The sequence below is a fragment of the Hordeum vulgare genome, chromosome 7H, assembly GCF_904849725.1.
Source record: "Hordeum vulgare subsp. vulgare chromosome 7H, MorexV3_pseudomolecules_assembly, whole genome shotgun sequence".
In the NCBI taxonomy this organism is placed as follows: domain Eukaryota; kingdom Viridiplantae; phylum Streptophyta; class Magnoliopsida; order Poales; family Poaceae; genus Hordeum; species Hordeum vulgare.
The window spans coordinates 475,853,331-475,997,509 of record NC_058524.1 but is presented as its reverse complement, the minus strand read 5'-3'; positions in this window follow the sequence as shown (position 1 = coordinate 475,997,509).

Sequence of the window (144,179 nt, the reverse complement as noted above, 5' to 3'; positions counted from 1 at the left end):
TGATGACTGTTGTCGTTTTCTAGTTGGTCGCCTCCCAGTCTTTTGCTAGCCTTCACTTGTACTAAGAGGGAATACTGCTTGTGCATCCACTTCCATAAACCCAAAGTTGTTCCATATGAGTCCACCATACCTACCTATATACGGTATCTACCTGCCGTTCCAAGTAAATTTTCATGTACCACTCTCTAAATCTTCAAGAAATAATCTGTTTTGTATGCTCGAACCGCTCATGTGGTGACAAGGGGCGGTCAGTATCTTCCATGCTAGGTGTGTTATCCTCGATATGTGTTTATTCACTATCACTCACGAGAAAGGGGCCGGTAATTGGAATGCCCAGTTCCAAGCTCAAATCAAAAAGATAATTGCAAACAAAACTCCGCCCCGATTGTTGTTGGTATGAACGGCACCCGAGGATTCGGCTAGTCATGGAGTGTGATTGATCAGTGGTGGGGAGTCAAAACTTTACTTTTCTGTTTGGGAACCTCCTATAATATGTGTAGCATGGAAGATGGTGAAAACTCTTGGTCACCGCGTTGACAATGAAAGCATGCCACCCAAAATTATTTATCTCTGTTTTAAAAGCTTGAGCTTTGGCACCTCTGCAAATCAATGCTTCCCTCTGCGAAGGGCCTATCTATTTATGTTTCTGTTGAGTCATCCTCTCCTTATAAAGGCACCAATTAGAGAGAACCTCCGTCATTTTTATGCTTTGCTTTTAATTGTTATTGAGTATGAATGTGACTGGATCTTCTTTGCCATGAATTACAATGTTCAGTCAGCCCTTGGTCTTTGAAGGTGCTCTGCATTTATGTTTTGCAGTCTCAGAAAGAGCTAGCGAGATACCATCTGTTCATATTGCTTCATGATTGTTTTGATTGAAGTGTTGACATTCGAAACTTATCATTATTTCTTGCTAGTTGATTTTGCCATTGATATGAATACACCATGAGACCTAAATGTTATTGCTTATGTGGTTAGCTTATGATCTTGCTGAAAATCTGAATATGAGTTAGACATAATTACAACAACAAGATCAAACAGAGTTCGTAAAAGTTTTTCTTTTGTCTCTTTTAGTTTGTCAACTGAATTGCTTGAGGAAAAGCAAGGCTTTAATCTTGGGGGAGTTGATACGTCTCCATATTATCTATTTTTCCAAACTCTTTTGCCCTTATTTTGGACTCTAATTTGCATGATTTGAATGGAACTAACCCGGACTGACGCTATTTTCAGCAGAATTGCCATGGTGTTGTTTTTGCGCAGAAATAAAAGTTCTCGGAATGACCTAGAAATTTACAAGGATTTTTTGTGGAATATATAAAAAATACTGGCGCAAGAATTACATGGAGGGATGGAGCCAGGAGCCCACAAGCCCAGGAGGCGCGGCCCCCCTGGCCTCGCCTGGCAGGCTTGTGAGGCCCTCCTGGCTCCGCCGCCTCCAACTCCAGCTCTATATAGTCTCTCTCGCCCAGAAAAAATTAAGAGAGAAGTGTTCATCGCGTTTTACGATACGGAGCCGCCGCCACCACCTGTTCTTCCTCTGGAGGGCAGACCTGGAGTCCGTTCTGGGCTCCGGAGAGGGGAAATCGACGCCGTCGTCATGATCAACCATCCATCATCGCCAATTCCATGATGCTCTTCACCGTTCGTGAGTAATGTCATCCTAGGCTTGCTGGACGGTGATGGGTTGGATGAGATCTATCATGTAATCGAGTTAGTTTTGATGGGGTTTGATCCCTAGTATCCACTATATTCTCAGATTGATGTTGCTACTACTTTGCTATGCTTAATGCTTGTCACTAGGGCCCGAGTGCCATGATTTCAGATCTGAACCTATTATATTTTCATCAGTATGTGTGTTCTTGATCCTATCTTGCAAGTTGTAGTCACCTACTATGTGTTATGACCCGGCAACCCTGGAGTGACAATAGCCGGAACCACTCCCGAAGATGACCATAGTATGAGGAGTTCATGAATTCACTATGTGCTAATGCTTTGTTCCAGTTCTCTATTAAAAGGAGACCTTAATATCCCTTAGTTTCCATTAGGACCCTGCTGCCACGGGAGGGATGGACAATAGATGTCATGCAAGTTCTTTTCCATAAGCACGTATGACTATATACGGAATATATGCCTACATTACATTGATGAACTGGAGCTAGTTACAAATCACCCCATGTTATAACTGATACATGATGAATGTCATCTGACATAATTATCCATCACCGATCCAATGCCTACGAGTCTTTTCCTACTAGTCCTTGCTACGTTACTTTACCGCTACTGCTGTCACTCCTGCTATTGTTACCATTGCTACCATTGCTATCACACTACTTTGCTACTGAAACTTTGCTGCAGATACTAAGTCTTTCAGGTGTGGTTGAATTTACAACTCAACTGCTAATACTCGAGGATATTCTTTGGATTCCCCTTGTGTCGAATCAACAAATTTGGGTTGAATACTCTACCCTCGAAAACTGTTGTGATCCCCTATACTTGTGGGTTATCACTCCCCTGCTCGTTTGAGCACTTCCGCATGTTCGTAGGGATCTGTAGAAGTCTTCCCGACCATCAGCTCCTCCTCCTACGTCCCCTAGCAACGAGATCCACCTGGTCGAGCTCTAGCCGCTAACTCCGGCGTCGTTGCCATCATCTTGAGCGATCCCCGCGCCCCAACCTACTGGTTTAGATGCGGGCGAGCTGGGGCTACGCCCTAGTGGTCTCAGCCGCCGCTCCCGTGGCCGGCAGCGCGAACACCATCGCGACAAAACGTCACCGGCGACGAGCATCGCCGCTTGTGCCACTGGCCGGTGGGGCCACGCCATCAGGTGATTACCTTAGAGATAATCACCCAATTAGTTAGCCCTGAACCACTAACATATGGGCCCGGTTCTGTTAATTGATGTTAGGATTATTTAAAAAAATAACATTAGCAAGATGTACCAATGACACGTGGGGCCTAGCCACCAAGTTTGACTTGGGATGGCGCCTTTGACCAGATGATGTCAAGTTGACGCATGGCTAATGTCATAAATGCATTTCTGGGTTTAAAACATCTAATGTGTTCATGAAGAAAATGCCCCTCTGGATCCCGTGGCTCTCAACGTTGCTCCATCATATGAGATGACTCCCTTCGAAAGCAAAGACAAGGAGCACGGGGCAGATGAGGAAATGAAGAATGCTGAATCTGAGGAACAAACTAATGAGGAAATTCGCATTGATGACTGTTCTCAGACCTTCATTCTTCATTTCCTCATCTGCCCCGTGCTCCTTGTCTTCCCTTTCTAAGGGAGTCATCTCATATGATGGAGCAACATTGAGAGGCACAGGATCCAGAGGGGCATTTTCTTCAAGAGCTTTGAGGCGCTTGGCCTTAGTGGATTCTTCTGCTGAGGAAGCTTTTCTCTCATCATCCTTAGTGATTTTGGTGGTTTGAAGACTTATAGGTTAAGTATCTAATGTGTTCATGAGTGTACACAGGATCTATAAGTCGCTGAGGAGTTTGAAATATTCGATGAATATAGACCCCTAAAAATGTATATCTTCGGTTGAAGAAATTGGTCTGAAGCTGAAGAATTGAATCGCGAAGAATTTGCGATGAAATTGATATTCCTCATGAAGATATTGAAATTGAGGAATTCGGTGTGTCCCGAAGAAAATTAGTCTGAATACTTTGAAGCATGAAGATTTATCCTTTCTGTTTTATTTTCTTCACAGTTGAGTAATAGGAACACCGTACTGTTAAAGGGGGTCGAGGTAACACATTGGAATGAATTTCCTCATGATGCTCAACCCAAGCCTAATCCTACCAAAAGCCTCAAGTGAGGAATATGAGAGACATGAGGACTCTCACAGTTGAGGGTCCCGACCGTTATCGATAGCCACGCCACATCATTGGTCTTATCCACACCAATGGTCATATTACATAAGGGCATTAATGTCAAATCATGTCGGGATGCTCCCATGCTATAAATAGTCGCCCCCACAACCATTAGCTGGTTGGCTGCTCCATTAGAAACTAACACTTGTCATAAGAGCAACCCAAATTCCTCAGAGTCTTCGAGAGTAATTCATCAGTGAGGAAATACCCCAAACACCAAACCACAAACCAAAACCAAGTGATTGAGCATCACTGAATAAGTTGTTCCTGTGTGGGACTGAAGCCTTTTACCTATGAGTACTGTGCATCCTCCAGACGGTTAGGCGTCATGGTCTAGAGCAATCCAGCAGTCAATTGTGGATCGCCAGGTGACCAAGTTTGTGAGGGTTTGGAAGTCTGCCCTGAAGACTTACCACGAGTGTTGGGCGAGGACTGTGTGTTCTTAGCCCAAGGAGAATACGGTAGGGACTGTGTGTCCCGGGACTGCGTGTCCTTTGGTTTCAATACCAAGCCGCTCCAAACCAGATGTACAACTGTCACAACAGTTGGAACTGGGTCATCAACCACTGTCTTCACTGTGAAACGAGTTCTATTTCCTCAACTCTTTATATTCCTCAGCTTGTGTGTTGATGATTTTCACTGTCACTGTCTGAAGAATTTGCTGAAGACTTTCTCTGAAATTCCTCAACCCCAAATTCTTCACGCGAGTTAATCCTCATCTGCTTTGTGCGTGCCTGCATACTGTGCAAACTGTTTTCATATTCTTCATCCTGAAAAACTGCTGTAGTGATACTTTGCACTCCTGATCCTTTGCTGTTTCCGCTGTAAGTTAGTCATCAGTGAGGAATTTCCTCAATGATGAAATTCTAAAAATCTCCTATTCACCCCCCTCCAGTCGATATAACGCACTTTCAAGTACAATTCCAAAAATTGCTAAAAGTTGTAAAATCCTTAGAAATTCAACAATAACTCCAAATGAAATAAATTATATATGAAAAATTATCAGAAAAATCCAAAGAATCCATTTGTACTATTTTCATGCATGATAGAGATCCCTAAATAGGAGGTTTTGGACATTTTGTTCAAATTGCAATATGTAACCTCATATATGGAGTTGAATTTGAACCTTGGGTTCAAACCTACTTCATGTAAATCTTTTGCTATGTGCATTAGGACAAACCACATCATATTTCCATGTCTTATCCATGCATCATATTGTTGCATCTCTTGTGTATTGATTTGTTCCCCTTCGTTGTTGTTTCTTCGTGTTAGGTACTGTTCTGGAGGGTACAGTCGAGTATCCATCTGAGGAGCAGTAACGTGTTGACGTTTTATCATGAAAGAAGACCCCCTTGAGTATTCTGATACAATCCCACTCTCTCACACTTGCTCTCATTTATTGCATTAGGACAATACTCTTCAACCGTTACCTGTCATGGTAGTTGAACCCATTCCTTTGCATGGCCTGTCACTGTCACAGTAAATAGCTGAACCAAGCAACCTAGCATACCTGGTAGATGCTTGAGCCATGTTATGCCTTTTCCCTGCCATGCTTGCTATGCTTAGAGTCGTGTCAGGTATGATCCATCTGGGTGATGGTTTGGAATGAATGTGATCATGTTCTAATGATGAAAGCTAAGTGTGTGAACCCGATTTGATAAAGGTAGCGATGAGAGGCCTTGTAGGAGTACATGGTGGGTTGTCTCATTGGGACCGTCCTTAAGAATTGGGTCATGTGTATGTTATCCAAGACTAGATACTACCGCACATTGGGATCCTTAATTGACTCTCTCGACTTATTAATCACCTAGATCTCTGTCCAGTAGTTGCAACTAGTTTTTGGTGCCTGTAGGTCATGCTAGTAGTCTATCGAGTGGCACCCCTTACAGGTGGGCATGGGACAGACTAGGCATCGTGGCCCGGTGTACCAAACGTAGAACCATCCGTCGAGGTGGGCTTGGGAACCATGTACACATTGTTTGGGGCCGTAGAGGAAACTTCGGCCAGGCTTCCTTGCGGGTTCAGTCTCAAATAGGCGATAAACCTGGACTAGAATCTTGAGTGGTTAGTCACGTCGTGGCCGACTCCCATGCCAGTGCTTCCGCTTGAAGGTTGCCGAGATGCATGACGTGCATATGGTGATAAGTGGTGAGAGCGTGTGTGAATAAGTACACCCCTCCAGGGTAATTTAATCTATTCGAACAGCCGCGTCCGTGGAGATGGACTACTTGGAAACTTATATGGTCATAGACAACTTGAAGTGGATACTATAAAATATGCAAGATAAGTGTGGGTGCTATTGATGACCTTCTCGTAGGGATACGGGAGTGGATCCATAGTGGTGTATTGTTGTGGAGACTAGCTAGTGGACTCGTGTGCGCTTCCTCACATTATTAAACTGTTGGTAGTCGTAGTACATGATAGCCACTGAGTCAAAGCTGGCTTGTTGCATTAAACCCCACAACCCCTTTGTTGATACTGATGCATATGTGGTTAGTTCTGATGTAAGTCTTGCTGAGTACCTCTGTACTCACTGTTGCTTAATTTATGTTTTGCAGAGGAGACTCCAGTCTCGCTAGTGATTTTGACGATAAGATCAATGTTGACCGAGTAGCTTGGGAATACCAGACAGAGGCATGGTTCCTATAGACGGTCTTGTAGATAGACAGGCTTCCTCAGCCTTTTTTACTTTCTAGATGCCAGTATCCACACATGTTATGCTTCCGCTGGTTGCTTGTATGACTTGAGTGTTGGGTCTTGTGATCCCTGTTTGTAATATCACACTATGTTGACTCTTATGAGTCTCTAATAAACACTTGAGTTGTAGAGTTAAGTTGTGATGCCATGTTGCATCTACACATATCGTGCATATTTTGTGTATGTTTGAAATGCATTGGTATGTGTGGGATTCGACACCTAGTTGTATGCCTTTAGTAGCACTCTTTACGGGGAAATGCCTCTTTGTACTTCCACTGAGCCTTGGTAGCTTGCTACTGCTCCGGACACATTGTTTGACCGGCATGTATCCTTCTTTGCTACCGTGTCTGTCCCCACGGGGAAATGTCACGCGGTGTAATGGAGTCCCTGTAGCTTGCTACGACTCGTCTACACACGCTGTTGACCGACACCTACTTTGTTGGGTTATGTATGCCTGTCCCTGTACGGATATGCCACTTGGGTTTATAACTAGTCATGTCGACCCGGCTTCTTTGTCGTTTGAACGCTAGCGACACATTCATATACGTGAGCAAAAATACGCAAACGGTCTCGGCCAAGGTAAGGTGGCAGCCGTGGAGTTTACCGTGCGTGAGGCCGCAAAGTGATGTGATGTGATACAGGCTAGCTTCTTATGGATTAGGATTGGGGTCCCGACATCATTTGTATCAGAGCTAGACTGACTGTAGGATTACCAAGCCAAACTGGTCAATGTTGAGTCTAGCAAGTCTTTAGTTATATAAGGGAATTGGTTGTGGAAGGGAACGTAAGGCTCTTTTTACTCCTTTTCCCATGTTATTCTGATTCCGAGTCATCTTTCCTTTTCTACGGGGATTAAGAACTAGGCTTGTTACCTATCTACCAGGATCCCGAGTTCTGTTCTGTAGACTTATAGAATTTGTTGATCCGATTCCCATTCCAATCTTCGAGTGACTTTTGTGTAGCTTGTTAGTATGAGCAGAATCTTAAGATTGTGATGATAGGTGTGGTGCCACCTAAAACTTTTGCAGGATGTCTCATTTTTGGAGCATTCACATTCATTATGCTCTCCAATTTACCCAAGGATTTGTTTGAAGATATAATGCTTTTGCATTCTTATCTATCTATCTAGAATGTCACCCTGATAAATCCTAGTTTTTGATCATTAGGATGTCACGCAGTACCCAAGCTACCATTGGTCGCAAGAAGGGCCAGAGACTTGGATGAAAGATGCTAAAGTTCTGCCTGATTCACCCTCATTGGCACAGTTTATACTAGACATTGAGAGGAACAAGTGTGAGTCCAACCGCGTGTTGGCACGTATTGAGGAGAACACTGCACATCAACGTAATGGGATAGTGACCATCCATGACTTCATCAAGCTATATCCACCAACCTACCATCACTCCATTGAGCCACTTGATGCAGATGATTGGCTCTGCAGTATCACACGTAAGCTATGTTTTGCTAGCGTAGCCGAAGCTGACAAGGTCACTTTTGATGCATACCATCTGGAAGGTCCTGCTGGCTTATGGTGGGAAAACTATGAGGCTATGCGTCCAGCTGGCCAGATCACTTCTTGGAAAGATTTTTGTGAGGCTTTTTGGGAGCACCACATTCCTCAGGGTCTTACTGATCAGAATACGGAAGAGTTCTATAATATCATCTAGGGTACGATGAATGTTGACGCTTACAGTCAAGAGTTTGGGAACCTTGCTCGTTACGCCACGTAAGAAGTGTCCACCGATGCCAAGAAGCATGCTAGGTTCAGGAAGGGTCTCAACCCAAAGTTGCGTCGTGAGCTTCACTTACACAATTGCGCTACCTTCCATGTTCTAGTGAACAAGGCCATCAATGCAGAGACAACTCAGACAACTTATGAAAAGACTCGTAAGCACACCCGTGACAATGGTTCTTCTTCTAGTCCTGGATCTCAGAAGCGTCGGATTTGGGTTCCTAACTCAGCACTTCCACCCGGATATGTACCGAGGCCCTCTTGTGTGGCGCCTCGCCCAGCTTCATTGTATGCTCCACCCAAGCCTAATGGTGGACTGTTTGTCAATACGGTTCCACATTCAACCCAAGTGATTTGTTACAAGTGTGGAGAGCCAGGACACGTTGCTCAAAACTGCACCAATCTGGGAAGCCTATTTGTCATGGCAAGCCATCAGTCAAGACGACCCATGTTAAGCCAACCATCAGTAAATATGGATGTGTGAATGACGTCTCAACCGGACAAGCTCATGATGACCTAGATGTCGTCCTTGGAGCGCTTCTTGTCAATTGTCATCCAGCATCAATTCTGTTCAATACTAGGGCATCACATTCTTTCATCTCGGAAAGCTATGCCCAGTTGCATGACATGTCATTTTGTGATATGCCAACTTCTCTTGAAATTCATACTCCCGGGTCTAGATGGAAGACCACAAGAATAAGCTATGGAAAGGAAATACTTGTTGATAGACTGGTATTCCTTGCTTCGTTGATATCTCTTATGTCTTCGGATATTAGCATCATCTTGGGTATGGATTGGATGTCATCTCATCATGCCAAGATTGATTGTTCCACCAGGCCTGTTCAGCTTACGCACCCATCTGGCAAGATAGTCATTGTTTCAACACAAGTTGCAGAGCGTCAGCTATATTCACTCAATGCCAACCCTCTTCCTGAGCTTGAAGATATTCTGGTAGTCCGAGATTTTCTGGATGTTTTTCCAGAAGAACTACCACACATTCCTCCCGACAGGGTTGTAGAGTTGGTGATAGGCCTCATCCCAGGAACTGTTCCAATTTGCAGAAGTCCTTATAAGATGCCACCCTTGGAGCTAGCCAATCTTAAGAAACAACTTGATGAGTCACTGCAAAAGGGTTTCATCCGTCCTAGCTCCTCTCCTTGGGCTTATCCTGTTCTTTTTGTCAAGAAGAAGGATGGAACAGATCGAATGGTTGTAGATTATCGATCCGTCAATTTGGTCACAATAAATAATAAGTATCTGCTTCCCAGGATCAACAATCTGTATGATCAACTTGCTGGATCCTCGATCTTTTCCAAAATGGATCTGAGGTTAGGCTACCATCAAATCAGAATCAAGAATGGAGACATTCCCAACACAACTTTTGTCACTCGTTATGGACAATATGGGTACACGGTCATGTCCTTTGGTCTAACCAATGCTCCACCCACATTCTCTCATCTGATGAACTCAATCTTTATGGAGTATCTGGAAAATTTTGTTGTGGTTTACATCGATGATATACTGATTTACTCAAAGAATGAAGCAGAGCATGCTGAGCATCTCAGACTTGTGCTAGAAAAACCCAGAGAGCACTGCCTTTATGCCAAGTTCTCCAAGTATGAATTTTGGTTACCAGAAGTGACCTATCTAGGCCATGTGATTTCTGGTAAGGGCATTGCAGTCAATCCAGAGAGAGTTCAGGCCATTCTTGACCGGACTCCACCTGAAATAGTTAAGAAAGTTAGGAGTTTCCTTGGTTTAGCGAGCTATTGCCGCCGTTTCGTTGAGAAATTTTCCAAAGTTGCCAAGCCTATGACAGAACTTCTCAAGAAAGATAAGAAGTTCGAGTGGACACCATACTATGAGCATAGTTTCCAGGAACTGAAAAGACGTCTCACTTCAACTCCCGTTCTTGTGCCACCTGATTTCTCCAAAGACTTTCTCATCTATTGCGACGCCTCAAGACAAGGACTAGGATGTGTTCTTATGCAAGATCGACAATTGATCTCCTATGCATCCCGACAATTGCAACCATATGAGGAAAATTATCCAATGCATGATTTGGAGCTTGCAGCAGTAGTCCATGCACTGAAGACATGGCAACATTACCTTCTTGGTAATCGTTGTGAGATTTACACCGATCACCAAAGTCTGAAGTATATCTTCACCCAGCCAGATCTGTGTCAGGACCCTGATCCTAAGTCATAAGAACCCAACATGTAACCCATCACATCACTTTGCGGCCTCACTCACGGTAAACTCCACGGCTGCCACCTTACCTTAGCTGGGACCGTTTGCGTCTTTTGGCTCACGTATATGAGTGTGTTGCTAACATTCAAACGACAAAGAACCCGGGTCGACATGACTAGTTATAAACCCAAGTGGTACATCCGTACAGGGACAAGCATACATAACCCAGCAAAGCAGGTGTCGGTCAACATCGTGTGTAGATGAGTCGTAGCAAGCTACAAGGACTCCATTACATCGCGTGACATTTCCCCGAGGGGACAGACACATAAGCAAAGAAGGATACATGCCGGTCAATCAATGTCTCCGGAGTAGTAGCAAGCTACCCAGGCTCGGTGGAAGCACAAAGAGGCATTTCCCCGTAAAGAGTACTACTAAAGGCACACAACTAGGTGTCGAATCCCACACATACCAATGCATTTCAAACATAAACACAATATGCATGATATGTGTAGATACAACATGGCATCACAACATAACTCTATGACTCAGGCATTTATTAAAGACTCATACGAGTCAACATAGTGTGATATTACAAACAGGTGTCAAGAGGAAGCATAACATGTCTGGGTACACACATCTAGTAAGAGCAGCTGAAAGAGCCTAAAAAGCTACAACGACCCTACCAAAGGAGCCAGACCTCTGTCTGGGATTCCCAAGCTATTCTGGTCAACATCGATCACATCGTGTAGACCCAATAGAGAGACTAATGTTTCCTCTGCAAAAAGATAAATAAGCAAACGTGAGTACAAATGTACTCAGCAAGACTTACGTCACAACTATCTACATATGCATCAGTATCAATGAAGGGATTGTGGGGTTTGAGTGCAACAAGCCAGCTTTGACTCTTGTCTAACCTATACTACGTCTACAAATACTTTTTTTGAGGTGGGATAGCGCACATGAGTCCACATATTCACCAATTCAATACGCCACCATGGATCCACTCTTGTCTCCCTACGAGAAGGCCATCCATAGCACGCACACTTACCTTGAATATTTTATAGTATCCATTAAAGTTGTGTATGACCATATAAGTTTCCAAGTAGTCCATGTCTACAGACGCGGCTATTCCAATAGATTAGATTACCCTGCAGGGGTGTACTTCTTCACACACGCTCCCACCACTTATCACCATATGCACGTCATGCATCTTGGCAACCTTCAAGCGGAAGCCTTGGCGTGGGTGTCGGCCACGACCTACCTAACCACACAAGACTCTAGTCCAGGTTTATCGCCTATTTGAGACTGAACCCGCAAGAAAGTCTGGCCAAAGTTTCCTCTACGGTCCCAAACGATTTGTACAGGGTTCCCAATCCCACCTCGACGGGTGTTACTACGCTTGGTAAACCGGGCCAGGATGCCTAGTCTGTCCCAAGACCACCTGTACGGGGTGCCACTTGGTAGACTACTAGCATGTCCTACAAACACCGAAAACTAGTTGCAACTTCTGGACAAAGATCTAGGTGATCAATAAGTCGAGAGAGTCAATTAAGGATCCCAATGTGAGGTAGTAGCTAGTCTTGGATAACATACACGAGACTCAGTTCTTAAGGATGGTCGCAACGAGACAACCCGCCATGTACTCCTACATAGCCTCTCATCGGTACCTTTACCAAATCAGGTTCACACCTTTACTCCCACACTGTGGGCATGAACACAGCCATTCCGATTCATCGTCCAGATGGATCAGACCCGACGCAAATCTAAGCATAGCAGGCACAGTAAGCAAGCATGGATGAGTAGCACATCAAGGCTCAAGCAGTTGCTACTCATGGTAAGTGGTTTCAACTATTTACTATGGCAAAATCAGGTCATGCAGAGGAATGGGTTCAACTACCAAGAATAAATAAGAGTTGAATCGCCGTTGTCCTAATGCAGTAAAAGAGAGCAGGAGCGAGAGAGTATGATTTTATCGGAATGTTCAAGGGGGGTTTTCTTGCCTGATAGTTGTGAAGATAGGAATGATCTTCATCAATGTCAACGATCATATCGTCGGAACCATCGTCTACCGAGAGGGAACACCACCGACAAACAGAAAAGAACACATTCAATGCAATGCACCAAACATGATGTATGATATGACATGTTAAGGTACTGAGTTACCTAGCTCAATGTTGGTCATATTAATTGAAGTTGAATTCAAATAGGCATCAAATTCCAACTCCAAACTATTTATTAAATTTATTCTAATCATCATTTTACCTACTTGGTGATGTTAACTTGCTCAATCATGCGTGCAAATGGTACCATTAGATTCCTTGCATTTTTTTGATAAATTTTCATACATTATTTATTTAATTTGGAGTTTTATTTTATTTTCTATGATTTTTAGAAATTTAGGATATTTTCTAGAATTATTTATAACCAGTAAATCATTTATTGCGTCAGCATGACCTCAGCAGGTCAACCGACCTGGTCAAAGTCAAACCTGACGTGTGGGGTCCACAAGTCGGTGTCACATTTCTTTAAGAGGGTTAATTTAACCTTAAATCCTAAATTAGATCCATTGGGGCCCATCGTCAGCGGCTCTAGGGTTTAATTAGCAGAGGTGGTTAGCGCTAATAGGCCGGCCACGTCAGCGCTCGCCGGAAACTGGCCAGCGGCGACCAAACCGGCGGCGGGGCTCGCCGGAGTTGCTCGAAATCGCGCCACACGGGGCGGATTCGAGTGCCAAGAGCACTGGGACGAAGCCCATGTTCGGCCTCATCCAGCAGGAGCGACAAGAGGGGCTAGGGGTGACCGGAGAGGCACCGACGACGAGCTCGCGCGGTGGTCGTAGGCACGGTGGCGAGCTCGAGTAGAGCTCGACAATGGCGGAGGGGAGAAGGAGAGAAGAACAGGGGAGAAAGGAAGAAAGCGAGGGGAAAGAGGAGTGGTTAAGAGGGGCTTGGGCGAGAGTGTTGCGGTGTTGCTCTTAGAGGCCTCCAGTGGCGAAGCAGGAGCTGGCGCGGCACCGACCATGCTCATCTTCCCCTCTACCTACAAGCAAGAGGAGGAAGAAGACAGGGATGCCCCTGTGGGCTGGGTTGGGCCAGGTGAGCGCCAGGTAAGCCTCTTCTGTTTTATTTGTTTTCTTTTATTTCTTTTCTATTTTTCTCACATTTGTTTTGGCTTTAAATAAATATATAGCCATTTTTAAATATCCTGAAAATAACCATGTGGCCTTAGTGGATTTTTCCCAATGCCACATAAAAAGTTTCAGAGTAATTGGAATTATATTTTATATATAATAAATATAATTCCAATCCAAATAATTGTTTGTTTAATTCAAAGTACAATATAAAATGTTTCTGTGATCCAAAAATATTGATTTGAATTTTACCTCATGCCAATAATTTCACAGAATATTTGGAACATTTTCTTGGATCATTTTGAAGCAATTTTTATAATGCATATTTTCCAAAATTTGGTTCCTTAGGCTTGATCACTTCCCCATTTCAGATTTAAAAGAATTTAAATGTGCATGCATGAATGCTTGGCAATCAAAGTAAAATTGGGCTGTGACAACTGACCCCCACTAAACAAGAATCTCGTCCCGCGATTCACGCGTAGGGTAAGAGAACAAAGGGGACAGTAACTATCAAATCTTCACGATCCAATTACCCTTCTCGGAGATGTTGCTTCATCTCATCAAGTTGATCTTGACATCTTTGTCTTTGAGGTCTTCATCTAACACGACGACAAAAGAACAAGAAGATTCTACAAAATTCGATCTCCACGAAGATCGAGCAACTCATGATCAACTCATGGAATGAGACGTAGGAACGTCCCTTGAGCTGAGACACAAAGCACATAACACGGATGAGGAAATGAGGCATATGACAAAAGTTCAATTGGTAGGCAACAATCCCATGCTTAAAGAGATGGTGACAAGGTTTCTAAGTAGCGAGGAGTTAAGTTGCCCATCACACCATAACGGGGCACCTTAGGAAGGTGACTCGCAGAGTTATTCCCTTAAGTGGCAAAACGAATTACTTTTGGTCCAAAGATCATTAATACTCTTCATACCAGGGTAAGGAAATTCAAAATTGATCGTTTGAAGGAATTCAGAGGAATGGCATACTCAGTTTGAGTAGGAAGCTAGAGTTATAGAACAACTCGGAGAACGGAAGGCACATTCCAATTGATACCGAGGGTATAACCCAGTGTCTGAGAGTGCTCTCAAGAACTTGAGCATTTCCATAATCATCAAAGTTTTACCCATATCCGTGCCAAGATCTTGGTGACACATCATACTACCATGATGAATAATACCGGTGAATGCAGATGCAAAGGAAGACAACACTTTCTCAGATTTCACCTTAGCTATGCCAATGGAACGAAATCTGGATGATCAACCGAGAGATATTTAGCACTCCGCTTCTAATGTTCTTGTTGATGTACTGGCACAACCCAATTACAGGTCATGCTTGATATCTAGCACATCAAGTATATGTCGGACTTCGGGGCTCCAAGGGTCCATGAGGAACAACTTCTAGAACAAGTCATACAAAATCCTCATAGGGAAATGGCTGAGGTTGCTGATGCAAGATATTATAATATTAAGTCTTCCGTCTAAGTGTGTTAGCCATGACATCACTTTACGGTTATAGAGAGACCAATATTATAATCCTTGGGAAACGTTACAACCATCATATCTGCGTGAGACTCAGATCTGGTTGGTGACATGATGTTTCAGACTCAACATGTATGATAAGGAAGTTTGCAACACAAATCGACGAGATAACGTTGCGATATTCTCAGGAAATGAACTACGGAAGACAACTCCAAAACATGAGCTGGATTGCAATATCCACGTGAACACATTGCCCAAGACAATGATGACCACATGAAAAGTCTTACAACAAAACACTACCGAGTTCTCGGTGGGAACCATCATTGTGGATAACGAAGCCATGTGCAAGTCCGTCTGGGCCCTTCAGGAATAACACTTAACTTCTTTTCCTTGAACAAATCAATCAGTGGCTTCGTGTGCTAGGAATACATATGGAATAAAAGTGATTAGTCTACCAAACCATAGAATACTTCGCACGTGCATGACTGACTTGGGATGATTCCGAAGAAAACAAAATAACTTTTCTCAGATTCACGGCGGCAACTTGCATGAAATGCACGTGAGTTAGAGGAAGTCAGTTCTTACACCTAACATAAACTTCATGTACGAGACATAAAGGTAATGCCTACAAAAATTTCCAACACTAGCTTAATGTCCAACATAAATCATGGAACAAATGAAAATGTTGCCGATGGACTCAACAACAATTCATTGAAATATCCATATAAATGGATTTCCACAACTATGTGAGCAAGATAGTAGCATTGGTCAGAGAATATAATGGTGTATGCTTCAGGAAATCCACGAGTAAGACACCGTTACGAAAATCTTTGGTTCTGAGTTTGATTTGACAATAGCCCATACTCAAATCAAAAATTGGACAAGATAATATTTACAACAATTGATCACACGAATCAAGCAATGAAATATCATCTTACTTCAACACTTACACACCACAAAGATATCCCTTTGAAATGAATTAAGTTAGGCAAAGCTTTTATCTTCCAACTCTCCAAGTTGTTGTTTAGGTTAACCAACTAGTTTCAGGGGTATCCAAGATGGATTCTTGGAGGAAGGTGGCTTATAGAAAAATCAACTTGATCACGAGCTCACCATAACGGTCAAGGAACAACCTGGTAATACTTTCGAGAAGATATTCGGGAAATTACGAACCATCGATATGTTATTAAGTTCGGGAACAATCTCGCTTTTCAAGGCAAGATGATATGATCAAAGAGTGAAGGATTGACACAATCCTAACCCATTGATCGAAAAGTGCACCATGAAACATGGACTAGGTAGCACGGTCAATCTTAGGATGACGATTCAATCACCATCATTATAAGAGTGAAATTATTGCCCATTAACTACCAAGCAATGACATTGCTAGGAGTATTAATTTCACACATCATGGTCCACTTGTCAATATTCCGGTTACAACCAACACGGAAACCGAGGGATGAACCATCATAGCGATAAGTATCACTACATCAAGAGTGCATAAGAGATGGTGCAATTCTCACGACATTCTTGACAAAAGAAGGTAATACAACAAGATAGAACAGAACAAAAGCTGGATTGGCATTTTGATCTGCGGAACACAACTACTTTGACCTAATCCAAGAAATGGATGAGGTACTCAAGTTTGCTTCTCCCAGTCATTCGGAAATGGAACAACTTGACAGACCACAGGAATAATAGACATCGATGACACAAATGCACAACTACTCTTGACTATCCTCTCAAAAAAGAAGGTTAGGAACAATTGAAGAGGGCCAACTCAAGAGCACATGATTTTTCCGAGTTGTAGATGCATAGATTAGCATGTCGAACGAGTTCGACATAATTCTTCCAGATAACCCATGCAGAAAGGCGGAGTTGGAAGAGTCACAATATGGAGTAGAGAACTCATCACGAGCACTCTTGTTATGATTTTTAGTTCATGAAGAACTTCTGCCAGAGATGGTCCATGGTATTGGAAGAATGATATACCACGAACCTTGGAAACTACAACAAGGTTACTAATCATTCTAAAGGAACTAGCAACACTATCAACAGAAGTGAGCGAATGATCCTTCGGTTCAAAACCCAGAAATAGAATATCTACTAACTAAATAACATCACGAGATGTTTTTCGAAAATGATGGCCAGAATTATCACACTAGAAACACAAAACACATCTAGACTATTGGGTGGTTTTCCGGGGTAACATGTTTCTTAATGCTTTAACAATACGTCGATGTAATAGGGTACCTGATGACCCACAAGTATATGGGATCAATCGTAGTCCTTTCTATAAGTAAGAGTGTCGAACCCAACGAGGAGCAGAAGGCTCTGATAAACGGATTTCAGCAAGGTAATAACTGCAAGCACTGAAAGTAGAGGTAACAAGTGATTGTGTAGCGAGGTGAAACGTAGCAAGCAAAGAGTAACAAGCAACAAGTAGTAGCAACGGTGCAGCAAGTGGCCCAATCCCTTTTGTAGCAAGGGACAAGCCTGAACAAAGTCTTATAGGAGGAAAAACGCTCCCAAGGACACACGAGAATTTCTGTCATGCTAGTTTCATCATGTTCATATGATTCGTGTTCGTTACTTTGATAGTTTGATATGTGGGTGGACCAGCGCTTGGGTACTGCCCTTACTTGGACAAGCATCCCACTTATGATTAACCTCTCTCGCAAGCATCCGCAACTACAAAACAAGAATTAAGACAAAGTCTAACCATAGCATTAAACTAGTGGATCCAAATCAGCCCCTCACGAAGCAACGCATATACTGGGGTTTAAGCTTCTGTCACTCCAGCAACCCATCATCTACTTACTACTTCCCAATGCCTTCCTCTAGGCCCAAATATGGTGAAGTGTTATGTAGTCGACGTTCACATAACACCACTAGAGGAAAAGACAACATACATCATATCAAAATACTGAACGAATATCAAATTCACATGACTATTATCAGCATGACTTATCCCATGTCCTCAGGAACAAAAGTAACTACTCACAAGACATAATCATAATCATGACCAGAGGTGTAATGAATAGCATCAAGGATCTGAACATAAACTTTTTCACCAAATAATCCAACTAGCATCAACTACAAAGAGTAATCAACACTACTAGCAACCTTACAAGTACCAATCGGAGTCGCGAGACGAAGATTGATTATAAGAGATGAACTAGGGATTGGAGAGGAGATGGTGCTGATGAAGATGTTGATGAATATGCCTCCCCTCCGACGAGAGGAGTGTTGGTGATGACGATGGTGACGATTTCCCCCTCCGAGAGGGAAATTTCACCGATAGGATCGTCGTGCCGGAGCTCTAGATTGGATCTGCTCAAGTTCCGCCTCGTGGCGGCAGCGAAACCACGAAAAAGCTCCCTCCTAATTTTTTCCAGACCAGGACGCTTCATGTAGCAAAAGAGGGGGGCTAGTGGGCCTTCAGGTAGCCCACAAGCTTGCCCACCGCCACCAGGGGGGTGGTGGCGGAGTGGGGGCTTGTGGGTCCCTGGTGGCCCCCTCCGGTAGTTCTTTCGCCCAGTATTTTTAATATATTCTAGAAAAAATCCACATAAATTTTCAGGGCATTTGGAGATGTGCAGAATACTGGACTAGGATTTGCTCCTTTTCCAGTCCAGAATTCCAGCTGCCTGAATTCTCCCTCTTCAAATAAACCTTACAAAATAAGAGAGAAAAGGCATAAATATGGTACCACAAGTAATATAACAGCCCAAGAAGCAATAAATATCAACATGAAAGCATGATGCAAAATGGACGTATCAACTCCCCCAAGCTTAGACCTCGCTTGTCCTCAAGCGAAAACCAAGTTCCATAAACATGTCCACATGTTAGGGGACGAAGGTGTCGATAAAACATAATACAGACATGAGGGCATCATGATCACACATAGAACAACAATACATCATAAAGATTCTTATGGGAAAGTAACAGTTCCTTCACAAAGCAAAGCATGAAGCAAAAACCTTACCGAGAAGTAACCAACAATAGTCCATAGTCATTGAAGCAATTGCAATTTATCACAACATCAGAAAGAGTCAAATAAGAGCTTGTAAGGCAAACCCACATACTCAATCATCTCTTTTATTTTCCACAATTGTTACAACTCACGTGGTACCCATGGTGTCAAAGTTTCAGCTGGACACAGAGGAAGATAGGGGCTTATAGTCTTGCCTCCCAATGATTTACCTCAAGGGTAAATTCAACAACAATAAAGAATGAGTACTCAACTCCAAGTTGATATATGAATATAGATCTTTCCCAAGCATGTGACGGTAGCCAAGACAAAGGCAAAAAGGGAATTGGTGATGATCACCATGACTCTTACAAGGGTAAAAAGTAAAGGTACAAGATAGGCCCTTCGCAGAGGGAAGCAGAGGTTGTCATGCGCTTTTGAGGTTTAAATGCGTGTCCTCTTAGTGCGGAGGAACGCCACTTTATATTGCCTCGTGTGACAAAGAACTTTATTATGCAGTCTGTCGCTTTTATGTCTTCCTCATCACAGGTTCGTACAAAGCTTATTTTCCACACACTAATAGATCATACATATTAGAGAGCAATTTTTATTGCTTGCACCGATGACAACTTACTTGAAGGATCTTATTCAATCCATAGGTAGGTATGGTGGACTCTCAAGGCAAAACTGGTTGGAGGTTTATGGATGCACAAGTAGTATCTCTACTTGGTGCGGGAGTTTTGGCTAATATGAGGTGGAAGCAATCGTCACATGCTAAGGGATCTCTAATCATATAACATTGTTTGGAACCAAGCAAACACAATTCATTTATGTTGTCTTCCTTGTCCAACATCTACTCCTAGGCATGTAATAGTTTGGTGAGTGCTCACAATTGTAAAAAGTGTCTAAGATGATATATTTATATGTGAACCTCTCTTTCCTTATTACTTCTTATTAATTGCAACAATGACTAATGTCTATGTTGATTTATTCTCAACAAGTTTCAATCATCATACGTGTCATAAGTGAAGTTATCACTTTCCATCAGATTGTCTCATGATCTTCCATGCTATCGTTCTTTTCATACTATTGATCATGGCACAAAGCAAAGCCCTTCGACTAAGACACTCTTTATTATATAGCCTGTAAGATCGAATACAGCGGGGGAGAGACAAAAGCAAAAGACTCAAACTAAAAACTAAAGACTTATTCCTCTAAAAGAAGAAATAAAAACTGAAAAGGAAAGAACTAAAACAAAGGTAAAAGCAAAAGATATAAAGGTGATACGATACCGGGGCAACTCCCCCAAGCTTGGCAGAAGACAAGGGGATTGCCCATACCAATGCTTAGTTGTCTTCCTTTGGTGGTTATGGTGGTGTTGTTGGAGTAGTCCGATCCTGCCTCTTCCAAGGCATAGGTGCTCCATCATGGCAGGATGAACGAGTCGTCGGAATCCTCAAATCTGCAGCCAACCTTATTGATTTAAATATGTACTCATACTCACAGTTTTGATTCTGTAGGTCATAGATCTGGCCCTGAAGTTGGTCAACCCTATCGTAAAGCCTGGAGAGGTGTTTCCCAATATCAATGGCATCCATCTTGTGATTGCTAGTGAACTCCATGATCATCGTGTGGTTGGCTTTGAGTCCACGCTCAACCATCCCTTGGCACTTGAAGACTTGCTGCTCCATTGCTTCGAGCCTCGTCTCCACGCTTCCGGTCTTCTTAGGCCCCTCAACATCACGGATGTGCAACATCCCCTCGCTCATCTTGATAGATTGAGGGTGTTTCAGCACTTCCGTGAGGTACGTATTGATGACCTTCTCGAAGATCTTGTCCTTAGGAGCGTTTGGGGAAGTCATGATGATCTAGACCTGTGGCACAAACAAGCTCGAAACAAAAACATAGGAAAACTACGTGATACGGATATGAAAACCTTCGGGCGACTATATATTGATATTTTCTGGGCCAGAAGGAGTCCTCCGCAAGAAAAAGGAGTCCGGGAGGCACACGAGGTGATCACAAGCTTGCCCACCGCCACCAGGGGTGGTGGTGGCGGAGTGGGCCCTTGTGGCTGCCCCGTTCGCTCTCCGGATTGCTTTTTATTTTTCTAATTTTCCAAAAATTCCAAAGCGGAAGAAATTTCCTATTGGAAAAGTATCGGAGTCCAATTTCTTGCCGAAACAGATACATCTTCGTTTTCAAGGTCTAAAACAGGCTGATAAACATCCCTTATGTACTCCTCTAGAGTTATGACATTGATGATATTGGTCTCAACATTTATGGGAGTACCAGAGATGTAATGCTTGATTCTTTGCCCATTTACCACTCTAGGAAAATTTCCTTCCGTGTTATTGATTTTGATGGCACCGGAACGATATACTACCTTGACAACATAGGGACCTTCCCATTTAGAGAGAAGCTTGCCTGCAAAGAATCTCAAACGAGAATTGTATAGCAAGACATAATCACCTACATTGAACTCTCATTTCTGTATTCGTTTGTCGTGCCATCTCTTAACCTTTTCCTTGAACAACCTGACATTCTCATATGCCTGGGCTCTCCATTCATCTAACGAGCTGATATCAAACAACCGCTTCTCACCGGCAAGTTTGAAATCAAAGTTGAGCTCTTTGATTGCCCAATAAGCTTTGTGTTCCAGCTCAAGAGGTAAATGACAGGCCTTACCGTAAAGCATTTTATACGGTGACATGCCCATGGGATTCTTATAAGAAGTCCTATAAGCCCATAATGCTTCGTCAAGTTTGCTAGACCAGTTCTTTCGAGATCTATTGACAGTCTTTTGTAGGATCAACTTGATCTCCCTATTACTCAACTCAACTTGACCACTAGAATGAGGATGATAAGGAGATGCAACTCTATGGTTGACATCATACTTAGCTAGCATCTTGCGGAAAACACCATGAATGAAGTGTGAACCGCCATCAGTCATCAAGTATCTAGGGACTCCAAATCTTGGGAATATGACTTCTTTAGGCATCTTAATAGAGGTGTGGTGATCAACATTTTTAGTGGGGATAGCTTCTACCCACTTAGTAACGTAATCCACAGCAACTAAGATGTGAGTGTACCCATTGGAACTTGGGAAGGGTCCCATATAATCAAAGCCCCAGACATCAAATGGTTCGATGACCAGTGAATAGTTCATAGGCATCTCTTGACGCTTACTGATGTTCCCTATCCTTTGGCATTCATCACAAGACAAGACAAACTTACGAGCATCCTTGAAGAGAGTGGGCCAATAGAAACCTGATTGCAATACCTTATGGGCAGTTCTATCTCCAGCATGGTGTCCTCCGTAGGCTTCGGAATGACACTTTTGCAGGATCTGTCCTTGTTCATGTTCAGGCACACAACATCTAATAACACCATCTACTCCTTCCTTATAAAGGTGAGGATCATCCCAAAAGTAGTGTCTCAAATCAAAGAAGAATTTCTTCTTTTGTTGATAGGTGAAACTTGGTGGTATGTATTTGGCTACGATATAGTTTGCATAATCGGCATACCACGGTGCACTAAGTGAAGTACGGATGGCATTTAATTGCTCATTAGGAAAGCTGTCATCAATAGGTAGTGGGTCATCAAGGACATTCTCTAACCTAGACAGGTTATCTGCTACAGGGTTGTCAGCACCCTTTCGGTCAACGACGTGCAAATCAAATTCCTGTTGCAGGAGAACCCATCTGATCAGCCTAGGCTTAGCGTCCTTCTTCTGCATGAGGTACTTAATAGCAGCATGATCAGAGTGAATAGTGACTTTGGAGTCAACTATGTAAGATATGAACTTTTCACATGCAAACACGACTGCTAGAAATTCCTTCTCCATAGTGGCATAGTTTCTTTGGGCACTGTCTAGAGTTTTACTAGTGTAGTGAATGAAATTCAACTTCTTGTCAACTCTTTGTCCTAGAACAGCACCAACAACATAATCACTAGCGTCACACATGATTTCAAAGGGCAAGTTCCAGTCAGGTGGTTGAACAATAGGTGCGGTTATCAAAGCCTTCTTAAGTATTTCAAAGGATTCCTCACAATCCTCATCAAAAACAAAAGGAACATCCTTCTGCAAGAGGTTGGTAAGAGGCCTAGAAATCTTAGAGAAGTCTTTAATGAACCTTCTATAGAAACCAACATGATCTAGGAAACTTCGTATACCTCTGATATCTGTGGGGCAAGGCATTTTCTCAATTGCATCAACCTTAGCCTTATCAACTTCAATGCCTCTTTCAGAGATTTTGTGTCCTAAGATGATACCTTCATTAACCATAAAGTGGCACTTCTCCCAATTCAAGACGAGGTTGGTTTCTTCGCATATCTATAAGACTCGATCAAGGTTGCTGAGGCAATCATCAAAGGAAGACCCATAAACGGAGAAGTCATCCATGAAAACCTCGACAATCTTTTCAAAAAAGTCAGAGAATGTAGCCATCATACATCTTTGGAAGGTGGCAGGTGCATTACATAAGCCAAAAGGCATACGTCTATAGGCAAAGGTACCGAAAGGGCAGGTGAAAGTGGTTTTCTCTTGATTAGATTGTGCAACAGGTATTTGCGAGAAACCTGAATAACCGTCTAGAAAGCAGACGTGTGTGTGTTTTGATAGCCTTTCTAGCATTTGGTCGATGAACGGCAAAGGATAATGATCTTTCCTGGTTGCCTTGTTCAGTTTCCAGAAGTCTATCACCATTCTATAGCCGGTAATAATCCTTTGTGGGATTAGTTCATCCTTATCATTAGGAACGACGGTGATACCTCCCTTCTTAGGTACGCAATGTACTGGACTTACCCAATCACTATGAGCAACAGGATAAATGATTCCTGCTTCCAGAAGCTTTAATATTTCTTTTCTAATGACCTCTTTCATCTTAGGATTTAATCTCCTTTGATGATCAGCAACTTGTTTAAAGTCAGGATCAGTTTTAATCTTGTGCTCACATAGAGTAGGACTAATACCCTTAAGATCATCAAGAGTATATCCAATAGCACCGCGGTGCTTCCTCAGAGTTTTTAGTAACTTCTTCACTTCGCGCTCTGAGAGGAGAGCACTACTAATGACAGGATATATCTCCTTCTCATCAAGATAGGCATACTTAAGAGTATCAGGCAACTGTTTAAGCTCGAACACAGGATCACCCTTTGGTGGGGGAGGATCCCCAAGCAGTTCAACATGCAGATTATTCTTGAGAATAGGATGTTGTTCTAAGACAATTCTATCTATCTCATCTCTCTCCTCCACATGCATATCATTTTCATGCTCAAGCAGATATTTCTCTAAAGGATCCGTAGGAGGTACGACAATAGAGGCGAGAGCAATTATTTCATCTCTACCAGACGACTCTCTTTCATGGGGTTGTCTTCCAAACTTGGAGAAGTTAAATTCATGAGACACACCCTCGAAACTTACTGTGACGGTCTGCTTAATGCAATCAATGTGAGCATTGACAGTGTTGAGAAAGGGTCTACCGAATATGATGGGACAAAAGCTATCTTGTGCAGTACCAAGGATGAGGAAATTAGTAGGATACTTCGTCTTACCACACACGACTTCTACGTCTCTCACAATTCCTAGAGGGCAGATAGTGTCTCTATTAGCTAGCATAATAGTGACATCAATGGGTTCTAACTCAGCAGGTGCAATCTCATCTTTGATTTCATCATATAGAGAACGGGGTATTACACTAACACTAGCTCCCATATCACATAAACTATGGTAACAGTGATCTCCTATCTTAACAGAAACAACGGGCAGGCCAACTACAGGTCCGTGTTTGTCTTTCGCGTGAGGTTTAGCAATTCTAGCGGAGCCCTCACAGAATTTGATAACATGCCCGTCTATGTCTTTGGCTAAGAGATCTTTGATAATAGCAACACTAGGTTCAACTCTAATCTCCTCAGGGGGTGCAAGTGGTCTAATGTAACCCCTACGTATCACAGTTGGAGCTTTAGAATAATCCTTCATCCTAGCAGGGTATGGTGGTTTCTCAGTGTAAGCACAAGGAACAACAGGATCACTAAAAGCTATGATTTTCTCCTCAACTAGATTGGTTTTGTCTATGTTGCATTCTACAAGAGGATGATATTTAAACCACTTCTCTTTGGGAAGATCAACATGAGCAGCAAAAGATTCGCATAGAGAAGCTACTATCTCAGAGTCAAGTCCATACTTAGCGCTAAAATCTCTATAAGTGTTTGTCTCAACAAAAGATTTAACGCAATCAAACTGGAAATTCATACCTGACTCCTTACCTTCCTCCAGCTCCCAATCTTCAGAGTTGCGTTTGATTCTCTCCAATAAATTCCACTTGTGATCAATATCCTTCTTCATAAAAGAACCGACACAAGAAGTGTCAAGCATGGTACGATCTTCATGAGAAAGCCGAGCATAAAAGTTTTGAGTGATGATTTCTCTCGAGAGCTCATGATTGGGGCATGAATATAGCATTGATTCAAGCCTCCCCCAAGCTTGAGCTATGCTTTCCCTGTCACGAGGCCAAAAGTTATAAATAAAGTTCCGATCACGATGTACTAAATGCATAGGATAGAACTTTTGATGAAATTCCAATTTCAACCGATTGTATCCCCATGATCCAGCATCATCACATAGACTATACCATGTCAACGCCTTATACTTCAAAGATAAAGGAAAGTCTTTCTTCTTTACCTCATCCTCGGGCAAACCTGCAAGCTTAAATGAACCACAAACTTCATCTACATAGATTAGATGAAAGTCTGGATGTGAAGATCCATCTCCTGTAAAAGGATTAGCGAGCAGTTTCTCAAGCATACCTAAAGGAATTTCATAAAAGATATTTTCAGTAGGTACCCCAGGTTGAGGAGCAACTCCTCGTGCTTCCGTTCGTGGTGAAGATACCCTGAACAAACTCCTCAAAGGAATAGTTTCCATAGTGACAAGTCACAATAAATTTCAGCACAGTATATAAATGTTTCCTTACCAATTTCCACTTACCAAAGGCGCTTCACTCCCCGGCAACGGCGCCAAAAAAGAGTCTTGATGACCCACAAGTATAGGGGATCAATCGTAGTCCTTCCGATAAGTAAGAGTGTCGAACCCAACGAGGAGCAGAAGGCTCTGATAAACGGATTTCAGCAAGGTAATAACTGCAAGCACTGAAAGTAGCGGTAACAAGTGATTGTGTAGCGAGGTGAAACGTAGCAAGCAAAGAGTAACAAGCAACAGGTAGTAGCAACGGTGCAGCAAGTGGCCCAGTCCCTTTTGTAGCAAGGGACAAGCCTGAACAAAGTCTTATAGGAGGAAAAACGCTCCCGAGGACACACGGGAATTTCTGTCATGCTAGTTTCATCATGTTCATATGATTCGCGTTCGTTACTTTGATAGTTTGATATGTGGGTGGACCAGCGCTTGGGGACTGCCCTTACTTGGACAAGCATCCCACTTATGATTAACCTCTCTCGCAAGCATCCGCAACTACAAAACAAGAATTAAGACAAAGTCTAACCATAGCATTAAACTAGTGGATCCAAATCAGCCCCTCACGAAGCAACGCATAGACTAGGGTTTAAGCTTCTGTCACTCCAGCAACCCATTATCTACTTACTACTTCCCAATGCCTTCCTCTAGGCCCAAATATGGTGAAGTGTTATGTATTCGACGTTCACATAACACCACTGGAGGAAAAGACAACATACATCGTATCAAAATATCGAACGAATATCAAATTCACATGACTATTATCAGCATGACTTATCCCATGTCCTCAGGAACAAAAGTAACTACTCACAAGACATAATCATAATCATGACCAGAGGTGTAATGAATAGCATCAAGGATCTGAACATAAACTCTTCCACCAAATAATCCAACTAGCATCAACTACAAAGAGTAATCAACACTACTAGCAACCTTACAAGTACCAATCGGAGTCGCGAGATGAAGATTGATTACAAGAGATGAACTAGGGATTGGAGAGGAGATGGTGCTGATGAAGATGTTAATGAAGATGCCTCCCCTCCGACGAGAGGAGTGTTGGTGATGACGATGGCGACGATTCCCCCTCCGGGAGGGAAATTTCCCCGGCAGGATCGTCCTGCCGAAGCTCTAGATTGGATCTGCTCAAGTTCCGCCTCATGGCGGCGGCGAAACTACAAAAAAGCTCCCTCCTGAATTTTTCCAGACCAGGACGCTTCATATAGCAAAAGAGGGGGGCTAGTGGGCCTTCAGGCAGCCCACAAGCTTGCCCACCGCCACCAGGGGGTGGTGGCGGAGTGGGGGCTTGTGGGGCCCTGGTGGCCCCCCTCCAGTAGTTCTTTCGCCCAGTATTTTTAATATATTCCAAAAAAAAATCCACGTAAATTTTCAGGGCATTTGGAGATGTGCAAAATAGTGGACTAGGATTTGCTCCTTTTCCAGTCCAGAATTCCAGCTGCCTGAATTCTCCCTCCTCAAATAAACCTTGCAAAATAAGAGAGAAAAGGCATAAATATGATACCACAAGTAATATAACAACCCAAGAAGCAATAAATATGAACATGAAAGCATGATGCAAAATGGACGTATCAGTATCTCAACACAATAATTAGTTTGCTTTGTTTGGCCAAAAAAACATCGGGAATACGAGGAAGGAATTTGCAATTGCATAGTTTTATAACCCTTGGATAACTCGTACAACATAACTGCTGTACGGGCATGAAATATGAGGCAACCTGCATGAAAACTGAGAACATAACATGGAATCCGATGGAGACATCGATCCAAGAAGACAACAACTTTCCTATAAGTCTCCAGCATAGTAACTCGTCATCCTAATGAATAGATGAGAAATCCTAATCCTTAAACCCCGAAGAATAAAGAAGAGGGTGACTCAGAATATGAATGACACAAGGAAAGGAGTAAAAAGAGCCTTACATTCCCTTCCACAAACAATTCCCTTATATAACTAAAGAGTTTCTAGACTCAACATCGACCAGTTTGGCTTGGTTATCCTATTGGCAGTCAAGCTCTAATACCAAAGCTGTGAGGACCCCGATCCTCAGTCATAAGAACCCAGCATGTAACACATCACATCACTTTGCGGCCTCACGCACGGTAAACTCCACGGCTGCCACCTTACCTTGGCCGGGAGCGTTTGCGTCTTTTGGCTCACGCATATGAATGTGTCGCTAGCATTCAAACGACAAAGAACCCGGGTCGACATGACTAGTTATAAACCCAAGTGGTCCATCCCTACAGGGACATGCATACATAACCCAACAAAGCAGGTGTCGGTCAACAACATGTGTAGACGAGTCATAGCAAGCTACAAGGACTCCATTACACCGCGTGGCATTTCCTCGAGGGACATACACAACAACAAAGAAGGATACATGTCGGTCAATCAATGTGTATGGAGAAGTAGCAAGCTACCAAGGCTCGGTGGAAGCACAAAGAGGCATTTCCCCGTAAAGAGTACTACTAAAGGCACACAACTAGGTGCCGAATCCCACACATACCAATGCATTTCAAACATACACACAATATGCATGATATGTGTAGATACAACATGGCATCACAATATAACTCTATGACTCAATCATTTATTAAAGACTCACACGAGTCAACATAGTGTGATATTACAAACAGGGGTCACATGACCCAACACTCAAGTCATATAAGCATCAAGCGGAAGCATAACATGTCTCGATACAGACATATACTAAAAGTGGCTGGAAGAGCCTAAAAAGCTACAATGACCCTACCGAAGGAGCCAAACCTCTGTCTGGGATTCCCAAGCTATTCCGGTCAACGTCGATCACATTGTGTAGACCCAATAGCGAGACTAATGTTTCCTCTGCAAAAACATAAATAAGCAAACGTGAGTACAAATGTAGTCAGCAAGACTTACGTCAGAACTATCTACATATGCATCAATATCAATGAAGGGATTGTGGGGTTTGACTGCAGCAAGCCAGCTTTGTCTTTTGGCTAACCTATACTACGTCTACAAATACTTTTTTTGAGGTGGGATAGCGACATGAGTCCACATATTCACCAATTCAATACGCCACCGTGGATCCACTCTCATCTCCCTACGAGAAGGCCATCCATAGCACTCACACTTATCTTGAATATTTTATAGTATCCATTCAAGTTGTCTATGACCATATAAGTTTACAAGTAGTCCATGTAAGCGGATGCGGCTATTCAAATAGATTGGATTACCCTGCAGGGGTGTACTTCTTCACACACGCTCCCACCACTTATCACCATATGCACGTCATGCATCTCAGCAACCTTCAAGCGAAAGCACTAGCGTGGGTGTCGGCCACGACCTAACTAACCACACAAGACGCTAGTCCAGGTTTATCGCCTATTTGAGAGTAAACTCGCAAGGAAGTCCGGCCAAAGTTTCCTCTACGGTCCCAAACGATGTGTACAGGGTTCCCAAGCCCACCTCGACGGATGGTACTACGCTTGGTACACCGGGCCACGATGCCTAGTCTGTCCCAAGTCCACTTGTACGGGGTGCCACTCGGTAGACTACTAGCATGTCCTACAAACACCAGAAACTAGTTGCAACTCCTCGACAGAGATCTAGGTGATTACTAAGTCGAGAGAGTCAATTAAGGATCCCAATGTGCGGCAGTAGCTAATCTTGGATAACATACACGAGACTTAGTTCTTAAGGACGGTCCCAATGAGACAACCCGCCATGTACTCCTACACAACGACTCATCGGTACCTATACCAAATCAGGTTCACACCTTTACTCTCACACTATGGGCCATGAACACAGCCATTCCGATTCATCGTCCAGATGGATCAGACCTGACGCAACTGTAAGCATAGCAGGAACAGTAAGCAAGCATGGATGAGTAGCACATCAAGGCTCAAGCAGTTGCTACTCATTCTAAGTGGTTTCAACTATTTACTGTGGCAAAATGAGGTCATGCAGAGGAATGGTTTCAACTACCGAGAATAAATAACAGTTGAATCGCTGTTGTCCTAATGCAGTAAAAGAGAGCAGGAGCAAGAGAGTAGGATTTTATCGGAATGTTCAAGGGGGGTTTGCTTGCTGACAGTTCTGAAGATAGCAATGAGTCTTCATCAATGTCAACGATCATATCATCGGAACCATCGTCTACCGAGAGGGAACACCACCGACAAACAGAAAAGAACACATTCAATGCAATGCACCAAACATGATGTATGATATGACATGTTAAGGTACTGAGTTACCTAGCTCAATGTTTGTCATATTAATTGAAGTTGAATTCAAATAGGCATCAAATTACAACTCCAAACTATTTATTAAATTTATTCTAATCATCATTTTCCCTACTTGGTGATGTTAACTTGCTCAAACATGCATGCAAATGGTACCATTAGATTCCTTGCATTTTTCCGATAATTTTTCATATATTATTTATTTAATTTGGAGTTATATTTTATTTTCTATGATTTTTAGAACTTTAGTATATTTTCTGGAATTATTTATAACTAGAAAATCATTTATTGTGTGAGCATGACCTCAGCAAGTCAACCGACCTAGTCAAAGTCAAACCTGACGTGTGGGGTCCACACGTCAGTGTCACATTTCTTGAACAGGGTTAATTGAACATTAAATCCTAAATTAGAGCCATTGGGGCCCACAGTCAGTGGCTCTCGGGATTAATTAGCACAGGTGGTTAGCACTAATAGGCTGGCCACGTGAGCTCTCGCCGGAAACTGGACGACAACGACCAAACCAGCAGCGGGGTTCGCTGGAGTTGCTCGAAATTGAGCCACAGGGGGCAGATTCGAGCGCCAAGAGCACTGGGACGAAGCCCAGGCTCGGCCTCATCCAGCAGGAGCAACAAGAGGGGCTAGGGGTGGCCGAAGAGGCACCGGCAATGAGCTCGCGCGATGGCCGTAGGCATGGTGGAGAGCTCGAGCAAAGCTCGGCAATGGCGGAGGGGAGAAGGAATAAAGCGAGGGAAAAGAGGAGAGGATAAGAGGGGATCGGGCAAGAGCGTCGCGCTGACGCTCTTAGAGGCCTCTAGCGATGAAGCAGGAGGTGGCGCGGCACCAACCGTGCTCATCTTCCCCTCTGCCTACTGGCAAGAGGAGGAAGATGACCCGGATGCCCGTGTGGGCTGGGTTGGGCCAGGTGAGCGCTAGGTAAGCCTCTTCTGTTTTATTTGTTTTCTTTTATTTCTTTTCTATTTTTCTAGCATTTGTTTTGGCTTTAAATAAATATATAGCTATTTTTAAATATCCTGAAAATAATCATGTGGCCTTAGTGGATTTTTCCCAATGCCACATAAAAAGTTTCAGAGTAATTGGAACTATATTGTATATATAATAAATATAATTCCAATCCAAATATTTGTTTGTTTAATTTAGAGTCCAATATAAAATGTTTATGTGATCCAAAAATATTGATTTTAATTTTACCTCATGCTAATATTTTCATAGAATATTTGGAACATTTTCTTGGATCATTTTGAAGCAATTTTTATAATGCCTATTTTCCAAAATTTGGTTCCCGAGGCTTGATCACTTCCGCATTTCAGATTTAAAAGAATTTAAACGATGGTTAGAGCTGGTTACTGATTACAACTTAGGAATTACTTACACCCAGGCAAGGCCAATGTTATGGCTGATGTGTTAAGTCATAAGTCCTACTGCAACAATATCATGTTGCAACAAGGTCAACCACTTCTTCATGAGGAATTCTGCAAGCTTAATCTTCATATTGTTCTTCACGGATCCCTTTCTACCTTGGTGGCAATACCTACCCGGAGGATCAGATTATAGCTAGCCAGCAGTATGATGTGGGTATTACCCAGATCAAGGAAAATATTGCAAAGGGAGTTGCTGGTAGTTTCTCCATGGATGATAGAGGTGCAATATATTTTTGGAACCATTTGGTAGTTCCTAAGAAGCAACAACTTCGAGAGTTTATCCTTAAGGAGGCTCATGAATATCCTTTCACAATCCACCTGGGTAGCACGAAGATGTATCAGGACCTACGCCAAAGGTTCTGGTGGACCAGAAAGAAGAGAGAAATCGCTGAGTTCATTGCTAACTGCGATGTTTGTCGTCGTGTCAAGGCAGAGCATTGAAGGCCTGCTGGCACCCTTCAGATTTTAACTATTCCTGAGTGGAAATGGAATAAATTTGAAATGGATTTCATCACTGGATTTCCCAGGACCAAGAAAGGGAATAATGATATCTTTTTGGTTATTGATCATCTTTCCAAAGTGGCTCATTTCCTTCCTGTCCGAGAGAGTATCACTACTAGTCAGTTGGCTGAATTATATATTTCCTGAATAGTGTCCCTGCATGGTGTTCCATGGGAAATCAATTCAGAACGTGGAAGTCTTTTCCCCTCTCGATTTTGGGAAAGTTTCCAGAATGCTATGGGAACTCATCTCTCCTTTAGCACCGCTTTTCATCGTCAGTCCAGTGGTCAAGTCGAAAGAGTCAATCAAATTCTGGAAGACATGCTGAGAACTTGTGTTATCTCATTTGGAATGGATTGGGAGAAGTGACTTCCATTTGCTGAATTTGCTTACAACAATAGCTACCAATCCAGCTTGGGAAAAGGTCCTTCTGAAGTTCTTTATGGACGAACATGTCGAACACCATTGAACTGGTCAGAAACAGGTGAAAGACAATTCTTTGGGCCAGATATGATCCAGGAGGCAGAAGAGCAAGTTCGTGTTATTCGCGAGAATCTCAAGACAGCTCAGTCTCGTCAGAAGAGCCAGTATGACTGCCATCATAAGGAAGTAACTTATGAGGTTGACGAAAAGGTTTACCTTCGGGTTACTCCTTTGAAGGGTACCCATCATTTTGGTATCAAGGGAAAGTTGTCTCCTCATTACATTGGTGCTTTTCGCATTCTTGCTAAACGAGGAGATGTTGCCTACCAATTAGAACTGCCCCCTCAACTTTCCGGAGTTCATGATGTCTTCCAGTTTCTCAACTCACGCGTTGCTTTAAGGATCCTATGCGCGAAGTGGACCACGAATCGCTTGATCTCCAAGAAAACATCACCTATCGAGAATATCCTGTTCGTATTCTCAATCAAGCGGAGCGTGTCACCCGGCGTAGGAACATCAAGTTCCTTAAGGTTCAGTGGTCCCATCATTCCGAGAATGAGGCTACATGGGATCAAGAAAATCGTCCTCGACTTGAGTACCCCGCCCTCTTCTCAATGACTCCTGAATCTCGGGGCGATATTCTTTTAAGTGGGGGTGAGTTGTCACATCCCTAGTTCTGGCATGCACTAAGGTTCTTGGTTGTGATTGCATCATATTTAAATTTTCTTTAAACCTGAAATGGGGATGATCAAAACCCTAGCACTACTTGAATTCTAGTAGGTTCAACCAAAATATTTTTCAGTGAACCAAAGTGGCCTTCTAAAATGTTCATCATCTCTTGAAGAATGTGGCAACAACAACCAGAGGTGACTTATATTTTAATATGCCATTTTTCTCTTTGACTTAAATCAATAAATGTTTGAATTGGAGTTATAAATTAATATAAATAAGATTATAGCTCCAATAAATATGAAACTTGGCCAGGGCCTTTGGACTATTTCTGTTAGTGCCGAGAGAAAGCTTCATATTTTTTATAAAATGTTTTCGTGCCTAAACTAAATCAAAATAAACTAAAAAAATAGAAAAATAAAACAAATAAAGAAAAAAAGAGGAAGAAGAGTCACGTGGCCAATTTACTTGGGGGGGCACTAACCCATTCCAGTCATCTCCTACCTCTGCCAGAAGGCAGAGGTGAAGGAGAGCACGACGCACAACGCTTGCGGGTGCGCCACGCCATCTACCTCCTTGTTGTTGCGCTGGAGACGAGGATAAGGCCCAAGGAGCCGTCTACATCGAGCATACCTCCCCTCCAACTCCTTTCTCCTCTCTCTTTTGCCCTCCCCTCTCCATGGCCGAAGCTATTGAGCTTGTGCCATCGTGACAGCAGCGGCCACAGCCACCTATAAGTCCCTCCATCGTATCCTAGCGCTGCCTCGTCGAGCACCCCGTCCTCCAAGAGGAGGAGTAGAGCCTGGAGGCCTCGAGGCGACGCCATTTTCCCCCATCAACGCCGGCCATCGGAATTCACCGTTGTTGATTTGCCGGTTTCAGCTCGCCTCCGACCCCACCGTCAGTGCCATCAGCTCCATGGTGAGCTCCGGTTCCTTTTCCCCCTTGCCCCCGCCGTTTTCCTCTCCTCTAGGCCGCTAGCCACCGAAACCGGAAGCTCCTACAGCCGACGACATGGCCTCCGTGGCTAGAGCACCTCCCCTACTTGTTTGAGCACTCCAGCGTGTTCATAGGGATCTGTAGAAGCCTCCCCGACCATTAGCTCCTCCTCCCGCGTCCTCTAGCAACGAGCTCCAGCTGGACGAGTTCCGCCCCCGCCTCTGGCGTCATTGCCATCATCTTTGGCGATCCCCGCGCCCCAACCTGCTGGTTTAGATGCGAGCGAGCTGGGGTTACACCCAGTGGTCTCAGCCGCCGCTCCCGTGGCCGGCAACACGGATACCACCATGACCAAATGTCGTCGGCGATAAGCACTATTGCCCGTGCCACTGGCCGGTGGGGCCACGCCGTCAGGTGATTAGCTTAGAGCTAATCACCCAATTAGTTAGCCCTGAACCACTGACATATGTGCCCGGTTCTGTTAATTGATGTTAGGCTTATTTCAGAAAATAACATTAGCAAGATGTGCTAATGACACTGGGGCCTAGCCACCAGGTTTGACCTGGGATGGCGCCTTTGACCAGATGATGTCAAGCTGACGCATGGCTGATGTCATAAATGCATTTCTAGGTTTAAAACAATTCCAGAAATTGCTAAAACTTGTAAAATCCATAGAAATTAAATAGTAAGTCCAAATGAATAAATCATATATGGAAAATTATCAGAAAAATCCAAAGAATCCGTATGTACTATTTTAATGCATGATATAGAAACCTAAATAGGAGTTTTTGGCCATTTTGTTCAAAATGCAATATGTAACCTCATATATGGAGTCAAATTTGAACCTTGGGATCAAACCTGCTTCATTTAAATATGTTGCTAGGTGCATTAGGCCAAACCAGATCATATTGCCATGTCATATCCATGCATCATATTGTTGCATCTCATGTGTATTGATTTGTTCCCCTTCGTTGGTTGTTTCTTTGTGTTAGGTACTGTTCCGGAGGGTATGGTCGAGTATCCATCTCAGGAGCAGTAACGTGTTGACATTTTATTAGGATAGCAAACCCCTTGAGCATTCCGATACAATCCCACTCTCTCTCTCTTGCTCTCATTTATTGCATTAGGACAATACGCTTCAACTGTTACCTGTCATGGTAGTTGAACCATTCCTCTGCATGACCTGTCATTGTCATAGGAAATAGCTGAACCAAGCAACCTAGCATACCTGGTAGATGCTTGAGCCATGTTATGCCTTTTCCCTGCCATGCTTGCTATGCTTAGAGTCGTGTCAGGTCTGATTCATTTTGGGTGATGGTTTGGAATGAATGTGATCATGTTCTAATAATGAAAGCTAAGTGTGTGAAGCCAATTTGATAAAGGTAGAGATGAGAGGCCATGTAGGAGTACATGGTGGGTTGTCTCATTGGGACCGTTGTTAAGAACCGAGTCCTGTGTATGTTATCCAAGACTAGCTACTACCGCACATTGGGATCCTTAATTGACTCTCTTGACTTATTAATCACCTAGACCTCTGTCGAGGAGTTGCAACTAGTTTTTGGTGTTTGTAGGTCATGCTAGTAGTCTACCGAGTGGCACCCCATACAGGTGGGCTTGGGACAAACTAGGCATCGTGGCCCGGTGTACCAAGCGTAGAACCATCCGTCGAGGTGGGCTTCGGAACCCTGTACACAATGTTTGGGGCCGAAGAGGAAACTTCGGCCAGATTTCCTTGCGGGTTCAGTCTCAAATAGGCGATAAACCTAGACTAGAGCCTTTAGTGGTTAGTCAGGTCGTGGCTGACGCCCACGCTAGTGCTTCCGCTTGAAGGTTTCCGAGATGCATGACGTGCATATGGTGATAAGTGGTGAGAGCGTGTGTGAAGAAGTACACCCCTGCAAGGTAATTTAATCTATTCGAATAGCCGCGTCCACGGATATGGACTACTTGGAAACTTATATGGTCATAGACAACTTGAAGTGGATACTATAAAATATGCAAGATAAGTGTGAGTGCTATGGAGGGCCTTCTCGTAGGGAGATGGGAGGGATCCATAGTGGTGTATTGTTGTGGATACTAGCTAGTGGACTCGTGTGCACTTCCTCACATTATTAAACTGTTGGTAGTCGTAGTACACGATAGCCACTGAGTCAAAGTTGGCTTGCTGCATTAAACCCCACAACCCCCTTGTTGATACTGATGCATATGTGGTTGTTTCTGATGTAAGTCTTGCTGAGTGCCTCTGTACTCACTGTTGCTTAATTTATGTTTCGTAAAGGAGACTCTAGTCTCGCTACTGATTTTGATGATAAGACCGATGTTAACCGAGTAGCTTGGGAATCCCAGATAGAGTTCTTGTTCCTATGGAGGGTCTTGTAGATAGACAGGCTTCCTCAGCCTTTTTACTTTCTAGATGTCTGTACCTAGACATGTTATGCTTCCGCTTGTTCCTTGTATGACTTGAGTGTTGGGTCTTGTGACCCTTGTTTGTAATATCACACCATGTTGACACTTGAGTTGTAGAGTTAAGTTGTGATGCTGTTAGGGCATATTTTGTTCTAAGTACTTTTGGTGATTGATGACAGCACCTCTGCGGACTAATCGTGTGCATTGAGCATTTCAAATAATACATCACAAAGCACAAGATTTGTTGGTGTTTACTCACAACATAACCCATGGGTAGGCTAAAGATGGTGGGAACCAAAGTGGCACCGGAGGACGCTGGGAACGAGGTTGGTACAAGCATGGAACGCACGATGTACCCAGGTTCAGGGCTCTCCGTAGAGATAAGACCCCTAATCCTGCCGGAGTGTATGATGTATGAATGGAACTACAAAGTGCTCCTGGAGCTGTATTGCGGAGGAGGAAGAAGGAGATGTCGGCTCGCGTGTGCCTATCCTATGTGGTTGGTGTGTGTACTCAGTTGACCGACCCTCTGCATGGAGGGGGGCCAGGGGGTTTTGTAGACGAACCCACCGACCTACAATATGGATAAAAGGTACAAGAGTGATACCCGGCTGGCAGCCTCGCTGGCTAGCCAGGCCCCCCACGATAGTCTTGTTTTGTCGCTGGAGGGGCCCGCCGGCCGCGAGGTCCCGTCTGGCTGTGAGACCCACCGGCTAGCCAATAAGGCTCTTGCGTAAGGTTGACGCAGGACACGGGTGGTACGTCCGGCGTCGTCATGTGAGATTCGTCATGGACAAACAGTACGACCGTCTCCACTGTTCCCACGCCGAGTGTAGTAATGGAGTGGGAGTTTGACGGGCCAACACAATGCAGGGTGATGGATCAGAGCCGGAGGAGGTCAGCGGCATGGCCGCCGATGCTGGTACCTGCCGTGCACCCGATCCAGTACCTTTGCTGACGCGCAACCACCTTTAACTGTAGGGTCTCATCATGACCTACGACCTGATGTGACTTGAGATCCCCAGCTGGCTAGCCTGCTTGACTAGCCGGCCTGGGCACGGCCGCCTTGCCCCTAGCCGGCTGGCTTGGCCTACGCGGCTAGGGGGAGGTAGCCGTCTCGCCTCTAGCCGGTAGGTGCTTCCTGGCCGGCGAGAGAGTTGGCCGCCTCGCCCCCTAGCCGGCAGGTGCTTCCTAGCCGGCCAGGGGACTTGGGCTTGGTAGAATTGTTCTGGTCATTCCTTCTTGGTTGAAGGCAAAGGAGCAGGCTCGTTGAGCCTACCCCGAGGTTATCCCCCGACAGTAGTCCCCGAAGCTAGGGAGGCCCGCCGCTTTGGAGCGGGTGGCCTCACCGGCTTGATTGTTTTGTTGTTGTATTCCTGCCACCGCCTGCGGCAGGGGACGCCGGCTCAGAAGCCGGCTGGCTTCCAAGCGAGGCGTCGGTTTCGTCGTTGGCCTCGTAAATCACGCCACGTGCTAGGCCCAACCTGACATGATGATGGTTTACGCAGGTGACGGGACTGGGCTTGGGCCCTGGGTGCCGCCATGACACCCCCTCGGCCCCCGGTCGAAGGATCCTTTATGGATTTACTCCGCGACGGTTGGGTCTCGGGAAGCGTTACCACCCGTAATAAACGGGATTAGTGGGATCTCACGCGCACCGAATCCCCTCCCCACGATCCTTCGTGGGGTTTAAATGGAGCGCGGGGGTATTGAGGAGGCCATTCGCCCTCCTCTCGCCCCGCATCAACGCCCTGTTCCTCCCTGAGACTAGAGAGAAAGAGACCGCCTGTCTTCGTCTTCATCCTCTCCGTCGTCGTTGCACCACCCACCGCCGCGAGTCTCCCCAAGCGCTCGTCGCCCGCAGTCATGGCGAGGGCTCCTCCTCGAAGAAGAGCCAGTCCAACGGGGCTTGGCTCGATAGCGAGATTTGCGGCGGCCATGTCGAGGCGCTTCGCCACCACCGGATGTTGCCTCCGGCCACACTTGTGACGGTGCAGATTCCCGAAGCCGAGACTGCCCCGACGCCGTAGGAGGGAGAGATCTTCGTGTTCGACGTGCACTTCTACAGAGGCTTCGGCTTCCGGCGAGCACTTTCTTCTCCAACTTTCTTACTTTCTTCGGCTTGCAGCCGCACCATCTGGCGCCGAATGCCATTCTCCAACTTGCTGCATTCGTCGTCCTGTGCGAGGGTTTCTTGGGGATCGAGCCGTGCCTCGACCTCTGGCAGAGCTTGTTCTTCCTCAAGCAGCAGTCCAAGAAGATGGACAAGGACGAGCTGGAGAAGCTTGACGGCCCTCGCCCGATGACGTCGTGTGGAGCAGCACTGGTGCACCATCGGTCGAAGTCCGGCTTCCCCCAGTTGCCACTGCAAGAATCCATCAAGCAGTGGTCGAAAGGATTCTTTTATATGAAGAACGCGAACCCCGCACACGACACCCTCAACATGCCTCCCTTCGCCATCGAGCCTCCGATGGTGAAGATGAATTGGCAGGCCAAATATCCGAGGCCAATCCCCGAGGTGGCGCAGATCGACACCTACCTCGATAGGGTGAAGAATCGCGGCCTCCTGGGCCGCGACCTACTTACCACCATGATCACCCGAAGGATCCTGCCAATGCAGAGGCGGCCCCATCTGGTTTGTCAGATGGGCAACTGGTATGATCCCTGCCAGCTCTCCACCAAGAATTTCACAGCCGACGCGGTGGCTCGGCGTGAACCAGATCTCCACCGTCCGCCTAGATGATAGTGGAAACTGGGAGTGGGGGCTAGCCCCTTACGACAAGGCCCATCCGTCCCGGATGGTAAGCACTTTTGTCGATGTTGTTCTTGTCATCTTTTAAGTAGTCAATCTTCTTTTTGAGCTGGTCGCCGACTCCCTTACACAGCTGTTCGAGAACCTGCAAGCGCACAACCCGCCTGCCGCCGACGTAGTGACGTCCGACGCCTCGGAGATCGAGGACGAGGGCATGATCGAGCCGCGCTCTGCCGCCTCCGAGGTTTCGGAGGATGCGCTGGAGTCGGAGGGCTCTGAGCCGCCTGGTGAGCATCTGAAACCCTCCATTGTTGATTGGATGGATGATGACGAGACATCGCCCTCCTTATCTGATGCAGCCTTCGAGGAAGACTCCGATGGGGTGGAGGAGGTCACCAGCCCACCCCTGACGCGCGGCCGCCGCCATGCGGCCGAGACGGCCGGTCTTGGAGAGGCGGCCCAGAAGAAAGGCAAGGGTGCCACAGCTTCGAGGTCGGCCCCCAAGCGTGCCGCGTTAGGACCTCCAGCCGGAGGACGAGCAGGCGGCGCTAAGAAGCGTCGTGCTGGTGCCGGTAGGAGGAAGGTGCCCATAGTTGCGGGGTAAGGGTTCCTTTTCATTCCCTTTTGCTTTATTTCGCGCGAGGATAGGCTCATCAACATGATACTTTGCATGGAAGCGGAGGACGTGGAGGAAGATACTGCCTCCGCCGCCGAGCGAGCCGGTTGGGCTGCAGCTAGGGCTACCCAAGAGGCCCTTGATGATTGGTCCGCCCGCTGCTGGGACGAGGCGACGAGGAAGATGGCCGCGGGCCGATCCTAGCCCAGCTGGGTTGAGAAGCCAATGGAGAGGCGTACGAAGGCTAGACATGACCCCTCCACGCGTGCTCGCGTGAGGAGCCAGCTAGCGAGGCAGCCCCGAGGCGTACCTAGAGGGCCGAGGCGGCCAAGCCGTCCGAGCTGGACGCCTTCGCGCCAGTGGACCTCGAGGTGATCCCCGACACGCCGCAGGCCGAGGCGGCGGACGATGCGCTGGAGCTGAACCTGGAGGCGCCAGAGATGGCCATGGATGTGTCGGACGCGTCCAATCCACCCCCCGCTGTGGAGACGACGCCGGTTGGGGCGTCGATGGAGCCGGCTACCAATCAGACGCCTGAAGACGGCACCATCGTCATCTCCAGCCGTGGCCCGGCCGCTCCAGGAGCCGGCCCATGAAGGCTTGGCGGGCGGCCAACCTCGAGCGCCAGACGCTGCTCGCCGGAACCGTGCTCCATGGCATCCCAAAGCTGGTGTCGATGTTTGCCAGCAGCCGGGACAAGGTGAAGCAGGCGACCCGTGTGGCGGACAGCGATCTGGAGCGCCTGGAGGAGCGCACCAGGGTGAGTGCTTTATCCTTTGCGTCTTCCTCGTCTTGGTTTTGATTTTTCTTCTCTTGAATCAGTGGGGGCGCGCCAGCCCACCCACCGGGTGTAGCCCCCGAGAATTGGGCCAGCCAAGAATTGGCCGGGCCGAATCTCTTCGAGCTTATCCCGTGTCTTTGCCTTTTTAGTGGGGGCGCGCCAGCGCACCCACTGGGTGTAGCCCCCGAGAATCGGGCCGGTTATGAATTAACCGGGCCGAATCTTATTTTGCTTCTTCTTTGCTTTGCCCGTAGGAGCTTCACGACGCCCAGGTGCACGCGTATAACACGCTGCGGGCTGAGAACCAGGAGGCTAACAGCCATGTTGCCGATCTTCAGGTCTGGCTGGGCGAGGCCGTCACGGAGCGGGACGCCTTGCGCGAGGCGGACCAGCGGCTCCAGCAGTAGCTAGCTCTTCTCTAGACGAAGAAGAAGGATCTCGAGCCAGCCCGCCAGGCTGAGCAGGAGCAGCTGTGCGCCACTCTGTAGGAGAAGGATACCTCCCATGCCACCGACGTGGAGTGCCTCCGGACGGCTCATCTCGAAGAGATGAAGCTTAAGGACACCACCCTGAAGGAGAAGGAGAAGGCCCTGATCCAGAAGTAGACGCAGTTGGCCAAGGCACTGGAGACGGCCGCGGACCTTCAGGAGGAGGTCTCCCGCATGGTCCAAGCGAGCAAGGTGCGGGAGCTCGAGGCCCTGGAGGACGCCCACGAGACCGACACCCAATTCGACGTAAGTCTTCTTTTACTTTGTCTTGAATTTTTCCTCTTTACTGCTCTCCCCTCTTATTCTTCTTCGTAGCCCTTCCCCTATCCGAGTACTCTTCCCTGAGACACGGGAAGCGGCTAAAACGGCTGTCGAGGTCAGCCGTGAGGAGCGCCGTGTTGCCGGGCAGGAGGTGAACGCCACTGCCAGCTAGAGCGTGGAGGAGATTGGCGTGGGCCCCAGAGCCCGCCTGCGTGCCCTCGGCGAATCCATGGAGCGGCTTCAGATTGCGGCTCGTCGATGATTAAGGCTCTATGGCCCGACGCCGTGGAGCTGGCGCCGATGAGCCGGCTCTCCCGCTGGCTTGCGGCTGGCGACGATCGCCTTGACGCCTGGCGCGCCTCGGCTACGCGTGCTGGTGCCTACATGGCCCTGCGCTTCGCCAAGTCCTGGTACCGGTACCTGGACCTGGGCAAGCTCGTCGCGTAGCGCGATGACTCGAAGGGGGAGCTGCAGGCCGTGGAGGAGCAGCTGCGGGTGAGGGCCAGCGACATCGCCTCGTACGCCGCCTGGGATGAGCTCAACTTGGAGCGGGATGAAGACGGGAATGTGGTCCCTGAGGACTTGCACCGTCTCCAGCCGTATGACGCCAATGGCAGCTCCGACGAGGCGGCCCGTGAGGAGGAAGACGCCGCCTCCAGCGGTGAGGTGTATGCCGACTCCACCAAGGACGGAGCCGAAACCTCTCGTGGAGGAGACGACGCCACTGCCTCGGGAGCAGCCGGCGATGGTGAAGCCACCACTTCAAGAGCAGCAGCCGGGGCAACAGACGAGGCCGCCGCCCCTTAGCCGGTCATGTTTTTGTTTTGGTTGTGTGCAATATATTGTCAATCCAACAGTTCCACCCACTGGGTGGTGTGTAATGAACTTCGGCCGTGGGCCAATGCTTTTGAATGTATGGATTCTGCATTAAATTCGTAACGCCATGCTTGCTACTTTGTGTTTTCATCTTTTGATTCCTGCTTGCCTTCTTTTTTCTCCAACCCCTTTACTCCCTCTAGCGTCTACCCCGCCAGCCCGAGCGCCGGGAGCCAGTCTGTGACTGGGTCGAGGCTTCTGCCGTTGGAAATATTGGACTTAGATTTTTTGAAGCCATCAAGACTTAAAGACTCAAATGCAAACCAGCAAAGGCCAGCTAGAATAAGATCACAAAAAAGGATCGAACCAACCCGAGCCGACAACCCTTTTTGTAGTTTGAACTTTTCGCGTAGCAGGCCTTACCTGGCGCCGCCTCGCTAGCCGGACAGCCGGGAGCTGGTCTGTAGCTATTATGAGACGGCCAGGGTTCGACCCGACGTACACTATATGTTCTTCTAAAACTAAGGTAATCGTTCGGGTGGCTAGCAAGCCCCCGAGCCCGTTTGAGGCGGACCAGGGAACTCACAAAATGAGTGAAAACTCTAGTATGAACCCAAAAGAGGCATGCTTCAAGCGTCGGCTTGAAACACCCATTTGTATTCATTGGAAATCCCGAAGAGGGAGGAAGATACATATGTGCATGCTCTTTCCCTTTTTGTTACTTGCCTTCTTAGCAATAGAATGGGCGAAGCAACCCTGCGTTCCATGGACGTTCCGTCTCCTGGCCGGAGTCGTCCCTCTTGCGCTTCCTTGGCTTCTGGGCATCGATCAAGTAGTACACATTGTTATGCAGTGCCGTGCTGATGATGAAGGATTCCTCCCATGGGGATGAGAGCTTGTGCTGGCGGCTGTTCGCTGGATTCTTCTGAGCACCAAGTCTCCCTCTTTGAATGAGAGAGGCTTGATTTTCTTGCTGTGGTAGTACCTCAGCTTCTATTGATAGATTGCCGTCCGGCTCAAGGCTAGGTCCCGTGCCTCCTCGAGTAGATCGACGCCGTATTCTCTTGCCTCCTTCGCTTCTGTTTCTGTGTATAAGGTGACCCGAGGCGATTCGAACTCTACATCCGTGGGGATGATAGCCTCGGACCCATATTCCAGAAAGAATGGGGTGAAGACGGTTGACCGGTTGAGCGTGGTGCAGAGGCTTGATACGTCTCCAACGTACCTATAATTTTTGATGGTTTCATGCTATTATCCTGTAAAACTTCGGATGTTTTGTATGCCTTTTATATCTTTTTTGAAACTAACTTATTAACTCAGTGCCAAGTGCCAGTTCCTGTTTTTTCCATGCTTTTGACCCCTTTCAGAGGAGAATTTTAAACGGAGTCCAAATGGAACGAAACTGCCAAAAAGATTTTTTCCGAAACAGAAAAAGATCGGGAAGCCTGAGAATCAGGGCAGGGGGCCACCAGGGACCCCACAAGCCCCCTAGCCGTGGCCAGGGGGGCCCTCGCCTCCCAGGCTTGTGGGCTCCCTGGGCCACCTATGCCCTAGGTCTTTCGCCTATAAATTCCCTAAAATCCCAGAAAAAACCAGGAGATCATCGAAAGTACTTTTCCGCCGCCGCAAGCTTCTGTCTCCGCAAGATCCCATTTGGGGCACGTTCTGGTGCCGTGCCGGAGGGGGGATTCGGATACGGAGGGCTTCTTCATCAACACCATGACCTCTCCGATGATGCGTGAGTAGTTCACCATAGACCTACGGGTCCATAGCTAGTAGCTAGATGGCTTCTTCTCTCTCTTCGATCTTCAATACAAAGTTCTCCATGATCTTCATGGAGATCTATCCGATGTAATCTTCTTTTGCGGTGTGTTTGTCGAGATCCGATGAATTGTGGATTTATGATCAGATTATCTATGAATCTTATTTGAGTTTCTTCTGATCTTTCTTATGCATGATTTCATATCCTTGTAATTCTCTTCGAGTTGTTGGTTTTGTTTGGCCAACTAGATCTATGATTCTTGCAATGGCAGAAATGCTTGGTTTTGGGTTCATACCGTGCGGTGACCTCATCCAGTGACAGAAGGGGTAGCGAGGCACTCATCGTGTTGTTGCCATCAAGGGTAAAAAGATGGGGTTTTCATCATTGGTTTGAGTTTGTCCCTCTACATCATGTCATCTTGCTTAAGGCGTTACTCTGTTCGTCATGAACTCAATACACTAGATGCATGCTGGATAGCGGTCGATTTGTGGAGTAATAGTAGTAGATGCAGAAAGTATCGGTCTACTTGTCTCGGACATGATGCCTATATGTATGATCATTGCCTTAGATATCGCCATGACTTTGCGCGGTTCTATCAATTGCTCGACAGTAATTTGTTCACCCACCGTAATATTTGCTATTTCGAGAGAAGCCTCTAGTGAACACTATGGCCCCCGGGTCTACTCCGCACCATATTTTCAGCCTTACACTTTTTCTTCATTGCACTTTCCGCCTTCAGATCTCATTTTGCAATCAATCTTGAAGGGATTGACAACCCCTTTATAGCACTGGGTGCAAGCTCTTTGTGTTTGTGCAGGTACTCTAGACTTGACGAGATTCTCTTACTGGATTGATACCCTTGTTCTCAAACTGAGGGAACTACTTACTGCTAATGTGCTGCATCACCCTTTCCTCTTCAAGGGAAAACCAACGCAAGCTCAAGAGACGAAAGAAGGTTTCTGTCGACGTGGCAGAAGGATTTCTCGCGCCGTTGCCGGGGAGGATCAAGTCAAGAACTCATCCAAGTAAATGTCGCAAACTCATCTCTTGCATTTACTTTTTTTGCCTCTAGTTTTCCTCTCCCCCACTTCTGGAATTTTTTTTTACAAAAAAATCTTTTCCTTTTTCGTTTGCCTTTTTTGTTCGCCTTTTCGTTCGCCCTTTTTCTCGCTTGCTCTTTGTCCGCTTGTGTGCTTGCTTGCTTGCCGAAGTCACCAAGCATAAAAACACCAAACTTTGTTACTTCTCGAATACTAATACTAATGATTTTATTAGTACTCCGATTGCTCCCGCCACTAGTGCGGAGTTATACGAAATCAATGCCGCTTTGCTGAATCTTGTTATGAAAGAGCAAATTTCCGGCCTTCTTAGTGAAGATGCCGCATCCCATCTTAATACCTTCATATAGCCTTGCGATATGCAAAAGAAGAAAGATGTGGATAATGATGTGATTAAGTTGAAGCTTTTTTCTTTCTCGTTGCGAGATCGAGCAAAAACTTGGTTTTCGTCTTTGCCCAAAAATAGTATCGGTTCTTGGGATAACTGCAAAGATGCTTATATATCCAAGTATTTTCCGCTGGCTAAGGTTATCTCTCTCCGTAATGGTATCATGAATTTTAAGCAACTTGATCATGAACACGTTGAACAATCTTGGGAGAGAATGAAATTGATGATTAGAAATTGTCCCGCTCATGGTTTGAGTCTTTGGATGATTATACAAATCTTCTACGCTAGCTTGAATTTCGCTTCTAGAAATATCTTGGACTCCGCCTCAGGTCGAACGTTCATGGAAATCACGTTAGGAGAAGCCACGAAACTCCTAGACAATATCATGACGAACTACTCTCAGTGGCACACTGAAAGGTCACCTACTAGTAAGAAAGTACAAACTATAGAATAAATTAACTCTTTGAGTGCTAAGATGGATGAGTTAATGAATTTGGTTGCTAGTAGAAGTGCTCCTTTAGATCCTAATGATATGCCCTTGTCTTCTTTGATTGAGAGTAGTAACGCTAGCTTGGACGTTAATTTTGTTGGTAGGAATAATTTTGGCAACAACAATGCTTTTAGAGAAAACTATGTTCCTAGGCCTTTTCCTAGTAACTCCTCTAATAACTTTGGCAACTCCATCAACAATACTCATGGAAATTACAATAGATTACCCTCTGACTTAGAGAGTAATATCAAAGAGTTTATCAACTCGCAATTTTTTCAATGCGTCATAGAGGAAAAACTACTCAAAATTGACGATTTGGCTTAGAGCGTTGATAGAATGTCTAGTGATATTGATGCTTTGAAAGTTAGATGTGCTCCTCCCAAGATCAATATGGATGAAACTTTGAAAGCTATGCGTGTTTCCATGATTGAGAGCAAAGACATAACCACCCAAATTCGTGCTAGACATGAATGGCTTAAAAAGGCATGTTCTCGTGATAAGAATCACGAAGATCTTAAAGTGCTTGGTGTGACTCCCATTGAATCTTTGTTTTCTTGTGTCAAACCTAATGATGATGGGGCTGGATATGAATCCACTTTGGTTGAAAAACGCCCCAATGATTCGGAGTCCATCTATCTTGATGCTAAAAGCATTGAAAGTGGAGTAGGAGATATTAAAACTTTGAGTAGTAATGAAATTACTACCTTGGATTTCAAGGAATTCAATTATGATAGTTGCTCCTTGATTGAATGCATTTCCTTGATGCAATCCATGCTAAACTCTCCACACGCTTATAGCCAAAACAAGGCCTTTACCGATCATATCGTCGAAGCCATGATAAAATCTCTTGAAGAGAAACTTGAATTGGAAGTCTCTATCCCTAGAAAGCTTCATGATGAGTGGGAACCTACTATCAAAACAAAATCGAAAACTGTGAATTCAATGCTTTGTGTTATTTGGGTGCTAGTGTTTCCGCGATTCCAAAGTCCTTATGTGATGTTCTGGGTTTTAATGAGATTGAAGAGTGTTCTCTTAATTTGCATCTTGCGGATTCTACTGTCAAGAAACCCATGGGAAGGATCAATGATGTTCTTATTATTGCAAATAGGAACTATGTACCCATGGATTTCATTGTGCTTGACATTGATTGCAATCCTACATGCCCTATTATTCTTGGTAGACCTTTCCTAAGGACTATCGGTGCTATCATCGATATGAAGGAAGGGAATATTAGATTTCAGTTTCCTTTAAAGAAGGGCATGGAGCATTTTCCTAGAAAGAAAATAGGATTGCCTTATGAATCCATGATGAGGGCCACTTATGGTTTGAGCACCAAAGACGACGATATGTGATTCTATCGGCTTATGCTTAGGTAAGGACGTTAAACAATAGCGCTTGTTGGGAGGCAACCCAATGAATTTATTTCCTTATTCTTTCTGTTTTGTTGCATCCACACCATCATAATTGTGCTATGATTGTGTTTTTTGTGTTTGAGCCAAGCATAACCTTTATGACTAGTCTTGGTAATGGTTGTTTGATCCTGTTGGAAAACGACAGAAACTTTTCGCTCACGAGATGATTTTTCATTTTTATTCAGAAAGATCTTTTGAGTTGATTCTTTTTCTGCTGGTTGATATACCTTTTTCCGAGGCAGCCGTAATTATTCAGAATTTTTGAGGTACGAGAAGTATACGAAGTATACAGATTGCTACAGACTGGTCTGTTTTTGACATATTCTATTTTTGTTGAGTTGGTTGCTTGTTTTGATGAAACTATGGATAGTATCAGGGGGTACTAGACATGGAAAAGTGAGAATACAGTAGCCCAACACCAATATAAATAGAAATCAAGATTGCTATAGTACCTAAAGTGGTGGTAGTTTGTTTTCTTGTGCTAATGTTATCACGAGTTTCTGTTTAAGTTTTGTGTTGTGAACTTTTCAAGTTTTGGGTGTTGTTCTCATGGACAAAGAGATAAGGAGTGGCAAGAGCTCAAGCTTGGGGATGCCCAAGGCATCCCAAGCCAAATTCAAGGACACCAAAAAGCCTAAGCTTGGGGGTGCCCCGGGAAGGCATCCCCTCTTTCGTCTTCAATCCATCGGTAACGTCACTTGGAGCTATATTTTTATTCACCACATGATATGTGTTTTGCTTGGAGCGTCTTGTATCGTAGGAGTCTCTTCTTTTTGTTGTGTCACAATCATCCTTGCTGCACACCTTTATAGAGAGACATGCACTCATCATGATTTTGCAAGAATGCTCATAGTGCTTCACTTTTATCTTTTTAGCTAGATTATTTTGCTCTTTGTGCTTCACTTAGATCTTTTAGAGCATGGCGGTGCGTGACTTGGTAATTGGCTTATGCTATGAAAGTAGTCCCAAAGGTGATAGGTACCCAAAGAGGGTACAAAAACCTCCATCTTCATGTGCATTGAGTAGAAAGAGAAGTCTTGATTCCTCTCAATTAGTTTTGAGACGTGGATTTGGTAATATTAAGAGCTATGTTAGTAGGGTGTTGTGAATCTAGAAATACTTGTGTTGAAGGTAGTGATTCCCGTAGCATGCACGTATGGTGAACCTCTATGTTAGGAAGTCGGAGCATAATTGATCTATTGATTGTCATCCTTTGTGTTGAGGTCGGGATCGCGCGATGGTTAACACCTACCAACCCTTCCCCTAGGAGTATGCGTTTAGCACTTTGCTTCGATTACTAATAAAAACTTTCGCAACAAGTATGTGAGTTCTTCATTACTAATGTGAGTCCATGGTATAGATGCACTTTCACCTTCCACCATTGCTAACCTCTCTAGTGCCGCGCAATTTTTGCCGGTACATAAACCCACCATATGCCACTACTGGAATTTATAATTTTGCCGTCTGACATGGCTGACGGCAAAGGGGGGAACCACGGACGGCAAAGGTTTTGTCATCCGTCAGCGGACGACAAAAAAATCTGGTGAAGAGGTTCTTTGCCATCTGGTTTGCAAAGCGGACGAAAAGAATCTTTGCCATCAGGGGGCAGACGGCAAATTAAATGGGACGGCAGATCCACCAACGGTCCCGTTAAGTGTTAACGGCATGACTCCCCTCTTTGCTGTCTGCCCTCCCTCCTTTGCCATGAGGGGGCTGACGGCAAAGGGGGGGAACCAGCCCCTCTCTCTCCCCTCTTTGTCGTCTGCCCTCCCCCTTTTCCATGAGGGGGCTGACGACAAAGTGGTGGGAACCATCCCCTCTCTCTCCCCTCTTTGCCGTCTGCCCTCCCCCCTTTGCCATGAGGGGGCTGACGGCAAAGGGGGGAACCAGCCCCTCTCTCTCCCCTCTTTGCCGTCTGCCCTCCCCCCTTTTCCATGAGGGGACTCACGGTAAAGGGGGGAACCAGCCCCTCTCTCTCCCCTCTTTGTCGTATGCTCTCCACCCTTTGCCATGAGGGGCAGACGGCAAAGGCTGAAAACAACCCCTTTTTATTTTATTTCTTATTATATCGAGCAATTTTCACAATAATCAGGATATATATATATATATTTGACAAAAATAAATTTGTTTCCGTACTCATAAGCATATTAAAATAACTTTCATCCATAGTACATACATATTATGTAAGTTGCATCTGTACCAAACCATATATTACACCAGTTTCATCCACATGCATACAAAGTTTCATATATATCCATATACTACAATAGTTCCAATACAAGCTTTCGTGAAGCCATGGTACAAGAAATCATATTCAAGCATTACATCAATATAATCCAAGCTTCCCATAAAGTGAATGTAATCTGCAAAATGACAAACAAGAAAGTTAGAAGAAGAATACTAGATGAAGAAGTATATATAGGTTATTTTGGAGAGAACTTAGCTAAGTATAGGCCATTTAATAGATAAGTTAGGTGGAATAGGTCATCTTGGAGCTACATAGCCTTATTATGTCATTTAGAAGAGAACTTAGCTAAGTATAGGTCATTGTAGAGCTAACTTGGATAAAATATGTCATTTTGTAGCCAACTATGATTATTAATCCATTTTGACCTTGTTATGTCATTGTGGAGCTAAATTAGTCATTTTAATGAGCTAACCAAGGTTCTTATGATGTTTTTACCTAACTATGCTAATTATGTCATTTTGGAGGATAATTAGCTAAGTATGTCTTTGTTGGGGAAAATAACCTACGTAGAAGAAGAAAGAGAAGAAGAAAGAAGAGAAGAAGAAGGAGAAGAAAAATAAGAAGAAGAAGAAGGAGGAGGAGAAGGAGGAGGAGAAGGAGAAGGAAGAGGAGAGGAAGTAGAAAAGAAGAAGGACAAGAAGAAGGAGAAGAAGGAGGAGAAGAAGGAGAAGGACTCCTTCTCCTTCTTCTCCTCCTTCTCCTTCTCCTTCTTCTTCTCTTCTTCTTCTTCTTCTTCTTCTTCTTCCTTCTTTTCATTTTTCCTCTTTCTTCTCCTCTTGTCCCCTTCTTCGGGCTAAATTAGCTAATTATGCCTTTTTGGAGCTAATTATGTTATTTTGAGGATAATTAGGTAAGTATAGGTCATGTTCTATTAAATAGACCATTTTGGAGCTAAGTAAGCTAATTATGTCATTTAGGTGGAAGCCTAGCTAACTATAGGTCATTTCGGAGCTACTTGGGTGAAATATGTCATTCCGGAGCAAACTATGCTTATTAAGCCATTTTGGATCTAGCTAAGCTAATTATAGGCCATTTAATACCTAAGTTAGGGGGAATAGGTCATCTTGGAGCTACGTAAGCCTTATTATGTCATTTACGAGAGAACTTAGCTTACTATAGGTCATTTTGGAGCTAACTAAGCTAATTATGTCATTTAGGCGGAAGCCTAGCTAACTATAGGTCGTTTGGGAGCTCACTTGGGTTAAATATGTCATTTGGGAGCTAACTATGCTTATTAAGCCATATTGGAGCTAAATTGAATAATTATATCATTTAGGTGGAAGCCAAGCTAAGTATTTAATATTCATGAGCTAACCAAGGTTCTTATGCCATTTTGAGCTTATTATTTCATTTTTGCTAAATTGGTCATTTTAATGAGCTAACCAAGGTTGTTATGATGTTTTCACCTAACTAAGCTAATTATGTCATTTTGTAGGATAATGAGCCAATTTAGTCTTTTTTGGATGAGTCTAAGCTACGTCGAAGAAGAGAAAGAGAAGAAGCAAGAAGAGAAGAAGAAGTAAAAGAAGAAGGAGGAGGAGGAGGAGGAGGAGAAGAAGAAGAAAAGAAGAAGGACAAGAAGAAGGAGGAGGATAAGAAGGAGAAGGAGTTTCTCTCCTCCTTCTCCTTCTTCTCCTTCTTCTTCCACCTTCTCCTTCTCCTTCTTCTTCTCTTCTTCTTCTTCTCTTCTTCTTCTCTTCTTCTTCTTCTTCCTTCTTTTCATTTTTCCTCTTTCTTCTCCTCTTGTCCCCTTCTTTGGGCTAAATTAGCTAATTATGCCTTTTTGGAGCTAATTATGTCATTTTGAGGATAATTAGGTAAGTATAGGTCATGTTTTATTAAATAGACCATTTTGGAGCTAAGTAAGCTAATTATGTCATTTAGGTGGAAGTCTAGCTAACTATAGGTCATTTCGGAGCTACTTGGGTAAAATATGTCATTCGAGAGCAAACTATGCTTATTAAGCCATTTTGGATCTAGATAAGCTAATTATAGGCCATTTAATACCTAAGTTAGGGGGAATAGGTCATTTTGGAGCTACGTAAGCCTTATTATGTCATTTATGAGAGAACATGGCTAATTATAGGTCATTTTTTATTAAATAGGTCATTTTGGAGCTAACTAAGCTAATTATGTCATTTAGGTGGAAGCCTAGCTAATTATAGGTCGTTTCGGAGCTAACTTGGATTAAATAATGTCATTTAGGAGCTAACTATGCTTATTAAGCCATATTGGAGCTAAATTGGCTAATTATATCATTTAGGTGGAAGCCAAGCTAAGTATATCATATTCATGAGCTAACCAAGGTTCTTATGCCATTTTAAGCTTATTATTTCATTTTTTAGCTAAATTGGTCATTTTAATGAGCTAACCAAGGTTCTTATGATGTTTTCACCTAACTAAGATAATTATGTCATTTTGTAGGATAATTAGCCAATTTAGTGTTTGTTGGATGAGTCTAAGCTACATATAAGAAGAGAAAGAGAAGAAGCAAGAAGAGAAGAAGAAGTAAAATAAGAAGGAGGAGGAGGAGGAGGAGGAGGAGTAGGAGAAGGAGAAGGAGAAGGAAGAGGAGAAGAAGAAGAAAAGAAGAAGGACAAGAAGAAGGAGAAGAAGGAGGAGAAGAAGGAGAAGGAGCTTCTCTCCTCCTTCTCCTTCTTCTCCTTCTTCTTCCTCCTTCTCCTTCTCCTTCTCCTTCTTCTTCTCTTCTTCTTCTTCCTTCTTTTCATTTTTCCTCTTTCTTCTCCTCTTGCCCCCTTCTTCGGGCTAAATTAGCTAATTATGCCTTTTGGCGCTAATTATATCATTTTGTGGATAATTAGGTAAGTATAGGTCATGTTTTATTAAATAGACCATTTTGGAGCTAAGTAAGCTAATTATGTCATTTAGGTGGAAGCCTAGCTAACTATAGGTAATTTCGGAGCTACTTGGGTAAAATATGTCATTCCGGAGCAAAGTTTGCTTATTAAGCTATTTTGGATCTAGCTAAGCTAATTATAGGCCATTTAATACCTAAGTTAGGGGGAATAGGACATCTTGGAGCTATGTAAGCCTTATTATGTCATTTACGAGAGAACTTAGCTAACTATAGGTCATTTTTTATTAAATAGGTCATTTTGGAGCTAACTAAACTAATTATGTCATTTAGGTGGAAGCCTATCTAACTATAGGTCGTTTCGGAGCTCACTTGGGTTAAATATGTCATTTAAGAGGTAACTATGCTTATTAAGCCATATTGGAGCTAAATTGGCTAATTATATCATTTAGGTGGAAGCGAAGCTAAGTATATAATATTCATGAGCTAACCAAGGTTCTTATGCCATTTTGAGTTTATTATTTCATTTTTAGCTAAATTGGTCATTTTAATGAGCTAACCAAGGTTCTTATGATGTTTTCACCTAACTAAGCTAATTATGTCATTTTATAGGATAATTAGCCAATTTAGTCTTTGTTGGATGAGTCTAAGCTACGTAGAAGAAGAGAAAGAGAATAAGCAAGAAGAGAAGAAGAAGTAAAAGAAGAAGAAGGAGGAGGAGGAGGAGGAGGAGAAGGAGAAGGAGAAGAAGAAGAAAAGAAGAAAGACAAGAGGAAGGAGAAGAAGGAGGAGAAGAAGGAGAAGAAGGAGAAGGAGCTTCTCTCCTCCTTCTCCTTCTTCTCCTTCTTTGTCCTCCTTATCCTTCCCTTCTTCTTCTCTTCTTCTTCTTCTTCCTTCTTTTCATTTTTCCTCTTTCTTCTCCTCTTGTCCCCTTCTTCGGGCTAAATTAGCTAAGAATGCCTTTTTGGAGCTAATTATGTCATTTCGAGGATAATTAGCTAAGTATAGGTCATGTTTTAGTAAATAGACCATTTTGGAGCTAACTAAGCCAATTTTGTCATTTAGGTGGAAGCCTAGCTAACTATAGGTCACTTCGGAGCTAACTTGGGTAAAATGTGTCATTCCGGAGCAAACTATGCTTATTAAGCCATTTTGGATCTAGCTAAACTAATTATAGGCCATTTAATACCTAAGTTAGGGGGAATAGGTCATCTTGGAGCTAAGTTAGCCTTATTATGTCATTTAGGAGAGAACTTAGCTAAGTATAGGTCATTTTTTATTAAATAGGTCATTTTGGAGCTTACTAAGCTAATTATGTCATTTAGGTGGAAGCCTAGCTAACTATATGTCGTTTCGGAGCTAACTTGGGTTAAATATGTCATTTCGGAGGATAATTAGCTAAGAATGCCTTTTTGGAGCTAATTATTTCATTTCAAGGTTAATTAGCTAAGTATAGGCCATGTTTTATTAAATAGACCATTTTGGAGCTAACTAAGCTAATTATGTCATTTAGGTGGAAGCCTAGCTAACTATAGGTCATTTCGGAGCTAGCTTGGGTAAAATATGTCATTCCGGAGCAAACTATGCTTATTAAGCCATTTTGGATCTAGCTAAGCTAATTATAGGCCATGTAATATCTAAGTTAGGGGGAATAGGTCATCTTGGAGCTAAGTTAGCCTTATTATGTCATTTAGGAGAGAACTTAGCTAAGTACAGATCATTTTTATTAAATAGGTCATTTTGGAGCTAACTAAGCTAATTATGTCATTTAGGTGGAAGCCTAGCTAACTATATGTCGTTTCGGAGCTAACTTGGGTTAAATATGTCATTTTGGAGGATAATTAGCTAAGTATATGTCATTTTGGAGCTAATTATGTCATTTCGAGGATAATTAGCTAAGCATATGTCATTTTTATTAAAACACTAGAAATAACATACGATTATTGTCATCACAGCGGCGAATCACGGTGGCTGTCCTGGTTTTGTCACGGCAGATGGCCTCGTGAAAGGTCTTAGTACTGGAGCCATCGCACCTTGGTGGCGACTCAAAGGGGTTAAGCGGGAGAGACACGACGATTTACCCAGGTTCGGCCCCTCGTGAGGAGGTAAAGGCCTACGTCCTGCTTTGGTTTGTATTGATGTGGTTTGGATTACAAGGAGGGCGTAACTCGCCGAACCTAGCACTCGATGATTTCTAACCTACCCTCTCCTCCCCCGGGACTCGCCTTTATATACAGGTCGAACCCCTAGGGCTTACAAGGGTGCTTTCCTTCCTACAAATCGTGACCCCTATGGTCTCTAAATCGCCGTCTTCCAAAGCTTGGAGACCTTCTAGAAATTACAAACCGTCATACGACCTTGATCCGGCCAAGAGAAGGCCCAAATAATAGTTCGAGTGAATCGCCTGAATAGTAACCCAGCCCAACTAGGGCGGGTCATTAACAAGTAATATCCCTAACATTAGGCCCCAGATTGACTTGAACTTCTTTTTCACGCCAATACTTCCGCTTAGTTGAAGGCGATTCATTCCTCATTTTTCTTCATACGTCAGAAATTGTAACCCGCCATCTGGCACCGAAAACTCTTTAAGTCACCAAACCATTTCTTGTTGGCCTCTTCTTATCCCTCGATTTTCGGGAAGACTGACATAACCCCAACGGATCTTAATGCATCGTTATCCCAAAATCTTCGGAACACATTTATAGCGAATCTTTTTATTCCCCGACGGTTCCCGCTCGCGGCGCCTCGATTCCAGTGCCCGCCTTGATAAATAGACGGGGGGGGGGGACAGGACCGGCGCTTCCCACCTACCAGTCTCGTCAATCTCCTCCCCATTATCACAGCGAGGAAATCTCGTCACCTCCCGAGGGCTCCGCCGCCGACCTCACTCTCCGTCTTCGCCCGAGAAGTTCTGGCGCCGCTCATAGGCCTCCGTCGTCGTCAAGCTTCGCACTGCGGCCAATCTGTCCGCCACCATTGACAGTCGCATCGTCGTCGACCATCTCGCCGTTCGCCACGAACTCCGCCACCGTCGAAGATCTCTTCGCTTGACGGGACCTCCGTGCTTCTCCAACAACCTTCGTCACCGTCGGCCTCTTTCGACCGAGAGCATCAGGTTAGGCCTCCGCCTATTTAGGAATAGATCCAAACTCCACTTGAAGCTCCAGTCACTGTCATGTTCTTGATGTTCTTCGCGAGTAGGTGTCGCATACCCTAAACTGATTAGTATAAACGTCGACGAGATAGCCAATGTTTTGAATACCTTTATTCCTCCGCCCTTACTTGTGAACTGAGAATAATGTTTTATCAAACGAAGGGCGTCACCTTGCCTCGGTAATAAATTGCTGTATCCAGCCATTTTTCTCACGTTTTCACCTGCCTGATAGATCCATCATTTACCTACTGTTTGCATAAAGTTGTTTGTAGTCTTCACACTTTGATATTTTGAACGAACGTTTCTATCATCCTTAGAACATAGCCCTCGCGAATAGCCAAACTCCGTAAGTCACCATAGTACCTCAACTCGGCTTTTTGATATGGCGGGTCAAGTTTCCTTCTCAGTCCATGAACAAACTACTTGGCACATTAGATGAAATTATTTCACCCCTTACAGTAGATGTTCAAGGCGTATAAATTCATACTTTATTTCTTTGTAGCATGGGTGCCGTCTTCAAAAGTGACTGGCTCCCTACCAAGGTTGATGACACCATACTAGCAGACTATGTGAAAACGGGCAACCTGGACCCTCAGAATGTTATCGGCTGGCGTACCGGGTTCGGAGAAGATCTCCCTAACCCCAAAGAAGGGGAAATAGTCGTTTTTGTTGAACACCTGGAGCGAGGTTTTAAGCCACCCGGATCGAAGTTTCTTAGAGAAGCCATGGCTTTCATGAACGTCCGCCTCCAGGATTTGGGACCCAATTCCATAAGTAACTTATGCCAATTCCAAGTGTTCTGCGAGGCTTATCTGCGGATTGAGCCCTCTGTTCCTTTATTCTCGCACTTTTTCCATCTGAATCGCCAAACGGAATTCCACAACGGCCCCAGCCTGGAACTCGGCGGCGTCAATGTCCAGCGCCGCAGGGATAGCCCATTTCCCTCACTCGCCATGCCCAGCCATCCCAAAGGTTGGGGCGAGTCTTGGTTCTACTGTCAAGAGACTTCTCCCGCAGGTGAAAACAAGCTTCTGGGCTACAGGAAAAATCGCCTTCCAACGAACTTCAAGCTTCCAGACAAGCTTACCGAGGAAGAGGAATCAGAATTCATCCCAGTACTGTCCGAGTTAAGATCCTTGACGAACAACGGCCTTACTGGGGTTGACCTAATCCGCTGCTGGGTCGAATGGCGTATTCTCCCTCTGAGTCGCCGGGACGGTCTGATGTGCGAATTTGATGGCACCCTAGATCATCCTCAATGTTATTTCCATACGGCTTTAATAGAAAAGGACATCGTCACCATTATCGAGAAGCTGACTGGCGAGCCTGCGGGAAAATGCGACCAAATTGGCCTCAAGCCTTTCTGCAAAATTAACCCGGCGCCCAAGGTGAACAAATCTAACCCGCCTTTGGTCTTTACCTCTTATGCTTCATTTGTATTGTGGTTTTTGTAACATATGCTACTTCAGAAAGGCGATAAGTTTTGGTCCAGGAAGCCCAAAAGGCCAGCCATGAAAAATGTTAAGCCGCCTTCAAAGAAAACCAAGGGTAAGGGCAAAGCTGCTACGGCTGAGCCATCCGAAGTCGATGAATCTCAAATCGGCGATGCACTTTCGGAGGTAAAAGTTCATCCTCTTTTTACTTGCCTTTCACTACTGTTAATCTTTGTATTTATATCTTTGTCTCTCTTAAAATAGAATGAAGACAACGAAAGCCAGGAGGACTCTGTTGAGGTAATTTCTGTTTCCTCCGATTCATCTCCTTCTCCACCTAAGCCGGCCAGGCGAGTTTGTGGAAAAGTTCCCTTCTCACACCCAAATGCTTGTTTGGACCCAAATTTCCTACTGAAGAAAGCACAACATACCTCAAATCGGAAGACCTGAAGTCATTCCGGTGATCTGGTGTCCGGCTTACCAGCAACGAACAAAAGGAAACCAAATGAGGTACTTATGAATGACAATTCTTCATGTTTCTTTGGATCACATCTGTAACCCGCCTATATCTTTGACGTATAATTCTTGTAGAACTCTCCTCCTACATCTGGCGACTCAGTGATGTCGACACTTCCGCCAATGATTCGAGTTCCTGGGTAAGTCTTTTGATAATCTTACTTTGAATTCTGAGGGTAATAGACTTCCAGTTCCTTAATGCGCTTCTACCTTCTTTTAGGGCACATGCCAAGAAAAGGAAAACCAGCGGATCAACTCCTGTCACAACTTCATAGCCCATCAAAGAATCAATGCCGACTCAAGACAACCAGGACCAAGGCGAGCCTGAAAATCAAATGGATCTTCCAGACTCGCCCAAGGAAGCAATGGATGCCCCTAAGTCGCCAAGCCCATTGATGACAACAGAAGACCCGGATGCTGTAGTTATTACTGGTACCGGCTTCTCTAAGCCGGCGGCAACGGTTTTGTCAAGGCATGTGGCATCCTCTTCTCAAGCCATTCCCGAACTGGACTCTCCAAGACGAAGCTTTCTGAATATGAAAATCTGGAGTTCAAGGAACTCTGCTCTGGTTTTTCAACTCGCCTGGAGGCGAGCTACGAGATGGAGAAAAGCCTGCTGCGGATGTTAAAAAACAAACATGAGGTAAGTTTTGTTATATTGTATTACTCCCATTAACCCCCAAGGGACGGGTCATCAGTAAAAAGATGAGCCGGGTCTTGATAAAAATTTAGGAAAAACTTTGTGACCAGTAACCCCCAAGGGTCGGGTCATCAGTAAAAAGATGAGCCGGGTCTTGATATCGTATAATTTCATCTGAAAAGAAAAAATTATACATTAGCCCCCAAGTATTAGGGATATTTGCTTGCAATAGTTCTGAGACTTGCCCCTTTTTTGTACTTTCAACAGGAAACTCTTGCTCAGACTGAATCGGCGCTTGGCGATTTAAAGAAGAACTTATCTGGTCAGCAAGATGCCCGAGCTAAGTCGGAGGAGAAATGTCAATTGGCCTTGGCTGAGCTGGAAAAACTAAAAGTCGATCTGAAAAGAGCTCCGGTTGACCAAGATGCTGCCATAAAAAGAGCAGAAAAGGCTGAAGCCAGGCTGGCCACTGTGCAACAAGAATTGTCCGGCTTAAAGCGTCATATCTTAAACATGACGCAAGCCGTCTTTGGTAAGCTTACTCAAACTTTTGGTCTTTTCTGCCTCCTTTTTCCTTTTTAAATAACTCTTATCATAAGTCGCTGATTATCATGACCCCTTACTCACGTCCAAGAGCCGCCAACCTTCAGGAAGATTGCGTGCTGATGCTGAAGGTGATTTACACGCTGACAGAGCAACTGTACACCGACAGTGTCTTAACTGTCAAGGCTGTGATGGGCGCCAAAGAGCCTATAACTTCCATAAAGAAAGTGCTTGGCTACGTATCAACACTTCCTCCTCAGATTGGCGAGCTAACTAGGTCAGCCGCCCGAAGGGGTGTTCTGACTGCCTTGAGTCGCTGCTTGGCGTATGCCCCAGAGATCAACCCGGAAGAGGTAGCGACAGGCTTCCCTCAACTCAAAGACGACGGGTCAGAATTCGTTGAAGAGGACTATCAACGTGTTGTCAAGGATTCCCGACTGGCAGCAACCCAACTCGCAGCAAGTCTTGATTTATCAAAGTATCAGGCGGCTTATGATAGCAAAAACAAAAAGGTCAACCCGCCAACCTTTGTGACGACCAGTTTAACTCCTCGGCGACCCAAGAACCCTTTCGACTTGGAAGCTGACTTGGCATCAATCCTGACTGATGAAGATGAATTTGCAGCTCTAGCTAAGTGCAACTGGGTATTGGGCGATTTGCAAATTGAAGTCGGCCAAAGCTCGCAGCAAAGTGATCCTAAGGCACCAACAGAATAAACCTCATCAATTTGGCCTGAGAACCATGTAATAGGTCTTTTTTCATAAGTCGATACTGCTTCTGTGATACTCTTTGAAAGAATCTTTATATCGCCCATAAGGCAATTTGAAATATTTGAGACTTCTTTATGATACTTAACCCGCCATGGATGAACTAATTCTGATCATCAACCTGACTTAGGCTTTGAAAACAACATATGTGAAACAAAATAAGTGATAACAAATATTTCCCAGAGGGATCAGAAAGAAAAGGTAAAAAACCCTTAAGGCTATGTCATGAATAAAAGCAGCAATTTCGTCGGCTCATAAGGTCGCAACAGGATGAGGCGAGTCAGAAAACTCGAGCACACACCCTAAATGATGGTTTCGTCGGCTCATAAGGTCGCAACAGGATGAGGCGAGTCAGAAAGCTTGAGCACACACACCCTAAAATGCAGGTTTCGTCGGCTCATAAGGTCGCAACAGGATGAGGCGAGTCAGAAAGCTCGAACACACACCCTAAAATGCAGGTTTCATCGGCTCATAAGGTCGCGACAGGATGAGGCGAGTCAGAAAGCTCGATCACACACCCTAAAATGCAGGTTTCGTCGGCTCATAAGGTCGCGACAGGATGAGGCGAGTCAGAAAGCTCGAGCACACACCCTAAAATGCAGGTTTCGTCGGCTCATAAGGTCGCGACAGGATGAGGTGAGTCAGAAAGCTCGAGCACACACCCTAAAATGCAGGTTTCGTCGGCTCATAAGGTCGCAACAGGATGAGGCGAGTCAGAAAGCTCGATCACACACCCTAAAATGCAGGTTTCGTCGGCTCATAAGGTCGCGACAGGATGAGGCGAGTCAGAAAGCTCGAGCACACACCCTAAAATGCAGGTTTCGTCGGCTCATAAGGTCGCGACAGGATGAGGCGAGTCAGAAAGCTCGAGCACACACCCTAAAATGCAGGTTTCGTCGGCTCATAAGGTCGCGACAGGATGAGGCGAGTCAGAAAGCTCGAGCACACACCCTAAAATGATGATTCTGTCAGCTCATAAGGTCGCAACAGGATGACAAAAATTGTTCTTTTAATGAAGAAGCCCCCAAGTCAGGGAGTATACTCAATTTTATTGCTTTATAATAAAACTGAAAAACTTACAAAATGTAGAGCTTAAGAGCTCAAGTGTAATAAGGCCGCAGGTGGGCAATATTCCAGGGGCGAATTGACTCAGCCTCCGTGGTTGGCCGGTTAGGCCGGAGATCCACCAAATAATAAGAGCCATTGCGGAGATTTTTACTGACGACGAACGGCCCTTCCCAAGGTGGTGACAACTTATGCATGCCTGCACGATCTTGTATCAACCGAAGAACCAAGTCGCCTTCCTGAAAGGTCCGACTTTTAACCCGGCGGTTGTGATAACGTCGTACATCCTATTGATAGATAGCCGACCAAGCCGCAGCCAGGTCACGTGCCTCTTCTAAGGCGTCCAAAGAGTCTTGACGTGCCAACTCATTGTCTTGTTCCACATATGCGGCGACTCTAAGGGAATCATGCCTTATATCAGTAGGAAGAACAACCTCTGCTCCGTAGACCAGGAAGAAAGGGGTAAAACCCGTGGACCGGTTCGGGGTGGTCCGGATACTCCACAATACTGAAGGCAACTCTTCAACCCAACACCCTAGACTTTTTTCCAGGGGAACCATGAGTCGGGGCTTAATCCCTCGCAAAACCTCCTGATTCGCCCATTCTGCCTGCCCGTTAGATTGTGGGTGAGCCACCGCAGAAATATCAAGTCGGATATGTTCTCGATGACAAAACTCCTGCATCGCCCCTTGGGACAAGTTAGTACCATTATCAGTAATGATACTGTGCGGGTATCCAAACCGGAAAATTAACCTTTTCAAGAATTTGACCGCTGTTTCCGCATCGCAAGCTCCAATAGGTTCTGCCTCAACCCACTTGGTGACTTATCAACCGCCACCAGCAAATGGGTCTTCTTGTTAGAGGACATTTTAAAGGGGCCGACCATGTCCAGCCCCCAGACTGCAAAAGGCCAAGTGATGGGGATCATTCTTAATTCTTGAGCCGGCACATGAGCCTGCCGCCCATAACGATGGCATCCTTCGCAGCCGTGAACTATATCTTCCGCCTCTGCATGAGCCGTCAGCCAAAAGAAACCATGACGGAAAGCCTTTGATACCAAAGAGCGTGACCCGGCATGATGCCCACAATCTCCGGAATGAATGTCATTTAAGATTATGCATCCTTCTTCGGAGGAAACACAGCGCGGAAAAACTCCAGAGGTGCTCCGCTTATATAACTCGCCATTGATGATGACCATGGATTTGCTGCGTCGAACGATTTGGCGAGCCAGAACTTCGTCTACTGGTAACTCGCCTCGAGCGAGATAAGTCAGATAAGGAAGAACCCAATCTGGAGTGACATGGAGAGCCGCCACGAGATGAGACTCAGGATCCGGTATTGCCAATTCCTCCTCTGATGGTAGAATCACGGATGGTTTATGTAAGGTATCCAGAAAAACATTAGGAGGGACCGGCTTTCTCTGGGAGCCAAGTCGTGAGAGGGCGTCAGCCGCCTCATTGAGGCGTCGATCAGTATGGTCCACCTGATAACCGTGAAAATGACCCGCCACATCAGACATAGCTTGCCTGTAAGCGGCCATCATGGGGTCCCGAGAATCCTAGGTACCTAAAACTTGTTGTGCCACCAAATCAGAGTCGCCAAAGCATCTGACTCGTGTTAGATTCATCTCCTTGGCGAGTCGCAAGCCGTGAAGCAGAGCTTCGTATTCCGCCGCATTGTTAGTGCACGGAAACATGAGTCAGAGAACGTAACAGAACTTATCTCCTTGAGGGGATACTAACACCACACCGCCCCCCAAGCCTTCCAGATGCCTAGACCCATCAAAATAAATAGTCCAGTAAGTGAGATCAGGTCGGTCTTCCGGAGCCTGTAACTCCGTCCAGTCGTTGACGAAATCAACTAAGGCCTGGGACTTGATGGCTGTGCGGGGAGTATACTGTATGTGATGGGGACCAAGTTCTATTGCCCACTTGGCGATTCGTCCTGTTGCCTCCCGATTCTGGATGATGTCCCCAAGGGGGGCAGAGCTAACCACTGTGATAGGGTGTTCTTGGAAATAATGCTTAAGTTTTCGACTCGCCATAAACACCCCATATACCAACTTCTGCCAATGTGGGTACCGCTGCTTGGAAAGAGTTAGCACCTCGCTGATAAAATATACCGGGCGTTGCACTGGGTATTCCTTCCCTTCCTCCTTTCTCTCAACGACCACTGCCACACTTACTGCTTTGGAATTTGCCGCGATATACAGAAGCATGGGCTCCTTTTCAGTTGGGGCGGCCAGGACCGGCGGGTTAACCAATTGGCGTTTCAAGGCTTCGAGCGCCTCGTCTGCCTCATTTGTCCAAACAAACCGATCGGATTTCCTCAATAACTGATAAAGAGGGATCTCCTTCTCCCCCATGCGACTCAGAAAACGACTTAGGGCCGCAATGCGACCCGCCAGTCGTTGAACTTGATTAACGTTCGCCGGCTTTCCAAGGGATGTAACCGCTTCGATCTTGTCCGGGTTAGCTTCAATGCCACGCTCCAATACCAGGAAACCCAGCAATTTCCCTGCAGGCACACCAAAAACACACTTGGTGGGATTTAGCTTCATCTGATATACCCGTAGATTATCGAACGTTTCCTTGAGATCCTCCAGTAGCGTCTCCCCCTAGCGGGTCTTGATCACAATATCGTCGACATAGGCATGGACGTTGCGACTAATTTGGTTACGGAGGCAATTCTGGATGCAGCGTTGATAAGGCGCCCCCGCACTCTTGAGTCCAAAGGGCATGGACACATAACAAAAGGCCCCGAAGGGGGTTATAAAGGTTGTTTTCTCTTGATCCTCCACGGCCATCTTGATTTGATGATATCCTGAATAGGCGTCCAGAAAGCACAATCGTTCGCATCCCGCCACCGAGTCAATGCTTTGGTCGATGCGGGGAAGAGAGAAGGGATCTTTTGGACAAGCTCTATTGAGGTTTGTGTAGTCAATACACATACGAAAAGTACCATTCTTCTTGAGTACCAAAACTGGGTTAGCCAGCCATTTGGGGTGAAAAACTTCCACGATGCACCCGGCGGCTAAAAGGCGGGCAATTCTTCCCCAATCGCCTTGCGTCGCTCCTCGTTAAATATGTGAAGGTACTGCTGGATGGGTTTGCACTTTGGGTCAACATTAAGATGGTGCTCAGCGAATTCTCTCGGCACACCAGGCATGTTAGAAGGTTTCCATGCAAAGATGTCCCGATTCTCACGGATGAATTCGATGAGCGCGCTTTCCTATTTGGGGTCCAGACCCGTCCCAATGGTGAACTGCTTGGATGAATCGCCAGGCACGAAATCGATTATCTTAGTGTCATCCATTGGTTTGAACTTGAGGGGCGACTCAGAATCTGTAGTCGGTTTCTTCAGGGGTGACATATCCGCCGGGTCAACATTGGCCGGATGGTGTTCGAGCTCTTCCGCAGCACAGGCGACTTCCGCATAAGCCGTGTGCCCTTCTTCACATTCCTTTGCAATCCTTCTATCTCCATCAACCGTGATGGGTCCTTTGGGACCAGGCATTTTGAGCTTGAGGTAGACATAGCACGGGCGAGCCATGAAGCGGGCGTAAGCCGGCCGCCCAAACAGCGCATGGTAGGGGCTTTTCAATTTGACCACCTTGAAGATCAGTGACTCCGACCTATAATTATGCGCAGTTCCAAATGCCACCGTGAGCCTGACTCGGCCTATGGGATAGGCCGACTTGCCTGGGACGATTCCGTGGAAAACCGTAGTTGAAGGCATCAGGTCTTTTTCCAGTAAGTTCATCCTTTGGAAAGTGTCAAAGTATAGGATATTGATGCTGCTGCCACCATCCATTAGCACTTTTGATAGGGTGTAACCCCCAACTTGGGGAGCCACGACCAACGCCAAATCGCCGGGGTTATCAACTCTCGGCGGGTGATCCTCCCTGCTCCACGTTATGGTTTGCTCAGACCAATGGAGGTATCTGGGAAGCGCCGGTTTAGACACACTGTACGCCCGGTGACTCACCTTCTTATCACCCCTGCAAGCATTAGTGGTGAAAACATGATACTGCCCATTACTTAACTGTTTGGGGTTGCTGCGGAAGCCCCCATTATGGTCCTGACCCTGCGGAGCCCCCTGTGGGGGTGGCTGCTGAAAGGCTCCTGGCGGGTTATACCGCCGCTGGTGGTGCACCGGGTATTGGCCGCCGCCTCGCTGTGGGCCTCCGTGAGCCCCATGTTCGGGAAAACCACCGAAAGGGTTCTGTCTTTGGTTGGGTGCGGCGAATTGCTCCTGGCGCTGGTCCGGGTCATCGTTTTGACTCTTCTTGATCGCCTCCGCCCGAAACTCTCGCATCACGAAGCAGTTTTCCCAAGAATGAGTCGCCGGGCCGTCTGCTGTGGCGTGGTGCGGGCAAGGGCCTTTGAGTAGCTCTTCGTAGTTACGCGGCCTCTTCCCGCTAAACCCCCTGTTTTTCTTCTTGCCGTTGTTGGCGTTGGTATTGGTGACCAAGTCCGAGGGCTCTTCTTGCGGTCTTCGCTTGCCGTTAGTCCCTTGATTGTGGCGGTTACGTCCCTGGAACCGGGTATGATTCTTGGACGAGTCGCCCTTCTTGGGCGAGTTAGCCTTGCCATCTTCACCAGAATCTTTGGTGTCATCAGCCTCCGCGTACCTAGTGAGGGTGTCCATTAGTTCTCCCATATCTTGGACCTTTCGTTTGAGTCGCCCCAATTTTTGCACCAAGGGTTCATAATGGTAATTTTGCTCGAGGATCAGCACAGCCTGAGCCGCCGTAATACCATCTGACGAATGGATAATTTCTGCGACCCGCCGTGACCAATGGTGAGCCGACTCATCCGGGCGCTGAACACAATGCTGTAGATCGACGATCGTCATCGGACGTTTGCAAGTTCCTTGGAAGTTTTTGATGAAACACTCTTTTAACTCGGCCCAAGTCTGGATGGAGCTGGGAGGTAAGTTTTTCAACCAAGTACGTGCTGACCCCTCGAGCATCATTGTGAAGTATCTGGTGCAAACCGCCTCGTTCACATCGAGCATGTCCATGGCGATCTCATAACTCTCGATCCATGATGCCGGCTCAAGGTCCGGGGTGTAATTAGGCACCTTTCTTGGCCCCTTAAAGTCTTTGGGCATCCTTTCATTACGAAGGGCGAGCGCCAAGCATGGTACTCCTACTCGCCCTCCGCCCCCAACGAGGGGGGCCGGGGTGTTTTGGACGTTTGGGAGATTCCGGCCCGGCGGGTTCGGTTCAGGCGGGTTGTCCTGTGGGACGTGTCGCGGCCTGCTGTTTACGGCGGGCTGGTCCTCTGGCCGACTCCTGGTGTAACTTGCTTGGGGGGTGGAGTGCAACCTCTCGAGGCTATGTGAGAACTGGGCGCTTTGAACCACCGCCGTCTTCAACATCTCGATGGCATTCCTTGCTTCTATCTCGGCAGGGGTGTTGCCGTGAATCGGAAGAGACTCCAGATGGCGAGTTGCGGCAAGCACGTTATCCACCGGGTTGGAAAAGTGGCCTTGAGGCGTCCGGAATCGGGGAATGTGATCCTCAACTGGCTGAGCCGGCGGGTTAGGCGGGCGGCCCGGTCCTCCCCCCGGGGCGGCTCCCGCCCCAGGGGTTGGTGGAGTGTCGAACAGGCGGGTCGGGTTGAGATCATGGGGCAGGCGACCCTGGTGTCTCCGCTGATGGACGGCGTCGAACGCGCGCTGCTGTCTCTCGAGCCGCCAGTTGTCAGTGTTTAAACGCATCCTTTCGGCCGTAATTTGAGCTTGCCGAGTCTCGATCCTGGCGGACTCTATCTCGGCGTCCCGATGAGCCTTTGCCACTGCCTCTGTCAGTTTCGCCAGCTCCGTGTTTATCTCCTCCTGGTTTTCTGGTGTGAGGGGAGTCGCCATTAGCCTTGTGATCTCCGCCGCTAAATCCACCAGGACTGCGGCCGGGCTCCTGGACGTCTCGCCGGTTCCATCGCCTCTAGTAGGGTTTTGTGTGGGCTGAGTCGCTCCTTCCATGTAGATGGCGATCTGGCGGCGAGTTTGGTCAAGGACCTCGGGGTCCATGGCCAGCGACAAGCCCCCAAGACAATCCCCATGCAGAGACCGGATTGAATCTGAGTCGCCCATGGATGATTCATCATCAGAGTTGACCGGTGTAGTTTCCTGAGTCGCCGAGCGCTCTGGCTCCTCCGATCCCTGCGTGAACCCCACAAAGACCGGGCGAGTCAGAGTTAGCATTATTACTGGGCGGACGTACCTGGCCGGCTCGACGATGTCGGTGGAGATGTCCGGCTCAGGCGCGGATGATCCAATCGTGCCGATGAAGATGTTGATCTTGCCGAAGGGGACCCTGTAACCAGATTCAATCGAATCCTGTTCAGGTCCCCATTGCTGGTTGTCGATGTAGGTTATCCCGCGGCGGCTCCGAGTCATGAGCCCCGTCGCGTAACTCCCAAACCCTGGTAGGGCTCCCTTTGAGAACTCAACTCCACCGTGCGTAGGCCCCATGGTGGGCGCCAACTGTCGTGGTTTTTTCATGGCAGATGTCCTCGTGAAAGGACTTAGTACTGGAGCCATCGCACCTTGGTGGCGACTCAAAGGGGTTAAGCGGGAGAGACACGGCGATTTACCCAGGTTCGGCCCCTCGTGAGGAGGTAAAGGCCTACGTCCTGCTTTGGTTTGTATTGATGTGGTTTGGATTACAAGGAGGGCGTAACTCGCCGAACCTAGCACTCGATGATTTCTATCCTACCCTCTCCTCCCCTGGGACTCGCCTTTATATACAGGTCGAACCCCTAGGGCTTACAAGGGTGCTTTCCTTCCTACAAATCGTGACCCCTATGGTCTCTAAATCGCCGTCTTCCAAAGCTTGGAGACCTTCCAGAAATTACAAACCGTCATACGACCTTGATCCGGCAAAGACAAGGCCCAAATAATAGTTCGGGTGAATCGCCTGATTGGTAACCCGACCCAACTAGGGCGGGTCATTAACAAGTAATATCCCCAACAGTGGCTCTGGCTTGTTTCACCTAGAGAAGGCTGCCCTGGAGAAGGCTCCACTGTAGAAGGGTCGTGCGATGCGTTTCGGGAGATATTCTGCACCAAACATCGTTTGCAATGTGTCGTTAGCATGAGGACACTCTTAAGATCACTGCATTGAAATGAAACTCACCGTCCCCGCCATGTTAATGACTGGCATCGCCGGAGGGACTTGGCCGGTCTTCTTGCACATAGACTGTACATTTGGTTTCGACAAGTCAAACTTTTTAGTTATTAATGAAACGGACATTAAAATGCAATATTTGAAATAATATGAAGAAGAAACATACCACGAAGAGCTCGTATATGGCCCTGTTAGACGCATCATTCCGTGCCCTCTCCGCCTCCACCAATGCAGTCGTCCTCTCCTCCAGCTCCCTCATCTCCTTATCCTTCTCCGCCATAACAGCCTGCATTGCCTCTCTCTCTTTCAGAATAGCAGCCTGCAACACAACTCATTGTTAGCATTGTAATCATATTGGTTCCAACGCACAACATAATGCGGAAAGATAGTTCAGTCCATTAAACTAACCTTGATGGCGAGCTCGACTGGCCGTGGACGAGGTGTTATCTCCGGACAGGAGCTTGTTTGGCGTGTCTTTATCTGCCGACGAGTCCTAGGACAATGTATAAGGCCGTCTCCAATGGCGGTCGAGCCATGGGGCCTCCCGTTGCCAGCTATGATCACCAGCTCTGGATCAATAGGCCCCTCGGTCGGGTTAAAGTCCTCCCCTTTCCTCGCCTTCCCGTGATCTCTGTACTTCACGAGATTGTGGTGGGAGGAGATGTTGGTGAAGTTTTCTGGATGCTCGAGGTCAGAATCAGAGAATGCCTTGACCTTCTTGTACGAGGCAGTATGGGCCATCGCATACAGGTCGTACATCTGTGGCATCTCCGTCTTATTATGAAGCGCCTAAAAGAGAGAGAGAGGAAAATTGTATTAGTAAAGGGCTCAAGATAGCATTAAGAATGAATTCCTTGAGGCATGAAGCAAACCACATACCCAATTCTGTCCAAATTGGATTTAGTTGACGCTCCCTTGATGGTGTGGCACACCAACCATTTTGCCACGCCTCTCCTTGGCGTTGTTGTGGCTGGCCTCCCACGTTTCAGAGCACCACTGATCCACTAAGGCCTCCCAACAATCCATCTTATCCACACACCATCTCGGGGGCACCTAAATTAATAAAGAGAAATTTGAGCGCGTAAGAACCAAATCAAGGAAACTAACTACAAAGCCTTAATAATATGTAATTACCTTCATGTAATGCTCCTTCTCCATCTTAGAATCACGACACTTCGCCTTGTCCTTCCTAATATGCTACGTGGCATAGTAGTCTCGAACAACCTGCACCCGAGCCTCGTGCCAAAAGTTTTGAAGTAGGCGGCGACATTCGGTTTCGATAACCTTTGCCGCGTCCTCCTCGTATCCCTCCTCACACCTGTAGTAGGTCTGCAAACGAGACAACACCGATTAGTACAATAACTAGCTATGGTTGATTTATAATTGTGTGAAGGAGAAATTACCCATAACTATCGGATCACCATGTCGGCCCTCGTGTGGCACTAAACACCGTCGATCTCCACCTCCGGCGGGGCCGGGGCACCCAAGTAGTGCTCCGAGGTCATTCCTACCTCTCGCTCCCGACCGAGCAACGTAACAAACCTTGGGAAGTTTTGACGACAAAGCACACCAAGGACGCTGTTGGGCTTGCGGACACCCTTGGAAACAATCCAACCCCTACGGTATGACAAATTAATGCCAAAACATTAGATATTTGAGAAAACGTGAAGGTAAAAGGTTAAATAAGAGTAAATTAACTTACTTGTCCCCATTTGGCTTAATCGAGCACCTCTTCACGCAGGGTCCCCGACACGAGTGGGAGCCCCGAACTACCACGCTCGTAGACGGTAGCCCCCTCACCCATCTCCTCGTCGCTACTAGTATGTCCACTTGGCTCGGCCTAGGTATCCCACTGGGTCTCTCGGGACGTACCCTCACCCCTGCTTTGCTCCGGAGTCGCCTGGAACGAAGCCTCTGGGACACGAGTCTCGTGGGTCGAAGGCTCGTCGACCTGAGGCTCGTCGACCCGAGGCTCATGAACCGGAGATCGTGTAGCCTCCACCTCAGAGGAATCCACCCTAGAAGTCCTGTGCTCAGGTGAATCAACTTGGGGTGGTGGCGGAGACCGTGTAGCCTCCACCTCAGAAGGCATGGCAGCCACCGCCCTACCTCTCCCGCGACCACGTGTACCTTTAGTACAACATAAATACCAACATGAGTAATAAAATGTATACAAATACCAATATGCATACAACATGAGTACAACATAAATACCAACATGAATACAACGTGTACCTTTAGTACCTCTCGGCTTCGCGAGGGGTCGACCTCCTCTCACGGGGGGCGCTCCTTGCAGAGTAGAGAGCAACACTCTCTGAAGAGGCGAGGCAGGAATGGAAGTACCCATCCCACCACACGCCAACGAAGAAGGAGCCGCGGAGTGCTTTCGACCCTTTCCCACCATCTTTCAACACCTGTCATGAAAAAGAGTAAATGAAATTAGTACAACATAAATACCAACATGAGTAATAAAATGTATATAATTTAAGTGTATCATCGTCATAAATACCACATGACCAATAAAAATTGAATACCTAACATGAACTCAAAATTCATATATAGTAATAGTTGAATACCTGACATGAACTAATAACAATCGTGCTCGTCTATATATGCTTCTGGGTCAATAAATGCATCATGATCATCACTATCATCAATAAATGCATCATCATCATCACTACCAGGAAGAACATGTGGAAGGCGACCATTATGTAATCGGTCAAGAAGTGACAGGTCATCCGCAACAGTAACCTCTTCTTCTTCCAGCTCTTCCTGTTCGGGCTTAGGGGTTAAGACGGATTCACTGTCACTGTCTACTTCAATGTTCCGGGGTGAAGTAAAGTGGTTCTTGAAACATTTCTTGGACATACGTGTTTCTTGGAAGAATTCTCCTTCATATGTGTCTGGGTTAATGTGAGGTTCGTAATCCTCTTCATTGAGGGTAGGTGGTCTAAAATGTGGTGGCACTTCATAAACGACATCCCAACCTTTGAGATTTGGATCAGTTTGGCAGGCTCACGGTAGATAGAAAACTTGTGTCGCCTGTTGAGCCGTAATATAGACATCGGGAACATCTAAGTTGGTGTTTTTGTTGATTTCGACTAGTCCTATATGTTCACGAGTCCTTCTAGTCTCCCTCGGCTCAAACCAATAACATTTGAAGACTACGACGGTCGGTGGGTTTTCACCATAGAATAGAAGTTCATAAATTGCTTCAACTCTTCCATAATACTCGGTGCCTCCTTCGCCGATAGCAGAGACAGAACAATTTGTAGTCTTTAGGTCGGGCATAGATAGCTCTTTGCCAAAGGTACGAAAGTGATACCCGTTGATGTTGTATTTGTCAAATGAACGAACCTTATAGTCAAAACCATTAGCGACTTGTCTCAACTCGGCGTCCATAGACTCTGCATCAGCCTACAAGTTTAATACGAAAGAATGGATGCATTAGCCGCAAATTAGACCAAGAAATCAAATGGGCCCTTAATGGTAATTAATTACCCTTTGTTTGAACGAAGAGATGAAACCGGGATAGTCGCCTCCATGCTTTGCGAGAAGCTCATACTCTTCGATGGAATCCTTTTTGATGACCGCTTCATCCGAGAATTCGGCGACGTATCGACTATATAAATTATCCGGGAATAAGAGTAGTTCAAAGCAATTAGAAGTTGCGGAACAATAATTTACCGAGAACTTACTCGATGTACGGCCGCACTTCTGTTAGGTTGGTGAAGATATACAATGAAATGGTCCGCCATTCTTCGACATCCAACGATTTCCCTTTCGAAGCACCGGATGGTGCGAGCTTACCTTTGAATAGGCTGAGGTTGGATCGAACTTTTTTTGGATCGCCATCATTGTACCGAGGCTTCGGGTTATGCAAATGATGATTTTTTGCTTCGTAGTGTGCTGTCATGAAGTTTGCCGCCTCCTCAGTAATGAATGCCTCGACCATCGATGCTTCAACTCTACGTTTATTTTTACACTTAGCTCAAAGCGCCTTCTGCATCCTCTCAGTTGAGTAGCACCATCGATTTTGAACGGGCCCCCCATTCTTGCCTCGGTCGAGAGATGCAAAATCAAATGTTGCATTGGAATAAAGAAGCCCGGTGGAAAGACCTTTTCTAATTAGCAGATCAATTCCACCGCCAACTCTTCCATTTCATCTAGCATGCCAGGCGATAGTTCTTTCGCACAAAGAGAACGGAAGAAATAGCTCAGCTTTGCTAGTACTAGCCATTCATCCTCAGGGATAAAGCCACGCAACATCACCGGCATTACCCGCTCAATCCATATGTGCCAATTATGACTCTTGAGACCAAATATTTTCAATTTCTCAAGACTCGCTCCCCTCTTTAGATTCAGAGCATACCCATCGGGGAACATCAACCGCATTTTCACCCAGAATAGCATTTCCCTCATAGCTGGCCTTTCAAGATTGAACCATGCCTTTGGCTTCACTATGCTTTGCTTTCCTTTCCGTTGTCCCAAGTTTTGCAATGGTCTATCACATAGAGCCTCCAGGTCGATTCTAGCCTTAGGATTATCTTTTGACTTCCCCTCTATGCCGAACAATGTACCAAAATTGGCCTCCGCAATATTCTTTTTAGTGTGCATCACGTCGATGTTGTGTGGGCAAAGGAGGTCTTTGAAGTAAGGCAGATCCCATAAGCATGACTTGTGAGTCCAGGCGTGTTCCGTATTATACCCTTTGAAGTATCCTGGACGCAAAGGATTAGTCTCGAGAGTGTTTAACTGATCAAGGGTCTGTTCGCCTGTCAACGCAGCTAGTGCAGTGTTTTTGACAACTCTACCTTTGATGAAATTCTTCTTGTCTTTTCTGAACTTATGGTCAGGATCCAGGAATTGTCTATGCATGTCGAAGCAAGAAAACTTGCGACCAGCCTGTAGCCAACGGAACTGAAGAGCTGCCTTGCATGTGGTGCACAGGAACCTTCCATGCACACACCAGCCAACGAATAGCGCAAACGCCGGATAATCATGCGTCGAGTACATGTACCAGACATGCATTTTGAAATTTTTTTTGGTAGCTGCGTCGTAGGTCTTGATCCCATTATCCCAGGCTTCTTGCAACTCATCCTTAAGCGGCTGCATGTACACATTCATATTCTTCCCCGGATAGTTGGGCCCTGGAATTATCAACGTCAGGAAAATGTTCTTTCTTTTCATAATCTCTCCGGGTGACAAATTGAGTGGAATGACAAATACATGCCAACAACTGTATTGTGGTGCCGTGATACCATACACATTGAACCCATCCGTGCTGATGGCAACTCTAGGTTGCCTTGGATCTTCCGATTTATCCTTATGTAATGCATCGAAGTGCCTCCACGCAAAACCATCTGAAGTGTGTACCAGCATCTTGTTCCCATCCGCATCTAGTTCGGTTCTTTTGCCCAATTTGTGCCATGTCATCTGTCTGGCCGTCTCTTCGACCATGAAAAGACGTTGAAGTCTTGGTACGATTGGAAGATACCGAAGAACACTAATGGGGATTTTGGTCTGATTCTTCTCACCCATACCGTTGTCTACCACAATATACGTGGAAAAATTGCAAATGGGGCAATAGTTCAAGGCCGCATACTCAAGCCTAAATAAGGCACATCCATTCTCACATGCATGTATCTTCTCATAGGGCATCTTAAGTACACGGAGGATTTTCTCTGACTGGTACAGGTTTGCAGACAGTACCTCGCCTTTGGGTAGAAAGCGTCCAAATATCGTCATCATCGCGTCGTAGCATTCTCTGCCTAGGTTGAATTGAGCCTTCAGAGACATTACTTGCGTGATGGCATCCAGCTGACAAAGCTCAGTCTGCTCGTGGAGAGGACGTTTTGAAGACTCCAACATTTCGTAGAAGGCCTTTGTAGATTCCTCCATCTCATCGTCCGAATCCCGAGCATCATCAAAGTCTTGCACCATGTCTTCAATCCCGGTACCATGCTCGTCGGTGCAACGACGAATCACCTCAGCTCTGGCACATTGGTCAGACTCACCATGAAAAGTCCACACCGTATAATTAGGCGTAAAACCCCACTTCTGCAGGTGTTTACCCATTTCAGACTCTGTCTGCTTTTTCCAGTTGTCGTAGTTGGGACAGTGCACCATGTTTTTTGCTGGCCATTTGCAAATGCGGCTCTCGCAAACCGCCTGGTTTTGTTAACCATTCATGGGTCATGTCTTTCTGACTAGGGTGACCAGTGTACATCCAAGCACGATCACTCATGTTGCCTAGCTACCTATGGGTGCACCAGAAATAAATATACAATTCATCATCTATATTCATACGCTAATCAAGTTTGTCAGTTTTATTACGTCCATGCAACCTACACGCTAATAGGTAAAGATAGGTCCTAATCCCACCCGAGTATGTGTAGATTGGGTTCGTTTTCCCATGCTCTGCTCCAGATGCGACGCAAAATTTCGGCAGCACCTCCCCGCTGTTCTCCTGATACACGTCTCGGCAATAAGCAGAGAGGATGTGTACCCAGAGAACAACAGGGAGGCACAGACGAAATTCTGCATCGGATCCAGAGCACAGCATACGGGAAAATGAACCCATTCTACACATACTCGGGCTGTCCATGGATAATGTTGGACAATTCGAAAGGATGGCGGTTATAAATATGCAAAGAAATGCATATTTATAGATGTCGCCCTTTCGAACAGGAGACGCATACTGGTCACGCATACTCATGATTGAAGAAACCTATAGCTAGCAAGTTTCATCGACACGAAGACTGGGACAGAGAAAATTAAGGGGGTAGGAGGAGAAGTCATTTGTGCTCACCAACAAACGCAGGGGCGAAGCTCGTCCAACACACGTGGAGGTCGTCGAACAAATTCACATTGAAATTCACAAGATCAACACAAATATGATGTTTTTATAATTAACATAATCGGAAAATATGTGACCTAACTCATAATTTACAAAACTATGACCCCATGGGCCTCTAGAAGGCCGAAAAGCACCTTCTCGTTCAACAGTAAGTAGAACAGGTGTCGGGGGTCGGGGCTTAGTGGCGTCCAGGGTCGGTGGTGTCGGGTGTTGGTGGTCGGGAGTCGGGTTAAATGCGTCGATGGTTGGGCGTCAGTGTCGTCGGGGGTCGAGGGTGTTGGGGAACGTCGCATGGGAAACAAAAATTTTCTTACGCGCATGAAGACCTATCATGGTGATGTACATCTATGAGAGGGGATTTCCGATCTACGTACCCTTGTAGATCGCACAGCAGAAGCGTTTGTGAACGCGGTTGATGTAGTGGAACGTCCTCACGTCCCTCGATCCGCCCCGCGAACCGTCCCACGAACCGTCCCGCGATCTGTCCCACGATCTAGTGCCGAACGGACGGCACCTCCGCATTCAGCACACGTACAGCTCGACGATGATCTCAGCCTTCTTGATCCAGCAAGAGAGACAGAGAGGTAGATGAGTTCTCCGGCAATGTGACGGCGCTCTGGAGGTTGGTGGTGATATAATCTTAGCAGGGCTCCGCCCGAGCTCCGCAGAAACGCGATCTAGAGGTAAAACCGTGGAGCTATGTGGTCGGGCTGCCGTGGCAAAAGTTGTCTCAAATCAGCCCTAATAGCTCCATATATATAGGAGGAGGGGAGGGGAGGCTTGCCTCGAGGCTCAAGGAGCCCCAAGGGCTGCGCCACCAAGGGAGGAGGAGTCCTCCTCCAATCCTAGTCGAACTAGGATTGGAAGGTGGAGTCCTTCTCTCCTTTCCCACCTCCCTTTTTTTCCTTTTCAATTTGATTTTCTATCTATGGCGCATAGGGCCTTCTTGGGCTGTCCCACCAGCCCACCAAGGGCTGGTGCACCACCCCCAAGTCCTATGGGCTTCCCCGGGGTGGGCTCCCCCCGGTGAATACCCGAAACCCATTCGTCATTCCCGGTAACTCCGAAAACCTTCCGGTAATCAAATGAGGTCATCCTATATATCAATCTTCATTTCCGGACCATTCCGGAAACCCTCGTGACGTCCGTGATCTCATCTGGGACTCCGAACAACATTTGGTAACCAACCATATAACTCAAATACGCATAAAACAACGTCGAACCTTAAGTGTGCAGACCTTGTGGGTTCGAGAACTATGTAGACATGACCCGAGTGACTCCTCGATCAATATCCAATAGCGGGACCTGGATGCCCATATTGGATCCCACATATTCTACGAAGATCTTATCGTTTGAACCTCAGTGCCAGGGATTCATATAATCCCGTATGGCATTCCCTTTGTCCTTCGCTATATTACTTGCCCGAGATTCGATCGTCAGTATCCGCATACCTATTTCAATCTCGTTTACCGGCAAGTCTCTTTACTCGTTCCGTAATACAAGATCCCTCAACTTACACTAAGTTACATTGCTTGTAAGGCTTGTGTGTGATGTTGTATTACCGAGTGGGCCCCAAGAAACCTCTCCGTCACACGGAGTGACAAATCCCAGTCTCGATCCATACTAACTCAACGAACACCTTCGGAGATACCTGTAGAGCATCTTTATAGTCACCCAGGTACGTTGCGACGTTTGATACACACAAAGCATTCCTTCGGTGTCAGTGAGTTATATGATCTCATGGTCATAGGAACAAATACTTGACACGCAGAAAACAGTAGCAACAAAATGACACGATCAACATGCTACGTCTATTAGTTTGGGTCTAGTCCATCACGTGATTCTCCTAATGACGTGATCTAGTTATCAAGAAACAACACCTTGTACATAGTTAGAAGACCCTGACTATCTTTGATCAACTGGCTAGCCAACTAGAGGCTTGCTAGGGACAGTTTTTTGTCTATGCATCCACACATGTATATAAGTCTTCATTCAATACAATTATAGCATGGATAATAAACGATTATCTTGATACAAGAATTATAATAATAACTATATTTATTATTGCCTCTAGGGCATAATTCCAACAGTCTCCCACTTGCACTAGAGTCAATAATCTAGCCCTCACATCACCATGTGAATTACATTGTAATAAATCTAACACCCATACAGTTCTGGTGTTGATCATGCTTTGCCCGTGGAAGAGGTTTAGTCAGCGGGTCTGCTACATTCAGATCCGTGTGCACTTTGCATATATTTACGTCCTCCCCTTCGATGTAGTCGCGGATGAGGTTGAAGCATCATTTGATGTGTCTGGTCTTCTTGTGAAACCATGGTTCCTTTGCTAAGGCAATGGCACCTGTGTTGTCACAGAACAAGGTTATTGGATTCAGTGCGCTTGGCACCACTCCAAGATCCGTCATGAACTGCTTCATCCAGACACCCTCCTTAGCCGCCTCCGAGGCAGCCATGTACTCCGCTTCACATGTAGAATCAGCTACGACGCTTTTGCTTGGAACTGCACCATCTTACCGCACCCCCATTAAGAATAAATATGTATCCGGTCTGCGACTTAGAGTCGTCCGAATCTGTGTCAAAGCTTGCATCGACGTAACCCTTTACGGCGAGCTCTTCGTCACCTCCATACACGAGAAACATCTCCTTAGTCCTTTTCAGGTACTTCAGGATATTCTTGACCGCCGTCCAGTGATCCACTCCTGGATTACTCTGGAACCTGCCTGCCATACTTATGGCCAGGCTAACGTCCGGTCTAGTGCACAGCATTGCATACATGATAGATCCTATGGCTGAAGCATAGGGGACGGTGCTCATATGCTCTCTATCTTTATCAGTTGCTGGGCACTGAGTCTTACTCAATCTCGTACCTTGTAAAACTTGCAAGAACCCTTTCTTGGACTGTTCCATTTTGAACCTCTTCAAAACTTTATCAAGGTATGTGCTTTGGGAAAGTCCTATCAGGCGTTTCGATCTATCCCTGTAGATCTTAATGCCTAGAATGTAAGCAGCTTCTCCTAGGTCCTTCATAGAGAAACTTTTATTCAAGTAATCCTTTATGCTCTCCAAAAACTCTACGTTGTTTCCAATCAGTAATATGTCATCCACATATAATATTAGAAACGCCACTGCCTCATCAAAGCGTTTATTCCAACTCCGAGATGCTTGCACCAGTCCATAAATGGATCGCTGGAGCTTGCATACTTTGTTAGCATTTTTAGGATCGACAAAACCTTCGGGTTGCATCATATACAACTCTTCCTTAAGGAAACCGTTAAGGAACGCCGTTTTGACATCCATCTGCCAGATTTCAAAATCGACAAATGCAGCTATTGCTAACATGATTCTGATAGACTTAAGCATCGCTACGGGTGAGAATATCTCATCGTAGTCAACTCCTTGAACTTGTGAAAAACCCTTTGCCACAAGTCGAGCTTTATAAACGGTCACATTGCCGTCAGCGTCTGTCTTCTTCTTAAAGATCCATTTGTTCTTAATAGCCTTGCGGCTCTTAGGCAGTACTTCCAAAGTCCACACTTTGTTTTCATACATGGATCCTATCTCGGACTTCATGGCCTCCAGCCATTTGTTGGAATCTGGGCCCACCATTGCTTCTTCATAATTTGCAGGTTCATTGTTGTCTAACAACATGATTGACAAAACGGGATTACCGTACCACTCTGGAGGAGCACGTGGTCTCGTCGACCTGCGTGGTTCGATAGGAACTTGAACCGGAGTTTCATGATCATCATCATTACCTTCCTCCTCAACCGGCGTCGCAACGACACGGGTTTCCCCTTGCCCCGCGCCACCATCCAGAGGGATGAGAGGTTTGACAACCTCATCAAGTTCTATCTTCCTCCCACTCAATTCTCTCAAGAGAAACTCCTTCTTGAGAAAAGCTCCGTTTTTAGCAACAAACACTTTGCCCTCGGATTTCAGATAGAAGGTTTACCCAACTGTCTCTTTTGGGTAACCTATGAAGATGCACTTTTCCGCTTTGGGTTCTAGATTTTCAGGCTGAAGCTTTTTGACATAAGCATCACATCCCCAAACTTTAAGAAACGACAACTTTGGCCTTTTGCCATACCACAGTTCGTATGGTGTCGTCTCAACAAATTTTGATGGTGCCCTATTTAAAGTGAATGCAGCTGTGTCTAATGCATAACCCCAAAACGATAACGACAAATCATTAAGAGACATCATAGATCGCACCATCTCTAATAAAGTACGATTACGATGTTCGGACACACCATTACGCTGTGGTGTTCCAGGCGGTGTCAACTACGAAACAATTCCACATTGTCTTAAGTGAGCAGCAAACTCAAAACTCAGATATTCACCCCCACGATCAGACCGTAGGAACTTGATCTTCTTGTTACGATGATTTTCAACTTAACTCTGAAATTGCTTGAACTTTTCAAATGTTTCAGACTTGTGCTTCATTAAGTAGACATAACCATATCTACTCAAATCGTCCGTGAAGGTGAGAAAATAACGATATCCGCCACATGCCTCCACGCTCATCGGACCGCACACATCGGTATGTATGATTTCCAACAAGTCACTGGCACGCTCCATTGTTCCGGAGAACGGAGTTTTAGTCATCTTGCCCATGAGGCATGGTTCGCACGTGTCAAGTGAATCAAAGTCAAGTGACTCCAAAAGTCCATTGGTATGGAGTTTCTTCATGCGCTTTACACCAATATGACCTAAGCGGCAGTGCCACAAAAACATGGCGCTATCATTGTTAACTCTAACTCTTTTGGTCTCAATGTTATGTATATGTGTATTATACCTATCAAGATTGAATATGAACAATCCTCTCACATTGGGTGCATGACCATAAAAGATGTTACTCATAGAAATAGAACAACCATTATTCTCTAACTTAAAAGAGTAACCGTCTCGCAATAAACAAGATCCAGATATAATGTTCATGCTCAACGCAGGCACTAAATAACAATTATTCAAGTTCATAACTAATCCTGATGGTAACTGAAGTGAAACTGTGCCGACGGTGATTGCATCAACCTTGGAACCATTTCCTACGCGCATCGTCACTTCATCTTTCGCCAGCCTTCGCCTATTGCACAGTTCCTGTTTCGAGTTGCAAATATGAGCAACAGAACCGGTATCGAATAACCAGGCACTACTACGAGAGCCGGTTAAGTACACATCAATAACATGTATATCAAATATACCTAATTTTTCTTTGGCCGCCTTCTTATGAGCCAGATACTTGGGGCAGTTGCACTTCCAGTGACCCATACCCTTGCAATAGTAGCACTCTGTTTCAGGCTTAGGTCCAGCTTTGGGTTTCTTTGTCGGATTGGCAACAGGCTTGCCGCTCTTCTTTGAATTACCCTTCTTCCCTTTGCCGTTTCTCTTGAAACTAGTGGTCTTATTCACCATCAACACTTGATGCTCTTTACGGAGTTCAGACTCTGCGACTTTCAGCATCGCAAACAACTCGCCGGGTGACTTGTTCATCCCTTGCATGTTGTAGTTCAACAAAAATCCCTTATAGCTTGGCGGCAGTGATTGAAGAATTTTGTCAGTGATAGCCTCTTGTGGGAGTTCAATCCCCAGCTCAGCTAGACGGTTTGAGTACCCACACATTTTGAGCACATGTTCACTGACAGACGAATTCTCCTCCATCTTGCAAGCATAGAATTTATCGGAGGTCTCATACCTCTCGATCCGGGCGTTCTTCTAAAACATAAACTTCAACTCCTGGAACATCTCATATGCTCCATGACGCTCAAAGCGACGTTGAAGTTCTGGCTCTAAGCCATACAAGACTGCACATTGAACTACTGAGTAGTCCTCCTTACGTGTTAACCAAGCGTTCTTAACATTTTGGTCAGCCGTAGCGGGTGGTTCATCTCCTAGCGCAACATTAAGGACATAATCCTTCTTCCCAGCTTGTAGGATCAACTTAAGATTACGAGCCCAGTCTACAAAGTTGCTTCCATCATCTTTCAACTTAGCTTTCTCTAGGAACGTATTAAAATTCAGGGCGACTGTTGCGTGAGCCATGATCTACAACACAAATATATTCAAAGTGGACTTAGAGTATGTTCAAGATAATAAGAGTTTAACTTAATCAAATTACTTGCTAAACTCCCACTCAAAAAGTACATCTCTCTAGTCATTTGAGTGGTTCATGACCCACTTACACTAGCTCAAGTCCGATCATCACGTGAGTTGAGTATAGTTTCAGTGGTAAGCATCCCTATGCTAATCATATCAACTACATGATTCAAGATCGATCTTTCGGTCTCATGTGTTCCGAGGCCATGTCTGCACATGCTAGGCTCGTCAAGCTTAACCCGAGTGTTCCGCGTGTGCAACTGTTTTGCACCCATTGTATGTGAACGTTGAGTCTAGCACACCCGATCATCACGTGGTGTCTTGAAACGACGAACTGTAGCAACGGTGCACAGTCGGGGAGAACACAATTTCGTCTTGAAATTTTAGTGATAGATCACCTCATAATGCTACCGTCGTTCTAAGTAAAATAAGGTGCATAAAAGGATTAACATCACATGCAATTCATAAGTGACATGATATGGCCATCATCACGTGCTCCTTGATCTCCATCACCCAAGCACCGACACGATCTTCTTGTCACCGGCGCCACACCATGATCTCCATCAACGTGTCGCCATTGGGGTTGTCGTGCTACTCATGCTATTACTACTAAAGCTACATCCTAGCAAAATAGTAAACGCATCTGCAGGCACAAACGTTAGTTTAAAGACAACCCTATGGCTCCTGCCGGTTGCCGTACCATCGACGTGCAAGTCGATATTATCTATTACAACATGATCATCTCATACATCCAATATATTACATCACATCGTTGGCCATATCACATCACAAGCATACCCTGCAAAAACAAGTTAGACGTCCTCTAATTTGTTGTTGCATGTTTTACGTGGTGACCATGGGTATCTAGTAGGATCGCATCTTACTTACGCAAACACCACAACGGAGATATATGAATTGCTATTTAACCTTATCCAAGGACCTCCTCGGTCAAATCCGATTAAACTAAAGTTGGAGAAACCGACACTTGCCAGTCATCTTTGAGCAACGGAGTTACTCGTAGCGATGAAACCAGTCTCTCGTAAGCATACGAGTAATGTCGGTCCAAGCCGTTTCAATCCAACAATACCGCGGAATCAAGAAAAGACTAAGGAGGGCAGCAAGACGCACATCACCGCCCACAAAAACTTTTGTGTTCTACTCGAGATTACATCTACGCATGAACCTAGCTCTGATACCACTGTTGGGGAACGTCGCATGGGAAACAAAAATTTTCTTACGCGCACGAAGACCTATCATGGTGATGTGCATCTACGAGAGGAATTTCCGATCTACGTACCCTTGTAGATCGCACAGCAGAAGCGTTAGTGAACGCGGTTGATGTAGTGGAACGTCCTCACGTCCCTCGATCCGCCCCGCGAACCGTCCCACGAACCGTCCCGCGATCCGTCCCACGATCTAGTGCCGAACGAATGGCACCTCCGTGTTCAGCACACGTACAACTCGACGATGATCTCGGCCTTCTTGATCCAGCAAGAGAGACGGAGAGGTAGATGAGTTCTCCGGCAGCGTGACGGCGCTCCGGAGGTTGGTGGTGATCTAATCTCAGCAGGGCTCTGCCCGAGCTCCACAGAAATGCGATCTAGAGGTAAAACTGTGGAGGTATGTGGTCGGGCTGCCGTGGCAAAAGTTGTCTCAAATGAGCCCTAATAGCTCCATATATATAGGAGGAGGGGAGGGGAGGCTTGCCTTGGGGCTCAAGGAGCCCCAAGGGCTGCGCCACCAAGGGAGGAGGAGTCCTCCTCCAATCCTAGTCCAACTAGGATTGGAAGGTGGAGTCCTTCTCTCCTTTCCCACCTCCCTTTTTTCCTTTTCTCTTTGATTTTCTATCTATGGCGCATAGGGCCTTCTTCGGCTGTCCCACCAGCCCACCAAGGGCTGGTGCGCCACCCCCAAGGCCTATGGGCTTCCCCGGGGTGGGCTGCCCCCCCCGGTGAACACCCGGAACCCATTCGTCATTGCCGGTACATTCCCGGTAACTCCGAAAACCTTCTGGTAATCAAATGAGGTCATCCTATATATCAATCTTTGTTTCCAGACCATTCCGGAAACCCTCGTAACGTCCGTGATCTCATCCGGGACTCCGAACAACATTCAGTAACCAACCATATAACTCAAATACGCATAAAACAACGTCGAACCTTAAGTGTGCACACCCTGCGGGTTCGAGAACTATGTAGAGATGACCCGAGTGACTCCTTAGCTAATATCCAATAGCGGGACCTGGATGCCCATATTGGATCCCACATATTCTACGAAGATCTTATCGTTTGAACCTCAGTGCCAGGGATTCATATAATCCCGTATGTCATTCCCTTTGTCCTTCGGTATGTTACTTGCCCGAGATTCGATCGTCAGTATCCGCATACCTATTTCAATCTCGTTTACCGGCAAGTCTCTTTACTCGTTCCGTAATACAAGATCCCGCAACTTAAACTAAGTTATATTGCTTGTAAGGCTTGTGTGTGATGTTGTATTACCGAGTGGGCCCCAAGATACCTCTCCGTCACACGGAGTGACAAATCCCAGTCTCGATCCATACTAACTCAACGAACACCTTCGGAGATACCTGTAGAGCATCTTTATAGTCACCCAGGTACGTTGCGACGTTTGATACACACAAAGCATTCCTCCGGTGTCAGTGAGTTATATGATCTCATGGTCATAGGAACAAATACTTGACACGCAGAAAACAGTAGCAACAAAATGACACGATCAACATGCTACGTCTATTAGTTTGGGTCTAGTCCATCACGTGATTCTCCTAATGATGTGATCCAGTTATCAAGCAACAACACCTTGTACATAGTCAGAAGACCCTGACTATCTTTGATCAACTGGCTAGCCAACTAGAGGCTTGCTAGGGATAGTGTTTTGTCTATGTATCCACACATGTATATAAGTCTTCATTCAATACAATTATAGCATGGATAATAAACGATTATCTTGATACATGAATTATAATAATAACTATATTTATTATTGCCTCTAGGTCATAATTCCAACAGAGGGTCACTAGCGTCGGGGGTTGGGGTCTTTTCGATCAACAAGAGGCCAAAGAGGTGTCTATTGGAAATATGCCCTAGTGGCAATAATAAATTAGTTATTATTATGTTTCTTTGTTCATGATAATCGTTTATTATCCATGCTATAATTGTATTGATTGGAAACACAATACTTGTGTGGATACAAAGACAAAACACTGTCCCTAGTAAGCCTCTAGTTGACTAGCTCGTTGATCAAAGATGGTCAAGGTTTCCTGACCATAGGCAAGTGTTGTTACTTGATAACGGGATCACACTATTAGGAAGAATCATGGGATGGACTAGACCCAAACTAATGAACGTGGCATGTTGATCGTCTCATTTTATTGCTACTGTTTTCTGTGTGTCAGGTATTTATTCCTATGACCATGAGATCATATAACTCACTGGCACTGGAGGAATACCTTGTGTGCATCAAACGTCACAACGTAACTAGGTGACTATAAAGGTGTTCTACAGGTATCTCCGAAGGTGCCCATTGAGTTAGTATGGATCAAGACTGGGATTTGTCACTCCGTGTGACGGAGAGGTATCTCGGGGCCCACTCGGTAATACAACATCACACACAAGCCTTGCAAGCAATGTGACTAAGTGTAGGTCACGGGATCTTGTATTACGGAACGAGTAAAGAGACTTGCCGGTAATGAGATTGAAATAGGTATGCGGATACCGACGATCGAACCTCGGGCAGGTAACATACCGAAGGCCAAAGGGAATGACATACGGGATTATATGAATCCTTGACATTGAGGTTCAACCGATAAGATCTTCGGAGAATATGTAGGATCCAATATGGGCATCCAGGTCCCACTATTGGATATTGACCGAGGAGTACATCGGGGCATGTCTACATAGTTCTCGAACCCGCAGGGTCTGCACACTTAAGGTTCGATGACGTTTCGGCATAGTTGAGTTATAGGTGTTGGTAAGCGAAAGTTGTTCGGAGTCCCAATTAGATCCAAGAAGTCACGAGGAGCTCCGGAATGATCCAGAGGTAAAGATTGATATATAGGAAGTCCTGTTTTGGTCACCGGAAAGGTTTCGGGCTCATCGATAGTGTACCGGGAGTGCCGGGAGGGGTGCCGCGGACCATCGGGAGGGGCGTCACGCCCCAAGGGGTCTCATGGGCTATGGGAAGAGAGAAACCAGCCCCTAGTGGGCTAGAATAATTTGCCACTAAGGCCCATAAGGTTTGAGAAGGAAAAAACACAAGGTGGAAAATGTTTCCAAGTGGGAAGGTGGAATCCTACTCCAAGTAGGATTGGAGTAGGACTCCTCCACCTCCAATTTCGGCCAAACCTTGAGGGTTTGAGGTTGCCTCCTCCCCTCCCTCCCTCCTATATATACTTTAGGTATTGAGGGTATTTGAGACACAACTTTTCCACGGTAGCCCGACCACATACCTCCACGGTTTTTCCTCTATATCGTATTTCTGCGAAGCTCGGGCAGAGCCCTGCTCGAATAGATCATCACCAACCTCCGGAGCATCGTCACGCTGCAGGAGAACTCTTCTACCTCTCCGTCTCTCTTGCTGGATCAAGAAGGCCGAGATCATCGTCGCGCTGTACATGTGCTGAACGCGGAGGTGTCGTCCGTTCGGCACTAGATCGGGAAGGATCATGATGAGATCGCGGGACGGATCGCGATGAAGTTCGCGGGACAGACCGTGATGAGATCGTGGGATGGAGTGTACGACTACGGTGATTCGAATCACGCAAGTTGTTCCACTACATCGTCCGCGTTTCTTAACGCTTACCGCTGTGCGATCTACAAGGGTACGTGGATCGGAAATCTCCTCTTGTAGATGAACATCACCATGATAGGTATTGCGTGTGCGTAGGAAATTTTTTGTTTCTCAACAGTGGTATCAGAGCCAGGTTCATGCGTAGATGTTATCTCGAGTAGAACACAAAAGTTTTTGTGGGCGCTGATGTTCGATTTGCTGCCCTCCTTAGTCTTTTATTGATTCCGTGGTATTGTTGGATCGAAGCGGCTCGGACTGATAGTACTCGTATGCTTAACGAGAGACTGGTTTCAACGCTGCGAGCAACCCCGTTGCTCAAAGATAACTGCCGAGTGTCGGTTTCTCCAACTTTAGATGAATCGGATTTGACCGAAGAGGTCCTTGGAGAGAGGTTAAATAGCAATTCATACATCTCCGTTGTGGTGTTTGCGTAAGTAAGATGTGATCCTACTAGATACCCATGGCAACCACGTAAAACATGCAACAACAATTAGAGGACGTCTAACTTGTTTTTGCAGGGTATGCTTGTGATGTGATATGGCCAATGACGTGATGTGATATATTGGATGTATGAGATGATCATGGTGTAATAGTTAATATCGACTTGCACGTCGATGCTACGGCAACCGGCAGGAGCTATAGGGTTGTCTTCAAACTAACGTTTGTGTTTGCAGATGCGTTTACTATATTGCGAGGACGTAGATTTAGTAGTGATAGCATAGCATACACGAGAACCTCGATGGCGGCACGATGATGGAGATCATGATGATGGGGATCATTGTGTGGCGCCGGTGACAAGAAGATCATACCGGTGCTTTGGTGAAGGAGATGAAGGAGCACTTGATGATGGCCATTTCATGTCACTTATGAATTGCATGTGATGTTAATCCTTTATGCACCTTATCTTTCTTAGAACGACGATAGCATTATGAGGTGATCTCTCACTAAAATTTCAAGACGAAATTGTGTTCTCCCCGACTGTGCACCGTTGCAACAGTTCGTCGTTTCGAGACACCACGTGATGATCGGGTGTGATAGACTCAACGTTCACATACAACTGGTGCAAAACAGTTGCACACACGGAACACTCAGGTTAAGCTTGACGAGCCTAGCATGTGCAGACATGTCCTCGGAACACATGAGACCGAAAGGTCAAGCATGAATCGTATAGTTGATATGATTTGCATAGAGATGCTTACCACTGAAACTATTCTCGACTCACGTGATGATCGGACTTGAGATAGTGGATTTGGATCATGTACCACTCAAATGACTAGAGAGATGTACTTTTTGAGTGGGAGTTCTTAAGTAATATGATTAATTGAACTAATTATCATGAACATAGTCTAATGGTCTTTGCGAATTACGATGTAGCTTGCGCTATAGCTCTACTGTTTTTTATATGTTCCTTGAGAAAATTTAGTTGAAAGTTCATAGTAGCAAACTTTGCGGACTGAGTCTGTAAAACTGAGGATTGTCCTCGTTGCTGCGCACAAGGCTTATGTCCTTAATGCACCACTCGCTATGCTGCACCTCGAGCGTCGTCTGTGGATGTTGTGAACATCCGACATACACGTTTCTGATGACTACGCGATAGTTCAATGCAAAATACTTAATGGCTTAGAAGCAAGGCGCCGAAGACGTTTTGAAACGTCACGGAACATAAGAGATGTTCTAAAGAGATGAAATTGCGATTTCATGCTCGTGCCCTTCTTAAGAGGTATGAGACCTCCGACAAGATTCTTTGTCCATGAAGTAAAGGAGAAAAGCTCATTCATTGAGCGTGTGCTCGGATTGTCTGAGTACGACAATCGCTTAAATCAAGTGGGAGTTAATCTTCCAGATGAGATAGTGATGGTTCTCCAAAGTCACTGCCACCAAGCTGTGAGAGCTTCGTGATGAACTATAACATATCAAGGATAGATACAATGATCCTTGAGGGATTCGCGATGTTTTGACACTGCGGAAGTAGAAATCAAGAAGGAGCATCAATAGTTGATGGTTAGTAAAACCACTAAGTTTCAAGAAAGGCAAGGGCTAGAAGGGATACTTCGTGAAATGGCAAAACAGTTGCTATACTAATGAAGAGACCCAAGATAAAACCCAAACCCGAGACTAAGTGCTTCTGTTATGAGGGGAACGGTCACTGAGGCGGAGCTACCCTAGATGCTTGGTAGATAAGAAGGCTGGCAAAGTCGACATAAGTATATTTGATATACATGATGTTGATGTGTACTTTACTAGTAATCCTAGTAGCGCGAGGGTATTGGATACCGGTTCAGTTGCTAAGTGATTAGTAACATGAAATGAAAGCTACGGAATAAACGGAGACTAGCTAAAGGCTTGGTGACGATACGTGTTGGAAGTGTTTCCAAGGTTGATATGATCAAACGTCGCACGCTCCCTCTACCATCGGGTTTGGTGTTAAACCTAAATAATTTTTATTTGGTGCTTGCGTTGAGCATGAACATGATTGGATCGTGTTTATTGCAATATGATTATTCATTTAAAGAGAATAATGGTTACTCTATTTGCTTGAATAATCACCGTCGATGGTTTATTGAATCTCGATCGTAGTGTTACACATGTTCATGATATTGGTGCTAAAAGATACAAGGTAATGATGATCGTACCACATACTTGTGGCACTGCCGCTTGAGTCATGTTGGTATAAATTGCATGAAGAGCCTCCATGCTGAGGGATCTTTATACTCACTTGATTTTGAATCACTTGTGACATGCAAATCATACCACATGAGCAAGGCCTTGTTTTCATTGAGATGAAACAAGATTGTAACTTGTTGGAAGTAATACAAATTGATGTATACAGTCCAATGGGTGCTGAGGCACGCAATGGATATCATTATGTTCTTACTTCAATGACGATTTGGGTAGATACATGAGTATTTACTTAATGAATCACAAGTCTGAAATATTGAAAAAGTTTAATTCTGTTTCAGAGTGAAGTTCGTCGTAATAAGAGGATAAACTGTCTACGATATGATCATAGAGATGAATATCCGAGTTGCGAGTTCTGGTACATAGTTAAGACAATGTGGAAGTTGTTTCGCAAATCATGCCACCAAGAATACCATGGTGAAATGGTGTCATAGCCGCGACCTATCTGATATGGTGCATACTATGATGTATCTTATCGAATTACCACTATCATTTATGGGTTATGCATTAGAGACAACCATATTCACTTTAAATAGGGCACCGCGTAATTCCGTTGAGATGACATAGTATAGACTGAGGTTTAGAGAAATCTAAGCTGCCGTTTCTTGAAAGTTTAGGGTTGCAACGCTTATATGAAAAAGTTTCTGTCTGATAAGCTCGAACCCAAAGCGGATGAATGCATCTTCGTGGGATATCCAAAACAGTTGGGAGCATCGCCTATCTCAGATCCGGAAGCAAAGTGTTTGTTTCTGCAAAACAGGTCCTTTCTCGAGGAAAGGTTTCTCTCGAAAGAATTGAGTGGGAGGGTGGTAGAACTTGATGAAGTTATTGAACCATCACTTCAACCAGTGTGTAGCAGGGTGCAGGAAGTTGTTCCATTGGCGCCTACACCAATTGAAGTGGAAGCTGATGATGGTGATTATTAAGCATTGGATGAAGTTACTACAAACCTCATAGGTCGACAAGGTCGCATACTACTACAGAGTGGTACGGTAACCCTATCTTGGAGGTCATGTTGTTGAACAACAATGAACCTACGAGTTATGGAGAAGCAATGGTGGGCCCGGATTCCGACAAATGGCTAGAGGCCATGAAGTCCAAGAGAGAATCCATGTGTGAGAACGAAGTGTAGACTTTGGAAGAACTACTTGATGGTCGTGGGACTATTAAGTAAAGATGGATCTTTATAAGGAAGACAGACGATGATGGTGAAACGTCACCATTAAGAAAAGCTCGACTTGTCGCAAGGATGTTTTCCGACAAGTTCAAAGAGTTGAGTATGATGAGACTTTCTCACTCATAGCGATGCTAAAGGTCTGTTGGAATTATGTTAGCAGTTGCTGCATTATTTATGATATATTGCACATAGGATGCCAAAACATTGTTTTCCTCGACGAAAAGGTTGTATGTGATACAACCGGAAAGTTTTGTCGATCCTAAGGATGCTAACAAGTATGCAAGCTCCAACGATCCTTCTATGGACTGGTGCAAGCATCTCGGTGTTGGAATATATGCTTTGATGATTTGATCGAAGCTTTTGGGTTTATACAAGGTTTGTGAGAAACTTGTATTTCCAAAGAAGTGAGTGGGAGCACTATAGAATTTCTGATAAGTATATGTGGTTGACATATTGTGGATCGGAAGTAATGTAGAATTTCTGTAAAGCATAAAAGGTTATTTGAAAGGAGTTTTTCAAAGGAATACCTGGATTGCGCTACTTGAACGTTAAGCATCAAGATCTATGGAGATAGATCGAAACGCTTAATAGAAGTTTCAACAAGATGCATGCCTTGACAAGTTTTTGAAGGAGTTCAAAATAGATCAGCAAAGAAGGAATTCTTGGTTGTGTTGTAAGGTGTGAATTTGAGTAGGACTCAAAACCCGACCCCGGCAGAATAAAGAAAATAGGCGAAGGTCGTCTTCTATACCTTAGCCGTAGACTCTAAAGTATGCCATGCTGAGTACCGCACCTCATGTGTGCCTTGCTACAAGTCTGTTAAGAGGTACACAGAGTGATCCAGGATTGAGTCACTGATCAGGGGTCAAAGTTATCCTTAGTAACTAATGGACTAAGGAATTTTTCTCGATTATGGAGGTGGTCAAAGAGTTCGTCGTAAAGGGTTACGTCGATGCAAGTTTGACACTAATCCGAATAACTTTGAGTAGTGAAACGGATTCATATGGTAGATTAGATATTTGGAATATTTCCGAATAGCACATAGTAGACGCATCTATAAGATGACATAAAGATTTGTAAAGCTCACTCGGATCTAAAAAGGGTTCAGAACCGTCGAATAAAACATCGCTCACAAGCAAGACGTGATCAAACCCCAGAACTGTAAGGGTGTTGGATTCGTTAGAATCACATAGTGATGTGGACTAGATTATTGACTCTAGTGCAAGAGGGAGACTGTTGGAAATATGCCCTAGAGGAAATAATAAATTAGTTATTATTATATTTATTAGTTCATGATAATGGTTTATTATCCATGCTATAATTTTATTGATTGGAAACACAATACTTGTGTGGATACATAGACAAAACACTGTCCCTAGTAAGCCTCTAGTTGACTAGCTCGCTGATCAAAGATGGTCAAGGTTTCCTGACCATAGGCAAGTGTTGTTACTTGATAAAGGGATCACATCATTAGGAAGAATCAAGTGATGGACTAGACCCAAACTAATAAACATAGCATGTTGATCGTGTCATTTTATTGCTACTGTTTTCTACGTGTCAAGTATTTATTCCTATGACCATGAGATCATATAACTCACTGGCACCGGAGGAATACCTTGTGTGCATCAAACATCACAACGTAACTGGGTGACTATAACGGTGTTCTACAGGTATCTCCGAAGGTGCCCGTTGAGTTAGTATGGATCAAGACTTGGATTTGTCACTCCGTGTGACGGAGAGGTATCTCGGGGCCCACTCGGTAATACAACATCACACACAAGCCTTGCAAGCAATGTGACTAAGTGTAAGTCACTGGATCTTGTATTACGGAACGAGTAAAGAGACTTGCCGGTAACGAGATTGAAATAGGTATGCGGATACCGACGATCGAATCTCGGGCAAGTAACATACCGAAGGACAAAGGGAATGACATACGGGATTATATGAATCCTTGACATTGAGGTTCAACCGATAAGATCTTCAGAGAATATGTAGGATCCAATATGGGCATCCAGGTCCCGCTATTGGATATTGACCGAGGAGTACCTCGGGGCATGTCTACATAGTTCTCGAACCCGCAGGGTCTACACACTTAAGGTTCGATGACGTTTCGGCATAGTTGAGTTATAGGTGTTTGTAACCGAAAGTTGTTCGGAGTCCCAGATGAGATCCAGGACGTCACGAGGAGCTCCGAAATGATCTGGAGGTAAAGATTGATACATAGGAAGTCCTATTTTGGTCACCGGAAAGGTTTCGGGCTCATCGGTAGTGTACCGGGAGTGCCGGGAGGGGTGCCGCGGACCATCGGGAGGGGTGTCACGCCCCAAGGGGTCTCAAGGGCTATGGGAGGACATAAACCAGCCCCTAGTGGGCTAGAATAAGTTCCCACTAAGGCCCATAAGGTTTGAGAAGGAAAAAACGCAAGGTGGAAAGAGTTTCCAAGTGGGAAGGTGGAATCCTACTCCAAGTAGGATTGGAGTAGGACTCCTCGCCTCCTTGAGGGTTTGATGTTGCCTCCTCCCCTCCCCCTCCTATATACTATAGGTATTGAGGGTTTTCGAGACACAACTTTGCCACGGTAGCCCGACCACATACCTCCACGGTTTTTCCTCTAGATTGTATTTCTGCGAAGCTCGGGCGGAGCCCTGCTGGAATAGATCATCACCAACCTCCGGAGTGCCGTCACGCTGCGGGAGAACTCATCTACCTCTCCGTCTCTCTTGCTGGATCAAGAAGGCTGAGATCATCGTTGCGCTGTACGTGTGCTGAACGCGGAGGTGCCATCCGTTCGGCACTAGATCGGGAAGGATGATGATGAGATCGCGGGACGGATCGTGATGAAGTTCGCGGGAGGGATCGTGATGAGATCGTGGGATGGAGTGTACGACTATGGTGATTTTAATCACGCAAGCTGTTCCACTACATCGTCCGCATTTCTTAACGCTTACCGCTGTGCAATCTACAAGGGTACGTAGATCGGAAATCTCCTCTCGTAGATGAACATCACCATGATAGGTATTGCGTGTGCGTAGGAAAATTTTTGTTTCCCATGCGACGTTCCCCAACAGTGTCGGGGGTCCGGGGTTGGGGGTTAGTGGCGTCGGGGGTTGGGGTAGGGGGTCGGGGGTCGAGGGTCAGTGGCGTCGGGGGTCGGGGGGCGAGGGTCAGTGGCGTCGGTCATCGGGGGTCGGGGGTCGAGGGTCAGTAGCGTTGGGAGTCGAGGGTCAGTGGCATCGGGCATTGGGGGTCGGGGGTTAGTGGAGTCGGGGGTCGGGAGTCGGGGCTCGGGGGTCAGTGGTGTCGGGCGTCGGGGGTCGGGGGTCGAGGGTCGGGGGTTGGTGGCGTCGGGCGTCGGGGGTTGGTGGCGTCGGGCGTCGGGGGTCGTGGGCGGGTTAGGGGTCGGGGTCCTCTTCTTTATTCTTCTCCTCTCTCCTCTTCTTCTTCTTCTTGTTCTTGTTTATCATGTTATTACTATTATTATTATTATTCTTTTTTCTCCTCCTCCTCCTCCTCCTCTTCTAACAGTAACCTAATTAACACTAAGCTAATAGTAACCTAATTAACCTAAACTAACAATAACCTAATTAACACTAAACTAATAGTAACCTAATTAACCTAAACTAACATTAACCTAATTAACACTGACAGTAACCTAAACTAAGAGATGCAATTAAATGAAAAAAAGAAAAAAAATGAACTCACCAAAATGAGGGAGGAGGTGTGGTGGTGGGGCAGGAGGGCCGCAGTAGTGGAGGGGGTCGCCGCGGGGAGGGGGTAGCCGTGGGGAGGGGGTCGCCGTGGGGAGGGGGTCGCCGGTGGTGTTGGAGCGAGGCGGGGCAGCGGCGGGGGCGAGTGAGGTGAGGGGAGAGAGAGATAGTGGGGGGGAGAGAGAGAGACAGTGAGCGAGCGGGAGTCGACGGCCGTTATAGGGTCGGCCCCTTAGCCGTCCGCCCCCGACGGCAAAGGGCCCCATGGCGGACGACAAAGGCCCCCGGATGGCAAAGTTTGCCTTCCATTAGACACGACAGGCATGGGACCCACCCGTCGTCTCTGCCGTCTTCCCTGGGTCTCTTTGCCGTCCGCTGGCAGACGGCAAAGGGCCGACACATGGCAAATAGTATGTTTGCCATCAGTTAGCCCTTTGCCGTCTGCCTTGTGTCAACTGACGGCAAAGAGGTTCTTTGCCTTCAGCCAGCAAACGACAAAGAACTGGCTGACGGGAAAGAACTGGATTCCAGTAGTGTGCCTTCCTCAAAACAGCCACCATACCTACCCACTATGGCATTTTCATAGCCATTCCGAGATAAATTGCCTTGAAACTCCCACCGTTCCGTCTCATGACTTGTGCCGTCACTCTCATAGTGGCATTCCATGATCGTACGATAGCTAGCGAGACGTTTCAACGTCATACGCCAAGCTAGATCATTGCACATCCCGCTACACTACCGGAGGTATTTCCTATAGAGTCATCATCGTTCTAAGCTTTGAGCTGTGAGTAAATAAAAGTGTGATGATCATCATTATTAGAGCATTGTCCCATGTGAGGAAAAAAAGGATGCCGAAGAGCCCAAATAAAAATAAATAAAAAAGAGAGGCCCAAGTGCCCAAATAAAAAAAGAGAGAAAAAAGAGAGAAGGGACAATGCTACTATCTTTTCCACACTTGTGCTTCATAATAGCACCATGTTCTTCATGATTGAGAGTCTCTTGTTTTGTCACCACCATATGCTTGTGGGAATCTTCATTATGTAACTTGGCTTGTATATTCCAATGACGGGCTTCCTCAAAATTGCCCTAGGTCTTCGTGAGCAAGCAAGTTGGATGCACACCCACTAGTTCTCCTTTTGAGCTTTCACATACTTATAGCTCTAGTGCATCCTTTGTATGGCAATCCCTACTCATTCACATTGATATCTATTAATGGGCATCTCCATAGCCCTTTGATACGCCGAGTCAATGTGACCATCTCCTCCCTTTTTGTCTCACAACCACCACCACACTCTATTCCACCTATAGTGCTATATCCATGGCTCACGCTCATGTATTACATGATAGTTATAAAAAGTTTGAGAAAGTAAGATTGTGAAAACCATTACTTGGCCAATACCGGGGTTCTGCATTATTTACATTAGTTGTGTGAGGATGATGGAGCATAGCCAGACTATATGATTTTGTAGGGATAACTTTCCTTGGCCTTGTTATTTTGAAAGTTCATGATTACCTTGCTAGTTTGCTTGAAGTATTATTGTTTTCATGTCAATAGCAAACTATTGTTTTGAATCTTACGGATCTCAACATTCATCTCACACGAAAGAAGTTGCAAAGGACAACTATGCTAGGTAGCATTCCACATCAAATAATTCAGTCTTTATCACTTCCCTACTCGAGGACGAGCAGGAGTTAAGCTTGGGGATGCTTGATACGTCTCCAACGTACCTATAATTTTTGATGGTTTCATGCTATTATCCTGTCAAACTTTGGATGTTTTGTATGCCTTTTATATATTTTTTGAGACTAAGTTATTAACTCAGTGCCAAGTGCCAGTTCTTGTTTTCCATGTTTTTCACCCCTTTCAGAGGAGGATTTTAAACACAGTCCAAACGGAACGAAACTGCCAAAAAGATTTTTGCCGAAATAGAAAAAGATCGGGAAGTCTGACAATCAGGGCAGGGGGCCACCAGGGACCCCACAAGCCCCCTAGCTGCGGCCAGGGGGGCCCGCGCCTCCCAGGCTTGTGGGCTCCCTGGGCCACCCCTGCCCTAGGTCTTTTGCCTATAAATTCCCTAAAATCCCAGAAAAAATTAGGAGATCATCGAAAGTACTTTTCCACCGCCGCAAGCTTCTGTCTCCGCAAGATCCCATCTGGGGCACGTTCTGGTGCCCTGCCTGAGGAGGTATTCGGATACGGAGGGCTTCTTCATCAACACCATGACCTCTCCGATGATGCGTGAGTAGTTCACCATAGACCTACGGGTCCATAGCTAGTAGCTAGATGGCTTCTTCTCTCTCTTGGATCTTCAATACAAAGTTCTCCATGATCTTCATGGAGATCTATCCGATGTAATCTTCTTTTGCGGTGTGTTTGTCGAGATCCGATGAATTGTGGATTTATGATCAGATTATCTATGAATCTTATTTGAGTTTCTTCTGATCTCTCTTATGCATGATTTCATATCCTTGTAATTCTCTTCGAGTTGTGGGTTTTGTTTGGCCAACTAGATCTATGATTCTTGCAATGGGAGAAGTGCGTGGTTTTGGGTTCATACCGTGTGGTGACCTCACCCAGTGACAGAAGGGGTAGCGAGGCACGCATCGTCTTGTTGCCATGAAGGGTAAAAAGATGGGGTTTTCATCATTGGTTTGAGATTATCCCTCTACATCATGTCATCTTGCTTAAGGCGTTACTCTGTTCGTCATGAACTCAATACACTAGATGCATGCTGGATTGCGGTCGATGTGTGGAGTAATAGTAGTAGATGCAGAAAGTATCGGTCTACTTGTCTCGGACGTGATGCCTATATGTATGATCATTGCCTTAGATATCGTCATGACTTTGCGCGGTTCTATCAATTGCTTCACAGTAATTTGTTCACCCACCGTAATATTTGCTATTTTGAGAGAAGCCTCTAGTGAACACTATGGCCCCCGGGTCTACTCCACACCATATTTTCAGCCTTACACTTTTTCTTCGTTGCACTTTCCGCCTTTAGATCTCACTTTGCAATCAATCTTGAAGGGATTGACAACCCCTTTATAGCGTTGGGTGCAAACTCTTTGTGTCTGTGCAGGTACTCTGGACTTGATGAGATTCTCCTACTGGATTGATACCTTGGTTCTCAAACTGAGGGAAATACTTACTGCTCCTGTGCTGCATCACCCTTTCCTCTTCAAGGTAAAACCAACGCAAGCTCAAGAGACCACAGAAGGTTTCTGTCGACGTAGCAAGGCTCCACAGTACTACCGGCAGCTCTTCGATCCAGCAGCCGGCTGATCTGACAAGTGGTGCCACCAGTCTTCGCTTGATGCCAGCCAGGATTAGGTCGTTGGCCCTCTCCACCTGGCCGTTGGACTGGGGGTGTGCCACCGATGCCAAATTAAGCCGGAGCCTACCTTGGAGCAGTAGAGTGCCAAAGCACCCTTGGCGAAATTGGTGCCGTTGTCGGCGATGATGCTGTGGGGGATGCCGTATCGGTCAGAGATGTCCGTGATGAATCTGACGGCCGTGGGGCCATCAAACTTCTTGATTGGTCTAGCCTCGATCCACTTGGTAAATTTATCGATGGACACCAAGAGATGAGTCATGCCGCCAAGAGCGGTCTTGAATGGTCCCACCATGTGCAACCCCCAGACGGCGAAAGGCCATGACAAGGGGATGGTTTTGAGGGCCGAAGGCGGCATGTGGCATTGTGCGCCAAAGCGTTGGCAGCCGTCACATTTGTTAACCATGTCCATGACCTCCTCGAGGGCCGTGGACTAGTAGAATCCATGGCGGACGCCTTAGCCACCAGGGATCTAGAGGCGGCATGATGCCCGCACTCCCCCTGGTGAATGTCTCTGAGGATCTCCTGTCCCTTTTTTGATTCGACACAGCGCTGGAACACACCAGTCACGCTACGCCGAACGAGCTCGCGATTGATGATGGCGCAGGATGCAGATCGGCGCTGGATCTGCCTTGCCTCCACCTCCTCTTGAGGAAGTTCGCCGCGAAGAAGGAAGGCCAGGATGGGTTGAGCCCTTGATGGAGCCGACACAAGGGCTGGCTCCGTCTCAACCTGAGTGTCAGGGGCTTCTGCAGCCCCCGTGCTTGATGAAGCCGTCGCAGGCTCGAGACTCTCGGTCTCTGATGCCGTCGTGGCGGCCGGCTCCCGTCTACCTCCATGGTGTCCACCCACTGGGTGTCGAGACCACAGGATTCGAGGCTTGGCGCAGCCGGATTTGTTGTTGTAGCCGACGAAGTAGTCATAACCGGCGAAGTGGTTGTAGCCGGTGCCGCAATTGGAGTCGGCAGAGCCAGCGTAGCCGGCACAGGAGCTGTAGCCGGCGTAGCTGGTGTAGTCGACGGCGCTTGCACCGAGGGATCAGCCAGCACAAAAATTGATGCCGACTCCGAAGACGGCTTGATGGAAGGCTTGTGCAGCTGCTCGAGGGAGATGCCTGCTGGAATGGCTTGTCTTGTCGAGCCAATTTTGGCCAATGTGTCAGCCGCCTCGTTGTTAGCCCTAGGAACATGGTGGAACTCGCAACCCTCGAAAGGGCCACTGAGCTCGTCATGTTGGCGTCCCTGGCGTCCCATTCGCCAGAGACTTGCTGCACCACAAGGTCTGAGTCGCCGAAGCAAAGGAGCCGCCGGATGCCAATCTCCTTGGCGAGCCGGAGGCCATGAGCAAGCGCTTCATACTCGGCGACGTTGTTGGACGCGGCGAAGTGAATCTGGAGAGCATACTTGAGCTGGTCTTCTTTCGGAGACGTTAAGACGATGCCGGCTCCAAGACCAGTTCGCATATTCGAGCCGTCGAAGTGCATCCGCCAATGAGTGGAATCCGGAGGTGGCGGCTCAAACTGGGTTTCAGCACAGTCGACAAGGAAGTCGTCCACCACCTGAGACTTGATGGCAGTGCGAGGCTCGTAGCGGATGTCGTGGTAAGCCACGGAGATGGACTACTTGGCGATCCGGCCAGTCGCGTCACGGTTGCCCATGATTTCTGAAAGTGGAGCAGTGCTCACCATAGTGATGGCATGCTCTTGGAAGTATTGCTTCAACTTCTTTGCGGCAAGGTAAACACCATAACACATTTTCTGGTAGTGGGGGTAGTTTTGCTTGGAGGCGGACAAGACCTCGCTGAGGTAGTAGATAGGACGTTGCACTAACAGTACCTTGCCCTTCTCCTTGCGCTCAACTACCAGACCTACACTAACCATGCAAGTGGTCACTGCAATGTATATGAGAATGAGTTCCCTTTTATCCAGTGCTGCCAAGATTGGCAGGCTCGAGATGACCCGCTTGAGGTCGCGGAAGGCTTCGTCCTCCTGGTCGTTCCACTCGAACTTCGTTGTCTTCTTCATGAGCTGATAGAGTGGAAGGGCCTTCTCGTCGAGCCGGCCGACGAACCGGCTAAAAGGACGCCAGGCAACCAGCAAACTTCTGGACGTCTAGGATTCGAGCCGGCTTCACCATCCGCTCAATGATGCCGATTTTCTCAGGGTTCACCTCGATGCCTCGAGCGGACACGAAGAACCCCAAGAGCTTGCCGCCTGGAACACCAAAGACGCACTTCTCCGGATTGAGCCGGATCTTGTATTCGCGCAGGTTGGCGAACGTCTCCCGCAAGTCATCGAGGAGGCTGAAGTGCTGCTTGGTCTTGACGACGATGTCATCCACATAGACGTGGATGTTTCTGCCGATCTGTGGTAGTAAGCACTGCTGCATGCAGCGTTGGAATGTCGCACCAATGTTCTTCAGACCGAACGTCATGGTGGTGTAGCAGTAGGCCCCGAAGGGCGTGATGAAGGAGGTCTTCAGGCGATCAGCTGGGTTCAGCTTGATTTGATGGTAGCCTGAATAAGCATCCAGAAACGATAGCGGTTCGCAGCCGGCTGTGGAGTCGATCACTTGATCTATCCGGGGCTAGGCGAAAGGGTCTTTTGGGCATGCCTTATTCAGGCTTGTGTAGTCGATACACATTCGCCAGGTGTTGTTCTTCTTCAGCACCAGGACTGGATTGGCTAACCAGTCCGGGTGGAAAACCTCCATGATGAAGCCGGCTGCAAGGAGCTGGGCAATCTCTTCTCTGATTGTGTGCTGCTTCCCCTCAGCGAAGAGGCACAAAGGTTGTTTCACCGGCTTTGCATTCGGTCGCACGTGAAGTTTGTGCTCGGCGTACTTCCTCGGAACACCCGACATGTCTTTGGGGGACCATGCAAAGATTGTCCGATTCTCATGGAGGAAGTCGACGAGCTCGCCTTCCTATTTGGGGCTGAGGCCAACCCCGATGGTGACGCACTGCTTGGGGTTCGCGGGGTCAAGTGGCACCTGCTTGGTTTCTTTAGCCGGCTTGAAGGAGCCTTCGCCGGCCGACTGGGATGGAGGAGTAGGGATCGCCGGCTGCTTTGTAGCCTGAGCCATGAGCTGGTCAATCTGCCTTTTCTCCTTAGCAATCACCATGGCGTCGGCCAGGCGGGTGCTGTCCTGTGCACACTCGAGCGACTTCTTGTAGTCCTCAGCAAAGGTGATGATGCCCTTTGGACCGGACATTTTCATCTTCAGGTAGGCATAGTGGGGGATAGCCATGAACTTGGCCAGAGCCAGTCTGCCCAGCAACACGTGATACGGCCTGCTGAGATCCACCACCTCAAACCATATGGACTCACGGCGGAAGTGAGTCTTGTCACCGAAAAGGACGTCCAGCTGGATTTTGCCTATCGGCGAGCAGGACTGTCGTGGCATGATGCCGTGGAAGACAGTGCTGGTCGGCAGGGCGTCCTTCTCCTTGAGCCTAAGCTTCAGGAGGGTGTCGATGTAGAGGATGTTGATGCTGCTGCCGCTGTCGACCAACACCCGGGAGAACCGGCAGGTGAGCCTCTCGGAGGCGAAGGTAGGGTCGAGGACGAGTGCGTATGAGACGGGGTTGGGCATCACGGCAGGATGGTCGACCCGGCTCCATGTGATGGGCTTTTCAGACCAGTGCATGTATCGGGGAACCGGGGGGACTGTCGCATTCACCTCGCGTTGGCGCTGGCGCTGGCTGTGCTTGTTGTCGCCTTCACTGGTGAAGACGACGAATGCTCCGTCTTGATGGGGGTAATCCTCGTGGAGATGGCCGTCACCGTGAGGCGGCAGTGGTGGAGCCGGACCTGGACCAGGAGCCGGAGCATGAGGCGCTGCATGTGCACCTGGGGCAGCCGACAGGCCCTCCCCTTGCGACAGTCGTCGTGCAAAGCTGCACTGTCGAAGGGTGTGGGTAGAGGGCTTCGCCCCAGAATGCATCTTGCAGGGCGCGTCAAGCATTTGCTCGAAGGATTGCTTGGGCTGCCAGTCGTTCTTGTTGGTCCGCCTCCTTTGGGAGCCGGCCTGAGTAGCCGACGCCTCTCCCTCCACGTTGGCTACCAACTTGTTGTTGGAGCGCGAATCGAGCTGATCCGCCTTGCGCTTGTTGTTGTTCTGGCTGCCTCGATTGTCGCCACCCGGCTTGGGAGTAGCCGGCGTGGGGACAGCCTTGTCCGAGGCGGTCACCTTGACACGCATTGCGGAGTTGGCCGTGGCGTACTTGTCCACCTTGACCATGAGCACCGCTAGAGAGGTGGGCTCAGAGCACATGAACTTGTGCTTGAGGAGAGTGCCGTCTCTGCAGCTGTCGATGAAGTACTGGATGGCCTGTACCTCATGCACTCCCTCGCAGGAGTTGCGAAGCTCCGTCCAGCGTGTGACATAGTCGCGAAGTGGTTCGTCGGGCCTCTGGACGCACATGGCCAGCTCGCGAGGCCGGCCAGGGCGCTTGTAGGTGCTGGTGAAGTTGTGGACGAACGCCTCCTCGAAATCAACCCATGAGATGACGCTGCCGGCTGTAATGCTGTTAAGCCATGTCCGAGCCGAGCCGGACAGCATGAGTGGCACGTAGCGGACGGCTACGCGCTTGTTGCCCCTAGTAATGCCAACGGCGATAGTGTAGTCGATCAGCCAGTCCTCTGGCTTGGCGGTGCCGTTATACTTGGGAGTGTTCCGAGGCAGCATGAAGCCTCGGGGAAACGGCTCCCCTCAGATCCGGGGGCCGAAGCAGGCTGGACCGATGGGACCATCCTCCTCCAGAAGAGCTGACTGGGCTAGGGTGTTGAGACGCCTGCGGGCGTCGTGGTCGCCCTGGGGGACGCGAGCGCCGATCGGAGCCACGATCAGAAGGGCGCCTTGTGAGCCGGTAACATGGGTCCTCCCCGGACGAGGAACCTCATATACCAAATCACTCTCGTCATCTCCGCAACGCCGGCTCGAAGTATGCTCGCTCTGGCGCTGAGAACGGCTGTCGTGGCTGCCCTCGCCCTTCTGGCCGGAAGTGCGATGCGAGGAAGATCCTTCGGCTTGTTGATGACCGCTGGGATTTTGACGCGCTCCCGGATTGGGTCCCGGAGACTCCGATTGAGCTTGACCGGGGTCAAGCTGCATCTGCTGCTCGTTGACGGCGTCAAGGAGATCCTTGACCCATTCTCCGGGAAGGCGTGCTCCTTCCCCTCCAAGCTTGGAATTTCTGCCATGGCTACCTGGGCCGCCCGTAAATTGGCCACAGGAGTCTCGTAGATGGGCTGCTTGCCGCCTAGAATCTCGGCGATGACCCGACCACGGCCGCGGACCGAGCCAAGCCGGCTAGGGGCCTCGGAAACCGGAGTGAGGCTGTAGGAGGAGTTATACGCTCGCTGCATGGCCTCCATCCGGCGTTTAGTCGAGGCAATGGCGATGCCCTCCTCCAAGATCTGCCTGCGAGCCTCCTCCAGCGAGGCCCGTGCGTTGGTGGGGTTTGTGGAGGCGGAGATGGGCGTCTTCAGGGCGGTAAGCGCAGCCTGAAGAGTGTCAGCGGTGATAGCAGAAGTCTTACCAGCGTCTGCTGACGCCTTGCCATGAGCTGTGCTGGTGCCAGCGCCGATGACCATCACCTCCACGATGTTGGAGACGGTGGCGACATGATACGGGGTGAAGAACCCCGCAGACGATGGAGGACCGTCGAAGACGAGTACATTTCTAGGGTACATGTCGATCGTAGGCGTCTCATCGATAGAGAGCCTACTGAAGCTGGCGCATAACACACCAAGGAGAACACTGAGGTTCTCCATAGCAGCGATGACGACGCGGGGAGCGACTCGTCGTCAGACTCCCCATCCGAATCCGCATGACGGACTGGGACGTTGATCATCATCGGTGAAGCCTCATCGAAGGCAGGCTCGACAGGCATGCGGATCAGTCCGGACGCGATGCATCCGCTGGTGTAAGAGCAGGGCCCCACCCAGCGCGTGAAGCCAACCGATGCCACGGACGGCCCCATGGTGGGCACCAAATGTCGGTGTTTACTCACAACATAAGCCATGGGTGGGCTAAAGATGGTGGGAACCGAAGTGGCATCGGAGGACGCTGGGAACGAGGTTGGTACAAGCATGGAACGCACGATGTACCCAGGTTCAGGGCTCTCCGTAGAGATAACACCCCTAATCCTACCGGAGTGTATGATGTATGAATGGAACTACAAAGTGCTCCTGGAGCTGTATTGCGGAGGAGGAAGAAGGTGCTACCGGCTCGTGTGCCTCTCCTATGTGGTTGGTGTGTGTACTGAGTTGACCGACCCTCTGCATGGAGGGTGGCCAGGGTGTTTTATAGACGAACCCACCGACCTACAGTATGGATAGAAGGTACAAGAGTGGGACCCGACTGGCAGCCTCGCCGGCTGCCAAGGGGACCCACGGGAGTCTTGTCTTGTCGCTGGAGGGGCGCGCCGACGGCGAGGTCCCGTCTGACTATGGGACCCGCCGGCTAGCCAATAAGGCTCTTGCGTAAGGTTGACGCAGGACACAGGTGGTACGTCCGGCGTCGTCTAGTGAGATTCGTCATGGGCAAACAGTACGACCGTATCCACTGTTCCCACGCCGAGTGCAGTAATGGAGTGGGAGTTTGACGGGCCGACACTAAGCAATGTGATGGATCAGAGCCGGAGGAGGTCAGCGGCGTGGCCACCGACGCTGGTACCTGCCGTGCACCCCGATCCAGTACCTTTGCTGACGCGCAACCACCTTTAACCGTAGGGTCTCGTCATGACCTATGGCCTGATGTGACTTGAGATCCCCAGCCGGCTAGCCTGCTTGACTAGCCGGCCTGGGCACGGCCGCCTCGCCCCTAGCCGGCTGGCTTGGCCTAGGCGGCCAGGGGGAGGTAGCCGTCTCGCCTGTAGCCGGCAGGTGCTTCCTGGCCGACCAGAGAGTTGGTCGCCTCGCCCCCTAGCCGACAGGTGCTTCCTAGCCGGCCAGGGGACTTGGGCTTGGTAGAATTGTTCTGGTCATTCCTTCTTGGTTGAAGGCAAAGGAGCAGGCTCGTTGAGCCTACCCCAGGGTTATCCCCCCGAGAAGATGGTTCGTCGCCGCTCGGTGTTGTTGGAGCACGGTGTTTCCTACGATTATTCGTCGGAAAGGTTTGGGTGGAATCAACTCTATCACGCGCACATTTTTATTTCCACCACTTTCTCTTTGCGGCAATGGAGCACCCACTAGGTCTCTCGCAGCCTTTGCACAATGCCTAGCGGTAGTACCGCTTGGTCCTGGCGGTAGTACCGCTGGGGCTTGCGGTAGTACCGCTAGGGGATGGTAGTAACTCCCTCTCTGAGCGGTTCTACTTCATCGGAGTTTTTGCGAACCTTTTCCTGCGGTGGTAGACTCAGAGTAGTATTTATACTACCATGTGTTTGTGTCAGCCTAGCGATAGTACCGCTAAGTCCTGGCGGTAGTACCGCCGGTCGTTGCGGTAGTACCGCTTCCTCCTTGGCGGTAGTACCGCTAAACCCAAGCGGTAGTACCGCCAGGAGCGTGCTGACAGTGAGGATAACGGTTGGAATTGTTCCCCCACTATATAAATATTTCACCAACCTCAAAAACCCTACCTTTAACCCTCCAAGACTCCATTGTTGCTCCCTAAGCTCATATGTGCCCCATCTCTCTCGCTAGCCAATCAAACTTGTTGATTTCCTAGGGATTGGTTGAGAAGGCCTAGATCCACACTTCCACAAAGAGAAAATTGAATCCCCCCACTAATCCCTTGCGGATCTTGTTACTCTTGGGTGTTTGAGCACCCTAGACGGTTGAGGTCACCTCGGAGGCACATTCCATTGTGGCGAAGCTCCGTGGTCTTGTTGGGAGCCTCCAAGCTTTGTGTGGAGATAGCCCCAACCTTGTTTGTAAAGGTTTGGTCGCTGCCTTCAAGGGCACCTATAGTGGAATCACGGCACCTTGCATTGTGTGAGGGCGCGAGGAGAATACGGTGGCCCTAGTGGCTTATTGAGGAGCATTGTGCTTGCACACTGCTCCAACGGAGATGTACTTCCTGTCAAAGGGAAGGAACTTCGGTAACACATCCTCGTCTTCATCGGTTCCACTTGTGGTTATCTCTAACCTTTACATTGTGTATGTCATTGTTGTAGAGTATTTCTTACTTGATTTAGCGGTTATAGTTGGTAGCATCATATAGATTGCTCACCTAGTTTTCATTTTAGAGAACCATTATGTTGCTAACCCTAACTTGTTAAGAATAGCTAAAAATTGGTAGTTGCCTATTCACCCCTCTCTAGTCAACCATATCGATCCTTTCAATTGGTATGAGAGCCACGTCTCTTTATTAAGGGTTTCACCACCCAAAGAGTATGGATGATGATGAGGGAGGAGCCCATGGACAACCCGAGGCCGTGGCCTTGACTTCGGTCACAAGGGACGACTTGAATGCGGCTATGGCCAACCTCAGGACGTCCTTGACGAACGAAGTCAAGACCATCCTTAAAGAGTTAATTGAGGGGATTAAAAGTTCTGTTGAACCAGCGTTGGTGGCTAAACCCACCAACACGGATTCGGAGGACAATTCCTCCAAGGAAGTGGCTAAAGGTATGCGACCTTCTTCCCCTCTCGACAATAATGGGCCTGGAACCTATGCCTCAGTTCCACCTCCCCTGGTGTATGGAGGACCGGTTCCTACACCGCGTATTAATCCTGTTGGTCCTCCTCCTAAGCTTGTTAAAGGTGATTTTGCTAACCGGGTGTTTTCCATTAAGTCTCATTTGAATCACAGCTCAACAAATTTATGGAGAATCATTGAGCAAGGCTATTATCCGCATGACCCAAGCAACCTCACTCCAAGAGAAGAAGTGGACAATCAATATAATCACTCCGCATTATTCATTCTCCAGCGCCCCTTCACTCTGGCTAAGGACTGTTGGGAGCATATTATGTTGTTGTACAAGGTAAGCTCAAGCATCCAACGGTCCAACTATGAAGTGGTTCTTGATGAGGCCGATAAGTTTGTGATGAAGGAAGATGAGGACCCTCGAGATCTCTATCGAAGGGTGACTGCTATTGTTGTTGCCCTCAAGGATCATGGAAGAAATGATTTGGATGACACATGGATCAAGCGCAAGTTTCTCAAGGCCATCATGCCATTCAGCAAAGCCATGTCATCCGTCATTCGCCAACGACCAGATTTCCACTCCTTGTCTCCACTGAGGTGTTGGACGAATTCATTGCAATGTCAATCATGAACAAGACCGCTGGCAATGCTCTTGCTCGCGTTCGGTCAAATACAGCTTCACCCAACCTTGCCTTAAAAGCAAAGGCCGCTTCTGAAGAAGAAGAAGAAGAGGAGGAGGAAGAGGAAGGCTTCCCTGAAGACACTAAGTATGCTTATCACGAGCACCTGGCTCTTGCATCAAGGCAATTCTGGGGCAACAAGAGAAACTCAAGACCCAATTTCTCCAAGAATAACTCAAGTGGGTTCAAGACCAAGCAAGGTGTGAGGACGTGCTATAACTGTGGCAATGTGAGTGACTTCGTGGCAGAGTGTCCCTATGAGAAGAGGGAAGACAACAGGGGCAAGCTCATTCGCAAAGACAAAGCCAAGTCTTTCCAAAACAAGAACAACTTTGTCAAGAAACCCCATCCAAAGGGTATGGTGGCACTAGAAGAGTACCCCTCCGATGATGATGATGATGATGATGATATGGTGGCAACGACTACTGTAGCCATCGCCACCCCCTCTCCCAAGGTGTCTCTTTTTGGCGCCCCCAACGATAACCGCAATGCCAAGTGCCTTATGGCCAAAGGTATCGATCAGGTAACACCCAACATTAAGACCACCATCACTACTGCTCCTTCTTTGTTAAACTGTGTTGATGATAGTGATGTTGTGGAACTTAATGGGCATGATTTTGACAATTTTCTGTGTAAAATCAAAGGAGAATCCAAGAAGCACTTTGTTGCTCTTTTGGAACAATTGGGTGAGGCTAATGACCTCATCGAGTCTCATGAGGAGACTATCTCCGAGCTGCAAGGACATAGTCGTGACTATGCCAATGAGATTGTTGAATTACCTATTGCTCTAGAAAAAGAGCGCAATATTTGTTTGGCTCTTGAGGAGTCACACAACGATGACTGTGCTAAATTACAAAAGGAGCTAGATCACGCTATTGTACTTACACGTGTGCTTAAGTCTAAAAATGCTGCACTTGGGGTTGGCCATGACATACTCAAGGAGGAGTTTGCTACACTTGACAAGGCTCACAAGGTCTTAAAAGGTGCTCATTTCTCCCTGAGAGAGTCTCATGATCAACTACAAGCAAAGCTTACCAAGGATATCTTTACCTGTCCTCCTTTTGTTATAATTGATAATGCTTGTACAACTAACCCTTGTTGTGAGCATGTACATCTTGTGGAGGAAAATGCTAAGTTGAAGGATCAACTTCAGAAAGGCCTTGTGTCATGCATTCAAGGCGAGAAAAACCTAAATGATCTTTTGAGTAATCAAAAGGGAGTTGTAGGAAAGGAGGGACTTGGACTTACATCCAAGTCGAAGAGGAAAAGGAAGAACAGGAACAAGCGATGTCCTACCCTCATGGACATCTTTGTCAAAGAGGGCGAAGGGACTTAGAAGGAGAACAGGAACAAGGTGGAGGATGGTAGCGTTAATAAGGGCAAAACCATTTCTACCAATACAACCGGCAAACTTAATCCATGTTATGTTTTACGTGTGCTGGTGATGGGCATGTTTATGCCAAATTTGTTAGTTCCTACTATGCGTCCATTGAATGGGCTATTTGCGTTCCTAAGACCCTTGTTTCTAACATTAGAGGACCCATTGAAAAATGGGTACCTAAAACCAAGCCTTGGTCCATTGCAGGAGTTCGCTTCCGGTGTGGTGTCATGGTTGCTCGATAGTGGAGCAACAAATCATATGACCGGAAGCAAGTACTTAGTGGTGGATGTGCATCCTTCCCCATCTATGCCCACCCATGTCCAATTTGCTGATGCTTCAACTTCCAAGGTATTGGGATTTGGTAAGGTGGTCATCTCTCAAGAGTTATCTATTGAGAAGGTCATGCTTGTTGAATCCCTTGCTTACAATTTACTGTTTGTTCGTCAACTTGCAATTATGGGCTTTTCCACATTCCTTAATCTTGATACCGTGGTCCTTTTATGGAGCAAGAATCTTAAAATAGCCTATGTTGGATATGTCGAAAATGGTCTCTATGTGGTGAACTTTTCACAGCGACCCACTAAGACTGCGACTTGTCTAATGGCTAAAGTTGATGTGGGATGGCTTTGGCATCGCCGAATAGTTCATTTCAATATGAGATCTTTGCAAAGTCTCCTCAAAGGGGACCATGTTCGTGGACTAACGAATGTGAGTTTTGACAGAGATCGTGCTTGTAGTGCCTGTATTGAAGGGAAGATTCACGAAACTGCTCATCGTCCAACGACTCTCATTTACACTAAGAGGTCTTTGGAGCTCCTTCATATGGATCTCTTTGGCCCTCCATCGTTTGATAGTCTTGGAGGCAGAAAGTACTGCTTGGTGATTGTTCATGATTACTCAAGATACACTTGGGTATACTTCTTCAAAAGGAAGAGTGAGACTCAACAAACCGTCATCAACTTTGCTAATGAAGCTCAACATCAACATGAAGCAAAGATTTTGATGATTCGAAGTGACAACGGCACCGAGTTCAAGAACTACACCCTGGATGAGTTTCTTAGTGATGAGGGAATCAAGCATCAATATTCAGCACCATACACCCCTCAACAAAATGGTGTTGCAGAGGGGAAGAATCGGACATTGATGGACGCGGCAAGAAAAATGATGGCGGAATTCAAATCTCCAAATAACTTTTGGGCCGAAGCCATCAACACAACATGTCATGCATCCAATCGGCTCTATATCCGCAAATGCTTGAACAAGACCCCATATGAGATTCTCACCGGAAACAAACCCAATATCAAGTACTTCCGAGTATCTGGGTGTAAGTGTTTCATACACAAGAAAGGTGCACGTTTAGCTATATTTGATTCTAGAGCTCAAGAGGGCATTTTTGTTGGTTATGCCACAAACTCTCATGCTTACCGTGTCCTCAACAAGTCCACCGGGCTCATTGAGGAAACGTGTAACGTGGAGTTTGATGAAAATAATGGCTCCCAAGTGGAGCAAAGTGGCCTTTGTGATGAAGGTGGTGAAATTCCTCCCCAAGCCATAAGAAGAATGGGGATTGGTCAAATACTCCCCTTTGAGGAACCCCTTGTAGCCGAAGGAGAAGGACAATGCTCTACTCAAGTGGAGCCATCACCCTCGCAAGTCCCACACGCTTCCGATGGACAAAGAGAAAACCCTCAACCACATGAACAGGATCAAGGACAAGATCAATCACTCGAAGATGGTGATGCACCACATGATGTCCAAGTGCTTACACAAGGTTTCGAATCTGCTCATGATCAAGATCAAGTGCAGCAACAAGATGAAGATCAAGTGCAGGCACAAGATCAAGATCAAGATCAACCACAAGATCAAGAACAAATGAGTGAGCCTACTCAAGACGAAAATCAAGTTGATCAGGATGCTGCTTCTCAATTTACTTCTACAACACCTAACAGGGGTAGCGGTGCCAAGGAAGGATCAAAACTCAAGGGCAAGCAACATGATCAAGTTGATGCTCCCAGTTATCAAGCGCAAAACTCTTGGAGCATCGCGCATCCAAGATTACATCCAAGCTGAGAGTCAAATCACATGTTATGAAGAATGTGCTTGGAAGTTTAAAAAGGAGAGTATCCACTCGTCAACAAGTTTCAAATTATTGTGAGCATCACGCGTTTGTTTCGTATTGTGAACCTCAATAGGTACAGGAAGCGCTCGTGATGAGGATTGGCTTATGGCCATGCATGAAGAACTCAACAACTTCGAGCGTAATCAAGTCTGGAAATTAGTGCCAAGACCAAAGGAGGAACATAATGTCATCGGGACCAAATGGATCTTCAAAAATAAGCAAGATGCCGATGGGATTGTGGTTCGAAACAAGGCAAGATTGGTGGCTCAAGGCTACTCCCAAGTCGAGGGTATCGACTATGGTGAAACCTTTGCCCGTGTTGCTCGTCTAGAATCTATTCGCATGCTGCTTGCATTTGCATCTCATCATGATTTCAAATTACAACAAATGGATGTGAAAAGTGCTTTTCTTAAGGGTCCTTTAAATGAGTTGGTTTATGTCTAACAACCCCCGGGATTCGAACATCCCAAGCTCCCCAATCATGTATACAAACTTAATAAGGCACTCTATGGCCTTAAACAAGCCCCACGTGCGTGGTATGAGTGCCTTACTGAGTTGTTACAAGATCGTGGGTTCGAAATTGGGAATATTGATCCCACTCTTTTTACCAAGAAGGTCAAAGGGGATTTGTTCAGATGCCAACTATATGTTGACGATATCATATTTGGTTCCCCTAACGAATCTTTCAATGAAGAATTTGCTGCACTTATGACCGAGAAATTTGAGATGTCAATGATGGGTGAGTTGAAGTTCTTCCTCGGGTTCGAGATTAAACAAGGTTTAGAAGGGACCTTCATCAAACAAGAGAAGTACACCCAAGACATTCTCAAGAGGTTCGAGCTAGAGGACGTCAAGCCGGTCAAGTTTCCCATCCCAACCAGATGCAAGCTTGACAGTGATCCCAATGGTAAGGCGGTGGATCAAAAGGTATAACGCTCCATGATTGGATCCCTTCTTTACCTTTGTGCATCTAGACCGGATATCATGTTGAGTGTAGGGATTTGTGCACGGTTTCAATCTGCACCAAAGGAAAGCCATTATATGGCTATGAAACGAATCTTTCGATATTTGGCTCATACCCCAAACTTTGGCCTATGGTATCCCAAAGGAGCAAACTTCAACCTAGTGGGCCATTGTGACTCAAATTGGGCAGGAGACTGTGTGGAGAGGAAGACAACTTCTGGAGGATGTCAATTTCTTGGTCGTTCACTGGTAAGTTGGTCTTCAAAGAAGCATAACTGTGTCTCATTGTCTTCCACCGAAGTTGAGTATGTTGCAGCTGCGAGTTGTTGTGCACAATTGCTATGGATGAGGCAAACTTTAAAGGATTACAGTGTCACTTGTGACAAAGTGCTTCTTCTATGTGACAATCAAAGTGCTATCAAGATTTCCCTCAATCTGGTGCAACATAGCAATAAAGCGCATTGATATTCGCCATCACTTCATTCATGAGCATATCAAGCGTGGTGATATTGAGGTTCACTTCATCAACACTGAAGAGCAACTTGCAGATATTTTAACTAAGCCCCTAGATGAAGCAAGGTTCCGGGAGTTAAGGCATGAGCTAAATATCATTGATTCAAGGAATGTGGGTTGGAACTAGGCACTCTGCACCTCATTCCGCATTATATCTCGTTCTAGGTGTAGGCATGGACATAGGGGGAGTGTTGTTCTCTCAATGAACTTTCCCTCCCCCCATTATGCATAAATCAATCAAGGCTTTCACATTGGCCATTATTGACGGCACTTGTGCTTCAAAGATGAGCGTTGGTCATGAATCCAAGGATAATTCTTCGCGGAGTCATACCTTTTTGTCTCAAACATAGGTGGCTCTGAACACCGCCCCTGTCCCTCCTGGTAAAGGAGGGATATAATATTGTCAGTCGGTATATTTTGCCTTCGTCTTTTCTCCGGTACTGACTGGTATGTGTCCGTGGCGTTTTCTCGTTGTTTTGGCAAAATATGGATTTTTCTGTATATTCTAGGAGCAGTACTACCGCTTAGGGGAAGCGATACTACCGCTAGGGGGAGCGGTACTACCGCGATGATCCCAGCGGTACTATTGCAATGACTAGAACAGTACTACCGCTGCCTAGGGATGGCATCTGAAAATCCTTAGGGGGAGCGGTACTACTGCCTCCGGCCGTACTACCACGATTATCCCAGCGGTACTACCGCCAAGATTTGGGCAGTACTACCGCTAGGGCACGAGCGGTACTATCGGAGCTAGCTGTACTACCGCTTCGCCCGAGCGGTACTACCGTCATACCCGTGCCCTTGGGTATGTAAAGAGAGGGGGGAGGACAGTTTTTCTTGCCACATTTGTTTCTTCTTTGTGGAGCTCTCCCTCTCTGCTCCGAGTTTCCCCAGATTCGATCTTCTTCCCCGGCGCTTCTCTTCCCATTCCAGTTGGAGGGATTCCCCCCCCCCTCCTTCCTCCTTCGTGCGCCATGGACTCCGGTACTTTCCCTACCCCCCTTGTGTTGTGTCTATGTTCTTGGCTCTAGGGTTATGGATAGATGTATTGGCTCCATTGTTGTGGCATGATTTTGCTTCGTTCATAGATCGGAGGAGAGATGTTGGGAAGTGCCCCGTATTTGCATTGCTGCATAGGATCTGCATAGTTTTGGGCTTAGATCCATAGTTTTGGTCTCTTATATTTTCAAAATATGCAGCTTTGTGGTTAGATTCGTTCTTGTTCCTCCAGATCTAGAACCACGTGGTACTACCGGCTTAGCCCGAGCGGTACTACCGCCAACTGACGGTACTACCGCCCTAGCCCGAGCGGTACTACCGCCAGCTGACGGTACTACCGCCCTGGTAGAGCGGTACTACCGCTCGTGGAGCGGTACTACCGCCCTGGTCAGACGGTACTACCGCTAGCTCTCGATTTGCTGCCTTTGCTAGCTACTACTTGGATTCTTTTGTGTTTTTTTCCTTGTTCTGGATATTGCCATGACTTCTCTTGTTGTTTTCGCGTGTTTGTGTTGCGTGTCTCAGGTGGTAGCTCTCGTCGTTCCAACCCGGTTCGCAACACCGAGTCCAAGAGGTACCGCAACCCTGAAGAATCGGAAAGTTCCCGTCCTTCCAAGCGCCCCGTCAAGAAGACTTTATCCAAGGACAAGGGGTCCACCATTGACTTTGACACTATGGCTCCCAAGGAGTTTGATAGGCGCCGCAAGCTTTACCCTTATCTCACAGAAAGGGAGGTGTTTAGGGGCGTAGAGATGTTTTGGACCAAGCAGCAAGTCATGATCTATCAAGATGTCGTCTTGACCAAGAAGCAGAAGTTTGTTCTAGTGCAGTGGATTGATATCAATCATCTCCGGAGGGATATGGATTATTTTGGTGAGGCCCTGCGTATGATTGAGCAGCTTGGTATTGAGGACATCATCAGCTTTCACTGTGACTTCAATGCAGAGGTAGTGGCTCAGTTCTATACCACTATCTTCTTCGAGAAAGATGCGAACCTCTCTTTGTATTGGATGTATCATGGCGAGCTGTTACATGGCTCTTGGGCTGAGCTCATGAAGCTTTTGGGGATCAAGTTCACTTGATTGCATAGTTCTCTTGGCATGCACCCTCATCGCAACCCTGATACGACCCCCAAGGACAAGCTGCAGCCATTCTATGTCAGGAAGGGTGTGCTCATTCCCTTTTTGGATATCATGCATCGGGTCTTCCGCAACACTTTGTTTCCTCGGGTTGGTAACAATGATGAGGTTCACTCCTATCTGGTGGACATTCTCCTGATGTGTCAAAAAGGACTGGAACAACCAAATGGGCCACTTGATGTGGCAAATGTGATGTTCTACGAGCTTCAGATGGCCATTTACAACCGTAGGTTCCCCATCTATGGGCCTTACTTGTACTACTACATCAAGACCAAGTGGGTTGAGACCTTCCCTGCCATGGCCTTTCCTGCACCCACAGAGCGCGTCAGGCATGATCCCATCAAACTGCGCCAAAAAGAGAAGTGGGCCAACACCTCCTCTTCCCGTTCTACTGCTCGCATGGAGGCTGAGGAGGAGACTGATGCTGCTTGGGCTAAGGGCGGCCCTGCTTCCCAGATTTGTTCTTCTGCTGCGCCATCTTGGGCCAAGAAGCTGAAGGCACATATGGGGTCCCTGCAAGACCAGATGAGGACCTTGTTTTGCTTGTAGGCAAAAGGACAGTATCAGACTCATGTGGTTGAGAAGGAGAACCGTCAGCGGAATAAGCGTCTGCTGAGGACGCTAGATGTGCACGTCTCTAGTGGTTCTGAGGATGTCATCACTCCAGAGGCTGCCTGGATGCAGGCTAGAGACTACGAGTGGGTTGGTTCTGAGGACGAAGAAGCTGCAGCAGGGTCTGCTCACGAGGAGGAGCAGGATGATGATGAGGACGCTACGGATGTGTCTGATGAGGATGAGGATGCATGAGCCACCACCTGTCTTCACATTCTCTCTGCATTTTTGGTTGACTAATGCCAAAGGGGGATAGAGTGTTAGAGATTTTCCTCTGGTGTTTCCATTCGTGTTTGAGTCTTTCTTTTCAGAACTTGGTTGGTTTAAGTCTGTTGGATATCTTATTATGTGTGTGAAGACTCTTCGTCATATGGTGTGAGATATATGCTATCCCTATATTATCTCTAAAGTCTCTCTCTGTACTTAGCATGTGAGATCATTCATCTTGTGCTTTTATCTTTATGCTCACATGTCTATGTTTTCATTATTGTGTGTTTTGGCAAATCCTGTGTTGTCATCAATCCACCAAAAAGGGGGAGATTGTTAGGGCATATTTTGTTCTAAGTAGTTTTGGTGATTGATGACAGCACCTCTAAGGACTAATTGTGTGCATTGAGCATTTCAGATAATACATCACAAAGCACAAGATGGTTCGTCGCCCCTCGGTGTTGTTGGAGCACGGTGTTTCCTACGATTATCTTTGTTATTGTTGAGTAGTAGGAAAGCCATACTATTAAGAGGGGGTCTGCGTCGGAAAGGTTTGGGTGGAATCAACTCTCTCACGCGCACATTTTTATTTCCACCACTTTCTCTCTGCAGCAATGGAGCACCCGCTTGGTCTCTCACATCCTTTGCAGAATGCCTAGCGGTAGTACCGCTTGGTCCTCGCAATAGTACCGCTAGGGCTTGCGGTAGTACCGCTAGCTCCTGGCGGTAGTACCGCCAGGGTCAGCGGTAGTACCGCTACGCCCTGGCGGTAGTACCGCTAGGTGACGGTTGTACCTCCCTCTTTGAGCGGTTGTACTTCATCGGACTTTTTGCGAATCTTTTCCAGCGGTGGTAGACTCGGTAGTAGTATTTATACTAGCATGTGTTTAGGTCAGCCTAGCGATAGTACCGCTTGGTCTTGGCGGTAGTACCGCCAGTGGTTGCAGCAGTACTACTTCCTCCTTGGCGGTAGTACCGCCAGGGTCAGCGGTAATACCGCTGTGCCCAAGCGGTAGTACCGCCAGGAGCGTGCTGACAGTGAGGATAACGGTTGGAATGGTTCCCCACTATATAAAGGTTTCACCTACCTCACAAACCCTACCTTTGACCCTCCAAGACTCCATTGTTGCTCCCTAAGCTCATATGTGCCTGGTCTCTCTCCCTAGCCAATCAAACTTGTTGATTTCCTACGGATTGGTTGAGATGGCCTAGATCCACACTTCCACCAAGAGAAAATTGATTCCCCCACTAATCCCTTGCGGATCTTGTTACTCTTGGGTGTTTGAGCACCCTAGACGGTTGAGTTCACCTTGGAGCCACATTCCATCGTGGTGAAGCTCCGTGGGGTTGTTGGGAGCCTCCAAACTTTGTGTGGATATAGCCCCAACCTTGTTTGTAGAGGTTCGGTCGCCGCCTTCAAGGGCACCTGTAGTGCAATCTCGACACCTTGCATTGTGTGAGGGCGCGAGGAGAATACGGTGGCCCTAGTGACTTATTGGGGAGCATTGTGCCTCCACACTGCTCCAATGGAGACGTACTTCCTGTCAAAGGGAAGGAACTTCGGTAACACATCCTCGTCTTCATCGGTTCCACTTGTGGTTATCTCCAACCTTTACATTGTGTATGTTATCGTTGTAGAGTATTTCTTACTTGCTTTAGCGGTTATAGTTGGTAGCATCATATAGGTTGCTCACCTAGTTGTCATTTTATAGAACCTTTATATTGCTAACCCTAACTTGTTAAGAATAGCTAAAAATTGGTAGTTGCCTATTCACCCCCTCTAGTCAACCATATTGGTCCTTTCAGATTCCATGTTGTATCTACACATATCGTGCATATTGTATGTATGTTTGAAATGCATTGGTATGTGTGGGATTCGACACCTAGTTGTATGCTTTTAGTAGTACTATTTATGGGAAAATGCCTCTTTGTGCTTCCACCGAGCCTTTGTAGCTTGCTACTGCTCCGGACACATTGATTGACCGACATGTATCCTTCTTTCTGCTGTGTGTGTCCCCTCGGGGAAATGTCACGCGGTGTAATGGAATCCTTGTAGCTTGCTACGATTCGTCTACACACGCTGTTGACCGACACCTGCTTTGCTGGGTTATGTATGTCTGTGCGTGTACAGATGTGCCACTTGGGTTATGACTAGTCATGTCGACCCAGGTTCTTTGTCGCCCGAACGCTAGTGACACATTCATATAAATGAGCCAAAAGACACAAACGGTCCCCGCTAAGGTAAGGTGGCAGCCGTGGAGTTTACCGTGCGTGAGGCCGCAAAGTCATGTGATGTGTTACAGGCTGGGTTCTTATGGCTTAGGATCGGGGTCCCGACCCTTATTGTCTTGGAAATTTGTTTTATTATAAAATTCCTATGCATAGGAAGTATGTTAGAATTAAAAATGTTAAGTACATGCTATATGATGCTCTCTTTGTGCTTCAATTTGTGTATTTTATGTGAGTATCATTATTATCCCAAGCCTATCTTAATGGCTGTAAAGAAAGAGCTTGTTGGGAGAAAACCCAATAATTTCTATTATTTTCAGTTAACATGATTATTGCTTATGTAATTATTGTGTTTTTTTGTTTACTTAGTGTTTGTGCCAAGTAAAGCCTTTGGAGTGATTTGAATGATAGTAGATTTCATCGTGTGCAAAAGCAGAAACTTTTACGTCCAATGCAGAATTTCTGTGATTTTACTAGAACATATTTTTGATCTGAAATATTTACACAACATTTATGTACAAATTCCCCAGTTTTTACTAATTTTAAAGATTTTTCAGTGTTACAAAAGTATGGTTTTAGTGCTAATCATTACAGACTATTTGCTTGCATAGTTTGCTTGTTTCGATCATGCTATAGATTATATCGGGGGGGAGGGGTATATGCCATTAGAAATTACAATAAAGTACAAAATTGAATATGAATCAATTTATAACAGTACCTAAAGTTTATTATTTGCCTATTATACTAATGGATCTCATGAGGCTTCTATCGAGTTTTGTGTGCTGAAGTTCTTAAGTTTTGGGTGTGATAACGATGGATGAAGGAATAAGGAGCGGCAAGCCCTAAGCTTGGGGATGCACAAGCCACCCCAAGGTAATATACTAGGAAGACTCAAGCGTCTAAGCTTGGGTATACCCTGGAAGGCATCATCTCTTTTGTCTCCATTCCATCAGTATGTCACTTGGAGCTATATTTTTATTCATCACATGATATGTGTTTTGCTTGGAGCATTGTGTATTATAGTTTTTTTTTACCAGCCACTGTAGGGAAACACCCCACAACTCTTAGTTTTATTAAACAATATTTACAATATTTACAGCAGAGGGGATTAGAATGTATAGGGGTGGGGTAGATATTACAAACCTCAAGGAGGTAAAAAGGAAATCCACTTCAAGAGAACCTCTCTAAGTCTAGGTTTAATTCTGTAAGCTAGAAGGGACATATCATAAATAAAACCAGACCTCCATCTCCTAAAGCTAGGTTGATCATTCCTGAAAACCTTGGCATTCCGGACAGTCCAAATGTTCCAGCAGGAAGTGAAGACTGCCTCTGAGAAAAAAGGGTGGGAAAGTCCTTCCTTGCAGCAATAGTGGTTGTGTACATGTCAGATCCATGCCAAGAAATCTTTAGATAGTTCCATATCCTGATGCTAAAGGAACAGCTGAAGAAAAGGTGGTCTCTGTCCTCCTTGACCTGAGCATGACGGAGAACACAGAGGTTGGATTCAGAAACTTTCCAATGTCGGCGTTCGAGCATGTCGTGTGTATTGAGCCTGTCCATAATAAGCATCCATGCAAACATTTTGATTTTTATGGTACAACAGCTCTTCCAAATCCAATATAGTAAAGGATTAGGAACAATAGACTTGTGTACATGGTTGTAGTATTTCTTAGCAGAGTAACATTTACTATGAGAACTCCAAAGCCAAATGTCCTTGATTTGTGGGTCTCTATTGAGGTTTTGGACTAGATAGCTGACTGTTTCAAACTCCTGATGAGCTCTTTCAGACAGTGGGAGATGAAAGAGATTGATCATGCTATCAGTATATGCAGCTTGGAAGACTTCCTCAGCAGTACAAAAAGAGTCCACAGCAAAAGAGAATAATCTCTGAAACCTTTGGGCCAGAGGCATGATAGAACCATCTACAACCCAGGAATCAGACCAGAACAGGAATGTGTCACCTATGTTGGGCAAAACATAGCTGGCAGCCCTGAAGTTGTCCATTTTTTTGCAGATGTCCTTCCACCAGAAGGATCCACAGAGAGAAGTCTCCTGAGGGACAGTATTGTGGTAGTAAGTATCCCAGATTAACTTCACCCAAGGAACATCAGCTTTGTTCAGAAATTTATCTACATGCTTGAGCAGGAGAGCTTCATTCTGAACAGCCAAATTCATAATGCCCAGACCCCCCTTCATTTTAGGCCTGCACACCAGGTCCCATGCATCAAGAGAGGGTGCATGATCTTGACCATTTTTTCTCCACAGACATTGCCTCTGGATTCTTTCCAACTGCTTAAGTATTCCAGGGGGATATCCAGACTTCACAGAAAGAAAAGTGGAACAGAGGACAGAGCAGAGGTGAGGTATTGAAGCCTTCCTCCTTGAGCTAGAAAAGAAGAACTGACAGAGAGTCTCCTCTCCATACTGTCCACCAAGGGCATGAGATCAATGATTCTGAGTTTAGTTGTACCAACAGGTAGACCAAGATAAGTTAAGTAAGAGATCCAGTCTTACAACCTATTGCATCAGCCAGGATTTGAAGATGGCGTTGATCAATGTTTACTGGTAACAGAGCAGATTTGTGGTAATTCACCTGAAGACCTGTGGACTGTGAGAAGAGCAAAAGCATTCCTTTGAGCTCCAAAAGTTGTGATTTATCAGCAGGCATGATTATAAGAGTATCATCAGCATATTGGACGATTGGAAAATCCTTGTCATGACAAGGAATTGCGAGCTGCATCAAACCATCTTCTAACAACTTGTCAACCAAGGTCCGAAGAAAATCTGTAGTTATTGCAAAGAGTAGAGGGGACAAAGGATCCCCCTGCCTGACCCCTCTTCTGCACATGAATTTTTTACCAGGAACTCCATTAACAAGGATGGAGGAGGATCCAGTGTTGAGCAACTTTTGAACCCAAAGAAGACACTTGGCAGGAAAACCTTTATGCTGCAGGATCTGAAGAATAAACTCATGTTCTATAGAGTCAAAAGCCTTTTCAAAATCCAGCTTTAGTATGACAATAGGTTTTTTAGACTGATGACAATCATGCAAGTATTCAAGTGTCCAACCCACACAGTCTTGAATGGTCCTAGACTTAATGAAGCCATACTGGTTCTTATGAATGGAATTCATAATCTGCAGCTGAAGTCTATTAGCAATCATTTTGGACAGGAATTTAAGCCCCATACCAGTGAGAGAGATAGGCCTGAAGTCACCCACTTGCTCAGGAGATCTCTTTTTTGGCACAAGGGTGATAGAAGAGGAATTCATGTTTTCCAACTGGGCTGATCCTGAATGAAATGCAGCAGCAAGTTGGTAAAACTCACGGGAGATGATGTGCCAACATTTTTTGAAAAAGATTCCATTAAAACCATCAGGACCATGTGCTTTGTCAATAGGCATTTCCTTGATAGTTCTGTCCATTACCTCTTTGGAAAAAGGTTCAGTCAGAATTGACAGCCCCTCCACTTTTTGGATGAGAACTTGGAGATCAAAAACTAAATTAATGCCAAACAAGCAGCAATCTGATCATGTTCAGTGATGACTGAACCATCAGGCAAGGTGAGAGATGAGATGGAGTTTTTTCTTTATCTCTCAGTAGCCATGGCATGAAATTTTTTTGTATTCTCCTCCCCCACTTTAATATATCTGATTGTGGCTCTCTTTTTTCAGTAAAGAAATTGCAAATGTAACAACTGCTCCAAGTGAAATTTGACAATTATCCTGAAGTTTGCTTCTCGTTTGTATAGTGGCCTAAGCTCCTCAAGATCATCAAGACAAAGTATTACCTTATTGCCTTTGTCAATAATAGCTTTGAGTTTGGACAGGCTGGTTTGCCATTTCCTTACAGCCTGTCTAAGATGCTTGAACTTGTCCATGATGATAGAAGATATATGCCCCTTTCTGGAAGGAACATTCCATGAGTTTGCAACACATTCCAGGAAACCCTCCATTTCCACCCAATAGTTTTCAAACCTAAAAAGGTTACTTTTGGGAATGGTTGTATTAACAGTGACTACACATGGAACATGGTCAGAAGCAGACTTAGCCAGAGGGATCACTTGGGTCAATGGATATGAAGATATCCAATTAGCAGATGTGAAGAACCAATCAAGCTGTTCAAGGAGTGGTGAGTCGTGCATGTTGGACCAGGTAAAAGATCTTCCTTTGAGAGGCAGTTTTAAGAGTCCAAGGTGCCCAATAATCTCATTGAAGATGAACATATCATTTACATCAGCTCCTAGGAGATTTCTGTTGGAAGGAGAACGAAGGAAATTAAAATCCCCAACCAGCAACCAGTTATCCATTACTGGTATTTGGAGGTGATATAACCAGCTAACAAATTGGTCCCTGGCTCACCATGACAAGGACCATACACATTGACAAGAGTCCAGGATTCAGAAGTGTGGTTAGAGGTGAAGGACACAATCACCCCAAACGGCTGCACTGTTACCAGAGTACTAGAGAGCACTGAGGAATTCCATAGAGTAATCAAACCACCAGAAGCACCTCTCGAGGGGGTATAAGAAAACTAATCAAATCGTTTGGGACAAAAATTTCTGACAGGCCGGAAGTCGATATTTTGCATTGTAGTTTCTTGCAGACAGACAACTGTTGCAAGGCTCTCATCAATTTTATTGCGCATCGCTCGTTGCCGTGAATCTGAATTCAAGCCCCGCACATTCCAGAAGAGAACACGCCAACTGCTAGTAGAATGACTATCCATGGAAAAGCAACATAGTAGCAAAAGCGGAGTTACATGATAACTCCCGCATCCAGGGTTCAGTAAAGTACCACACCAAGCAAAAGAGCCCATAACATGTCTTATAAAAATAAGAAAATAGATACATTAACAACAGTTGTTCAATCATCAGAAGATGTAGGCTTGGTGCTCGCAGGATCCTCCATAAGACGATCCACAGTCATCTTGTCGGGGGTGATGCCAAGACTTTGGCCAACAGCCTGAATCACCCGGATAGAAGTTGCAGGAGGAATAGCTTCATCTTAAGTCGCCTGATCCACCGGGGCCTCCAATGGCTTGGCTCGGGGCTTCCTCTTCTTGGGCACTGGCAGTGGCAGCTCCTGCAACACAGGCTTGAAACCATCTCTCTTAATTGAACCCCTGGTACAACAAAGCACCGAGGAGTCAACAATTGGAGTCACCTTCTTGCGGGGAACCTTCTTTGTAGCAACAGGGGAGGGGAACACAAAACCACCTATAGGTGCAGCAGTAGTGTCGGAGGGCGTTGAAACTGCAGGGGTGTCATCCAAGTAGGTGATGGAAGGTTCAACCCGCATCTCATCAAAAGCCAAGGACCAGGATCGCTTGGGCAGAACAATTGGCATCACCATAGGCAAATGCAGGTGGCGGGGAACATGCAGGGAGGAAATTTCCCCCCTAAGCATGTCGAAAGCACGAGCCCATGCCAGAGCAGGAGGGAGAACAGGCCCATACATGACGCGTGCCGCACCAACAAAGAGAGTGTCAGGACATACCGGTGGCTGTTGGTAGGGGACAATCGCCAAGGGATTGATCTCCTCCTGGGCTTCTTCAATTGTAGCATCATCAGCAACAAGAAAACCTTCATTATGTTGATCCTGATGAACAACATGCTATGCAAAAACCACCTCCAGTTCAACATTAGCATTGTCAACCTCCAGGTTAGCCTCAGGAACAACGCCTTCTGCGGCCGCTGGAGCCTCCACATTCTCCTGTGGAACAAAGAAAACCTCCTGAACAGAGTCAGAGGAGGTAGGTTGATCAATGACCATCGATTCTTGATCCTGCACTGGGGCAGCGGGCTCGTCAGCGGGAGCTTCAGGCTACCACCCCCGCCCAGCATCGTCAGTAGGCGCCTCTGGCATTGGCGGCGGCGGTGGCGGCGGTACTGGCACAACATTCCATCCAAGAGCAGGGAACTGCGGGAGAGCAAACATCAATTTATCCTGGACCAACTGCCCAGGGAGGGGGTGGGGGTTGCCATCCAAAGGCATGTGATCCTCATCCTTCGGCATTTGCTCAGCAAATCCAGCCCCCAGAATAAACACCGGAGTTGTCCAAGAAACCCTCGCACCCCCAAGCAGCATATTCTGAGAAAGTAACACTTCGAGGGACCAGGAAGTCGTCAGGAAAAGAGTCAAAGACAATCAAACGTTCAAGAAAAGGGTCCTCACTGACCCAATGATGGAATTTTCCGAAAGTATTGACTGCCGCACGATGATCATTTGTGTTACGGAAGCCCAGGGGGACCCCCAAAAGCATCAGACAACCTTGACGAAATCCAGCAGTTCCCCTAAAGCCAACTCCGGCGTTGTGGCGCATGCACCAAACAAAAGAGTCGTTCCGCAACGCTGAGGAGCCATCTGGACTGCGGCGAAGCTTTCACCCGCATCATGGAGCTCAAAAAGACCAACCCCCTCAATCCAGGGTTGAGCCGAACGAACATGAAAACCCATATCGTTCAAGAGGTCAATAATTTGTTGCCGTACCTTAGCAATATGGTCCATCGGCGGAGCAGGCATGAGTTCAACGATAACAAACTGCTCGAAGCAGCGTGCAATAGGCATCGTCGGCGTGATGAAGGTCTGCGGCAGTCGGTCAGGGCCGCCGTCGATGATATGGTGCCCCGCCGGGACAAAGCGAGTAGGATCAAGCTCGAAGTTGGCCATGTCCGACAGAGAAGCAGTAGAGTGAGGTGTCAATGGTGGGGGCTCCAATGGCGTCCTAGGAGATGATGGAAGTGATGGGGGCGATGAGACAGGGAGGAACTGCTCGGTAAGCTTCGTAGTTCCCCCCAAATCATCTGCAGTTCCCGAGAAATCGGCGGCAGCGGAGGTGGTGGGCCTCTTGCGTTTCCAAGTGAGACAATTATCACGCCTAAAAGTATCGCAGCTAGATTGGTATGGCTCACAATGCTGCAAGAGGAGCAAATCATAGTGAGCGAGTTCGGGCAGGCCGAAGCAAAATGCCCATGTTCAGAACAGTTTCAGCAGGAGAAAATTTCGTCCACCATCTCATTAATAAAGTCGTCAAACTGTCGCTGGGCCTCCTGCGAAGAGGGCAGGCTACCAGTATCATTGGAATTCTCTGGCCCAGTAGAGAAAAAAAGGCTCAGGTGCACTAGGTAAATCATCTGGTGTTGTTTCAAATGGATCTGTAGACCTGTCCAAGCCGGAGGGATATACCGGATCAGCCGTTAAAATCCTGGTAATATCCCTATTTGAATTTGAAGTGCGAGGAATTACGGAATGCAGAACCGACAGATTGACCGGTCCAAAAGAGATGTGGGGCGCCGCCATCGTCCACTGGAGCTCCGCCAGCGGTGGAGCACTGATGATAACACGCTCACGAGGAGGCAACGAATATCCAGCATCTTGTAGCGTAAGAAGCTCATCATGTGTAACATGACAGCGATACCCTTTGCAAACCTCGTATTGCTGGAGGGTTGCAAAAGACAACTTCTTGCGAACCGAGGAACTCGATTTAAAACATGAGTTCATAGGTCTAGAATGCATTGCCATCAGACCTAAAGAAGCCCGTCTCTTAGAAGGACTAACCAAAATCCATTCTGCATCACATTGTTTCTTCCAGAGAGAAAACTCATAGTGCCAATTAGGTCCACCATTGCCCCATAGATGAAAAAGCACTTGAAGCTCGAGCACTTAAAAGAACGTAGATCAAGAATATGAAAGCCCACTTGCTTCGAAGAAACCATGATAGAGAAGACCGAATTAGTGCTTTTTGAGACCATAAGCTCAATGGCAGGGCCACCAATGGCCGCCTCTAGTGCCGCCGCAACTGAATCCTTCGAGAGCCTGAATGCATGGCGACCAAACGAGACCACCATGATGAACGGTCGACATCGAGGCAGAGGATGTACCGGGAGTCCATAGTGATAAAACACCTCATCCGCAAAAGAAGCCCCATGGGAAAAATCCAAATCCAACGTGGAGCCACCCATGCAAGCCATAAAAACACACCAGCGTGGTCGTGAGAGTGCACCTCTGGTGTTGACCGGAGTGGAAAAGGTATCCACTGGCTAGAAGTCCAGATCGCCATGGAGTCGCCGGAGAGGGAGGTGGGAGGTGGGAGTCGCCATCCCGCTATTGGATATTATAGTTTTATTTTGTTTTAGTTTTCCCGAACCATTGTATACTAGATACACCTATTTGAGAGAGACACATGTTCATCATGATTTGTTAGAATACTCTATGTGCTTCACTTAACAAGTTGCTTGATACTTGTGATTTGCATTGGGTTTTTCCCCAAAGAGGACGGGATGATGAAACACAATATAGATAAGTATTTCCCTCAGTGAGAACCAAGGTTATATAACCAATAGGATTACCATCCAATTTCCCGTCTTCACTGCCTACACACAAAAGATCACAAACTTGCACGCAACGCGGGCAAGAGGGTTGTCAATCCCCTTGAACTCATTACTTGCAACCAATAAGTAGTGATATATAGATAGTTGAAATATATTAAATATGAAAAGTAAATAAAAATAATAAAAGGCGGTGAGGTATTTAGATTTTTTGTAAATATATTTGTGAATAGACTCGGGGGTTATAGTTTTCGCTAGAGGATTCTCTCTCGTAGAAAGCATACGGTGGGTAAACAAATTACTATTGGGAAATTGATAGAAAAGTGCATAGTTATCCAATATTTATTTGTGGACGTGATCATTCATATATGAATCATGTCCGTAAACAAGTACACCGACTCCTACGTGCATCTACTACTATTACTCCACCCATCGACCGATATCCAGCATGCATTTAGTGTATTAAGTGAAAACAGAGTAATGCTTGGAGGAGGATGACATGATGTAGACAAAGTAAATCCAATTAATATGAATGAACCCCATTGTTTTACCCTTAGTGGAAACAATACAATACGTGTCATGTCCCTTTGTATCACTGGTATTGAGCATCGCAAGATTGAACCCACTACAACGCATTCTACCACTCAAGATAGATCAATCTAGTTGGCCAAACTAAATCAATAGATTAGAGAGAATTACAAAGTTATAAGAATAATGCATATAAGAATTTAGAGAAGACACAAATATTATTCCTGAATAATCTAAACATAAACTCACAATTCATTGGATCCCAACAAACGCACCGCAGAAAGTTATTACATAAGATAGATCACTGTAGGAATCGCGATGATCATGGCAACGAAGAATATGGAGACGGACATAGACATCTAGGTACTAATTATAGACCCGTAGGTGTGTGATGAACTACTCATACATCACCATGGGAGCAAAAAGGTCGATGTATAGTCCCTCCGTGATTCATCCCCCTCCGACAGGGCACCAACACAGGGCTCCATATGAACACACGGCGGAACAGAGACTTGCAGCGTCGAAAAAAATGTTTTGGGTGGCATCCTAGGGATTTTGGGAAATATGAGAATATATAAGCTAGAGAATGGAATTCTGAGAGCAGGGAGGTGTCTCCAAGCCATCAGGGCGCTGCCACCCCCCTGGGTGCACACTGTTGGCTTGGGGGCACCCCGTGTGCCCTTCGGTCTTCCTCTGAAGCTTCCAAGTGCTTATTTTGTCGAGAAAAAATCATCAAAAAGTTTAGGGGTATTTTTTCTTCATTTCGTACAGTATTCCTGTTGTCTTGGGGCACCCCATATGCCCTCTGGTCTTCCTCCGAATCTTCCAGGTTCTTATCTTGTCCAAAAAAAATCATCAAAAAGTTTCGGGGTATTTTGAATTCGTTTGGTACAGTATTCCTAAAAATCCAAAAACATGCAGAAAACAACAACTGACACTTGTCACTAGGTTAATAGGTTAGTGCTAAAAAGTAATATAAATCAGTTGTTGAATGCCTAAAAAGCACCCTAGAATGACAATATAATAGCATGGAACAATGAAAAATTGTAGATACGTTGGAGATGTATCATTGTTGTGGTGCTTCACTTATATTTTTTAGAGCAAGATGGCATGTAGATTTCATAGAAATAATTGCACTCTTGTTATTTGCTTATATTTTTTTTGAGATTATAATAGGGAATAACTATAATTTGCATCAGTTATAAGACTGGTACGAAAAGGATATGTATTCAAGAAGGATATAATAAAAACTTTCATGTACCATATGAAAGAGTTATTGTGGCTTAATAATATTGATGTGGCAATATGAAAGGGCTGTTGGAAATATGCCCTAGAGGCAATGATAAATAGTTATTATTATATTTCCTGTTTAAAGATAATCGTTTATTGTCCATGCTATAATTGTATTGAATGAAAACATAGATACATGTGTGGATAAATACACACAACAATGTCCCTAGCAAGCCTCTAGTTGGCTAGCCAGTTAATCAAGGATAGTCAAGGTTTTCTGACTATGTGCAAAGTGTTGTTGCTTGATTGCTGGATCACATCATTGGGAGAATCATGTGATGGATTAGACCCAAACTATGAACGTAGCATATTCATCGTGTAATTTTATTGCTATTGTTTTCTGCGTGTCAAGTATTTGTTCCTATGACCATGAGATCATATAATCCAATGGCACCGGAGGGATGCCTTGTGTGTATCAAACGTCACAACGTAACTGGGTGACTATAAAGGTGCTCTACAGGTATCTCTGAAGGTGTCCGTTGGGTTAGTATGGATCAAAACTGGGATTTTTCACTCCGTGTGACGGAGAGGTATCTCGGGGCCCTCTCGGTAATACAACATCACACACAAGCCTTGCAAGCAATGTGACTAAGTGTAAGTCACGAGATCTTGTATTACGGAACGAGAAAAGAGACTTGCCGGTAACGAGATTGAAATAGATATGCGGATACTGACGATCGAATCTCGGGCAAGTAACATACCGAAGGACAAAGGGAATGACATACGAGATTGCCTAAATCCTTGACACTCAGGTTCAACCGATAAGTTATTTGGAGAATATGTAGGATCCAATATGGGCATCCAGGTCCCGCTATTGGATATTGACCGAGGAGTACCTCGGGCATGTCTGCATAGTTCTCGAACCCGTAGGGTCTACACACTTAAGGTTCAGGGATGTTTTAGTATAGTTGAGTTATATGTGTGGTTACCGAATGTTGTTCGGAGTCCCGGATGAGATCATGGACGTCACGAGGGTTTCCGGAATGGTCCGGAGACGAAGATTGATATATAGGATGACCTCTTTTGATTACCAAAAAGTTTTCGGGCATTACCGGGAATGTACCGGGAGTGACGAATGGGTTTCAGATGTTCATCGGGAGGGGGCCAACCCACCTGGGGCAGCCCATAGGCCTTGGGGGTGCCGCACCAGCCCTTAGTGGGCTGGTGGGACAGCCCAAGAGGCCCTATGCGCAGGAGATAAGAAATCAAAGGAAAAAGAAAAAAAGGTGGGAAAGAAGGGAAGGACTCCACCTTCTAATCCTAGTTCGACTAGGATTGGAGGTGGACTCCTCCACCTCCTTGTCCGGCGGGCTCCTGGGGTCCTGGACCCCAAGGAAAGTCTCCCCACCCCTCCTCCTATATATAGTGAAGGTCTATGGCTGATTTGAGACAACTTTGCCACGACAGCCCGACCACAAAACATCACAGTTTTTCCTCTAGATCGTATTTCTGCGGAGCTCGGGCGGAGCCCTGCAAGAGTAGATCCTTCACCACCACCGAAGCGTCGTCACGCTGCCGGAGAACTCATCTACTTCTCTGTCTTGCTTGCTAGATCAAGAAAGCCGAGATCATCGTCGAGCTATACGTGTGCTGAACGCGGTGGTGTCGTCCGTTCGGCACTAGATCAGAGCGGATCGTGGGACGGATCGCACGATGGTTCGTGGGACGGTTCGTGGGCGGATCGAGGGATGTGAGGATGTTCCACTACATCAACCGCATTTCTTAACGCTTCCTGCTGTGCGATCTACAAGGGTACGTAGATCCAAATCTCCTCTCGTAGATGGACATCACCATGATAGATCTTCGTGCGTGTAGGAAATTTTTTGTTTCCCATGCGACGTTCCCCAGCAGTGGCATCATGAGCTAGGTTCATGCGTAGATGTTATCTCGTGTAGAACACAAAGCGTTTTGTGGACGGTGATGTTCGAGTTGCTGCCCTCCTTAGTCTTTTCTCGATTCAGCGATATTGTTGGATTGAAGCGACCCGGACCGACATTATTCGTACGCTTACGAAAGACTGGTTTCATCGATTGACATGCAACCTCGTTGCATAAATATGACTGGCCGGTGTCTGTTTCTTCAACTTTAGTTTAATTAGTTTTGACCAAGGCGGTCCTTGGAGAGGTTAAATAGCAATTTGCACATCTCCGTTGTGGTTTTTGCGTAAGTAAGATGCGATCTACTAATACCCATAGCAACCATGTAAAACATGCAACAACAATTAGAGGACGTCTAACTTGTTTTTGCACGGTATGCTTGTGATATGATATGGCGAAAGACGTGATATGATATATTGGATCTTTGAGATGATCATGTTGTAATAGTTAATATCGACTTGCACGTCGATGGTACGGCAACCAGCAGGAGCCATAGGGTTGTCTTTTAAACTAACGTTTATGCTTGCAGATGCGTTTACTATATTGCTGGGACGTAGCTTTAGTAGTAATAGCATGAGTAGCACGACAACCCAGATGGCGACACATTGATGGAGATCATGGTGTGGCGTCGGTGACAAGAAGATCGTGCCGGTGCTTTGGTGATGGAGATCAAGAAGCACATGATGATGGCCATATCATGTCACTTATGAATTGCATGTGATGTTAATACTTTTATACACCTTATTTTGCTTAGAACAACGGTAGCATTATGAGGTGATCTCTCACTAAAATTTCAAGACGAAATTGTGTTCTCCCCGACTGTGCATCGTTGCTACAATTCATCGTTTCGAGACACCACGTGATGATCGGGTGTGATAGACTCAACGTTCACATACAAACGGGTGCAAAACAGATGCACACGCGGAACACTCGGGTTAAGCTTGATGAGCCTAGCATGTATAAACATGGTCTCAGAACATAAGAGACCGAAACGTCGATCATGAATCATATAGTAGATATGATTAGCATAGGGATGCTTACCACTGAAACTGTCCTCAACTCACGTGATGATCGGACTTGAGCTAGTGGGAGTTTAGCAAGTAATTTGATTAGTTAAACTCTAATTATCTTGAACATAGTCTAAGTCCACTTCGAAAATATTTGTGTTGTAGATCAATGGCTCACGCGACAGTCACCCTGAATTTTAATACGTTCCTAGAGAAAGCTAAGTTGAAAGATGATGGAAGCAACTTTGTAGACTGGGCTCGTAATCTTAAGTTGCTCCTGCAAGCTGGGAAGAAGGATTATGTCCTTAATGCTGCGCTTGGAGATGAACCACCTGCCGCGGCTGACCAAGATGCTAAGAATGCTTGGTTAGCATGCAAGGAGGACTACTCAGTAGTTCAATGTGCAATCTTGTATGGCTTAGAGCCGGGACTTCAACGTCGCTTTGAGCGTTATGGAGCATATGAGATGTTCCAGGAGTTGAAATTTATCTTTCAGAAGAACGCCCGGATCGAGAGGTATGAGACCTCCGATAAATTCTATGCTTGCAAGATGGAGGAGAATTTGTCTGTCAGTGAACATGTGCTCAAAATGTCTGGGTACTCAAGCCGTCTTGCTGGGCTGGGGATTGAACTCCCGCAAGAGGCTATCACTGACAGAATTGTTCAATCACTGCCACCAAGCTATAAGAGCTTTGTCTTGAACTATAACATGCAAGGGATGAACAAGTCACCCGACGAGTTATTCGCGATGCTGAAAGTCGCAGAGTCAGAACTCCGTAAAGAGCATCAAGTGTTGTTGGTGAATAAGACCACTAGTTTCAAGAGAAACGGCAAAGGAAAGAAGGGTAATTCAAAGAAGAGCGGCAAGCCTGTTGCCAATCCGACGAAGAAACCCAAAGCTGGACCTAAGCGTGAAACAGAGTGCTATTATTGCAAGGATATGGGTCACTGGAAGCGCAACTGCCCCAAGTATCTGGCTGATAAGAAGGCGGCCAAAGAAAAATCAGGTATATTCGATATACATGTTATTGATGTGTACTTAACCGGCTCTCATAGTAGTGCCTGGGTACTCGATACCGGCTCTGTTGCTCATATTTGCAACTCGAAACAGTAACTGCGGAATAAGCGAAGGTTGGCGAAGGATGAAGTGACGATGCGCGTGAGAAATGGTTCCAAGGTTGATGCAATCGCCGTTGGCACAGTTTCACTTCAGTTACCATCAGGATTAGTTATGAACTTAAATAAATGTTATTTAGTGCCTGCGTTAAGCATGGACATTATATCTGGATCTTGTTTATTGCGAGACGGTTACTCGTTTAAGTCAGAGAATAATGGTTGTTCTATTTCTATGAGTAATATCTTTTATGGTCATGCACCCAATGTGAGAGGATTGTTCATACTGAATCTTGATAGTGATAATACACATATACATAACATTGAGACCAAAATAGTTAGAGTTAACAATGATAGCGCCATGTTTTTATGGCACTGCCACTTAGGTCATATTGGTGTAAAGCGCATGAAGAAACTCCATACTGATGGACTTTTGGAGTCACTTGACTTTGATTCACTTGACACGTGCAAACCATGCCTCATGGGCAAGATGACTAAAACTCCGTTCTCCGGAACAATGGAGCGTGCAAGTGACTTGTTGGAAATCATACATACCGATGTGTGTGGTCCGATGAGTGTGGAGGCACGCGGCCGATATCGTTATTTTCTCACCTTCACTGACGATTTGAGTAGATATGGTTATGTCTACTTGATGAAGCACAAGTCTGAGACGTTTGAAAAGTTCAAACAATTTCAGAGTGAAGTCGAAAATCATCGTAACAAGAAGATCAAGTTCCTACGGTCTGATCGTGGGGGTGAGTAACTGAGTTTCGAGTTTGGTACTCACTTATGACAATGTGGAATTGTTCCACAGTTGACACCGCCTCGAACACCATAGTGGAACGGTGTGTCCGAACGTCGTAATCGTACTTTATTAGAGATGGTGCGATCTATAATGTCTGTTACCGATTTGCCGTTATCATTTTGGGGTTATGCATTAGAAACAACTGCATTCACTTTAAATAGGGCACCATCAAAATCCGTTGAGACGACACCATACAAACTATGGTATGGCAAAAGACCAAAGTTGTCGTTTCTTAAAGTTTGGGGATGTGATGCTTATGTCAAAAAGCTTCAGCCTGAAAAGCTGGAACACAAAGCGGAAAAGTGCGTCTTCACAAGTAACCCAAAAGAGATAGTTGGGTATACCTTCTATCTCAAATCCGAGGGCAAAGTGTTTGTTGCTAAAAACGGAGCTTTTCTTGAGAAGGAGTTCCTCTCGAAAGAATTGAGTGGGACGAAGATAGAACTTGATGAGGTTGTGGAACCTCTAATTCCTCTTGATGGTGGCGCACGGCAAGGGGAAACCCCTGTTGCTGCGACGCCGGTTGAGGAACAAGTTGATGATGATGATCATGAAACTTCGGATCAAGTTACTGTTGGACCTCGCAGGTCGACAAGGTCACGTACTGCCCCCGAGTGGTACGGTAATCCTGTCTTGACAATTATGTTGTTGGACAGCAATGAACCTGCAAATTATGAAGAAGCAATGGTGGGCCCGGATTCCAACAAAAGGCTGGAGGCCATGAAGTCTGAGATAGGATCCATGTACGAGATCAAAGTATGGACTTTAGAAGTACTACCTGAAGGCCACAAGGCTACTCACAACAAATGGATCTATAAGAAGAAGACAAACGCAGACGGTAATGTGACCGTTTATAAAGCCCGACTTGTGGCAAAGGGTTTTTCACAAGTTCAAGGAATTGACTACAATGAGACTTTCTCGCTGGTAGCGATGCTTAAGTCTGTCCAAATCATGTTAGCAATAACTGCCTTTTACGATTATGAAATCTGGCAGATGGATGTCAAAACGGCGTTCCTTAACGGTTTTCTGAAGGAAGAGTTGTATATGATGCAACCCGAAGGTTTTGTCAATCCTAAGAATGCTAACAAAGTAAGAAAGCTCTAGCGATCCATTTATGGACTGGTGCAAGCATCTCGGAGTTGGAATAAATGCTTTGATGAGTTGGAATAACCTAGGAGAAGCTGCTTACATTCTAGGTATTAAGATCTATCGGGATAGATCGAAATGCCTGATAGGACTTTCACAAAGCACATACCTTGATAAAGTTTTGAAGAAGTTCAAAATGGATTAGTCCAAGAAAGGGTTCTTGCCAGTGTTACAAGGTATAAATTTGAGTAAGACTCAGTGCCCAGCAACTGAGGAAGATAGAAAGACAATGAGTTCCGTCCCCTACGCTTCAGCCGAAGGTTCTATCATGTATGCAATGATGTGCACTAGACCAGACGTCAGCTTGGCCATAAGTATGACAGGTAGGTTTCAGAGTAATCCAGGAGTGGATCACTGGACGGCGGTCAAGAATATTCTGAAGTACCTGAAAAGGACTAAGGAAATATTTCTCGTGTATGGAGGTGACAAGGAGCTCGTCGTAAAAGGTTACGTCGACGCAAGTTTTGACACCGATCCGGATGACTCTAAGTCTCAAACCGGATACATATTTATTATTAATGGGGGTATAGTAAGCTGGTGCAGTTCCGAGCAGAGCGTCGTGGTAGATTCTACATGTGAAGCGGAGTACATGGCTGGCTCGGAGGCCGCTAAAGAGGGTGTCTGGATGAAGCAGTTCATGATAGATCTTGGAGTTGTGCCAAGTGCACTAGATCCATTGAATATGTTATGTGACAATACTAGTGCCATTGCCTTAGCAAAGGAACCAAAGTTTCACAAGAAGACCAGACACATCAAACGACGCTTCAACCTCATCCGCGACTACGTCAAAGGAGAGGACGTGAATATTAGCAAAGTGCACACGGATCTGAATGTAGCAGACCCACTTACTAAGCCTCTTCCACGGGAAAAACATGATCAACACCAGAACTGTATGGGTGTTCGATTTATTACAATATAAAACTGCATGGCGATGTGAGGACTAGATTATTGACTCTAGTGCAAGTGGGAGACTGTTGGAAATATGCCCTAGAGGCAATCATAAATAGTTATTATTGTATTTCATGTTTAAAGATAATCGTTTATTGTCCATGCTATAATTGTATTGAATGAAAAATAGATACATGTGTGGATAAATAGACACAACAATGTCCCTAGCAAGCCTCTAGTTAGCTAGCCAGTTGATCAAGGATAGTCAAGATTTTCTGACTATGTGCAAAGTGTTGTTGCTTGATGACTGGATCACATCATTGGGAGAATCATGTGATGGACTAGACCCAAACTATGAACGTAGCATATTGATCGTGTCATTTTATTGCTATTTTTTTCTGCGTGTCAAGTATTTGTTCCTATGACCATGATATCATATAACCCATTGGCACCGGAGGGATGCCTTGTGTGTATCAAACATCACAACGTAACTGGGTGACTATAAAGGTGCTCTACAGGTATCTCCGAAGGTGTCCGTTTGGTTAGTATGGATCAAGACTGGGATTTGTCACTCTGCGTGACGGAGAGGTATCTCGGGGCCCTCTCGGTAATACAACATCAAACACAAGCCTTGCAAGCAATGTGACTAAGTGTAAGTCACGGGATCTTGTATTATGGAACGAGAAAAGAGACTTGCTGGTAACGAGATTGAAATAGGTATGCGGATACTGACGATCGAATCTCGGGCAAGTAACACACCGAAGGACAAAGGGAATGACATACGGGATTGCCTAAATCCTTGACACTGAGGTTCAACCGATAAGTTATTCGGAGAATATGTAGTATCCAATATGGGCATCCACGTTCCGTTATTGGATATTGACCGAGGAGTACCTCGGGGCATGTCTGCATAGTTCTCGAACCCGCAGGGTCTGCACACTTAAGGTTCGGCGATGTTTTACTATAGTTGAGTTATATGTTTGGTTACCCAATGTTGTTCAGGGTCCTGGATGAGATCACAGACGTCACGAGGGTTCCCGGAATGGTCCGGAGACGAAGATTGATATATAGGATGACCTCATTTGATTACCGGAAAGTTTTTGGGCATTACCGGGAATGTACCGGGAGTGACGAATGGGTTCTGAATGTTCACGGGGAGGGGGACAACCCACCTGGGGAAGCCCATAGGCCTTCGAGGTGCCGCACCAACCCTTAGTGGGCTGGTGGGACAGCCCAAGAGGCCCTATGCGCAGGAGATAAGAAATCAAAGGAAAAAGAAAAAAAGATGGGAAAGAAGGTAAGGACTCCACCTTCCAATCCTAGTTGGACTAGGATTGGAGGTGGACTCCTCCACCTCCTTGGCCGGAGGGATCTTGGGGTCTTGGACCCCAAGGAAAGTCTCCCCACCCCTCCTCCTATATATAGTGAAGGTCTAGGGCTGATTTGAGACAACTTTGCCACGGCAGCCCGACCACAAAACATCACGGTTTTTCCTCTAGATCGAATTTCTGCGGAGCCCTGCAGGAGTAGATCCTTCACCACCACCGAAGCACCGTCATGCTGCCGGAGAACTCATCTACTTCTCCATGTTGCTTGCTGTATCAAGAAGGCCGAGATCATCGTCGAGTTATACGTGTGCTGAACGTGGAGGTGCCGTCCGTTCGGCACTAGATCGGAGCGGATCGTGGGACGGATCACGGGACAGTTCGTGGGACGGTTCTTGGGGCGGATTGAGGGATGTGAGGACGTTCCACTACATCAACCGTGTTTCTTAACGCTTCCTGCTGCGCGATCTACAAGGGTACGTAGATCCAAATCTCCTCTCGTAGATGGACATCATCATGATAGGTCTTCATGCGCGTAGGAAATTTTTTGTTTCCTATGCGACGTTCCCCTACAAGGGCGTGAGTACATGGTTGTTGGTTAGTAGATATATCGATAACTAAAGGGTGTTACTTGTTTTGCATCTAAATATTGGTTATGGCATGGTGATCATGTGTGAGCATTCTTATTCCTCGTTGAAATCCTAGTGTTGTTCAGGTCGGGGGCGTGCAATGGGTAACTCCTACCAACGTCCTCCCTAGGGGCATGCGGTAATACTTTTCTTTGAGAGAGCTAATAATGCTTTACAATAAGTATATGAGTTCTTTTATTACTAATGCAAATCCATGGATGTATGCACGCCCACCTTTCCATATTTGCTAGACTCTTCGGTACCATGCATTGCCCAATCTCACCTCGAGGATCGGTGCAACCTTCGCATGTTCATCCTAACCTTGTGATACGATACGCTTTATCACACATAAGCCATCTTATATCTTCCTCAAAACAGACACCATACCTACCTATCATGGCATTTCCATAGACATTCCGAGATATATTTCCATGCCACTTCCACCATTACATCACATGACTTGTGTGTTCATCATCATATTGCTTTGCATGATCATGTAGCTGACATAGTATTCATGGAAAAGCCGCCATTCATCATTATTTACATGTTACGCTAGACATTGCGCATCCTGGTACACTCTGAGAGGCATTCATATAGATTCATCTTGCTTAGTAGTTTTTCATATCGAGTTGTAAGTAGATAGAAGTGTGATGTTCGTCATTATTAGAACACTATCTCAGTTAGGAAAGGATGATGGAGACCATGATTCCCCACAATTCGGGATGAGACTTCGAACAAAAAAGTACAAAACAAATAATAGAAAGGGAAAGAAAAAATGTGAGAAAAGAGAGAAGTACAGTGCTACTACCTCCTTTTCCACACTTCTGCTTGGAGAAAGCACCATGTTTTTCATACAGAGAGTCTCCTAAGTTGTCATTTTCATATGCTAGTGGAAAATTTTCATTATAGAACTTGGCTTGCATTTTTCGATGACAGGCTTCCTAAAATGCCCGAGGTCTTTATGAGGAAGCAAGTTGGATGCACACCCACTTAGCTTTCTTTGAGCTTTCATACACTTCTAGCTCTAGTGCATCCCTTGCATGGCGATCCCTACTCCTCACATTGATATTGATTGATGTGGACATCCATAGCCCATTGGTCCGCCTAGTTGGTGCGAGCCTTTCTTTTTCCACTTTTACTCCTTTTGATATCTACCACCATACCCTATTCCACCCATATGATATGTCCATGGTTCACGCTCATGTATTGTGTGAGGTTGAAAATTTTGAAGTGCGTTAAGAAGTATGATCTAATTGCGTGACTTAACACGATTGTGATCATCATTTGTATTTATGTGATGAAGATGGAGCCATGCTATTCTAATGTGATAAAATGAATGGGGAGTAACATCTTTTAGGGATCCTATATTTTGAAAGTTAATGATTGTGTTACTTATGTTTATGTATATTATTGTGTTGATGTTTATTAGTTCATCATTTCTCAATGATCATACGTGAAAAATATTGGGAAAACACCATAGAGATGATACGTCTCCAACGTATCAATAATTTATGAAGTATTCATGCCATATTCACCTATGTATACAATACTTTCATATGGCTTTGATACACTTTTTATGATTTATTTAGAACTAACCCGAGTGACGTTGTTTTCAACAGAATTACTATGATGTTGTTTTTTGTGGAGAAAATGAAAGTTCTCGGAATCGCCCGAAACTTTTTGATGATTTTTCTCGAGGAAATAAGCAATATTGGACTGAAGAACAATCGGAGGGGAGCCACCAGTGGTCCACAAGCCAACTGGGCGCGACCAACCCCCTGGCCGTGCCCAGATGGCTTGTGGGGCCCACGTGGCTCCATTTGGCGTGATTCTAACGCTCAAAAATCCTATATACACGAAAACCCTCAGAAATAAAGAGAGAACTTCTACTCCACTGTCGCAACTCTCTGTATCGATGAAAAACCCATCTGGAGCCTTTCCAGTACCATACCGAAGGAAGGAAATCATCTCTGGTGGCCATCTTCATCATCCCGATGAAGGCCATGACGAGGATGGAGTAGTTCACCCTTGGGGCTGAGGGTATGTAGTAATGTTCAGTCTCTCTCTCTTGTGTTCTTGAGATGTCACGATCTTGATGTATCACATGCTTTGTTAATATAGTTGGATCACGTGGTGTTCTGCCCTTGTTATCTTGTTGTGATGAATTGAATCTTTTCCTTTGAGATCTCGTTATGTTGGATTGAATATTTTGCTTTGAGAAAGTTAATGTATGTCTTGCATGCGGATACCCATGGTGACAATGGGGTATCCTATTGATTCACTTGATATATTTTATGGCATCATCTTGCGGATTATGATGACCCTGGGGATCTATGCATAGGGGTTGATTGCACATTTTCATACTACATTCTCCAATGGAAATCTTGGGGTATTCCTTTAAGTTCTTTGTGTTGGATTGAATATGATAGATCTGAAATTGTTTGATGCATGTCACATAGTAACCATGGATATTTGAGGTGATATTGGAGTATCTAGGTGACATTAGGGTTGATCGATATGTATCATTGGTGTTATTTTAGTATGAACTCTAGGGCTGTTTGTGACACTTATAGGAATAGCTCAAAAGATTGATCAGAAAGAATAACTTTGAGGTGGTTCTACTACCTACGCCAATTGTATCTTATGTTCTCCGCTACTGACCAACTTTTGAGTGAGTCTTTCTTGCACGTTGAGGGATGATCATACGATTCTACCATGTTAGCATTGTCGAGAGATTGCACTAGTGAAAGTATGAACCCTAGGCCTTAATGCCAAGCATTTATACCACATTTTGCACGCTATTTTCCACTTGCTACCTTGTTGTTTTTATATTTTTAGTTTACAAAAACCTATATATATCATCCATACTTCACTTGTATCATTGTCTCTTAGCTGAACTAATGCACCTCTATAGTTTGCCATTGTATTGGGTGTGTTGGGGACACAAGAGATATCTTGTACTTTATTGCAGGGTTGTTTGAGAGAGACCGTCTTTCTCTTACACCTCCCATGGATTGATAAACCTTAGGTCATCCACTTGAGGGAAAAAAATTGTTGCCCTAGAAAACTCTGCACTTGAGGCCCAACAACGTCTACAAGAATAAAGTTGCATAGTAGACATCAAGCTCTTTTTCAGCAACGTTGCCGAGTAGGTGAGTGCTTGAAGGTATATCTTTAGATCTTGCAATTAAATATTTTAGTTTCTTGTTTATGACTAGTTTGGTTTAGAAGATAAAACTATAAAAATATGGAGTTTCGGTTGCCTCAATTGTTTCATCTTTATAATGTCTTTCATGAAAATAAGGATTCAGAAAATTGTGCTCAATTGTTAGAGGAAGAAATTATAAAAGTGTTTAATGAGATTCCTTGAATGCTGAGCATGATAATGATATTGTTAGTATGAATTATCTGAATATCCAAGATGCTGATGATGATTGCACTACTCATGATAAAATGATTTCCTATAAGCATGTCAATTTTTGTGGAGGAACTAAAATTTGTAAAGACATTCCATATAGGGGTGATAGATTTTGTAAGAAGCGGAACCAAGATCAAACTAATTGCTGGCTTAAAAATAGAGGAATCTTACACAAGATTATTGTCTCCTCATCCCATTACTTGTGAACTTTTCAATAGGATTGGTCATCTTAATTTCCAATGCATGCATTTTCATGATCAAACCGTTTCCAAATATTGTAATAATTTGATCTCGAGTGAACTCTATAATGAACTTTGTTAATTTTTGGGTTCTGAAGAATTATCACATAAAAATGATTGGTTTGATATATTCCTTGTCACTAATGATAATGAAACTAATTTACAAGAAATATATATGTTTTGCATAGTGAATTGCAATGAGAGTGGTTATATTGCCAACTATAGAAAGAATGAGAAACCAATAGAATATAAAAGGAATACTAGTGAAAGGGTAAAGGTCTCCCGATACCCTCCTATTATTTCTCGTTATGAATCAGGTTGCAAGGAGGAGATTCCCATCTATTCAATAATTAGCTCAGATAAATTACTTAGACCCACACATAAGGTGGTGAATAAGAAGAAAAGAAGGAAAACTGGAGGTAAAAAGTTATTTGTCCCAAATCATCTTGCTCCTATAATCGTTGAGAAAGAATTCGAAAGTAGTGTGGACGATGATACACTTGATGATTATTTTGTTATGCCTACCACTTGGTTGATAAGGATGATTGGGAAAATGATACTCCTTATAATATTGAAAATATTTTTGGCACCAACTTGGAAAATTATGATGATAATAATTGTTACACTATTGGTGCTATTCATGCTATTGAGTGTTATACTAATAATATGAAAACCCACAAGCTTGGGGATGATATGCTTGATGATAATAACATATTTGACAATATATTTAGTGCAATTGATGTGTGTTCGAAGCTCGGGGATGCTATGCATAATGAAGATGATCATTTTAGTCCCCCTATTTTGAATGATCAAATTTTTTATGATGACTGCATGCCTCCTATTTATGATGATTGTATTTTTTATGAAAATGGGTTGGGAAGAGTGTCAACTTTAGATGATTATTATCCCACTATTTTGGAGGGTGTTGAATCTTATTATAATGATAAAAGTGGATTTGTAGAGGTCATGAATTTATTTAGTAATGATTCCACTATCTTGGAAGAGGTTTCAATTAATTATGATGAGAACAAAGTTGCTAATTATGATGACTATTGTGATGATACTTATGTTATAAAAAGTAGTAATGATTATTATTATAAAACTTGTCACAATTATGAATACCCTTTTTCTCAACATTATTCGTGTAATGTGTAAACAATTTATAGCATTCGAGTTCCTTATGATACTCCCGCTATTATGTATGAGAAGTTTGGGGAGAGTAATAAATTTTAGATGCTTGTGAATCATGAATATAATGCTTTATGTGATAGTTATATTGTTGAATTCCTTCAAGATGCTTCTGAAAAATATTATGAGGGAGGAACATATGCTTGTAACACTTGCAATAATATCAAGTTTCATACCTATTTTTTGAAAATCTTGAAGGTCTGCTTGTTTTACCTTCCTATGCTAGTTGATTTTTGCTCCCATACATTCTTTGATCACAAAATACCTATGCAAAGGAAGTGGGTAATTAGACTTAAATGTGCTTGCCATATGTTTCATGATGCTCTCTTGCATGTTTTATGTCACATCCCTAACACCTTGATCAAGTTAGCCTTGTGCTCATGTTTACTTTGCATTGCATCTAGGAAATTTCAACAAGAACAAAGTAAGTGGTGAAGGAAAACTCAACAAACCCTAGCCACTTCTCAAATTAAAGGAAATTTCAAACTAGTTAAAATCAATGAACCCAAAATGTCCTCAAGAAAAGTTCAATCTTTCTGATAATTCTTGGAAACAAATAAGCAATGAAGTAAACCATTTCTTTTATACTCTTGGCATTTTAAATAAATGCAAAAAGCTACTGATTTCAAGTTTAAAATTTGAAATCAGAAACTTTAAGCTTTCAAAAATATTGAAAACTTTAGGAATGGTTGGAAATATTCCAACAAATATTCTGGGGTGTTCAACATAGTTTTTACAAACTATTTGGGAGCTGAAATAAATAGTAAATCAATGAAATAGCAAAACAGAAACAAAACAGAGAAGAAAAGAGAAAAGAACTACCGGTCGCTCACCTCAGCCCGGCCCAGTAGCGTTGCCGTCTTCCTCCTCGCTAGTAGGAGCAGGAGGTGGCCGCCGCGTTGCCGCGCGCCTCCACGCACCTCCCTGCCTGCCTGGCCGCCGCTTCGCGCTGGCAAGCACGGGGATAACCTCCCCCAGATCGTAGCTATCCATTCACGTGCTCATTCTTCCCCCTCTCGTCTCGGTTCTCCCGATCCCCTCTGCCGCCATTGACAGGAGCTCGAGCTCGAGCTGCTCGTGCCCCTAGCCATAGGATCCTCATTCTCAGTGTGTCGTTAGCTCCGCCTCGACGAACTAGTCCTCCCTGCAGAAGCCGAAGCCTCCCTGAGCCCTACAACGCCCACGGCATCGTCGTCTTCAACCTTCGGCCGCCGGCGAGCTCTGCTCGATTCGTCGCCCTCAGTGCTTCCCTGAGCCGTCTAAGCCCTCCTCTGCACTCCTCGTGAGCTTGCGCATCTTTCCCCTAAGATCTCCCCGTCGATCCCCTCCTCTAGGCCTAGTTCCACTGGAGCCCGACGAGATCCGCCGCGGGAGCTCGTCGCCGATAGCCCTCCGGTGATCAGCTCGTCCTTCTGAGGCCACCAGCAGCTTCAGGCCGTCGCATAGATGACGTAGGAGCTGAGTCCCATTCGTAGCTCCCTCTGTTTCGATGACCCCGATGACGCCCGAACTTTGGCCGCCGCCAAGCTCGTCGCCGGCGTCATCTCCGGCCAGATCAGCCTCGGCTAAGTGCAAAAATGAACCCGCGAGAGAAGTGTCGTTCCTCTGGTGCTCTCCGCGCAGAGTTTGGCCCCCTGTGCGCCATTTTCGAGCCCCTCCGCCGTTCTGGTGGTCGCCGGAGGCTCCCCGCCGGCGAGGACGACCTCGCCGCCGGTGGAACTCAGCTGGCCTGAGCCACTGACGCGTGGGGCCAGCCTTTGGGAGTTTAGGATTAACAGAAATAAATTTAATTAATTTGATAATTCACTGACATGTGGGTCCAGTGAGATTAATTAGCTAATTAAGATTAATCCTAATCTAAAACTGACCACAGATAGTGACCAGTGGGTCCCACTGGTCAGGTTTGACCTGAACAGGTCAGTTGACCTACTGATGTCAGGCTGATGCAATAAAAGGGTTTTCCAGTATAAAAATAATTCCAGAAATGTTTAAAACTTCTAAAATTCATAGAAATTAATCTGTAACTCCAATGAAAATAATTTATATATGAAAAAGTATCAGAAAAATTCAAGGAATCTGAATATGTCATTTTCAAACATGTTTGAAAATGTTACAGAACCCAAACATGTAGATTAATGAATAAGTTAATTCTTATAAATACTTTATAAATAGAATTTGGAAAATATTTAATTTTCACTATGAATGACATGATCAAACACTGTTCTAATTACCAACCAGCAACCGACCATGCCATCCCATGCATGTTAGAAGCAAGTTGATCTGAGCATCAGGTCGAATCAATTGAAATGGTATCCGAGAATACCTCGTTTGAAGTGATATTTGAATGTGATTCAAATCAACTTCAAACCTAATACATGTTAGCTATAATAGATACCACCTTGCACCCTCATGCCATGCTCATGCATCATCTTGATTGCATATGTTTGTTATTGATTGTTGTCATTCCTCTCGGTAGGCTCCGCTCCCCCGGATTCCACCGAATATCCGTCTGACGGATATTTTCACTCCTCTGAGCAACAAGGCAAGCAACCATTTTGATCATCCCGATAAATCCCATGTTCTTGCTCCTGCACTTACTTATTGGATCAGGATCAAATGCTTCAAATGCTTTTGCCACGTTAGTTGAACTCACTTCCTTTGCATGACCTATCCTTATCACAGTAAATGGCTAAACCTTGCAACCTAGCATACCTGGTAGTTGCTTGAGCCATGATGTGCCTTATCCTTCTATGCATGCTATGCTTAGAGTTGTGTATGGTCTGTCATTTGGGAGATGAACAGAATTGTGAGAATGTGTTTGGTAAGCAAAGGTTGTGTGTTGAACCTGATTTGGTAAAGGTACCGGTGAAAGGCTGTGTAGGAGTACATGGCGGGTTGTTTCATTGGAACCATCCTTAGGGACTGAGTTCCGTGTATGTAATCCAAGACGAGATACTACCACATGCTGGGCCCTGAAATATGACCCCGCTCGACTTATTAATCGCTTAGTACTCGGTCCAGGAGTTGCAAGTAGTTTCTGGTGTTTATAGTCATGCTGGAGGCCGTGCATGGTGCTGACCTGAGAGGTGGGTTGTGATGCGGTAGGCAGTGGCACGGTGTACCAAGTGGCACCCGGATGGTGGGCTTGGGAACCCTGCGCACATCGTTTGAGGCCGTGGCAGAAACCTCGGACGGACTTCCGTACGGGTTACTCTCAGATAGGCGATAAACCTGGACTAGGTACTAATGTGGTTAACGGTCGTGGCCGACTCCCTCGCTGGGCTTCCGCTTGAAGGTTGCCGAGGTGCATGACGTGCACATGGCGATAAGTGGCGAGAGCGTGTGTGATGAAGTACACCCCTACAGGGTTATGATCTATTCGAATAGCGCGTCCGCGGATATGGACTACTTGGAGACATATGTTGTTCATAGATAACTTCAATGGCTACTCATAAAATTGTCAAGATAAGCGTGAGTGTCGTGGACGGCATTTCCATATGGAGACAGAATGATTCCACGATGGTGTATTGTTGTGGTGTTAGTGGACTCGTGTGCGAGAAATCAAGTTGTCAAAATTATTTAAAAATGCAAGTTGTCTAGCCACGAGTCAAATGCTGGCTTTCTGCATGAAACCCCACCATACCTTATTGATACATTGCATGAGTAGTTAGTTATCCTAAAGTCTTGCTGAGTACCTCCGTACTCATGTTTGCTTAATAAATGTTGCAGAGGTTGCTAATGACCCTAATGGAGGGTTCTTCATAGACATCGACGACGACGAGTAGCTGGTGTCCCAGCTACGATCTGGCCCTAGGTTGGGTCTGTAGTATAGTCAGGCCATGTGCCTTCTAGTTGCACATGTCTGTACTCAGACAGTTTTGAACACTTCTGCTGACTTGTAACTGAATAACTGCTATTATGGGTCGTGAGACCCTTACTGTGTAATATTATGTGTGTGGCTCTTCCGAGCCTCTTAAATAAACCTTGTATGTCTATGGTTATGTTGTGATGCCATCGATGTATCTATACATATCGGTATGCCATGTGTACGTGTGTCGTACTTGATATGTATGGGGTTCGATTACCTAGTCGTGAATTTTAGTAGCACTCCTTACAGGGAAATGCCCCTTTGTGATCCAACGAGCCATGGTAGCTCGCTACTGCTCCGGACACATTGGTTGACCGGCATGTGTCCTTCTTAGCTGCTGTGTCTGTCCCCTTTGGGGAAATGTCACGCGATGTAATGGAGTCCTTGTAGCTTTCTATGACTCGTCTACACTCGCTGGTGACTGACACCTGCTTTGTTGGGTCATGTATGCGTGTCCTTGTGCGGTACTGCCACTTTGGTTTATGACTAGACTTGTCGATCCGGGTTCTTTGACATTGGAATGCTAGCGACACTATTGCATACGTGAGTCAAAAGACGCAAACGGTCCCGGCTAAGGTAAGGATGCAGCCGTGGAGTTAACTGTGCGTGAGACCGCAAA